Source organism: Panthera tigris, chromosome D4, assembly GCF_018350195.1.
Source record: "Panthera tigris isolate Pti1 chromosome D4, P.tigris_Pti1_mat1.1, whole genome shotgun sequence".
NCBI classification, from domain to species: domain Eukaryota; kingdom Metazoa; phylum Chordata; class Mammalia; order Carnivora; family Felidae; genus Panthera; species Panthera tigris.
In genome coordinates this window covers 6,710,246-6,852,435 of record NC_056672.1, presented here as the reverse complement: position 1 = coordinate 6,852,435, position 142,190 = coordinate 6,710,246, and the positions used below count along the sequence as shown (strand labels likewise).

Sequence of the window (142,190 nt, the reverse complement as noted above, 5' to 3'; positions counted from 1 at the left end):
AGCTTTTGCTCCCAATTATTGTGCTGTTTCAGTACTACGAAGCTGTCAATCGAATGTTTCTTGAGCACCAGCTATGTGTAGAACATTGTGCTGATGATCAGGCTTTTTGCCTGATGGTTGTCAAGGAAGTGGTATATAGATTAATAAAGGAGCTTAGAATCTAGTTGATGAAGAGAAGACCTATAATATAAAAGTATAACTCTGCATACACAGAAGGCAGAATACCTGTGTGCCAGAAAAGACTGTACAGAAATCCTTGACTGCAAGAAAATAAAACCGTGCTGCACAAACATACCCGTCGCCGTCTTCGTTTCTTACAATATTGTTTTGTTTCCAGATGTATAGTCATGGAATTGAACTGGCTTGCCAAAAGCAGAAAGAGTTTGTCAAGAGCTCTGTGGCGTGCAAATGGAATCTCGCAGAAGCCCAGCAGAAACTTGGTAGCCTAGCCCTGCATAACTCGGAGTCCTTGGATCAGGAACATGCCAAAGCACAGACAGCGGTATCGGAGCTGAAGCAACATGAAGAAGAGTGGAGGCAGAAAGAAGAGGCTCTCGTACAGAGAGAGAGAATGTGTCTGTGGAACATGGATGCCATTAGCAAGGATGTTTTTAATAAGGTACGACGTCTGATTGGGTCATAATGAAAGGAGAAGAAATTGAGTGTGTGTACAGACCGGTTGTGCACATTTGGTAGCAAAGCGGCAGATTGCTGTGAATGGTGTACAGTTTTGACAGTTTATGAAAAGCGTTGGCTACAGGAAACCTGTATCCCCGTAGCGTCGAACGGGGGTGGTCGTGAACGCGACTGTGTGGCGCGGACCTGAAGCATAGCCGAATGTGAGTGTTGACTGGAATCAGACCGCCTCGGACCTCAGCTTTGTCACATGCTGCTGCTTGTGACCTTGGGCAAGTCACTTAACCTCTCTAAGCCTCAGTTTCCTCAGCAATAAAGGGTGGCTATGAAGACTAAATACGGTAATGTCTTAAAAGCCCACGGGACGGGGCCTGGCATGTGGTAAAGCTCAGATGTTACGAGAGCTCTCTGCTGTTTCTGTCGGCTTGCTGTCCGCTGCGTAATGCTGACGTGCAGATGCGGAGTCTGTGAACGAGTGTTTCACTGTTACTTCCTGGTGTGTATTTAGTAAACCTCGGGTAGTAATCCAGATTTAGCATTACCAACATAACCGAGAGGACCAGTACGGTACTTTTGCCAAGTTAGTAGTCATTAAGGGTAGTGTTCTGTTTCGCCCTCGATTTCGTGGGCTTTATTCTTTGTCGCGTCTGAAGAAGAAATGGGCAATGAAATGCATTTTTACTACTGTGCAAAGTAGTACTTCTTTTTCTTTGTAAACTTAACTCACAGCTTCAGGGATAGACTGTTCTTTCTTGTGTAAGTCCGTATTCACTTTATCTTTAACCATCATTACTCTGTAGACTTCTCAGTCTATAACACTCTTGGTTTCTGTCCTAGCATCCACTCGCAACCTACCCTCTTAAGCGCTTTTAATTTCCTTCCCTTGGACCAGCGCTAGTTCTGCCGCAGCAAGTAATACACACAGGTTAAATGTACACGACTAGCTCGATCAGTGCTTTATCACGTTGAGAAAAATTGTGAGTGCAACATGTTTATCACAAAAGACGAAACAAGGGCGCCTGAGTGGCTCGGTGGGTTAAGTGTCTGACTCTTGATTGCAGCTCAGGTCATGATCTCATGCTTGTGAGATGGAGCCCTTCGTTGGGCTCTGCGCTGGGCATGGAGCCTGCTTGGGCTTCTCTCTCTCTGTCTCTGTCTTTCTCTCTCTCTTTCCGTCTCGTTCTCTTCCTCCCCTTCTCCCTTCCCCCCTCCCCCACTACTCTCCCCTCAAAAAAAAAAAAATTAAAAACAAAACAACACACGAGTATGTGAAATAGAATTGAAAGGCTTCCTTCACTTCCAGTTTCATTTCCCAGAGATAACCACTGTTAACAGTAAGTTGTATCTTTCTAGACTTTTTATGTACTCATGCCAGTATATATTTATTTACCCCTGAACACATACCACGATCATTCTTTATCTGAATGATTCACTGTGTCTGTCTATACATATTGTTCCAAGGGGTGTGTCTTCTTAGCACTTACTTTATTTCTGGTTTGCATTTATACACCATAACTATTTAAAATATTTTTTTTCTTCCAGAGAGAATGGTCAAGGCAGTGTTTCTTTGTTTTATAAAGTTAATGTCTCCTAACACAGTGGTCACAAAGAAAACATTTTCATTTGTCTCTGCTTTTAATTGTTTTTGTTGTTGTTGTTGTTTGTTTTTGAACTTGGGTTATAACATAGCCTACATTTATACCACATTTTAATTAGGATTATCTTTATGTTCCAGTCATTTGCTCAAAATCGTACATTGCTTTTGTCTGGGAGCTTGAGACTTGAGAGGACTGGTCTAGATCTGCGCTGTCCAACTCGATAGCCGCTAGCCACATGTACTATTGAGCGCTTGAAATGTGGCTAGTCCGAATTGAGATGTGCTGTAAGTGTAAAATACACACCAGATTCTGATGACTTAGTACAAAACCGAGTAAAATATTTCATGAATATTTTTTTGTCTTGCTTACATGTTGAAATGATCATATGTTGGATATGTTGGTTTAAATAAATGGGTTACTAATTTCATCTGTCTCTTTTTGCTTTTTAATGTGGCTAATAGAAAACTTTATATTTGTGACTTGGATTATATTTCTATTGGACAGTGCTGGTCTAGATAGCAGGTTATGTAAAAGAAAAAATGCTTTTATTTTGAAATATGTAAATTTGTGTGCTTTCAGATTATAAACTGGCAGAGCTGGTTTGCAATTTTCTTTTTTGGCAGTGATGATCTCAAGGTTTAAATGTGATCACAGAATGTTCTGAGAAACTGTCCTGCCAGTTTTTCTGGCTAGATAAAAACTTCATCTTGATCTGCTTTATGACTTATTTAATTGAAAATAAGCACTTCCTTAATAGAATTTGCACTTGATTTCAGAATCAAATTGTTTGGCCTTTCCTAAGAAAAGTTTAAAACCAAGGGTCTATATTTTAGGTTTATGTCTTAGCCAAGAAGTTATATCAGATATACTTCATTCTCTATATGCTTTGAAAATCTAAGTTTATTTCCAGCAAGAACTCCGAAGATTAGACTAGAGCTGCAAATATTTAATAGCAATGAATAATGCAAATTTACATGCAATTCATGTAAAGGATCTCTCTGTGCTTTAATAGGGAATTTGTATGATTTCTAAAGTATTTATAATTTTCACACATACATCACTTTTTAAAACTGTCGAAACCAGTACAGAAAATTTTAACTTTTTAAATGAGTTTAACAGATAAATTTAATGATATAATATCAGTATAATACTGTACCATCTTGTCATAGTGTTTATAGGAAGGATTGCTAGGCATTCAGTATCTGAGAAAGATTCAGTTAGAATATAAAATCTGATTTTAACTTAAAGAATTTTTTTCTTAGAGTTTTATTAATCAAGATAAAAGAAAAGAAATAGAAGATGAAGATAAATCCAAATCATTTATGCAGAAATATGAACAAAAAATCAGACATTTTGGTAAGTGTGCTGCTTAGTTTTCCTTCTTTTATAAAGTGATACCGTAAATATGTGTACAAAAAGTGTCTGTATTATAATGGGTACCAAAAAGAAGGTAAATGACAAAACTCCTTTTGGATAGCCACTTCTGGCACAGTTGTACAGCTCTCGTTTTAGACCCTTTTTTTGGATAATAAATAGATTGACAGCAAACTAAGTTGTGAAGAGCAGCAAAACTCAGTCTATTATATAATGCTGCCCTCTAAGACCTAGTCTTTGTTTACTCCACAGCATCTTTCTGTTTCCCAACTGGTCTTTGCTTTTTCTCTTTTTCCCTCTTTGCTTCCATTGGCATCTGATTAGCATTCGTTATTTGCAGGTTTGGGAATAGTTGCTGTATAAGTCACGCAGATCCTTCAGCTGCTATTCGGATGAGTACAGTAATAGAAATATGTCTACAGGGTACTGAAAACGAGTTTCCTCTATTGAAGAAAGACAGCGGGCTTGGGGTGATGTAGTGAAGACTTCGCACAGGAGGTGACATCTGAGCTAGACTGAAGAACACACAGGAGGAGGTCCCCGTGTAGATGAGGGAGCAGCAGCGAGTGCAGAGTTGGGAAATAACGTGTTGCACCGCGTAAGCAGTGTGGTGCTGCTGGGAGAGAGTGCTTCTGGGAAGTGTTAGTGGTTAAGGTTCAAGGTCTGTATTTTGATCCCAAGTCACATGTTAATTTAGTCAACATAGTTTTCATTTATAGTATGTTCATCTTATTAAGTGGCATTTGGAAATATACTTCCAAAGGTGTTTTTTTTCCCCTAAGCGTTTAGAATTTCATTCATCTTCAGTTACGTTAAAACGGTTGCTGCTACTATGGATTTTTCCCCTTTGTCTGTAGTTCATTCATAAAGGATTCATTTTTCTCACTCTCTTTGTTTTAAAAAAAGAAAGGCTGTATATTCGAATTAAGTAAAGAATAGAACTTGACGAAGCGAACAGGGTTTACTTTTTACAATTTTGTAAATGAGTCTTGGTTGTGACAGTGTGATTTGCCACTCCCACCTGGAGTCCTTGCTTCCATGTACTAGAAGAGCATCTTTTAAGGTGCTCTCACCCAGATGGCCTTCTGTAAGCTTTGGAGCCATGGGAAGCCTAATGGTGCAACATGGTCCCCTCATTTTTGCTGCAGACAGAGCACTTTAATAAGCAATTCTGTGTGGGAGAATGACCCAGCCTCACAGGGTATTGTAACCCATCTGGCACTACGACTCTTTAAGTCCTCAGCAAAACACTTAACCATTCCATAATACCTGCTTCTGGGTGGTGATGTTTATAGGACCAGTGAATTTCGTGAGCCTCTTGTCTTCATGTCTTTTGTTGTAGAATGAATTTCTGGGTCAAGAAGTAATGTGATGTGGGCAATAACTCATTTAGTAGGACCACAGACGTGTTAGTGGTGGAAGCATGGCACCACCATGCGCTGGTTTCTGCTACTGGCAAATTAGGTATTGAGAGGCTATCCTGGAATATCCTTAATGGGAGATCCCGTGCCATTGAATCTCTGCATGATCTCAAGTCTGCCACCGAGAGTCCTGAATTTATACAATATTATGCAAACAGGGAGATGGCTGAGGAAAAAAGCTGACTTGACCTCCATACGTAGAGGACTGATAAGGAGAGGTTTTGCCATTGCGTGTTGGGGCTTCCATTGTCTCATCCCGTAAGACTAATCAGAGCCTTATTGTCTCCAAAGTCAACCAGACCTCATAGCCACTCCCAGATTCACACTGTGCCTGTTTTTTGATGGAAATGCACGCTGCCTTTTTCCTTTGGAGGAGATGTCCTACTTGCCGCAGTTCCTTGGATCCCTAGAAATGTTACTAAGGTAGTAGGCTCCCAAATTTTCCATGTGTTTTTTTCCTACTTTCTGGCCTGCATATATCTTACCAAGACATCTGGGATACCTGCCACTTCCTGCTCACCAAGTTCTGTCAGCATGACGTGGACCAGCTTGCAGGCATGCGGGATGGTGGGATGATGGAAGTCCCTGTGGACTGAATTGTGGCACAGAGCAGCCAGAGACCTTAGGCAGCTCAGTGGAAGTGTAATGCTGTTCCTGCTGGGTGCAAGCAGATGTTTCTGGTGTTCTATGCTTATTATGGCGGAGAGTGAAGGAAGCATTTGTCAGGATTATGACTACATTGATACACTTCTTCAAAGTGTATCACATCTGGAATAGCAGCTGTAATTAAAGTTTCCGGCGGAGGCTTTCCAAACTTGGCTTGCATTCCCAACTCTTGGAAGGCACGAGCCTGAGACACAGAGAGCTGTGAAGGGCTCCGGTGACCTGACACCGGTTACTGCCCTGCGGTTTCATGTGTGCCTCACATTAACATTTCCATTGTGCTGTTTGTTGACCATCTTACTTATGTGACTTTACCATCTAATGATAAATGGTACAACCATATCGTGGAGTATTTTGAAGCAATGAAATCTTGGATTTCCCTCCCTACAGTTGAATTTAATTTGTTAATTTAGTTAACTCGTGTTTTATAAATATACCAATTTAGCAGCAAAGTCTGTTTTCTTTTCAGTTTCCCAGAAGTTTTATTCCAAGTCCTGTGCGTCTCTGACCTCATTTTCTTTGTGATCATCAGAGCTGCTTTTTGATGATCTAACACGGTTTTTCATGGTACATCAGCTTTTCACTTCCAGCCAAAGTTAGCTGTGATTTAACATCTTTGAATCTATGTGGGATGTCGTCACTGGAATTTTTACTGAAAGATGTAAATGTTTGCATAAATACTCTGATGGGATTTTTCTCATTTGTATTGAAGGTAGATATTCCATTTCCTCAATGTAAGCGCTTACACATTGCTTTTCGAAACCACATTGATACCCTGTTTTTTGAAAAACATTTAGTATAAAAACTCCTGAATAGAATGTGGAGTGAAATGAATAGAAAACTAATATGCATGATATGATTCTAATTTTTTTTTAAATTTTTTCAGTGTTTATTTTTGAGAGAGAGAGCGAGCACAGGAGCAGGGGAGGGGAGAGGGACAGCAAGAGAGGGAGACAGAATGAGCTGTCAGCACAGAGTCTGCTGTGGGGCTCAGACCCACGAACCGTGGGATCATGACCTGAGCCAAAGTTAGACATTTAACCAGCTGAGCCACCCAGGCACCTAATTTTATTTAAGTAATTAAAAATAAAGCCCTGGGACCCCTGGGTGGCTCAGGCAGGTGTCTGACTCTTGATCTCAGTTCGGGTATTGATCTCAGGGTCATGAGTTCAGGCCCTGCACGCTGGGCGTGGAGCCTACTTAAAAAAAATTTCCAGAAAGAAATACATTAAAGTGTTAACATTAACATTAATCATCTCTTGTAGTAGGATTGCAGATGATTTTCTGGATTTTTCAAATTCTTCACAATGAATATACATCATTTTTATAACATGAAAAAGAAGTATTTTTAAAGGGTTTATCCTAAGAATTCAAGGATGGCTTAACATTGGAAAATTTATTAACATGATTCACCATCTTAACAGCTTATAATAGTGTCACCACAAGACTTGGTGATCAGTTTGATGTGGGAGGAATGGAAATGTCTAGAGGAATTTCTAGAATTCTTGAGTGGGTGACATGGAGCCTGTGAAGCACTGCAGCTGGCAGGGAGAGAAAAATGGGTTTGGTGCCAAATAAGAGGAGTTTATGTGCAAACGTGTAGGTAGAAATAGTTGTCTGGTGGCAGGTGACTGGAAATACAGGTGATCTGGGACTCGGGAAATACAGAAGAAGAGGTTATTTAACTTCCACTGAGAAATTCTCAACCTTGTTGGGATGTTTTCAGCAGCTAGAGACAGGAAAATCATTAGTGTGATGTGAAGGCTTCAGATCTGGTTTTCTGTAAGGATAACGCCAAGAGGAAAGGGAAATCAGTAAGGTCGTGTGTCTTGGGCAACCGTTTTAGGAATCCGGTGGAATATCGAGAGCTGGTGGATGGACTGGGATTTAGATGTTCAGGAAAATACATACGTGGAAGCACACAATTAAAGCATTCTAATTCATCAAGATAAGGTTTTTCGAGCATTCAGAGATTGGCCGGCCGGTTGAAATGACTATATTAGTCTTCTCCAAAGCGTCTAATATTCGCTGAAAGAGGGAATTGTTCCCTTTTGTGTTGATACTGCCTAGTATGTACCCTCTTGTCAGGCACTGTCCCCAATGCTTCGTGTGTATTAACTCATTTAATTCTCAACAGAAACCCTCTGAATGAGATACTATTTTTAGCCCTATGTTACAGAAGAGGAAAAGGAGGCATAGAGCTAGCCAAGGCATAGGAGATGGTAAGGCCAGTATTCGGACCTAGGCCGTTTGTTTCTGAGTCTGCTTGTTTCAGTCACCACGAGAGATTGTGCTACTCGTAGTTTGTTTACAAATTGTAAAATAACGTCACAGTGATTTCAGGTATGTTGTTCCACTAAAGCCCTGGAGTTTCTTGAAGTATTTTGTTCATAAAATGCCACACTCTTTCCACGAAGGTGTGTGTGGGCTCTTGTAACCTGACGTGTCAGTTTCATGATAATCGGTATGCATTTTTGAAATCAAGTGATGAGAGGTATTTCTCAGATAAAGAAAAGCTGTGGTCAACCTCAAGTATTTTGTCTTAGGCATTAAATGGATAGTTTAAAATTTTTAACATTCGATGACACCCTCATGATCCTATAAATGTCACTAACCATTTCGTATTATCCTTCCTGTAAAAGAGACCAAAATGGATAGGATTTGGGTGCCTCAGTAAGTCATGATCCTGCCATGGAGAAGTAAACAGAAGCAGTGCTCTCTGTGTGGATGGTGGATAGAGTTGAAATACCTCTTCAGGACTCTAACAAAGCTAACGCAAAACTGCTTCATAGGATTTATTTTATGGCTTCAGGTATAAGAAATAAGGATTATGCTTTCTTTAGATCTGACCCTCAGAAGTTATTAGACTCTTTAACTGTAGCTTGAGAAGTAGTTTTAAGTAACTTTCAAAATCATTGTTTCTCAGAATTTAAAATGCCCTACTCACTCCATCTGAAGCATTGGGAAAATACTTAATAAAACTCTTTACGAGAAAATGCTAAAATGCTTCCTCCCTCCTTTATTTAAATGAGAAACAGTAATCATTTCTTTTCAGTCGATTCCCATGTGTTGCTAAACGTGTGTTTGTCAAAAAGACATTTGTCCTCAGTTTTGTTCTTCTTTGTGTTCTAATGTGGAACTTTAACATATAGAAGTTCAATTTGTATCTAGAGGAAGGATGTCACTGCCAAACTATTGACACCACCTTCTAAAATTTCCAGAATGCTTCAGTGACATACAGACTTCTTTGGATGAGTCTTAAGAGTCTAAAGCTAATGTTGTTCTACTTAATTTATTCATGTGTAAAGCTTACTGGACAAAGTTAAAAGCTGAACGCTTTGCTGGTTCCATGATGGTATTGACTTTTTGGCCAAATTTCTTATTAATTTGGATAAAGATACAGATACACCTTAAGTAGTATTTGGATTAGCTTGATATTTTGAAGCAAAATGGCATCTGCTTTTAAATATGCTTCACTAATTTCTAAAAGGTTTTCTGTGTGTTATAAACATGACTAAATGGTTAAAGTACATTTACTATTATCATACTTGATTGGTTTTCTCTGCTGTCAACATTTGACTTTATCAGCTTAGACATTTTTTAATAAATTAGAGATGATGGGGTTTTTCACTTTTATTACATCTTTGCTAAGTATAGTTTCTTGAGGTTTTGCTTTCTTCTCCATCTCTCTAATAGAAAAATTTGTATTCTGTGAGTAAATAATATTGAGTGTCTTGAAATCATTTGTACGTACTTCCGCCTAGGATGACCAGCCAGTTTGCCTGGAATTTCAGGCATTCCTCAGCTGCAGGATTTTTTTTACTTTAAACCAGTCGCCCTATTTTAACCTAATTATCTGAAATGAAACTTCCTGTGAATTTTGGAAGCTGTTTCCAATATATTGGGTATTGCTTTAAAAGAGTTTTATTCTTTCTTTGCTCTTTTACCATAACCTATTGCTGTAGTAATGTGAATTGTCTTTAAAGAGAATCATTTTAAAATACCATTTCTTTGTTTAGAAGAGTATTTGACAATTGTGATTTAATCCTTTTTTTATAGGTATGTTGAGTCGATGGGATGATAGTCAGAGATTTTTGTCTGACCATCCATACCTTGTATGTGAAGAAACTGCTAAATATCTTATTTTATGGTGTTTTCATCTAGAAGCTGAACAGGTATTGTGTAAACCTTGAGTTTCTGGGACCCTTAATTTAATTCTGATATGTTTTTTTGGTTTTTTGTTTTTTATGTTACTTCCTTTAAATGAAAACAGGAAGGTTATTAAATAGAATTATAATTTTTTGTTTTTAGACCTACTTGAGTTTACCGTGGGAACTTTTATAGTTGTTTTAGTTAGCATAAGGACATTTTGCCAGTAGGCTTTTTTTGCTGCCTCATTTCTTTGTTCCAGTATACTCTAAACCTTTTTCTTTTTTAGCCTATTTGAAAATCATGTTTTAAAATCCACATAGTAAGCACAATGTCAAATATATTTCCAGAGGTATTTCTTGGTAATTTTAATGTCTGTTTTCAGAAAGGGGCTCTAATGGAACAAATAGCACATCAAGCTGTTGTGATGCAGTTTATTATGGAAATGGCCAAAAACTGTAATGTGGATCCAAGAGGGTGTTTTCGTTTATTTTTCCAGAAAGCCAAAGTAAGTAGCTATTTAATATTTTTAAATGGGAAGATTAAGGGGCGCGCCTGGGTGGCTCATTCAGTTGAGCATCCGACTTCAGCTCAGGTCATGATCTCACGGTGTGTGAGTTCGAGCCCCGCGTCGGGCTCTGTGCTGACAGCTCAGAGCCTGAAGCCTGCTTTGGATTCTGTCTCCCTCTTTCTCTGCCCCTCCCCAGCGCTCTCTCTCTCTCTCTCTCTCTCCCTCCCTCCCTCCCTCCCTCCCTCCCTCCCTCCCTCTCCCTCCCTCCCTCTCTCTCCCTCCCTCCCTCTCTCTCCCTCCCTCCCTCTCTCCCTCCCTCCCTCCCTCTCTCTCCCTCCCTCCCTCTCTCTCCCTCCCTCCCTCTCTCTCCCTCCCTCCCTCTCCCTCTCTCCCTCTCCCTCTCCCTCTCCCTCTCCCTCTCCCTCTCCCTCTCCCTCTCCCTCTCCCTCTCCCTCTCCCTCTCCCTCTCCCTCTCCTTCTCCCTCTCCTTCTCCCTCTCCTTCTCCCTCTCCTTCTCCCTCTCCTTCTCCCTCTCCTTCTCCCTCTCCGCCCCTCCCCAGCTCTCTGCCCCTCCCCAGCGCGCGCGCTCTCTCTCTCTCTCTCTCTCTCTCTCCCTCTCTCTCCCTCTCCCTCTCCCTCTCCCTCTCCCTCTCCCTCTCCCTCTCCCTCTCCCTCTCCCTCTCCCTCTCCCTCTCCCTCCCTCCCTCAAAATCAAATATTAAAAATAAATGAATGGGAAGATTAAGCCTTAGCTGAGACCTCTTTGGTCCATATACGTTAAAGGAAGCCACCCAACCAGAATGCCACAGGCTAAACCCTATAGATTTTATACCGGGGGAAAAAATTACATTGCTGATCTCATGCTAATTTAGACTTAAGGGAGCTCTATAAGAGGCCAGTAAGTATTGACTGCCTACGAATGCAAGGACTGCAGCTTAAGATGATGCGAGTATAGTGTAGGTATGGTAATCCTCCATGTATAGAGCTCACAGTTTAACAAAAATAAAATAAAAGAACTCACAGTTAAAGAGAAATGACTTTTGTAATGGAAAAAAACAAGAAACAACCTAAAAATTCAACAACTAGAGGAATGGATAAAAACAATCTGTGGTACATAAAATATTATGCAGACATTAAAATTTAAGAATTTTTAATGATGTGAGGCAATGCTTTGCTGTAAATCAAAAGAAGTGATATGTATTGGCCATATTAAAGAAAAATAGACAAATCTTGAAAGATTAAATCCATTTCACACTCTCTACTAGATTAGTAATGATTGAAAAGTTGTACAAGAAGAACAATTAAGAATTCACATTGACTCTTGTAGAGGTATGAATTGGTGCAACCACTTTGGAAAACTTCCTAGTAGAGTTGAACAAGTGCTAAAACCCAGAAATTCTAGGTGTATATGCTAGAGAACAGGTTTCTCAGCATGTGGTCCAGGGACACCCAACAGTCTTCAAGACCTGGTTTTGGGAGGCCTAGAGTCAAAACCGTTTCCATAGTGACACTAAAATGTTATTTGATACAGAAACAGATGTGGGAATCCAGCTATCTTCTGTTAAGCCAGACTTGTCAGTAAATATTTTTGTTTCAGAAATACGGTTGTTTTTTTTTTTTTTTTTTTTTTATAAAAGTGTTATAAATGTTTACATGTAATGAATTTGTTATATTTTAGATAATTTTTAAATGCCTGGGTTTTAGTTTCTAACACAGTGAACATTGACAAATAATGGCCGACATAAACAGGAGCTCTTCAGGTTCCTCAGTCGTTTTCAACAGTGTAAAGGGAGTGGGGGTCCTGAGAGCATAAAGTTTGAGAACTGCTGCCCTTGAGAAGCAAGGCTACATGTGCAGATACATAATGTTCAGAGGAGAATTGTTCATAATAGCAAAAGCCTGAGAGCAACCCAGGTGTCTCTTGACAGTAGAAGGAATAAACTGTGGGATGTTCATTTGGTAAAATAGTAACCAGCGTCACTGTGGATGAAAAAGCAAAGAGTATCCTGTATTTTTTATGAAGTTTCAAAACAAGCAGAACTGAACAATACGCTGTTGAAGGATACATGCGTAAGCAGTAAAACCAAAGAGGCAAAGGAGTGACTTGATACATTTCAGCATACACAATTAGATGTTAGAAGGGAATACACCAAAAACTTAACTTTGATAACATCTGGATGGGAGAATTATAAGTGATTTCCATTTTCTTTTTTATATACTAGAGTGAAAATATTTTCTTTTATAAACAGGGGGAAAATGTATTAAATGTATTGAACTTTAACGTATCAGAGTGATAGTAGCTCTACCTTAAATGTTGTAAACTCTTCTAAAGTGCAGCCTAAGTAGGACATTTCCCCAAAACAGTAGAGTTTTAATGAGTAATGATGGAGCTGGTATTTTAGTTACGCTTATGATGACTGTTCTAAATTTCACTTGACACATAGGTATAACAAAAGCCATACTTTCTTCTTTGCCTTACATTATTGGTTGTGTTTGGACTAGTGCTTAATAGAATAATGGAACATAGCCAAACCGTGTGTATCCTTTGAAATTTACTTTGTCAAAGTAGAACTGAAAAGTCTTTAATCGTAAACATTATGTTCTTCATAATTTTTTTTTAAGTTCAGGAATAACTAACTTTCATAGAGTGCTTACCTTGTGCCAGGTATTATTCTAACAACTTTACATGGATTAGCTCGTTAAATCCTCATAAGATTTTATAAGGTGTATTATTTTCTATTTTACAAGTTGGGAAAGTAGCACAGAGAGACGAAGCAAGTGACCCGTGGGTTACTTCGGCAAGAATCAGTCCAGTCTCTCCAGACCTCAATCCCCAGGCCTTAGGCACGCCAGCACTTGTGCCGCTTGGTTCCTTTAATAGCAGTTGCATAACCGTTTGGGAAGGGTTACCTCTGGATATGCAGGCTGACGTCCTGGGTGTCCACACAAGTGCCATACGCTGATTAAAGTGAAATGCTGCAATTAAAGAAGTGGCTGCTGGATTCATAAAAAGATAAAATGGCAGCACGGAATGTTGTCTGCATGATTTGTATGGACATAATGCTAATAACTAATCCACAAGACCTAGACTACATGAAAGAAAACACAGCATTCCACACAAATGGGCCCAGTGAGATCATGGAATGAGATTTTGACAAAATCTCTTCCATCATTGAACTTAAAGCCTAAAGTCCTGTTAGTGTAGGGTATGTGCCATGTCATTCTTTACCTGCAGGGGAGACTTAAGTGGAGGCAACTGCCAGTTGGGTGTTTTACATCAAGAATCTTGCTTGCATTACATACATCATTGGAGGGAGTTCCCCTCCTGCAGCATACTATTCATACTTTTTCTCTCCATAATGTTGAAAAGGTATTTGCTTCACTAAAACACTAAGATGCTTCCGTAATGGAGGTGAATATTGAATTTTATTTAGTTTTCATGGTTTTACAAATAGGGAGTATAGAGTTGGAGAATTATTATAAACAGGTAATCGATGGAGAATTAGAACGTTTTAAGAATAGCCCTTGGTTGTTGCTTGGCAATGGGAAGGGATAGAATGAATATGACAGGTTAAATGAGACTTACTTTGGATCCTGTCAAGAATCTAGAAATACGGAGAATACCTACTTTCTTTTGTTATATTTGTGTGTGTGTGTGTGTGTGTGTGCGTGCGTGTGCGTGCGCGTGTGTGCGCGTGTGCGCGTGCTGTTTATTTTGCTGGAGCAGAGGGAAATGGACAAAGCCAATTCTTCGTATTCCTGTGAAATTGGTAGTTTTCACAAATCTGACAAGGATCTTGGTGTTTTCTACATACATTTAAACTATTCACCTTATCTTTACTTCCTTCACTTCAGATCTAATGTATGTTTGTTAGAATTTACTGTGTGGTCTGGAAGTCTTAAAAAACAGTCTTTGCTTCTTTGTGTTTTCTAGGCAGAGGAAGAAGGTTATTTCGAAGCGTTCAAAAATGAACTTGAAGCTTTCAAGTCAAGAGTCAGACTTTATTCTCAATCACCAAGTTTTCAACCTATGACAGTTCAGAATCATGTTCCCCATTCTGGTGTTGGATCTATAGGTTCGTTAGAATCCTTATCACAAGTAAGTTGGAAAAGCAAATACTTTATAAACTTATCAGCTCACACAATTTTTCTTCTTTTGGACGATTCTTCTTACATGTAATATATGTGAGGTCATTTTAAATATTTTCGCCTCAAAAGATAACTCTTTCATCTCATGCCATGTTTGGTCACTAAATAAATGTCTTCCCTCCCTTGGGGATTTAGACACCAAATTCCACTCCTTCAAATATAGAAGGGTTGTACCTGAGCATTTTTTTTCTAACGTTTATTGATTTTGAGAGAGTATGTGTGCGCGAGCAGGGGAGGGGGGAAGAGAGAGAGAGAATATCCCAAGGAGGCTCCGTGCTGTGAGCACAGAGCCCAACACTAGGGCTCGATCTCATAACCTTCGAGATCATGACTCGAGCCAAAATCGAGTGTCAGACGCTTTAACCGACTGAGCCGTCCAGGCCCCTTGTACCTAAGCATCCTTAAGGGCAGGTGTTACCTATTGATCATCTCAGTCCTAAACTTCTCAGCATGGCTCCTGAGTAGCCCCTCATTCTCAGTGGAACTATACTGTGAAGAATTTCTTAGGATGAGTTGGCTTCAGAGCATACATCTCAGTGGCAACCAAGGTGATTTGTTCCATGAGTTTATTTAACACTGTCTTATTAAATGTTGGCGTCGCTTAGCAGAGGTAGCATGCTTAGTATGTCAGTGCACCTTATGCTAAGCTGCTCTTTCTAGTAATATGCGTCAACCGTCTAAGCCTCTGCAACAAGATCAAGATACAGCTGTGTCGCTTATGTCAGAAGGAGAGGTTAGACCAGTGGTCTGATACTGTGGATTGCAGTTTTAAGTTACCACAACAAAATTGCTGCCTGTGCTAATTGTGGTGGCACTGTAATTGAGCTCAGTCATCTCTCATTTCCAGACCCCAAGATTCTAAGACCAACTTTAGTCAGGTTAGTCTGTTGACTACATAGTGAAAAGGGAATTCTCATTCAGAAGACAATGTGAGGAGAGCCCTGTAGTTGTAAATCTCATAAAGCAGTAGGAATTGAGATTTTCAGTACCTATACCTATGACTATAATTTCACCATTTCCGTTACATAAATTGTAGGCCAAAGTGACAATTTAAGGACAAGAGTTGATAATACTCAACTCAGCCAGAAATATTCTCAAGGATAGAAATAATGAAGATCTTGATTTTTACATAGTTAGTAATGTTACCTCTTAGATAGATAAGCAATATTCCCCCTTGATTTGTCCTGATTTGACATCTCTTAATGTCTTTAAATAGGGTAATGATTTCCTCTTCTTTGAGAAATAGCCCACATCTAACTAGTCTTTCCGAGGGAATTTTATGACTGTAAGACACCATCACATCCAATATATACAATATATAAATCTCCTAAAATGAAGATACCCCATAATGAATAGAAAGGAAAAAAGAGACTTGGAGGGACGTCATTGATTCTGAACATAAGAGGGAAAAGATCTACGTTAAAAGAGAACTGGCCTCTATTACCAAAGAGCTGCTTCTGGTCTGAGAGAACTAAGTTCTTATTGCACATACCGGTAGCAGCTGAGGCCTGCTGCTAGGCGTTCCTTGCTGTCACATTTGCGAGGTGCGGGGCTGAGATTGTACAATTTTGACACTTTGAAATTGCTGATATTATCGGGGTCGTTCAGACTTAATTCCTGTGGGCTAACAGACTGTTCCTCGTGGTTGGAAAAGTTGAGCATTCTGCGCCAGTCCTCCTGAGGGAGGGAAGGGCTGTGTAAAATTTCAGCTGGATGCACCGAAGGACTTTTGACTGGTTGAGGGGAAGCTTTTGGAAGAAAAGCTCACCATAATGATAATATCCCATTTTTATTATCATCAGTCTGTAGATTGCAAAATACCTTATATGTTGTTTCGTTTAATCTTCTCAAAACCCTGTGATTCATTTTCATTCATTTTTATGGATGAGTGAACTGAAGCTCACGGAGGTTAGGCAGTCGGCCTCAAGTCAGTCCAGCAGTTGATGCGGCTGATCACTCCGGTCCCGGATCTCTGTCCCCTGCACTGCTCACTCACCTGCACTACAGACGGTTGCTGAATCGCACGCTAGGAGCAGGACGAAATACGCAGTCATGTCCCCTTGGGAGGAACCGGTCACTGGGACGAGAAATGTGTTGGGAATGCTACTAGATGAGAATATGGGGTAATCAGTTCAGTTTAAGTGTGGATTAGGTTAGGTGTGTTCATTGCTTTTTGTTTTTAAGTCTCTCCGTAGATTTTACAGTTCCTGGGGAGATGGATCTTGAGTTCTGGAGGTCCTCTCCTGTCCAGTCTTGGTAGAGTAATTGTAAGCTCCGTTCTCAGGGCCTTTGGAATTGGGCTTGTGTTGTCAGTAAAGGTCTTAGCTCTGTTTCTTTGGAGAATGGGATAATGTAATGAGGGTTTAATAATTTTTTATAAAACTTAAATTTGGGTAACACTTTAGCTTTTCATTTTTTTTTTTTCAGTTGACAACAATCTTGTCAAATAAGCCAAATCCCCTCATCCTTAGTTTTGAGAGAACTAATCAAGGCCTCTTAGAGGTGTTGTGACAGTTACCCTAGGTTTTTCCTGTAGACTAGCTTTTTAATCTACTACGGTGTGCTAAGTTTTCTCTTCCAGGATTACATTGCATTAGGTGGCGATGGCAGGACTCGAACTGAGGTCTAACATCACGTAAGTGTTCCAGACCTCACTCGGTTGTTTGTGCCATTGCCTTCATCAAGACTTGATTGGGAATAATCCAACTTCTGGCTAGCTTTTTGACTTTTACAAATAATGGAATTACACATATTTACTTTACTAAGAGGATCTTCTGAAAACCCCGCCTACTTATGAGATGGGAAAGTTTACGGCATCTATCTTCTCTTTGGGCTGTTTTCCTCATTGGTGTTCATTAAATAAACAGATGAGGGGCGCCTGGGTGGCTCAGTCGGTTAAGCGTCCGACTTCAGCTCAGGTCACGATCTCACGGTCCGTGAGTTCGAGCCCCGCGTCGGGCTCTGGGCTGACGGCTCAGAGCCTGGAGCCTGCTTCCGATTCTGTGTCTCCCTCTCTCTCTGCCCCTCCCCCGTTCATGCTCTGTCTCTCTCTGTCTCAAAAATAAAATAAACGTTAAAAAAAAAAATTAAAAAAAAATAAACAGATGAAACTGGGTGTAACAGTAGTAAAACAGAGTAGCTGGCAGATATTCAGAACAACTGAATAGACAAAATTGACTCCTTAGGGAAGAATTTCATAAAGTCCTGGGTCTTTAAGGGCTTATGTCCCTAGTCATGGTGCTTTAACAAATAATGGTTTTGTTTTTGCATTTATTAAATAAGGTTTTCTTCTTAGCTTTAGAAACGAACAGATAGAATATTTAGGAACTACAAAAATTGAAATTAAAATGTTCTTTTATTCTCAATTTTTAATACATGGATCTAAGTACCTCTCAAAAGATTAATAATTTCTCATTTGAGTTTGTTTTTAATCTTTGAAAAACCAAAATACACTCTGAAGGTAACTAATTTTTACTCGGTAATTGTATTTTTTTCCTTATTCAAGTGTTTTGCATTTTTAATATTTACTGTGGTAATTAGATAGTAATCTTTAAAACACATTGCTGACTTAAAGTCATATCTTTTTTAAATTATCAATAGCTTTGTACACATAGTTACATGAAAGATGTACCCTTCTATGACTAAATAATTTAACTTGCACCGTTTTGTTAAAAGGGAAAAAACTGTTTATTACATTTCTGTTTTTTACGTATGTCATCTGTCTTTGCCACATCCTCTTTGGATGGTCCTGTCTATTTTTTTCTTTATCTTCTTGGGTTTCAACCCAAGTTTGACTTCTGAGCCCATTTTCTTTCCCACATACGTCGCAGAGAAATAGACAGTGTGAAACTGAACGTGTAGTTGTATATGCTGGCATAAAACTGGTTATCATCCATTGTTTCTTCCCTCTATTTATGTTTTCCAGAATCCAGATTATCTTCAGTATTCTGTCAATACAGCTCTTTGCAGTTTAAACTCAGTGGTACATAAAGAAGATGATGAATCCAAAATGATGGACACTGTATGATTTGGTTAAGACTGCTGAGGCCAAGTGCTATTTTGTTACAAGAAAGGAAGAACTTGGCTATTTTCTTGACACTTTTATGGGTGCTGCACTTTATTTTTGTTCGGTTTTGATGGGAGGGGAAAAAAGAGTACTGAAACGTTTTGTAAAATTTTTTTTTATGTGCTGCTAGGTTTTTTGTTTTTTTTCTGAAGAGAGGAGAGTGATACCATATGTTGTGGGACGTCAAACTGGACTTTGGGTTTTTTTGGTTTTCTTTGGCTACTAAATTTGCCTTTAATCTTATTGTACTCAATTTTGGAATCAAAGTAGGAAAATCTGCACAAATGCAATGTTTACAAGAACCGGTTGATTCTAGGAGGCATCTGCTACAGTCTCTTTTTATATGGGTATGTACATGTCCTACGCTACAAAAATAATTAAAGATAAAATGTACTTGTATCCTGCTAATTTAGCTGTCAAATCTGGTGTTTCATCATATTAAAAGCAATAAATCAGTAGTGGATAATCTACTTTACTAAATAAGCTGGGTGGTAAACATTAAAACAAAGTCTTTCCCTTTAAAATAATATTACATTTGTATTTTCGACACCATCAGTTAAATCTTTGCGTATAATACCATTTTTATATAGATACCGACTTTACCCCCTATGTATTCTTCAAGACTGTATTACTTAGAAGTTAATTTTATCCTGTTGACTTTTTAATATTAAGGGTTATAGTAATATAAAAAGTGATAAAGCTAACCTAGATTTTTTTTTTTAATAAGATAACTTCAAGCTCACTCTTAATTTCTTTACTTGACATAGTTTGGGATCTCTCAGGGAGCAAGTTTTAAAAGAATACTAATGGCCTATAAGAACAAACAGGAAGAATATTCTGATTTTTAAAATCATGGTTGTTTGTTTCATTCTTTATGTAGCCCAAGGACTTTTTTAAAAGGCAGGAGAACTCTTGAAGACCTCACTGCCTCGAGCTGCCCAACTACTTACTTCTAAGAATTTGGTGATCCTTGTCGGTAATGATGGCTTTTACCACATTTGTCCTCGCTGTCCTTAGGTCAGTTACCATAGAATGCTTCTGAGCTTTACTACTTCCTATATAATTCACTTCAGATGTGCCAGGGCGTGTGATGACTCGTTTTATTTGGAAGTAGATGACAGTGCTACTTGTGCTGTCCTTGTTATTGAGGATGAATCTTCGGACTTAGGGGAATGTGGGCTTCGGTGTGTATTGAGTGTGGGCTGTGGCTGAGTCCCACTGAGAGCAGCAGCACACATCTGGAAGACGGCTGACTGGGATTGGGAGTCCGTGTCTCAGTTTGAGAAACTGCTAATGCTAAGGGACCCGTACGGTGATCAGACCTGTGACCGTAGCCTCGTTTGCACCTTGGTTTGGCTGAGGTGATAAGGCACGTGGCACCAGTAGAAATGGACTGGAATTACTGACTCACACTTCTGGAACATCACAATCTTCCTGGTTTTCAGAATAAAACTTTCTGTGCTTTTGATATAAATATATACGCTATAATAAAATGTTTGACTAATTTATACGGTAATATTCATCAGCCTGTAATTTTTTTTTTTTTAAACTAATGACCTAGTTATAGAAGTTTTTTCTTTTTTTCTGTTCTGGAGCAAGCTCTTGTTTTCCCTTCCTGTCAAATAGAGAATAGACACAGGAGCGAAATCCCTGATTTCACTGACATGTTTCTTGAGCCGTTACTTTCCATTCCTTAACTCCACTTTTCCCCAGGATTTGCCTGGAAGCACCCAGATTGTTTTGGATTTCATTTGCCGCCTTTAAGTTAAAGGTATTAAGGACTGACTACCGGTAGGAGAGAAGTGATCAGCACACTGAATAAGCTACTCCTGAAGGGTTGTTCGGTTTTGTTCTCTGAAACAGGAATTCTGGAAGAGCTATTTAAGGTGTAACTTGCAGGTGTGTGTGTGTGTGTGTGTGTGTGTGTGTGTGTGTGTGTATGTTTTTTTGTTTTTTTTTTTTACATTCCAAGGGAAGTGTTCTGGGTTTTGTATGTAAGTGTGACTGGGTTTATTCTGGGAACCACTGAGGAGTGCCATAATTTGCACTTAAAGACTTTAACTTTCACATATTTAGTAGTACATTAGTACAGAGGTTAGTACTGAGCACAATAAATTGACACTTTTTATTTTTCTTTATTTTGCTTTAGTACCACAAACTACTTTTAAGAAAAATGTCCTCTTCTCTGTTTCTTAAGAAATAATGAGTGTACTAAGCAAGGGGATAATTCACATTTCAAAATGAACTTTGGTGGGCTGTCCAGACAGATGAAATGTCCCAACAGATGATTGAAAGGATCCATCAAAGACTTTTGTTTATTTGGTAAAAGTAAGCTTCTAACAAAAGATTTTTTTTAATTGGGTTGCTACCACTCTATTTACTGCCTGTTAACTCCGTGTCATTTTATCTATGGTAGTGGGGAGAATACGAATTTAAAATTATTCTCTACGAGATAGAGATGGGTAACATTCTCATCCAGTTACACCATTAGTGGGCTCTTTCAAATTTTGTGTAATAAGCTCACAGTGTCCTATAACTTACCTTTAGGAAAACTGAGTGTTCTTCAGCAGTCCTGTTCCCCCTTTAAAAGTGAATTAACATGACGTGGCGCCTGGGTGGCTCGGTCGGTTAAGCATCCGACTTCGGCTCAGGTCAGGATCTTACAGTTTGTGAGTTCAAGCCCCACGTCGGGCTCTGTGCTGACAGCCCAGAGCCTGAAGCCTGCTTCGGACTCTGTGTCTCCCTCTCTCTCTGCCCCTTTCCTGCTCACGCTCTGTCTCCCAAAAATAAATAAACATTAAAAGTGAATTAACATGGGGTGCCTGGGTGGCTCAGTAGGTTAAGCATCCGACTCTTGATTTCTGCTCAGGTATGATCTCATGTTTCCTGGGTTCAAGCCCCACATCAGTCTGCGCTGATGGTGCAGAGCCTGCAGGGATTCTCTTTCTCTCTTTCAAAATAAATAGACTTAAAAAAAAAATGAATAATGGGCTGACCAAAGAACATGAATCTGGTTTAATAAGTGGATTTTTTTTACAGGATGAAAAAACTGTAGATTGAGACAAAGTGATCCTGAAGTTAACCTTGGGGTATTTTTTGAGAAAAATAAAGATGTCCGTTTACTATTCTCAAAAATCAGTCACGTATTTCAATTCTTAAATTGATTCTGGACAGAGATGCCCTTGTCAGATTTAAGCTTAAGGCTGTTCATTTCGGTTTTGCATCAATGTGATACGCGTTTTAAAACCCTGAAAATCCTTTGCATTGATTTCCGTAGTGGACATTTGTTACCACGTCACAGGTCTCCGAAAAGCAGACTCCTCGAAGAGGTATTTGCTTGCTTGCTTAAGCTGATGGCGGGGTGGCGGGGGGTTGGGGGGGGCGGTTACAAACATGAATAAAATGTTGATTATGAATTGCTTAGCGTCTAATAGTGAAGTCAAAACCATTCTCATACGCCTTGAAGAATTAGATTTGAACTTTTTTCTGAGTATGAAAATGATAAAATGATTGGATCGTTCACTTGGTTTCTTAAAACAGTATGGTTCTTCCTGCTGTTTACTATTCAAACACTTAAGAGTCTTTTGGTAAAATACGAAACATCATCAAATTGATTTCCTCGGGTAAAATCCTTCCAAAATACAATTTGGCACGACAATTTAACTTTACCCAGTGCTACATATATGGGAAAACGTGATCGTTAGTTTACAAAAAAAACAAAAACAAGGAGTCAGGTATGCACTCTACTGAGCATATTGGCTTTTACCGTGCTTTAAACATTTTAAACTAGTAACTTCCAAAATCAAAATCTTGAATTGCAAAGTTAAGAAAGCTATTTATTTTGTCAACGAGAAGACACAACTTACAAACATGTTTTAAATACAAATTTATTCTTGATGTTGGTTGCGGGTACTAACAGCAATTTCAGGTCTGTAATCACCATGATTTGTTGTTAACATAAGTTTTGTCACAGACTATTGAATGTCTCAGATGTTTTGCTGGAATGCCATTGTAAATACCTGGCTGGAATATAGCTATGGACTGGGGTTTAAAAGTTTGAGCCAGTATTTAACCCATTTCAAAAGAGAAATGGGAGAATATTTGCAGATGGTGTTGCCAATTTGCATTTCCCACAGCACATTCTGCTTACGAAAGGTGAACCAGAACAACGGGTACCCCAGAACACAGGGTCGTGGGCTGAGGTACTGTCCTCACCAGCCTTTTAACTAAGGCACGGCAGCTTCTCCTCGCCATGGCAGTCAGCTCTGGACATACTTCCATGTGGCACTTAAATCACGACGACGGTCACTGAGCTTTTCAACAATGACAGTCTTCATCAGAACTGTCTATGACATCAACTCGGCATAAAACAAGTTCTCTTTATTTGCTTTAATAAAGCAAAAAAGTAATAGTGCGAGCATTTCCCAAAGTAATGGACGTACGTGCAAAACCGGTTACGTGTTCTGAGGTGGGGAGGGAGTGGTTACAGGAAGAGGTCTTACTTTCGATAGCCATGTACTTCTGCCCCTTTTTGAGTTCCAAATCCAAGTGTGTCCAGTATGCCTGCAATACTACAGCAGGAGATCTAGCTTAAAATGAAACCAGCCTCTGTACTGGTTTAAGACACAGTTTTAATTTTAAGACAATTATTAGAAAGTAGTCACTAATTCGGAAGCGCGGGAGACATCAGGGCAGCAGAACAGAAGGGTGGGATGGAGTCAGCCCTGTGGAATGCTGGACACAAAGTAATACCCGCAGTTCTAAAATTCACTTTTATTGTAGAACATTAATACTCATGTACCTGCTAACCCAGTGGTAATTCCTAAGCTTAGTAGTTCACAACCGTTTTAGAAAGCACATAATATTAACATTCAAATAAAGCATCGTAGAAACTTTTGTAAAGAAATGCTTACTATTTTTAAAAGCCTTGGTCCATTCTGAAAGATTAACATTGAATTTTTAAAAATCGGAAGAGAAGAGTTTCTCCCTACAGAATAAAGAACAACTTGCTGGCATGTGTATTTTAAGCGCCTGGAATAAAATGGGCCAAATGTTCACAGGCAGTTAACCGCTTGTACGAGGACTCGTTTCGTTTGACTCAGCACCAGGTAAATAAGAGTAAATATGCCCTTGAACATGTGGTTGGGTTTCCCCTCTGCCTCATCGCCCCGCTCTTCCCAGCAGGCCACGGGACGGAAGCGTGCATCCTTCCTGCCCCGCTAAGAAACCAAACTGTCGTCACTCCTAGATGGCTGCCCAGCATGCAAACACAGTTCTCCTGCCAGACGACGGGGCAGCAGGGAAAGCGAGGTGTCCGCTTCTCTGATGAACAAAGAACTTCAGCAAACTCAGTTACCTTCCCGGTCCTTTTCAGCCTTTCAGGTAAATCCTTCTTCATTGCTACACCTGATTACTAATTAGGGTTGTTCCCTCTGTCAAGGGAATGCTCCCCAGGCACACCTGTTCCTACTTCCTGATGGCCAAGTATGCTTGCTTCACTTCGGGCCATGGCTTTGCTTTTCTTTTTGTACTTTAACTGGTTACTCTTCAACGCAGAAGTTACACACTGATCAGAAACTGGCAAGTAGGTCATATTTCTGGCAAGTAGCACATATTTCTTAACCTGAGTAACACCCAAAAACATAAGACTGTAATGACATTTTCTGTGGACAATTCAACTTCGGTGCTTCTGCAAGAACTTCTAGGGTCACTTTCTAACATTTTCCTCAGGACACGTATTCTCAAAAGACAACATGTCATAGGAAAGTAGTATTTTCCTATATGCTAGTTTAATACAATTGTATAGCAGACTGAAAATTCTGAGTAAACTGAAGGTATGTTTAACGACAAAATAAATACAGCAAAAATGGCTATGCTTGTAAGTTTCTTAGTATAAAGGCAGCAGTGAATTTGCATTCTGAAACTAATGCGCGTTTCCTGTTGTTTTCTGGAATTTGATAGACCTAGTGTCTCAAAAAACCATGTACCATAATGCTAGTGATGCCGTTTTTTGGGCAACAGTCTATGCAAATTTCTCTGATGAGATACTTTTCAGAGTGACGTGGAATTTTTTTTATTAGCTTTTCCAGAGAAATAAAATTTGTATCACTTGCTCTTCTGAACAAAACTTACGTTATTTCCGATTGCTCTTTTAATTATCCTTTAGAAAAATTTTCAGAAGTGAAGACATATCTGATATTTTTTAATTGCATGCCCATAGAAGATAAGTGGATAAAACACACTGGACGGAAACATGAATCTTCGTCATTGGACATATCCTTAATTTCCAGAATAAAATCAGTACAACTGAAACTAATACAATTTTCAAAAAAACTCATACATGGCAGGCTCCGGACGAGGAGCCCCTGCTCATCTTACTGGTTTTATGCACTTTTCCTCATGGAGTAACTGATGCTTTCTGGTTTACTTGTGGAACCCTTGTTTGTAGGAAAGCATAGACATAGGGCCAGATCTTGTTGGTTTCTGTTCCGGAGAATGTTTCCAACACCCCCTTTTTCCTAAAGATGACAAACAAAAAAACACAGGTCTGACTCTTCCTAATGAGCTTTTTCAAAGTGATTGTTGTTGTTGTTTTCTTTTTTTAAATGTTGATTTATTTTGAGAGAGAGAGCAGGGTCCGACACGGAGCTCAAACCCACGAACCATGAGGTCATGACCTGAGCAGGAACCAAGAGTCAGACGCTTAATGACTAAGCCACCCAGGTGCCCCTCAAAGTGATTCTTCAAAGATGATGATGTGAGGGGCGCCTGGCTGGCTCAGTTGGTAGAACATCCAACTCTTGATCTCAGGGTGGTGAGTTCAAGCCCTTGAGGGGTAGAGTTTACTTTAAAAAAAAAAAAAAAAAAGTGGGTTTAGGGGTCTCAGTAAGTAATCTGTGATCCAGAGAAAGAGGCATTGGCTTAGCGTTGGTAAACCTAGACTTTAGTTTCAGCTGTGCCCTCTGGCTTATGGAAACAGTCACTTGAAAAATAGTAGCACTTATTTATTGAGTATGTGCTCAGTGTTTTAAATATACTGGCTCAGTTAATCCTTTCTGGAGCTCAGATTCCTTTTGTTACTGATACAACTGTGTGTTTAGAAAGTAACAGCCCAGATCACACACGGAGTAGCTCCCCAACACGGGGCCTGTCAGATACCTTTCCTTGCCTCTACTTCCCCACTTGCAAAACTGCTGTCTAATACTTGCTTGTGCTTCCTTCTTTTTGCCTAGTTTTATTTCTTCCTCTATGCTATCCTTTCACATTTTAGAGGAAAAGGGAATACAAAGTTTTTATTGAGCTTCCTATTGTGTTTCTCCATTTTTCCCCAGGCAGATTTGTCTGGCTTGCCATCAGACCAGCAGCCAGTGTCTGTTTACTCCTGGGGGTGAGATCAGAATCCCAGGGTTGCTCCTCAAAAGAGACTCCCTCCAGACATGCTGGCATTACTCCCTTTGCTTACCCTCCTCCTGCAACCCACACGCACACAGTGTCTTCAAGGCTGAACCCCCCTTTCTTCCTGAAAACAGGATCATCGTACCTCTGCAACCTTTCACCTGGTTTTCAGAGGCTTCCCTGGGGACAAAAGCATTCCTCTCTTGATACCTCATACGATTGGCCAGAGTTAAGACTAACTTTGAGTAATTCCCACTGTTTTCTTGGTTAAGAAACATCTGCTAAGGAAAGACACTATGCAAATAGTGTAGTCTCTGCATATTAGAAGCCCTCCTAAATTCACAGGCATCTTGTCAAGCTTTCAAGAGAACAAGTTTCTTAACTGCTGTGGCCTCCTGAATCAAGCCAGTGTTACAAGTGAGTTAATTACTGAGGGCACAAGTGCAGGCACCTATTGTATACAATTGTATACAATCCTAAAGCTGTACCTTGGATGAACATGTGCCCTTTTAATTTCTATGTAATAAAACCTGCTTCAACTGTAGGTCCTTTAAAGAGTAAGAACATAAAGCTGTTTGTTAACACAGACCTAATTACTCTGTAAATGTCCCACTGCTGAAAGAGTTTTAAAAACAAATACAACTGTCAGTATTTAAAATATCAGTGCAGGGGCACCTGGGTGGCTCAGTCGGTGAAGCATCCGACTTTGGCTCAGGTCGTGATCTCGTGGTTCGTGGGTTTCCGTGCTGACAGCTTGGAGCCTGGAGCCTACTTCAGATTCTGTGCCTCCCTCTGTCTCTGCCTCTCCCCTGCTCACGCTCTGTCTCTCTTTTTCTCTCTCAAAAAATAAATAAACATTAAAAAAATTAAAAATAAACAAAACAAAATATCAACGCATATTGATATTCCATATACCACTCTTAGTTTTTGGTTAAGTCCAGCCCTAGTTCTGCATGCGGGCGTTCAGAAGGAAAAGCTTCAATTAATGGCAAGAGGTAGCAAAAGCCGGAAGCCTGGAAAGACCAGGTTTATCTCCTAAGACAGGGACCTGGATCCTTATGTTTCCTCTCTGCAGCTTTCCCGACCCCTCTTCCCACATCGGGAGAGAAGTAACCGGTGGTTACCTCCACGAATAGGCTCGCAGGGTTCTTATCTGCTCAGCAACAATGCCTTCTCCCTTCTGCTTACTTTTGAGTGAATAACAAAACTCCTTTTGGGAAACACCACCTTCACCACACCAGGTCCATGCGATTTGGGTGGGACTCTCCCCACTTCCCAGCTTCAAGAATGGACGTGATCGGGGCCCATCAGTGCTGACCAGAGGGCTTTTGCTGCCAAAGACGCTCTCTTTTCTGCTCAGTAGCTCAACTGGTAGGAGATAAGCCGGGGTGTTGAGAGGCTCACGGAGGGACAGCCCGCCTGAGATCGAAGCCGCCAACATGGAAAAGTAGAGCCGAGTGTGACCGGGGCCTGAGGACACTGTCTGAACACCGGACGCAGGAACTATCGTTGGACCTTGTGGTTACAATACATTCCCCTTTTGCTCAAAGTTAGTGTGAATTAGGTTCCTGGCTGATAGCAGCACACAGCACGTTGTACGGTAACCACGATCTACCCAGCTCTCAGCCTCCCCCACGTATGGCAGATACACAACTTCCTGGGGGCCCGGCCTTGATCCGTGTGGACCAACGTTTGGCACGGTGTCAGCAGAGGGAATAATAACAGCAGCTACCACGGAGTGGTTTATTAGTGCCAGGGCCGCGGGAAGTCTTCACGTGGATTCTCTCAGTTCCCTTAATAACCCTATACGGTAGGTACTGTTTACTATTGCTCTGACTTGACACACACAGAGAATGTGTGCCACAAAGGTTGAATGCCTTGCCCGGGGCCACACACGCACAGCTGGTAACCAGTAGAGACGAGCTCATTCTAGCAACCACGGAGTTATGGGTAACAGCGACCCCAGAAAGTGCCCTGGTAATCTCGCCCTCCAGAAAGTACTACTAGAATAGTCTGGAGCCTGCTGCTTCAGATTTCGCTGCGTACCTGCCCCGTTACAACAACACCACTGATTACACAGGGTTTACTATGGGGCAGACACAATCCTAGGAGTTACACACACTAACTCACCCTTTCGACCCGCTATTCTTACCCCCATTTAAGCAAGAGGTGAAGACCAGGTGAATAAACAACGAGCGGGGATTTGGACTTGGGGAGTCTGGCTCCAGAGTCTGCTCCAACCACAACACCGTGCTGTCTTGACTCTGAAGCACCGTTCAGGTAGTGCGTGTGGGAAGGGAAAGGGGATGGGAGGGATCCCTCCTGCGTAAGCGGAGGGAAAGCCGGACTAAGGAGACCGGGTCACAGATTTATCCAGGAGAGTTCCCATAGGTGTTGTGGGATAGGAACTTCCTGAAGAGCGGACGGAACCGTGTGAGAATATAAGCTTTCGAAGACTGAGCCAAACGAGGGGAGGAGAGGGAGCCGCCTGAAGCTTCCATGCGCCCTCCAGTGGCACAGGTGGCGGGCATTCCTGGACTCGCCGCCCCAGCGCTCACGGCAGCCCGCCCTTTACCTGCCAGCAGAGTTCGGGCGACGTCGGTCCACTCCGAGCTCCAGGTGGGGACCGGCCAGTCTCCTCCCTCCCAAGCAGGGGCCGGCTCCAGAACGAGCGGTCACCTAAGCCTGAAACAGTCGGTGCAAGGTGCTCCCTGACCACAGCGGCTGCTCAAATTGGTGCAGTCTTCACGACGTGTGGGGCTTTTGTCCACTGGGGGGAAAGCTGACCCCTCAGCCCTCCGTGAAAGAGGACGCCCTGCCTGTTTCCTGGCTACTGTGTGTGAGCACGCGGGGAGTCTAAGGACAAAGCCCACAGGAAGCCGGGAGAACGCCAACATTCTGTCCAGACCTCGTGGTGACCGAAGCCCAGCCTACCTCCGGGACTTCTCTGTCACACACGCTACATTTCCCTTACCGTTCAAACCAGTTTGAATCGGATCTTCTGGTATGTTAGCATTCCAGCTGGAAAGCATGGGCTAACTGAAAACCGACTTGGTGTTTCATCACGCAAGAGAAGCTCTGAAGAGCGACAAACTCACTGGTAATATTCCAGGACCGGCTCTGTTTGGACTTCGTACGCCTTCAGTCTCCTGACAACTGTCTCTGGCTTATCGTCCTCACGCTGAATGAGAGGCTCTCCAGTCAGGTCATCAATGCCCTATGGAAGAGTTAGGAGAGGCTGGTACCAAACATCTCAGTTTTGAAGCACAGTTTTATAAGCAGCTAAGTGATTTTTAAACATCTGTATGCAAGTACGAAGCACAAAAGCGTGCTTTCCAGTAAACAGAAGCAAATGCAAACATAGATCATTTTGCAGCACAGGGCCATGAGACCCCAGGATCATCTCAGCCTCTAACTAATTTCGTACGTACGCAGAATGAATCAGCTATAGACTGGGAATCTGAACTGCAAACCCTCTCAAGTGGTCACTAATCCTTATCACCCCAACTCCTAACACACCGCCTGGCACGTAGTAGGAAATCCGCAAATACTTCTGAACGAGTACCAAGCCCCCTGTCGCTCCTGGGGACTCCTTTCCCAACAAGCTGAGTGGACTGGACTCGTCCACTGCGCCAAGTGACCCCAGAGCGTCCCCCTGGAGCTTTGGTCAGGCGTCACAGAACTTCCGTCTGTGAGGGCAAGAGGAATCAGAGACCGTCCGCTCCGTGAGAGGCCAGGCCAGTGCCACCACAGCCACTCACCACGGTTTTGGGAGGGTTGAACTCAATGTTGTAGACTCGGCCGCTGGCGGGATGAATCCAGCGAGCAGTGAGACGCTGCTTAATGACCTCAAAGGGCACGTTCAGATTAATCACCGTGTCTATCCGATAAGCTCTGTCCAGGGCTTCTGCCTGTGGAAGTGTCCTTGGAAAACCTTTACAAGTTCAACAACAACAATGACAAAAGAATAAGGGGAGGAAGGGAGTGGGGGAGGAGGGGAGAGAAGCAAGAGGATTCATTAATGTTGAACAGTCTGAAAACAAAGCAAGAATACCAGGCAGGCTGATCACAGCTGTAGGGCAATTGGGATGACGGTTAATTCTGTGAGTCAACTCGCCTGGACCATGGGGTGTCCGGATACTTGGTCAAGTGTTACCCTGGGTGTGTCTGAGAAGCTGTTTTGGGACAAAAGTAACATTTAAGTCAGCGGACTAAGTGAAGCAGACCGTTCCCCTGATGTGGGTGGGCCTCGCCTAAGCCACCCAAGGCCTGAACAAACCAAAAGAGCCGACTCTCCCCTCCAAATAAGGGGGAGTTCTTCCTGCCTGCTTGCCTGCCCTGGAGTTGAGACTGAGACCTCGGTTTTTTCCTGCCTTCGACTCCAACCGAGGCCAGCTCCTCCTGGCTGTCAAGCCTGCTGGCCTTCGGACTGGAGCCAGATCGCCCATCGGCTCTCTTGGGTCTCTGCACGCTCACCCTGAAGATCTTAGGACTCTTCAGCCTCCATCATCATGTGAGCCAATTCCTCAAAATAAATACCTGTCTCTCTCTCTCTCCCACCCCCCCAGACCTGAGTATCAACCTGCCCTCAAGGATTCCACCACACCTCTGGCTGGGGAACGTTCACAGCTGGACTGTAAATTACTCTCCACCGTTCCTTCTCCCTTTTGTCGTGACCCTCCCTCACCATAAAATATTCTCGAAGGAGGGGGAAGGAACGAGTCACATCTAAAAGGAGCACAGAAATCGTGTAGTCCACTTCTGTCGTTCCCTTCAGATGAACAAGCAGGTCCAGAGAAGACGAGTGGCCCAAGTCTTCAGGGTGCTGGATGGCGGCATTCAGGCCCCCTGCCCACCAGACGTGCGTCCATAGCCACGAAATGCTCCTTCTCTGCCCACGCTCCTCTGGACAGCTGAGGCGCTCCCAACACCACTTACCGTCCAACAGCCAGCTGCACTGAGTGAGGTTTTTCAGCTCGTGTAGAGCCAGCCGAGTCATGACATCATCTGGGATGAGCTTCCCTTGGTCGATGAAAGTCTTGGCTAACACGCCGATTTCTACAGCAGGGGAGGGAGACAAAACCTATCAGCAGGTGTATTTGTTTTATCCCATTCCAGACCCCCTAGGAAACCGCTAAAGGGGACCTCTGGATAGCACACTCATGTGATAATGTGCATTGTCAACAGAAGTTGCAAAATAATCTACACCTATTTCAAATTCTCTATTATATAAAAATACATAAATGCAAATGTATAAACAGAAAAAAAAAATGGAAAGCCACTCGCAACTCGTTAATAGTAGTCCTCACTGGCGCCTGGGTGGCTCAGTTGGCTGAGCGTCCGAGTCCGACTTGGGCTCAGTTCCCGACCTCACGGTTCTTGAGTTTGAGCCCCGAATCGGGTTCTCTGCTGTCAGTGCAGCACTTCAGATCCTCTGTCCCTCTCTCTGCCCCTCCCCTGCTTGTTCTCTCTCTTTCTCTCAAAAATAAATATTAAACAAAAAATAGTAGCCATCTCTGTGTGATATAAGTGATTTTTGTACATATTTACACTATTGGGTATTTTATAAATTTTCTATCAGAAAAAATATAATAATAGAAATTATTTTTTTAAGTTTATTGTGAGAGAGAGAGAGTGGGGGAGGGGCAGAGAGAGCTGGAGAGAGAATCTCAAGCAGGTCCCCACTCAGTGTGGAGCCCAATGTGGGGCTCAATCTCACACCTATGAAATCAAGAGCCACCCAGGTGCCCCAGAAATGATTTCCTTTTTATTTTCTTTTATTAATTTATTTTAATGTTTTAATGTTTATTTTTGAGAGAGAGAGAGAAGCAAGGGAGGGGCAGAGAGTGGGGGCGGGGGGGGGGACAGAGGATCTGAAGCGGGCTCTACATTAATAGCATACAGCCCGGGGGTGCCTGGGTGGCTCAGTCAGTTGAGCTTCCGACTTCCGCTCAGGTCATGATCTCACAGTCTGTGAGTTCGAGCCCCGTGTCGGGCTCTGTGCTGACAGCTCAGAGCCTGGAGCCTGCTTCAGATTCTGTGTCTCCCTCTCTCTCTGACCCTCCCCCATTCATGCTCTGTCTCTCTCGGTCTCAAAAATAAACATTATAAAAAAAATTTAATAGCAGACAGCCCCACGTGGGGCTCAAACTCACAAACCGTGAGATCATGACCTGAGCTGAAGTCAGATGCTTAACCACTGAGCCACCCAGGTGCCGCTATTTATTTTTTTAAGTTTATTCATTTATTTTGAGAGAGAGAGAATGAGACTGTAAGCAGGGGAGGGGCAGAGAGAGAAGGAAAGAGAGAGTCCCAAACAGGCTCTGCACTGCCATCACGGAGCCCGCTGCCCACGAACCGTGAGTTCACGACCTGCACTGAGGTCAAGAGCTCGACGCTTAACCAACTGAGCCACCCAGGCACCCCTAAAGTGACCCAGCTTTTTAAATGAACACACTATAATGTTCATAAAAGTAAAGGTTTGGTGTGCTAGTTGCTTTTCAAATATACTTTGAAATTAAAAAATCGTGTCTACCTAAAATTATTTCTTGAATGTCAATACCGCATGAGGGTAAGTGTTTAACTGGCGCTCGAGGAGACGGGAGTGTTCATCCTGGTCTCCCAGCAACTGTTGTTTATTAGTGAGCGAATTCTTCAACCTCTCCTGAACTCAGTTTCTCATCTTTAAGTGAGAAGGCTGGCCTAATGTCTAAGGGTCAGATTCAAGTCTCCTGACTCCAGGGTCAGGGCTGGCCCACCATTACTACAGGTTTGCTACTGTCAACAGGTTGTCTTGTGTCTCCAGGGTCCTTATCACATCCTCTGGGCTGATTTTAAACTTTTTAAGCTTTAGCTATAGGGGCGCCTGGGTGGCTCGGTCGGTTAAGTGTCCAACTCTTGATTTTGGCTCAGGTCATGATCTCACGGTTCCAGAGTTCAGGCCGGGCGTTGGGCTCCATGCTGACAGCTCAAAACCTGCTCAGGATTCTCTCTCCCTTTCTCTCTGCCCCTCCCCTGCTCACACTGTCTCTGTCTCTCTCAAAATAAATAAACTTTAAAAAATAAAAATGAACTTTAGCTATAGATGACAGCCGTAGGTTATAAAACACAGCACCCTCGGGGCGCCTGGGTGGCTCAGTCGGTTAAGCAGCTGACTTCGGCTCAGGTCGTGATCTCGTGGTTCGTGGGTTTCTGTGCTGACAGCTCGGAGCCTGGAGCCTGCTTCGGATTCTGTGTCTCCCTCTCTCCCTGCCCTTCCCCCGCTCATGCTCTGTCTCTCTCTCTCTCTCTGTCTCAAAAACAAACATTAAAAAAAACTTAAAAAACAAAAACAAAAACACAGCACCCTCATGAAATACCGTATTTATAGAAACTCCACAACAGGGACTTGCTATTGGAAGGACATAAGTATAGGCAGAGATGCTACGAAACATTCATGTACAGGGATAGTCATAATGGTATTTATTACGGCAGAGAATGGTTAACAACATAAATGTCCAAATAACAGGGAAATGTTAGAAAATTAAATATATCATTGTTAAGACCGCTTCGTGGCATGTGAGCATGCTCAAAGTAAGTGAGAAAAAAGGGTATATAAACAATCATTTAGAATGCAACAATTTTGCAAATACAATAGAACCTTGGACTGCACGTAACTTGTTCTGCGAGTGTTCCGCAAGACGAGCAAACATTTCTAATGAATTCTAACTTGATAAACGAGCGATGTCTTGCAAAACGAGTAGTATATGATGCCAAACGTCACATGATCACAATTGCACCCATGGTTCTTGAAATTCACTTTGATATATGAGTGCTTTGAATCGCAGGCATGTTTCTGGAACAAATTATGCTTGCAAACCGAGGTTTTGCTGGACATACAAATGCAACAGAGAAAAGAGAAAGAAAAAAGCACATAAGGCACTAAAGGATTAATTACAATTGTATCTGGGTGTTTTAATTAGGAGGACTTTAATTTTCTTTTGTATAGTCTCGTGACGTGTTTTTCTTCCTTTATAGTAAGTATAGTTCACTTCTAGTTTTTTTCAATAGAAGACAACACCTCTTTTCTGGCTCTGATCCTGTGGGAAAGATCCAATCACACACACAAAAGAGAGAAAGAGAGAGAGAGGGAGAGGAAGGAGAGAAATATTCAAAGAGAAAACTATTAGAAGAGAAACATTTTTATTGAGAATATGTTCTTAGTCCTGAGATACTGAACATCTGTAATAACAATCTCCTGAACGCCTCCCTAAGCTCCACTTTGTTTTCTTTGGTAAAGAACTGTGCTTTTTAAAGACTTATTAAAAATGAGCAGATGCCTGAGGCAAGCTGGACGCCTTTTCCCATGATGCTCTCTTCCCTCCCTCCAGCCTCCTTTCTCCCTGTGGAGCCAGAAAGAGGACAGCAGGCCCGTCAAGGGATGTTAAGGATACACAAAAAGCAATGTTTCTTCATTTTGAAAAAAAGTTTACAATTAGGTGAAGCCAATTAAAGCTTTAAACTTAACTTTAAAAAACCTTTTATGTTTTCACAAATTAAGGTAACTTGAACTCTCTGCTGAAGGTGTTCTTTAAACACATCTTTACACCTCACTGCTCGAGTTATTTTTCAGAGGGCCCCTTAAGGATTATGCCTTCCTAGTGTGCCATTCCGGAGGCTGTTTATTGTTACCTAACTACTGAAGTATGTTGCATCAAGAACATTTAGCAAGCAGGCCAAGCAATTTAACCTTATTTAGAAGCGTTAACTAATGACAAAACATTTTGTATGTTTTAAAGGATCAACGTTAGAAGAGAAAAATGAAAACAGCAATTCGCTAGACTAGGTGCTGAACAGAGAAATCCAAGAGAACTAAAAACATTGAGGTGGTTGTTTTTCTTCCCGTATTTGTCTGCATTTCGAAACAGACAAAAATCCCACCGAAAAATAAGCTAAATGCTCATCAATAGGGGATTAAACAGACCTTAATATTCAGCAAATAGATACCTAAGTAAGCATTACAAGAATGAAACAGATTTTTACGTTTTGATGTGGAAAAACATCCTAGATATAAAGTGAAAATACGCTGGTGCAGAATACATACACAGTATGATTGCGTATTTCATAAAATAAGAGATATGTAGGTTATACACACACCTATATACACACATACCTATACACACGTATGTGTGTGTGTTATACACACACATTTTTTTTTTTTAATTTTTTTTTTTTTTTAACATTTATTTTTGAGACAGAGAGAGACAGAGCATGAACGGGGGAGGGTCACAGAGAGAGGGAGACACAGAATCGGAAACAGGCTCCAGGCTCTGAGCTGTCAGCACAGAGCCCGACACGGGGCTCGAACTCACGGACCGCGAGATCGTGACCTGAGCCGAAGTCGGCCGCTTAACCGACTGAGCCACCCAGGCGCCCCTACACACACATTTCTAAAAGGAAACACGAGATCCTGTTCCCCTGTGAAGAATGGGACTGAGGCAGGAAATGAGAGAAGATTTTACTTTTCATTTCATGTACTTCTGTCCTTTTTCCAATTCTTCTTTTACCTCTGTAGGCATTACTTCTATAATTTTTTAAAAGCAGGTTCAGGGGCATGTGGGGTGCCTGGGTGGCTCAGTCGGCTAAGCATCCAACTCTTTAAAAACTTTTTTTTGTTACTGCTTATTTTTGAGAGAGACACAGTTTGAGTAGGGAAGGCGCAGAGAGAGGGGGAGACACAGAATTCGAAACAGGCTCCAGGCTCCGAGCTGTCAGCACAGAGCCCGATGCGGGGCTTGAAGCCGGGAACGGCGAGATTATGACCTAGTCTGGAGTCGGGCGCTCAACCCGCTGAGCCACCCATGCATCCCAGCATCCAACTCTTGATATGGGCTCAGGTCATGATCTCATGGCCTGTGAATTCCAGCCCTGAACTGGGCTCTTTGCTAACAGTGTGGCCCCTGCTTGGTATTCTCTGTCTCCCTCTCTCTTGAGCACTTGCTCACTCTCTTCCAAAAATAAATAGATAAAACTTTAAAAAGATGAATGTGAAAAGGAGGTTCAGGGGCACCTGGGTGGTTCAGGTGGTTAAGCCTCAGACTTTTGATTTCAGCTTGATCTCATGGTTCATGGGATCAGGCCCAAGACTGGCTCTGGGCTGATAGCGCAGAGCCTGCTCGGGATTCTCTCTCCCCCTCTCTCAGCCCCTCCCCTGCTCTCGTTGCATGCGTGCACTCTCTCTCTCTCTTAAAATAAATAAACATTAAAAAAAAAAAAAGGGTTCAAAATGAGTTTTTTGGAAGACAAAGGTCAACACCTTTGAGGAAAAAAACCTCATCCTACTGCTGACTTTTTAAAAACACCTTTCGTGGGGCGCCTGGGTGACTCAGTCTGTTAAGCATCTGACTCCTGATCTCAGCTCAGGTCTTGATCTCAGGGTCATGAGTCCAAGCCCCGTACCGGGCTCCACCTTGGGTGTGGAGCTGACTTTAAAAAGATAAGTAAATAAAAATAAAACATAAATACATAAAAGCAGGTTTCTTAAGAGATGATTTGCACTGACATAAAACTCATCCACTGTATAGAATTTGACTGGATTTGGCACTGAGTTATCAGAATTTATCTGGCACGAGAAACGAAACTTCCGATAACTATGCCCAAGAATAGCTTTCCTGTCTAAGAAATCTCTGGGGTATCAAAGATCTAAGCCAATTTTTGTGACTACAACGAGCCTAAGAAAAATACTCGGGCCTTCAGATTATGGAAGAAACGTCAGAACCAGAAAATCCCAGTGTAACAAAAAAAAAAAAAAAAAAAAAAAAAAAAAGGAAGATCAAACCCTTCAGGTCAAACTTCAGTCCTCCAGGTTAAAGGGCACGTGGAGATCAGGCCACAGCACCCGAGGGAGCAGCAGCGACTGGAACTGGACGTGCTTCTCTAACAAACCAAGCAAGCGGTTTACTTTGATCTTTGAACTTCGAACTCGTCCTCAATTCCTAATCTCTTTCACCAATAACCCGCCGGAAGCGGCCCCCGGCCCCCGGAGGCTGGAGCCTTCGGGGCGCAATTGCTCAGCAGCTAAGATCTGCCCCGCTGGGCAGCGGGAGGGGGTGCCGCGTCCGCGTCCCTGCGCCCGTAATCCCTGCACCCGCACACCCGGACCCGTATCCGGGGGTCTCGCTTCCGGGGGTCTCGTTTCCGGGGGTCTAGCTTCCGCGGGACCCGCATCCCCGCCAGCAAATCCCATCCCGGGCTACGCCGCGCCGCCTCCGCTCCGGCCCGGGCTCCCACCTGTGCCCCGAAGCATGTTGTCTCGGAGCAGGTCCCCGCTGGAGAGGTGCTTCAGCGCGAAGTGCTTGGTGATGCGCGACGACACGGTGCCCTTGCCCGAGCCCGGCGCCCCCATGATGACCGCGCGCAGCAGCCGCGCCGACGCCCCCATGGTCGGAGGGAGCGGCCCGGGCCGCGCGCCCTGGGGAGTCCGGCCCGGCTGCGCGCTCGTCCGGGTGTGCGGTGTGCGGTGCGCGGTGCGGGGCCGGCCGGCAGAAGGCGGGCGCGGCGCCCGGGCGCTCCCGGAAGTGAGGCGACGGCCACCGCGGCCGCCCCGCCCGCCCCCGGCCGGCCCCAGCGCCCGCCCCGCGGCTCCCCGGCGCCCCCGCCCGCGCGCCCCGCCCGCGCGGCCCTCGCCGCGGCCTCAGCGACCCCCGCCGGCGCGCCTCCGCGCCTCCGCCCCTCCCCCGCCGCCGCCGCCCCCGCCCCCGCCCCCGCCCCCGCCGGGGCCCGGGAGGTCTCGTCGGCGCCCCCGCGTGCCCTCGGCCTCCCCCAGCTCCGCGCCCGTCCCGCCCCGGCCCTCCTTCGCGCCCCTCCCCACCCCTGCGCCCCCTCGCCCCCTCTCCCGGGTCTCCAGACTGTCCCCTCCTCCCCCACCCCCAGCCCGCACCTCCCCCGCTCCTCTGCGGCCGGGCGACCGCTCCTCCTCCCCGCTTGCTTTCGCGCAGGTTTTAAGGTACGTTGTTGTGCGTAGAATCACAATGGGTGACTAGGCTCGTTTCCAACCCCCCCACCACAGGAGGGGACACCCAGCCGAAATTCAGTGAGGTGCCCTGAGTCCCAGCCGTGGAGGGGTGCCTCTGATCTCCCAGGATCACGCTTTCAGATTCAAGAGTAGCTGTTGTTACTTTTAGCGGAGTCTCGAAGTGCCGGCTCCTGCACAAGCTCCATTCTCTGCTTTCGGCAACGCGTTGATGCCACGGGTATTTCTTCAGTGAAGCCTCGGCAATGCGGTGTTGAACAACACCAAGTTTCTGTTCCTGGAAGTTTAAGTTTAGTGGTGGAGGCAGGTCGTCTCGAGGAAACAAATAAACGAGCAAGATAATTTGAGATCACTGTTAGGAACAAAATAGAACGTGTGAAAGTGTGGAGGGAGGCTGTGTTAGATCAGGTGGTCAGTGCTTTAGGAACCTTTACTTTGCAGAGATGGCATTTGCTCTGGGTGTTGAGTTAGAGGACGGAGGGAGGAAGGCACGGTTAGGGGGCAAAGCCTTAAAACTGTTCAAATATTTCTATTCCAGGAATGGAAACACAAGACTGACTTTTTTTTTTTTTTTTAAGTTTACTTATTTTTCTTTTTAGTAATCTCCACACCCAAGGTGGGGCTCGAACTCATGACTCTGAGATCAAGAGTTGCATGCTGTTTTGACTGAGTCAGCCAGGCATCGCAAGACAGACATCTGAGTGCTTATTTCACCTGTAACACGGGCCTGGAAGATTGGTATGAGTTGTTAAAATAACGTGTGTCCACTACAATGCCAGCCACAGGGTAAGTGTATCTGAGCTGGGGGACTGGATGGCGGGGTGGGGGCTGGGGGGCTGGAGGGGGCGTTTAATGGGTAGGAGGCACTGCACTTAGATGGGGCTCCTGGGTGGCTCAGTCTCTTAAGCATCCTACTTTGCCTCAGGTCATGATCTCACAGTTCATGAGTTCGAGCCCTCATTGGGCTCTATGCTGACAGCTCAGAACCTGGAGCCTGTTTCAGATTCTGTATCTCCCCCCCCCCCCCGGCCCTCCCCCACTCTCAAAAATAAACATTTTAAGGAAGGAAGGAGGAAGGAAGGAAGGAAGGAAGGAAGGAAGGAAGGAAGGAAGGAAAGGAGGAAGGAAGACATTGAATAGCTTGTGATATTTATTCATGATTAAGAAAGAATGAAAACAGGGGTGCTTCAGTGGCTCAGTGGGTTGAGCGTTCAACTTAGGCTCAGGTCATGATCTCGTGAGTTCAAGCCTCGCCGTCAGGCTCTGTGCTGACAGCTCAGAGCCTGGAGCCTGCCTCAGATTCTGTCTCCCTCTCTCTCTGCCCCTCTCCTGCTCACACTCTGTCTCTCTCTCTCTCTTTGAGAGAGATCAAAGATAAACATTTAAAAAAAAAAAAAAAAAGAATGAAAACAAATGACTTACACATTCAGTTCACGTAGTTAGACAAAGGCCATCAAAATAACCCAAGGAAAGCCAAGGAAGGGATTACGTAAGGAAAAAGAACACAAACGAAAGGAGTGGAAAACTTACAAAATAGAAGTGACAAAAGAAGGGAAAAGTCTGCACAAGTCCACGTGGGGAAACACTAGAAAACCTGAAGGTGTAGAGAAAGTACTTCTAATCTCCAACGCCGGGAACATTTGAGCTTTTAGCTGCAAAAGGGCCCTAAAAGAAAATCTTGAGGAAGTTTGGCTTAGAAAAAAAAAATGTTTAGACAAACAAACAAAACAGCAGAGGAATCATCCTGTCATCGGGGAGAAAAAAAGCTGAGTGTTGTGGTCACATCAACAGGCCCCACAAAGCTGTCGACTAATTGCAGCTTTGCTAAAGTTCGTTGATGACAAATGAGTAAGTAAGTGCCGAGCTGTGGGAGGTGTCTGGGCGGCTAGGCCTAACACGGGCATTTCTCCATACATAGGCATTCGCGGGGCCTAGTGCGGTAAGGGCTGAGTTCACGGTAATACCTCAGAGGATGTACGTGGACAAGAGATTCAGGAAGGGCTTGTGTGCTGGGGCTTGCCTTCTAGGAATCCTGCAGAAGTCAGGGTCTGAAGAAGCCTGAGATAGACCCTGTGGCGGGACGCCGGGCCGTCACAGTCATTCCGGCCTGGAAAAGCTGAGCTGGTGATGAGAGAGCATCAGGCGAGCCGAGGGGGAAGCACAAGCTGGCATCACCCCCCTCCCCCGCCCCAGGTTGGATACTGGTGGCATTCCTCAGGCACCTTGGCTGCCCAAGGACAAAGGGGAGGAAAGAAAACAAATACTTAACTGATGGAGACCCCAGTCCTGCTGATGGGAGTCTCCATCAGTTTACAAATATCTTAGTAAATTCCAAGAAAAAGGCAATCTTATCAACAGCCTAATCTCCAGAAACCTCATATCCTGGAGCCCCAACGTCACCCTCCCGTCCACAGTGATGTGGGAACAAAGGCAAGAAGGAAATGGCAGGTAAGATTAAACTTCCTTATAACCTGCAGCCCATTGGCAAATACTTGAGGCACATACAGAATAGAACGTTTCTCCAGAAACCCCCTGCTGTCCTGATGTTAATGCCTCACTAGAGGGAAAACCACCTTTGCTTGAAGACAGCAAGGCCTCAGGTGTCCTGGGAGTCCTCCTTAGCACATCACAGTCCCTCTGGAGGCCTCCCATTTGACTCTGTCTCCCCAACTCCATAGTATATAACTGGTCACTCTGCACAACCCTCGTGCAGCTCTTTCTGTCCATGAATCCTATCCCTGTGCTTTAATAAAATGGCCATTTAAAAAAAAAAAAAAATTAAAAAAAAATTTTTTTTGACATTTGCTCATTTTAGAGAGACAGAGCATGAGTAGGGGAGGGGCAGAGAGAGAGGGAGACACAGAATCTGAAGCAGGCTCCAGGCCCTGGGCTGTCAGGACAGAGCCCGATGTGGGGCTCAAACTCATGAACTGTGAAATCATGACCTGAGCTGAAGTCGGACGTTTAACTGACTGAGCTACCCAGGCGCCCCAGTAAAATCACCCTTTTGCACCGAAGACGTCTCAAGAATTCTTTCTTGGCTGTTAACTCCGAACCCCCACCAGTCCAAGACCTCATCACTGCCACTTGTGGCCACATGGATGAACCCAGGGGTAGGTGGATTAGAGAGTGGACAAAAAGTGCCCCCCCCCCCAGCTGCTAGAAGAACAGAATTGTCATTAACTGAGATGATTGGGAGGACCGTAAGGGAAACAGGTTTGGGGGAGAATATTAGAGTTGTTTTGGGATACATTAAAGTGGTAATATCTTTGAGACGTCCAGTGGGAGTTGATAAGGAAGCAGTTAGATGTACAGATTTTGAGTATGTAGTGCAGGTCTGGGCTGGAGATACAAAATTTGGGAATGTTTATTTATTTAAATTTGGGGGGGGGGATTACAGGGGAAGGGCAGAGAGAGAGAGAGAGAGAGAGAGAGAGAGAGAATCCTAAGCAGGCTCCGTGCTCAGCGAGGAGCCTGACATCGGGTTCCATCCCTGGGATTATGACTTGAGCCGAAACCAAGAATCTGACGTGTAACCGTGTCACCGACTGAGCCACCTAGGCCCCCGGGAGTCATCCTTTAAATTCCGAAGATAGTATAAACTCACTAGGGGAGTGAATTTAGATGAGAGGAGAAGAGGTCTGAAATCTGAGTTCTGGAGTCCCCCCACTTTCTAGGCTGAGGAGGCAACACTGAGGGAGCCTGAGGGGGAAGGTAAGTTAGTTAGGGTGAGTGTGGGGTCAGCTGGAAGTCAGCCAGTTGTGTTCCAAGGAGGGAGTAATTAAGTGAGTCAAATTCTACTGACAGGTAGGACTGAGAACTGCCTGAAAATTATTTCTAATTGCACAAAACAAACCCCCTATGAAATAGGTTATTTTTTATTTTCAATGTATAGTTGAAAAAATCTGGAGATGGTTTTGCCCCCAGATCCCATAGCTACTCAGGAACAGGATTAGTGATTCACAATGCTAGATGAAGTTTACATAATGCTTTCTGTCCGAGGAAACGTCTGTGAGTAGAATTCACCTTATCCAGGACAAGAACATCAGGGGAAAAAGAAAGAGACGGTCTCAACTAAAGTAGGGTTATGGACCCTACAGAGGAGGCAGAAGTCAGAAAATACAAGGCCATGTTGTTGTTGTTGTTTTTTAAAATGTTTGTTTATTTTTGAGAGAGCGACAGAGCGAGAGTGAGGGAGGGGTAGAGAGAGAGGGAGACAGAATCCGAAGCAGGCTCCAGGCTCTGAGCTATCAGCACAGAGCCCGTTGCGGGGTTGAACTCGTGAACTGTGAGATCATGACCTGAGTCGAAGTTGAACGCTAACCGACTGAGCCACCCAGGCGGCCCAAGCCCATATTTTTTTTTAAAACACTTTGCAAAAGCAACAGAAGAAGGAGCCTTGGAAAATTAAATCAATGAGAATATTTGGGAAAGCTCTGAGAAAGAAGAAAATGAGGCCAGCCCTACCAGTCATTAAAACATTATAAGACTTGGGGCTCCTGGGTGGCCCAGTCGGTTAAGCGGTTGACTCGGGCTCAGGTCATGATCTCAGGGTTTGTGGGTTCGAGCACCACATTAGGCTCTGTGCTGACAGCTCGGAGCCTGGAGCCTGCTTCGGATTCTGTGTCTCCCTCTCTCTCTCTGCCCTCCCCCACTCATACTCCGTCTCTCTCTCAAAAGTAAATAAACATTAAAAAAATTTTTAAAAAAACATTGTAAGCTTGTACAATAAGATGATGGTATTGGGACATGAATACATAGATCAATGAAACAGAGTAGAAAATCCAAACATAACTGCATCTGGAAATTTAATATGTGATAAAGGTCGCATCTGAAATCAATGGAGGAAAAAGTCCTTCTTTGTAAATAGTATTGGGGTAAATAGGTAGCCAGACAGTCATATCCGTTTCTCTACACAAGATGAATTCCGGATGGGTCAAAGATTTAAAAACTTTTTAAAGAAACAAAGCTGTATAATTACTAGAAGGAAGTAAGAGCGGATTCCTCCTTAATTAAGGAATTGGGGAAACTTCCTGAACTCAAAATCCGGAGGCAATTAAGGAAAAGACTGAAATTTGGACTATACAAAACAACAGTGACAATAAAATTTTTGCATTAGCGAAACACATCATAAGCAAAATAAAAAGACAAGTTAAAAACTGCGATAGGTATTTCCGACGTACAAAGGATTAATGTTGTCTGATTGTGTTCTGGAGAGCAAGGAGGACTCCTGGTTCACAGTCTTTGCCAATTGCCATCGTGTAAACCCTCCCACCACAGTAGATTTTAAGTTGCCAAAATGCGCTCACCTGTACCCATGTGACATCAGCTGGGTCACAAAATTCCTGACGATTTAACAATCGGCGCTTGTAGGCGGGCTCTCAGCACATCACCATCAGTATCCTTCATAAATAGACGAAGGGCTTCATCACTTGGAGAAGAAAAGGAAAACCATCACCTTGTGGAAAATAGACAGGAGATATACACACACAATTCACACACACACAATAATGAAAATAAAGGACCCTTAAATATGTGAAAAGATGTACAGTCACACTTAAAGGAAATGCAAATGAAAACTGCACGAAGATACTATTCCCCAGCTCTCAGATTGGCAGAAATCTAAAAGTTTAGACAGCAAAACGTGTTGACAAAGCAGTCAGGGAACAAGCACTTTAATTTTTTGCTGGTGGGAACGCAAAAATGGTATAATCCAGGGCAAGGGGAATTTGGCACTATCTAGTAAAATTGCATAGATATTAACCTGTCGATCCAAATATCCCACTTTTAGGCCTCAAGCCTAAAGATCCACTGACAAAAATACAAAAAGATACATAAGGTTACTCAGTGACCACTGTTTGCAAAACCAAAAAAGTGGAAACAACTTCAACGATCATCCATCACAGAATGCTTTCATAAACTAGGACCCATTCACATACTAGAATTAGTACATAGCTCTAAAAACAAGTAAGAAATACCTCTATGTACTGCTATGACATGATATCCAGGGGGAAAAAGCAGGATTGCCAAACTAAGGTAATATACTACTGTTTAACTAAAAGGGGAAGAGGAAATGAATATCCCATATTTTAAGATTTCATCTTTTAATAATCTCTACACCCAACAAACGTGGGACTCGAATTTACAACGTTGAGATTAAGAATTGTATGCTCCACTGACTGAGCCAGGCAGGCGCCCCTACCTTATATATTTTTTAAAAATACATAAGGGGTCCCTGGCTGGCTTAGTAAGTAGAGCATGCAACTCAGGGTCATGAGTTCGAGCCCCACCTTGGGCACAGAGATTACTTAAAAAAAAAAAAAAAAAAGAGAGAGAGAGAAAGAAAGAAAAGAAAGAAAGAAATTGAAATAGAAAGATAAAATAAAAAACAAAGTTAAAAGAACAAATTAAAAAACAAAAAATGCTGATTACCTCTAGGGGGAGGGAATGGAACAGAGATAGAGATGGAGATCAGACTTCTCTCTGATTATGATTTAACGGTTTGACTTTGTTAGTTATGCAACAAGATTTAATTTTTCAAAAATATTTTCAAAAGCAAGACCTACAAGTCAAAGGCAAAAATGAAACAAATGAACTTGGTTGTGTAATGACCTTGTTCTATTTTTATAAATTGCTACTGATCTTGTTTTATCTTTTTTTAATGTTTATTTATTTTTTGAGAGAGAGATACAGTGTGAGCAGGGGAGGGGCAGAGAGAGACACACACACACACACACACACACACAATCCAAAGCAGGCTCCAGGCTCCGAACTGTTGGCACAGAGCCTGAGGTGGGGCTTGAACTCACGAATTGTGAGATCATGACCTGAGCTGAAGTCAGCCGCTTAACCAACTGAGCCACCCAGGCACCCGCTACTGCTCTTTGAATAATTTGTAGAAATATGAGTAGCTTCCTTTGCTCTGAGGTAACCCATGTTCTGAAGTTTCCTCCTGGAATTTTCTATACTGTCTCACATATCTAACTCTGGAGTTCCTTCCAGGTGACAAATACCATAACCTTGCTGGAGGGACATACTTCCCAGCCTATTTTCTCCTAGCCAGAGGCATCTCCTGTCCTTTGAGATAAAACTACTCCCATCACAGCACTGACTTCCCTTCAGAAACAAGACACTGTGTTATTCTCCTAATAATCCCCCTTCACTGCTGGAACCGTGGTCCATCCAGGGTATGTCTGTCCCAGGACCGAGGAATAAGGTAATCATACACCCATGAGGGTCATTCTCCTTGAAATTCGAGTTTCCTGGACCACAGGATTTGTAGTTGCAAGTAGCTAAGTTCGACTCTCACAGGTTGGGGGACCTCAAACAAAATAATTAACTTCTCTTAGCTTCAGTCCCCTCATTTTTGAAACAGGGGAAAGGTAACACCAATCTTTTGGGGTCGTTGTGAGATTTGAATAAGATTATGTAAAATGTCAGGCATAAGCTTGGTGCTTCCCTCCTGTCTCCTCCCTCTGCTTCCCTTCTCTTATTTCCCACCTTCTTTTTATTCAGTCTTCTCTCCACATCCTTCTTTCATAAAATGAACAAGACTAAGAAACTTTGAGGATTCTTTTCAAACCCTGAGATCAGAAACACTGACAGGGCGCAGTGCATTTAGATGGGGGCTTGGCTGTTGAGGATTAGAAATCCAAAAATGCGCATAGTAGAAATGAGTTAGAGGCCGGTAGCGACTTTAACTGAAGAGAAGTTTAGGATCTAATACAAGGGAAAGGGTTCCTGGGTGGAACTATTTTAGGGTCTCAGTAATATTAGAAATTCTGAAGAGTTAAGAGCGCCAAGGTGGCTCAGTTGGTTAAGTGTCTGACTTCAGTTCAAGTCATGAACCTGTGGTTCGTGGGTTTGAGCCCCACATGGGGCTCTGTGCTGACAGCTCAGAGCCTGGAGCCTGCTTCTGATTCTGTGTCTCCCTCTCTCTCTGCCCTTCCCCACTCATGCTCTGTCTCTCTCTGTCTCTCAAAAATGAATAAGTGTTAAAAAATATTTAAAAAGAAAAGAAATTCTGAAGATTTGTCCAAATGAGGGGAGGAAATAGAGAAGTGAGTGAAGGAGGTAGGGAAAAAGAAAAATCGGAAAGTAAGAAGGTTACAATAAAGTCAGATCACACAAGTGTTGGTGAAGATGTGGAGGAACTGGGATTCTCATGCACTTCCAGTGGAAATGTAAAATGGTGCAGTAATTTTAGAACAATCCGGCGATTTCTCAATGAAACATAGTGTTACCATATAACCCAGTTCCAATGCTAGGTATATACCCCAGGGAACTGAAAACTTAGGTCTACACAAAAACTTGTACGTGAGTGTTTACAGCAACATCGTTCATAATACCCAAAAGGTGGAAACAACTCAAACCTCCTTCGACAGATGAATAGATAAACAGAATGTAGTATATTCATACAATGGAATTTCACTTTCCCAAAGAAGACATACAGATGGCCAACAGGTACATGAAATGATGCTCAACATCATTAATCGTCAGGGGAGTGCAAATCAAAACCATGGTGAGATACCACCCATACCTGTTAGAATGGCTGTAAAGTGAATGGCTAAAGACCAGAAATAGTAAATGTTGGCGGGGATGTGGAGAAAAGGGAACCCTTGTGCCTCACTGGTGGGAATGTAAATTGGCTCAGCCACTCTGAAAACCACTATGGAGTTTTCTCAAAATATTAAAAATAGAACTACCATACGATCCGGCAACTCCACATTTGGGTATTGGTCAGAAGAAAACGAAAACCCTAATTCGAAAGGATACATGGACCTTCATGTTCATTGCAGCATTAGTTACAATAGCCAGGATATGGAAACAACTTAATTGTCCATCGATGGATGAATGGATAAGGAAATTGTGGTGTATGCAATGGAATGTGGTATATACCAAGAAATGTTACTTAGTCATCAAAAAGAATAAATCCTGGGGCGCCTGGGTGGCTCAGTCGGTTGAGCGTCCGACTTCAGCTCGGGTCATGATCTCACAGTCTGTGAGTTCGAGCCCCGCATCGGGCTCTGTGCTGCCAGCTCAGAGCCCGGAGCCGGTTTCAGATTCTGTGTCTCCCTCTCTGTCTGCCCCTCCCCCGTTCATGCTCTGTCTCTCTCTGTCTCAAAAATAAATGTTAAAAAAAAAAAAAAAAAAAAAGAATAAATCCTTGCCATTTACTGCAACACTGATGGACTTTGAGGGCATTATGCTAAGTGAAATAAGTCAGAGAGAGACAAATACCATGCTTCTCTTTTCTATGTGGAATCACACACAACATCAACGACAAGCCAAGCTCCTGGATACAGAGTACAGACTGCTGATAGCTGCCAGAGGCAAGGGGTGGAGAGTGGGAGAAATGAGAGAAAGGGGTCAAAAGGTTAAAAAGAAGAAAAGGGAAAAAAAGAGAGAGAGAGAGAAATTTGCCTTCCTGATTAAAAAACAAAACTCCCAAAACAAAAAATACCCCTCAAAGTGGGATACACTGGTTAAGTCAAGTGTGGTCCATCCGTATGATGAAATGCCACCTAATGGCATTCAGAAGGAAGGAGGAAGAAAGCAGAATGAGGAAGCCTTTTTATACTGATAACTAAAGTTTTCCAAGATGTAAACAAAGTTAATTAATTAAAAAAAAAATATATATATATATATATGATCTATTGGGGTGATACAACTCTAAGATGTTAATGTAATATGCATATAAGACATGTGGGGAAGTGTTAAAATGAGAAAATGTAGGAGATCTCAATAGGTAGATAGATAATGTTCTTTTCATTCACATGTGAGATATTTACAGTGACCATGTTCTGAGTCACAGCAGGATTTAACAAGATACCAAAGCATACAGAACAAAAGAAAACAAGCCTAAAGCTAACATCATACTTAATGGTGAATATATTCTTCCGAAGGTAAGGAACAAGACAAAGATGTCTACCCTCATCGTGTCTCTTTCACATTGTTCTGGAGGTGCTGGTCAGTGCAATAAGGCAAGGAAGACTGGAAAGGAAGAAACACAACTGTCTCGTTCACAAATGGGGCTGTATGTGAAAAATCCTAAGGAATCTACAAAAAAGCTACTAGATCTCTCTGCCCTTCCTCCACTCACGCTCTGTTTCTCTCCCTCTCTCTCTCTCTCTCTCCTTCCCCCCCCCAAAATGAATGAACGTTAAAAAAAAATTTAAAAATCCACTAGAACTAATGAGTTCTAGTTGCAAGATTCAGAGAAACAATGGTATTTCTATACACTAGCAACAGACCATTTCAAATAAAAAGTTTTTGCAATCAAAAAGAATGAAATCTTGCCATTTGCAATAACGTGGATGGAACTAGAGGGTATTATGCTAAGTGAGATTAGTCAGAGAAAGACAAACATCATATGATTTCACTCATATGTGGAATTTAAGACACAAAACAGATGAACAGAAGGGAAGGGAAGCAAAAATAATATAAAAACAGGGAGGGGGACAAGACATAAGAGACTCTTAGATACAGAGAACAAACTGAGGGTTGCTGGAGGGGTTGTGGGTGGAGGGATGGGCTAAATGGGCAAGGGGCATTAAAGAGGACACTTGAGATGAGCACTGGGTGTTATACATAGGGGATGAATCACTGCGTTCTACTCCTGAAATCGTTGTTGCACTATATGCTAACTGACTTCGATGTAAAATAAAAATAAATAAATGCCAATAAAAAAAATGCCATTTGAAGTAATATTTTTAAAAAATACTTATTTATTTTGGGGAAAGCACAAGTGGGAGAGGGGAGAGAGAGGGGGACAGAGGATCCAAAGCGGGCTCTGTGCTAACCGGCTGACGGCAGTATGCCTGATGTGGGGCTCGAACTCATGAACCATGAGATCGTGACCTGAGCTGAAGTCCAACACTCAACAGACTAAGGCACCGTTGTGCCCCTGTAGTAACATTAAAATAAATATTAGGGGTAAATCTAACAAACTGAATGCAAAGACCGAATATTGAACATTACAAAATATTTCCAAGAAAAATTATAGAAGACTTAAATAAATGGTTAGATGTATCATGTTTATGCATAGAAACTCATTATTGTTATGTCAATTCTCCCCCAAATCATCTATAGATTTAACATAGTCTTGGTCACGGTGTCAGTAGGTTGTTTGGGTTTGTTGTTTTTGTTTTTTTTAAATAGAAATTGATGGGTTTATTCTAAAATTTGTGGAGAAATAGAAAAAATCTAGATCAGCCAAAACAAACTTAAGAAAGAATAGGAATGGGGAACTTTACCAGATTTCAAGATTTACTGTAAGGCTATAGTAATTAAGACAGCGTGGTGTTGATGTAAAGATAGGCATATGGATGGGACAGAATAGGGAGTCCAGAAATAGACTTACATATAATAATGTCAATTCATTTTTGACAAAGAAGAAAAGGATGGTCTTTTAAACAATATTGGTAGAGGAGCGACTGGGTGGTTCGGTTAGTAGAGCATGTAACTCTTGATCTTGGGGCTGTGAGTTTGAGCCCTATGTTGGGTGTGGAGATTACTTACAAAAAATAATAATGTTGCTAGAATAATAGGATATCCTTCTGGAAAAACATGAACTCAATTCTTACCTCTCATCATGTGCCGTAATTAATTCAAAGTGGATCATACACCTCAATGTAAAAGTTAAAAATCATAAAACTTTGGGGCGCCTAGATGGCTGAGTTGGTTAAGCATCTGGCTCTTGATTTCAGCTCAGGTCATGACCTCACAGTGCGTGGGTTCGAGTCCCACATCGGGCTCTGCACTAGGAGTGCAGAGGCCGCTTGGGATTCTCTCTGTCTCCCTCTCTCTCTGCCCCTCCCCCACTTGTGTGCTCTGTCCCTGTCTCTCTCAAAATAAATAAACTTTCAAAAAACTATAAAACTTCTGAAAGAAATGTAGGGGAAAACCTTTGTCATTTTTGTTTAGGTAAAGATTTCTTAGAACCCAAAAAGCATGAACCATAACAGAAAAACCTTATAAATTAGACTTTATTAAAAATAAAAACTTAGCAGGGTGCCTGGGTGGCTCAGTCGGTTAAGCATCCGACCTCGGTTCAGGTCATGATCTCACAGTTCATGGGTTTGAGCCCCGCATCGGGCTCTGTGCTGACAGCTCAGAGCCTGGAGCCTGCTTCGGATTCTGTGTCTTCCTCTCTCTCTGTCCCTCCCCTATTCATGCATGCACGCATCTCTTTCTCTCTCCCTCTCTCTCTCTCTCTCTCTCTCTCTCTCTCCCTCTCTCTCTCAAAAATAAACATAAATAAATAAAGTAAGTAAATAAATAAATAAATAAAAACTAAAAACTTAGGCCCTTTGAAAGACAATGTTCAGAAAATATGAAGGCAAGACAGACTGGAAGAAAATCTTTGCAAAACATATACTGAATGAAATGCTTATACCTAGGATAGGTAAAGACCCCTTAACACCTCAATAATAACAAAACACAACCTGATAACAAAAAGGGAAACAAATGTGAACAAATACATCATCAAAGAAGACCTACGATTAACATGTAGGCACATGTAGGAAAGATGCTTAACATCATCAGGAAAATGTAGGGGTGCCTGGATGGCTCAGTTGACTGAGCACTGGACTCTTGATTTTGGCTTAGGTCATGATCCCAGGATGGTGGGATTGAGTCCTGCTCATTATGGAGCCTGCTTGAGGATCTCTCTCTCCCTCTCTGTCTCTCCCTCTGGCCCTTTCTCCCACTTGATCTCTCTCTCGCTCTCTGTCTCTCTCTCAAAAAAAAATAAAATAAAAAATAAAAAAGAAAAGGAAAATGTAAAATAGTACCATAATTAGATACCAGTATATCCCACCAGGATAGCTAAAATTAAAACAAACAAAAAACAAAAAAGCAAAGGCCTCACCAGGTAACACCGAATATTGACGAGGATGTGGGGCAACTACAGCTGATGTCAACACGAAATGATGCAGCGACTCTGGAAAACAGTTTGGCAATTTCTTGTCAAGTTAAATACACACCTACCATAAGACCAAGGAATCTCTCTCATAGGTGTTTACCCAACAGAAATGCAACCTGTATTTCAGGAGAACCTATACAGGAGAAGCGTATCCTGTATTTGTCTGCTCCAGTGGCCACAAAATGCCATAGACTGAGAGGCTTTACTTTTTGTTTTCTCACAGCTCTGGAGGCTGGGAGTCCCAGATCAAGGTGTCGTCAGGATTGACGTCCGGTGAGAGCCCTCCTCTGGGCTTGCACACGGCCGCTTTCTCACCCTGTCCTCCCATGGCCTCTGTTCTGTGCTTGCCGTCCTAATGCGTGTGACGTGTTCATTTGTTTTTTCACTTTTCTGTTTCATTTGAAAACGCTGTAATGAATCTATATACTTTTTATCCAGTCATAGAATAAAACAAATCCAATCTAACATAACTTTGCTTTATTTTATCTGTTTACTTATTTTAGAGAGAATGTGTGTGTGAGCAGGGGAGAGGGGCAGAGAGAGAGAGAGAGAGAGAGAGAGAGAGAAAGAGAATCTTAAGCAGGCTCCACACTTAGCTCAGAACCTGATGCGGGGCTTGACCCCACGACCCTAGGAGCATGACCTGAGCTGAAATCAAGAGTCGGATGCTCAACCTACTGAGCCACCCAGGCGCCCCCATAACTTCACTTACAAAAAATAAAATAAGGGCAGTGGATTTTTCTCAGTGTATTTTTTTTTCAGCTTTACTGAGGCATAATTGATAACATCACCTTTTTATTATTCATATTGATTCATTTTTTTGTTTGCTTGTTTCAATTAGTACTTACGGAAGGTCAGCCATGGTTTCAGGAACATAGCGATCAACACAGCAAAACCTCTACACTCTGGAGTCTTCCTTCTGGAGAGCAGAAGAGGGTAGTAATGACTGCTGTGAACAGTAATACCAAATAATAGTAATTGAAGGAAAATTTTAATCTGTGAACAATTCTTTTCAATTATCAATATCTCTTTTCAGTCAGTATTTGCAGCCTCTGCCTCATCAAATATTCTCTTCAGAAGAATGGGGGGCACAGCAGAAGAGTTGAGTCCTAGGCCTGGTTCTACAGACCTGAGCGAATACGAAACCTTGCTAGGCCTCCCTCTGCTCAGTAAGCGGTGATCATGCGGCCTCCAAGCAGGCGGTGAGGCTCTTAGTAAAATGGGAACACTTTATCATTGTGTAAATGTAGGGCTCTTTGTGTAAATGTGTAATAATCTCTTTAGGCAAATCTTTTTATTGGAAGTGGACATTCTCTTTCTTTTTTTTTTTTTTTTTTTTTTTTTTTTTTTTTAATCTCTCCACCCCCAGTCTTTGGCTCAAGATTTTAAAGATTGCTATTAAAAGACAAATGTGTTAGCACATTAAGATACTATCAGGTAGCAGATAACTTTTAAAAAGTTAATTACTCAAATTTGTCCCAGTAGATGGAACTGTGATGCCTTGGGGCACCGTGAGGCTTTGCATAATGGGAAGAAGGGTTTCAGGAACAACCCGGTCCTTGGCTCTTGGTGCTTAATACAAAAACAAAAGAAAACCAACAAAACGCTGTGCAGAAAGGACCCTCGAGACAAACGCTCTTGGCAGTCTCGCCTTGGGCTTGTAATTCACCTTCTGGAAAACAGCACAGAATATGTGGATGAGCAGGTGAAAAATATTTATTTCTCAGCAAGTACTAACTGATGAGCCAAACAGGAAAAGACGAACTCTGTTAGAACTTAATCTGTCCTAAACAGGAGAGGCCCACAGTGAGGAATGGAGCCCCGCAGTGGGATAAAAAATGATCGGAGCTGGGGCGCCTGGGTGGCTCGGTCCGTTAAGCATCTGACTTCCTCTGAGGTCATGATCTCCCGGTATGTGCGTTTGAGCCCCTCTCTGGGCTCTGTGCTGACAGCTCCGACCCCTGCTTGGGATTTTCTCTCTCTCTCTCTCTCTCTCTCTCTCTCTCTCTCTCTCTCTCTCTCTCTCTCAAAATAGAGAAATAAACTTTAAAAGAAGGAGAAGAAATGATGAGGGCTCAGGGGGAGAATTCTAAGTGGCTGTGACGATCCCATGTTCAGACTGAAGTCAAACCCGAGGGAAGAGACAGGGGTGCGGAATTTAAACAAGGAGGAAACTCATAAAGCAACTGATAAAGAGAACATGAAGTAGGAGGAAACCTGGCGATGCCTGAGCCTCGGACTCCCCGCTGGGCACGAAACCTGCTCCTGGTGGTGTGGGGCAGTTCCTGAGATGCACAGAAGGGGGCGCCATTTCCGTATTATTCTTCCTGCCCCTAACTCTCCGAGCCCCCACATTGAAGCTCCTGGTGCTAGGACGTAGTACTTATACTTCATTTTACAGTTTTAAAAAAATGTTTAATGTTTATGTATTTTTGAGAGACAGAGAGCAGGGGAGGGGCAGAGAGAGAGGGAGACACGGAATCTGAAGCAGGCTCCTGGCTCCGAGCTGTCAGCACAGAGCCCCACGCGGGACTCAGACTCACAATCCGTGAGATCATGACCTGAGCCGAAGTCTGGTGCTTAACCGACTGAGCCACCAGGCGCCCCATTTTATAGTTTTTTAAATAAATATGTACCTTTTAAAATTCTTTTTAATTTTTAAGTTATCTCCACCCTCAACACGGGGCTCGAACGCGTGACCTCAAGATCAAGAGTCTCACGTTTTACCAACTGAGCCGGCCAGGGGCCCCTCATTTTACAGTTTTGAAAGCATATTTTCATTTTATCCTTATGACAACTAGGTGATACCTGGGGGCAGGTCCTATCATCCCCATTTTACAGACGGAAAACAGAGAGGCAGCCAGTTTAAGTGATTTACTCAATGTCAGACAAGCAGTCAGCAGAACTTTTTTTTTTTTTTCTTTTGACTCCTGACCCAGTACTCTCTCTACTCTGCTGCCTAGACTAAAGCAGGGTTGTCAGGGACACCTGAGGGACGGATAAAGACCCAAACACTCGCAGATAAAGGGAAAGAAGATCTGCTGGCTCCTATGGGTCCTTTCCACACAGCGAATGGCCTTGCAGACGCTGCTGCTCTTAGGACGTTTGGAGGTCAAGTTGGGCCCACTTCTGTGTTTCAAGCCTCTAATTAAACTTAGCTTTCTGTTGGGTCACTCTGTGGTCAGGGCCATGAGTCGAGCTTGGCCAAGGGGAAGGAAGGGTGTAAGCAGAAGTGGGTTGCCCACCTGCCTCTTTTCCGGCTCAGTACCTCTCTTCTGGTGGATGTGAAGGCACCCGAAGTAACCTCTCAGTGACTGCAAGTTGGGAAACCTCTATAACGATTGCTTTTTAAAAAAAAAAAACAAAAACGTTTTCTAGTGTTTATTTTTGAGAGACAGAGAGAGAGAGAGGGCGACACATAAGCCGAAGCAGGCTCCAGGCTCGGAGCTGTCAGCACAGAGCCTGACACGGGGCTCGAACTCACAGGACTGCGACATCATGACCTGAGCTGACGTCCGACGCTTAACCGACTGAACCACCCAGGCTGGGAAGGCCTGGCGTATTGTCAGAAACCTAAAGTACCCGGGCACCTCGTGCTGTGTCCTTTGAGCAGCCTAGTGTCGAGACATCATAGTCTCTGAGTAAGTGTTAAAAAATTGGCCAGAAAGTGTTTTCCTGTATCAGTGGATTAATTAGCAGTTGCTGCAATAATGCTCTGCAATGACAGCATTCGTGTCTCATTTATTTTGTTGCTCACAAGCCTGTGGGTTGGGTGCCCTCCCCTCCCCCAACTGAGGCTGTGCGTCCAGCCAGGGGTCTGCTCTCTGGTGTTCATCATTCCAGAACCGGTGGCCAACAAGGTCGTGGCTGGTGAATTGCACACGCCTAAAAGAGCAAGCCAGATCTCACCGGCATATTTAGAGCCTCTGCTTGTGTCACAGTGTCACTAACACTGCACGGGTCAGAGCGAGTCACGGATGCCGAACGGGAGAACGAACGTACTCTGTGCTAGCGGGAGGTGCCGCAAAGTCATTTAGCCAAGGACACGGATGTTTGATTCTGAAACAGAGACCGAAGCATTGGGAGCCATGACCCAATGTACCGCAACCAGTTAGGAATCTGGCCAGAAATAATAGCTAACATCGATCGAGTCTTAAACGTGTGAGGCACTTTTGTTAAGCACCTTGCACGTGTCAATTCATTTAATTATCACAACAACCCTACGAGGTAGATACTATTAGGATCTGTATCTTATAGAGGAAACACAGCCAAGGCACGGTGGGGTTAAGGAAGAATTCAGATCCCACGGCAAGGGGTAGAGCAGGGCAGTGACAACTACACCAGAAAGGAACGCTGTTCACGGCCTCTGTCCCTGTCGTGCCTCTTCTAGTCTTCTCTGGCCCTCCCCAACCCCGTCCCTCTCTCTGTGTGTGCTTTGTCTTTGGAAATGACGCCATCTGGCCTCCCAGCCCAGAACCCTTAGCGTCATCCTTGGGCCCTCTCAGCTCCTCCCGTATCTGCTCCCTCCTCTCGGCCCTGGGCTACTGTCTCCTCAGAGACCTACTTGCCACTTCGTCCCCAAGGCACCCCTCTCTTTAGTCCTGCATCCTCAAGGCATTGCTGCCAGAGGGATTTGCCTGTAATGCAGATCTGATCCCTTCATTCTCCTGCTTAGAAAGTTTCCACATTCCCCAGAGCTTTTAGGACAAAGTTAGCTTTCAGTATTCCAGGTCCTTCCTTTCTGACCCTCCGCCCCACTTTTCTCCAGCATCCCACACAACCTGTGTGCACTTTCGTGCCCTCTTGCCTTTGTGGATGGTGCTACACCCTCTGTCTGGATCCTCTGCTCCCCTCTCCGTCTTGTCAACTTCTATTTGTCTGGAGTCCTACCTTCCGGGAAGCCTTCTCCACTCTATTCTCCAGTCTGGTTAGATATCCCTTCTCTGTGTCCCCAGCAGACTCTGTCTACACGTTGTGGCATTTGCCAGATTACATCAAACTAATGGATTCCGCTATCTGCTTCTCTAGCATTACTTTTGCTCAACATGTGATTTGTGGACTCCCTGTTTCAGAATCACCTGGAAAGCTTGTTTAAAACGTAGGCTCCTGGGGTCTAGCTTAGACCCACCAATTCAGAATTGTTGCAGGGCAAAGCCTAAGGGTCTTCATTTATTTAAAAAAAAAATTTTTTTAACATTTACTCATTTTTTTTTTTTTGAGACAGAGAGAGAGCACAAGCAGGGGAGGGGCAGAGAGAGGGGGAGACACAGAATCCGAAGCAGGCTCCACGCTCTGAGCTGTCAGCACAGAGCCCGACGTGGGGCTCGAACTCACAGACCGGGAGATCATGACCCGAGCCGAAGTCAGACGCACAACCGACTGAGCCGCCCAGGCACCCCCTAAGGGTCTTTATTTAAAAAATTCCCCAAGATGCCTGGGTGGCTCAGTCGGTTAAGCGTCTGACTTTGGCTCAGGTCATGACCTCATGAGTTCGTGAGTTCAAGCCCCACGCCGGGCTCTGTGCTGACAGCTTGGAGCCTGCTTCGGATTCTGTGTCTCCCTCTCTCTCTCTGCCCCTCTCCTGCTTGCACTCTGTCTCTCTCTCAAAGATAAGTAAACATTAAAAATTTTTTTTAAATAAATAAAAAATTCCCCAAGATGATTTTTCACCTGTGCCAAGTGTAACCACCACACTAGACAGGCGAGTGCCATGCTTTCTTGTGCCTCTATCATCTAGCGTTGTGCGTGGCTCAAAGTAAGCACCAGTGAATGTGTTCTGAATGAAGGAGTGAAATGAGCTGTTCAGGTTTGGAGGCAACCCGAGGTGGAAGGTGAATTCTCAGCTGCTGCGATTCCAGACGCCAGCAGATGGCACTGTGTCTACATAAATGCTTTCGCGTTGCGTTGGCGGAGGAAGCCGGGAAGTTTTGTTTTACTGGAAATCGAGCCTCAAATGCTGCGTAATTGAATTTATTATTATTATTTCCTGCTCACTTTGCCTACTGTTGTCCCACTTGCATGAATAAATTGATTTCTGGAGGGATGAAGACTTGGACAAGGAAAGGGGAAAGAGGCTGGTCACACAGGAGATCTGAGTGGGCAATGAAGATGGGAAGGACATACGTAATTACCCTCATTTCCAGACTCCGTGATGGAAAGCCGCTCCTAGCGAGAGCACTAAGTGTTGTGAAATTACCCAGAGCGTTCAAAAGAATATGCCATTTCAGCGAGAGGGTGGAGCCATCCTGTAATTTCTGTTAGTCATCTGCTGTTTTCTTTATGGACTGTCGGATGCCTGTATGATTACCCTTTTACAATCATTTCCCTCACAGTCCGAAGTCTGAAAGCCTGAGTCTTCCTCCTGGGCTGAGTACTTTACTCTCCTAAAGGCCAGGGGCCCCATAGACCTTTCCTCCCCCTTCCAGCCTCCCTCTCACCCCCCAGGGGCATCCATGTGCAAAAAACTGATAGAGCTGGCATGGGGCTCCGGGAGGCTATCGGGCAAGGCCAGAGATAGGGGCTGAGCTGTTTTCCTCCGAAGGGAGCGAGGGGTGGGGTTCGCTGCCTTCCCAGCTCTAGGCAAACAGAGAAGAGAGAGTGCCCACAGGAGCATAGTCTCAATCTTTTTGGGAAGACACAGTTTAAAGGCATCACACAAATTAAGGACAATAAGTAGAAATAACTACCAAGTTCTGAATGATCCAGTATAAACTAGACGGAAGTGCTTCAAAGGAATGAGAGAAAATACATTTCTCCTTTTCCTTTTTTTTTGGAATTTTTTATTTTATTTTATTTTATTTTATTTTTTAATTTACATCCAAGTTAGTTAGCATATGGTGCAACAACGATTTCAGGAGTAGATTCCTTAATGCCCCTTACCATTTAGACCATCCCCCCCTCGCACAACCCCGCAGCAACCCTCTGTTTCTTCTCTGTGTTTAAGAATCTCTTACATGTTTTGTCTCCCTCCCTGTTTTTATATTATTTTTCTTCCCTTTCCTTATGTTCATCTGTTATCCTAAAGTCCTCGTATGAATGAAGTCATACGATATTTGTCTTTCTCTGACTGACTAATTTCGCTTAACATAATACCCTCTAATTCCATCCACATAGTTGCAAATGGCAAGATTTCATTCTTTTTGATTGCCGCGTACTACTCTATTGTATACATATATCACATCTTCTTTATCCATTCATCCATCAATGGACATGTGGGCTCTTTCCATACTTTGGCTATTGTCGATAGTGCTGCTATAAACATGGGGGTGCATGTGACCCTTCACAACAGCACACCTGTATCCCTTGGATAAATACCTAGTAGTGCAATTGCTGGGTCGTAGGGTAGTTCTCTTTTTAATTTTTTGAGGAACCTCCATACTGTTTTCCAGAGCGGCTGCACCAACTTGCATTCCCACCAACAATGCAAAAGAGATCCTCTCTGTCCGCATCCTCACCAACATTTGTTGTTGCGTGAGTTGTTAATGTTAACCATTCTGACAGGGGTGAGGGGGTATCCCATTGTGGTTTTGATTTGTATTTCCCTGATGATGAGTGATGTTGAGCATTTTTTCATGTGCCGGTTGGCCATCTAAATGTCTTCTTTGGAGAAGTGTCTATTCATGTCTTTTGCCCATTTCTTCACTGGATTATTTGTTTTTTGGGTATTGAGTTTGAGAAGCTGTTTATAGATTTTGGATACTAACCCTTTATCTGATATGTCGTTTGCAAATATCTTCCCCCATTCTGTCGATTGCCTTTTAGTTTTGCTGATTGTTTCCTTCACTGGGCAGAAGCTTTTTATTTTGATGAGGTCCCAATAGTTCATTTTTGCTTTTGTTTCCCCTGCCTCCAGAGACATGGTGAGTAAGAAGTTGCTGCGGCCAAAGTCAAAGAGGTTGTTGTCTGCTTTCTCCTTGAGGATTTTGATGGCTTCCTGTCTTACATTTAAGTCTTTCATCCATTTTGAGTTTATTTTTGTGTCTGGTGTAAGAAAGTGGTCCAGGTTCCTTCTACATGTCGCTGTCCAGTTTTCCCAGCACCACTTGCTGAAGAGACTGTCTTTATTTTATTGGATAATCTTTCCTGTTTTGTCGAAGATTAGTTGGCCATATGTGTGTGGGTCTGTTTCTGGGTTCTCTATTCTGTTCCATTGATCTGAGTGTCTGTTTTTGTGCCAGTACCATACTGTCTTGATGATTACAGCTTTGTAATACAGCTTGAAGTCCAGGATTGTGATGCTTCTTGCTTTGGTTTTCTTTTTCAAAATTGCTTTTGCTATTCAGCGTGTTTTCTGGTTCCATATAAATTTTAGGACTGTTCTAGCTCTGTGAAGAATGCTGGTGTTATTTTGATAAGGATTGCATTGAATATGTAGATTGCTTTGGGTAGTATTGACATTTTACCAATATTTGTTCTTCCTATCCAGGAGCATGTAATATTTTTCCTTTTTTTTTTTTTTTTTTTTAATTTCTTGAATAGTCAAGTTCAAAGTTCAAACGTCATAAAGCGGGAGGTCAGTCAAGGTTAGGACTTCATGGCCTGGTCCTGGTCACGTGGTCAGGAGGCATGGGTATCCTTCTGGGTCACCCATATGGATTCGAGAGTCCTCATGATGAGGGGTCTGCCCACAGTTGCATCTAGATGGAGTCAGTGGCCAGGAGGCTTGGGAGCACCAAGCAGGAGTATGTGGGTGGCAAATGTTCCTGTCTTCGAGACAGGAGACTTGCCCAGAAGGACTGCTCTGGGCAAGAGGGAGCTGTGCCCTGAAAACAGAAGTCTGCCCCACCTGCAGGCAGCACCTGTGGTCTCCGGGTAGACTGAGCACTGGGCCTCGGAGAACACAGTGTGCACGTTCTGGGAAGCTGAAACGATAAGGCCGGAAGCCCTAGCAGGCATCTCTCTCTCCAGGAAGTTAAGGGCCTCACCCTGGTGGCTGAGGTCAGAGTAGCCAGCTAGGAGCAGGTTCCACAGGCCACACAGTACATGCGACTGCCCGGGACATAGATCTGGTTCAGCTTGTCCAGGGAGGGCTGCTTGGAAGCGGGCAAGGAGCCGTCAGCCAGAGGCCCTACACCCAGGGGACAGGCCCTGCCTCACAGTGCTGGACTAGAAGGATGCCAGGACTCAGTGTCAGGATGGCCGTGACCAGTGGAAGGCCGACTCTGCCTCTCTCTGCTTGTAGCAGGTAGAGTGTACCCTCCAGATCAGAGAGAAGCAGATCAAGGTTCTGCTGATTGACAGGAACTTGGGGGCGGGTAATACTTCCTCTTAGAAGCGATCCCAGTCTTGGAAGGATGGGAGGGAGGAGTTCCCCTTCTTTCTATTCTGCAGAGAGTCTAAAGAAGGTGCCATAAGGGGGCGCCTGGGTGGCTGTCGGTTTAGCATCCAACTCTTGATCTCATGGTGGTGAGGTCGAGCCCCACATTGGGCCCTGCGCTGAGCACAGAGCCTTTTGGGATTTTCTCTTTCAATCTCTCTCTCTCTGTCCCTCCCCCACATGCATGTGTTCTCTCCCACTCTCTTAAAAAAGAAAGAGGGTACAGGGCGCCTGGGTGGCCCAGTCAGTTGAGCGTCTGACTCTTGATTTTGGCTCAGGTCATGATCTCACATTTTGTGAGTGTGAGCCCTGCATCGGGCTCTGCACTGACAGTGTGGAGCCAGCTTGGGATTCTCTCTACCTCTCTCTCGCTCTGCCCTGCTCTTTCTCTCAAAATAAATATTAAAAACACATTATTAATATTAAAACAATTAATATTATATTAATATTGAATTAATATATTACTATAAATTAATATTAATATTTAAACATATTTTTAAAATATTAAAAACAAATAAGCCAGAAAGCTGGACGTGATCTTTGACTCAGCCCTTCCCCTACCCCTTTGTGTCATCTCCCTTCACTGCCACCACCTTAATCCAAACCATCATCATCAGCTGCCCAATGGCAGCGGCATCTTTACTGATCGCCCCACTTCCTCTCTCACCACCCACCCCCTGCCAATCTACCCATCGCCTAGCCACCGGTGACCACTCACCCCCCGTGGTTCTCGGGCCCAGCACCCTGGTCGTTTCCTTCAGGCACTTGGCACAAGTTACACAATTATTTTGTTGTTCATTTTGTCGTCTGTCCCCTCGACTAGACTGTGGCACCATGGGGCAGGGAAGCTTGTCTGTTCAGTGCGTCATTGTATCCTTCCTGCCAACACAGTGCTTTGCACAGAGTAGATAATAGCTGTTAGATGGATGTCATGAGGCCAAAGAATTTAGATCTGCAAGGAGGAGTTTCACACATTTTAGAAAAAGGGCTGGTGAAACGTAAATACGTGTTAGAGCTTCAGAGGGAATGATGGAGGCAGCTGGATGGACATTAATGCATCCTCCTTACTCACAGCTTCCCAGTTGATGGGGCCTACGGTAATGTCGCAAAATACAAGAGGAAGGGATGGAATCCTAGAGAGAGTTTAAAGGAGCAATTAGTATCTTCCCGAGTAAGTTGGGAAGGAGAGAGGCATTGATGTTGTAGGTCTCGTGAGCCAGAAAAGTAGTGTTACTTCATTTCTTTGAAAAAAATAATAGCATCACTTGGGAAAACCTCAGATTTGAGTGGAAAATGAGCTCAGTTTTTAGCCATGTTGAGTTTGAAATGACTAAATATTTCCCGGGGGGCCACTGAGAACAGCTAAACTTCTTTGACAATTTGGTCGTCCGTGAAATAGTCATAAGGCTTATTACTCCAAAAAAAAGAGAGAGTGAAAGCCTCAAAATTCTAAACCCGGTTACATGTTAAGGATACACCCAAATCGTTTGGAACTACAATTTTGTTGCATCAAACCATGACCATTAATAGCCATGCCGTTATCTATTGAATATGCAATGATTTTATTGTATGAGTACCTGTCATAACTAATTAATTGCAACTCACGTATATTTTTCTGTGTTTTTCAAATTTTTTATGACAGCATGTGGTATTTTTTTTTTTTAGCTTCTATTTTTATAAATCAGGAAAAAATGGGATACTCTTTTAAACAAAAATAGAAAGACTCACTGTGTCAATTTCTGAATGAATAGCTTTGGGGTAAGCACTTGCCTTTACACACCAAACATATGTAAGCACAGAAGTTACTAAATGTTCCCAGAAATCACTGGAAATTTCCCTCCAAGAAGTACACACATGTTGATGTTTCTTGGAATTCTCTGCAGCTGGTTTCCCTTCTCTGGTTTCAGACTGCTTAGTCTCAAAAATCACTGGGCTGGAATTATACAGTAACCCTATTGTTCCAATAATTCTCCCTGACGGCAAAATTCAGGGATTTGTGCCCTTTTGGCTATTAGAGTCCCAGACCTAACTATTAGCTATTCTTCTCGATGTGGTTTTGATCTCTTGGAGGATTTTCACATCAAAAGTGTCTTTCAGGGTTTTGTTTTACTGTGGTAAGCTTCCATTTGAGCCGCAAGCAGCGTGGGGGAACAAGCAGAGGTGGGTGGGGCGGGAAGGGTAGGGAGAGAGGAGTGGAGAATATTCCATGCCGAATTCATAGTCCTCTTGGTTGTTAGACTGAAGAATGGCCCAGAGGTAGGTGACTGGGAAAGAGTCGTCTGGAAATAATGACACTGAGGATTAATGCAAAAACCTGGGAATATTTCACTACGAGAAGAAGGTAGTACATGGGGACTTTGTAGCAAGAGGGATTAAATGTAATAGAAGTAACGCATCACAGTAAGAGGAAGAATGACATCAACCGATATTTAAGGAACTTTTCAGTAATTAAAGTTGTCAAGAAATGGAGCACACTGCTTCATGTGACATAAGCTGTATGCCCATGGAAATGTCCAAGAAGATTCTGGAAGACCGTCCTCCGGGAATGGTACAGGAAGGCTGTGTGTTGGACAGAGCGTTGGACTTTATTTCTCCCTCAGGCTGCATGTCGGTGGTGGATTGACTATTGAATCCTATTTGTCCTCAATCTAAAACCCAGGCTAATGGAGCATCTACTAACTGGAAAAATGCCGGTCGCCATGGAAAAGGGAAAGAGGAGCTTCAGTTTGAAAGTGACACCTGTAATAATTTCTACTCACGTTTCACTGGCCAGAGCAAAATGCATGGTCACGCCTAAAATCAGGTGGGCAGTGAAATGCACGTGCCTTATAGTCGGCAAACAGAAACGGTTTATAAGTAAATGGCATATAGCTTACAGGTTTTAAAAACTCAGATGTGAATAGGATTTTTGAAATCTTTCCTTGGGCTTGACAACAGCTTGTTCTTTGTGTTCTTAAATAGTTTCACCGTTATTTCAGTTAGGACCCTCTCAGTGGTTATGTCTAGGAAAAGGCAAACTTCTGAAGCAGAAACTAACAGGAAGTCATGTATAAGGGACAGGGTTAGTTTTCCGATGCAGAGTTGGGGAATGGTATTGCTAGGATTACTGCTCTTAGACTCTTTTTCATGTTTTGTGAGAAAAAGCAATTAATTATGTTGGAGATGTGGGAAAGCAAGGTTTTTTTTTTGCCACGGGATCAGAAAGATACAAATGTAAGAACAATGCAGTTAACTTAATTTCACTTGAATCCTGATTTTGAATTGGAAGTACCAGTATGAACTCAGTATATCTTATCTTAAAAAAGAAAAAAAAAATGTTTTCTAGCTCTGTCTACTGAGAAAGCCTAGAAATAAAAACAGAATAGGTAAGAGTGCCCAGGTTATGGCCTCTAATAACCACTTCCCTCTAAAAGAAATCAAGCTTCTTGGAAAAATGGCTGATTCCAGATGAGGCACAGGAAATATACGGGTTGAGCTGGGAACATCGTGTCATCCAAAAAGCAAGAAATTTATTTTTTTTTTAATTAAAAAAATTTTTTTTAACATTTATTTATTTTTGAGAGACAGAGCATGAGCGAGAGAGGGGCAGACAGAGAGGGAGACACAGAATCCGAAGCAGGCTCCAGGCTCCGAGCTGTCAGCACAGAGCCCAACGCAGGGCACGAACCCACGAACTGTGAGACCATGACCTGAGCCGAAGTCGGACGCTTAACCGACTAGCCACTCAGGCGCCCCGAAAGCAAGAAATTTATCAAGGGAATACTTGAGCCGTGCAAAAAGGCTCAGCGACCAAGTTGAATAGTCTCTTCCTGGAGAGAGGGGATACCTTGAACAGTTTTAAGAATACAAAGTGAGGTGGATTGAAACACATCGAATGTGCTTGAATTCATGAGCTCATATCCTTGCAAATCCCCAATGGACACTTTTGCAGAACTTGTTATTCTGAAAACTGGCAGATAAAGGAAAAGGAACAGAGATCTTCTCTTTCCTCTATGAACTGCACCTTGGGTAACCAAACAGTCGATGACAGAAAGCTTCTCTTTATGGAAGTTTTCCAGTTAATGAAGAAGAAATCATCGAATAAGAACAGGATTGTTTTGCTGCCCCTAATGAATGAATGGCAGTAGGCAATGATTATCGGTAGCGGCCAGCATGCAAGAAACAGACTTCTAGACATTTATGCCTCATGACAGAAGTGCACATCCTACCTATGAAGTATACCTCCTGCAAAACAAACGAGAAACGGAAACTGAATCTTGGGAATTCTCTAGGTCAGGGACTCTCAATGCTGCCTTCTAGGAAACATTTGGCATTGTCTGGAGATATTTTTGATTGTCACAATTGGGAGAGAGTGTGCTACTGACATCTGATGGTTAGAGGCTAGGGGTGCTGCTTAACCTTCTGTATGGGACAATCACCGCCCCCCTGCCACCAATGAAGAATCATTTGGCCCAAAATGTCAATAGTGCCCGGCTTGAGAAATCTGCTTTAGATCAAATAATCAATTAATATATATACAGTGACAGAAGAGCATGTTAAGTGACGTCTTAGGGATGCAATCAACAAAATCAGATATGGGAAACTCTATAAGACAATCACAGTACCATAAAACCTCGGATTGCGAGTAACTTGTTCTGTGAGTGTTCCACAAGACCAGCAAACATTTCTTCTTTTTTAAAAAAAATTTTAATGTTTATTTATTTTTGAGGAGGGGAGGGGTAGAGAGAGGAGGAGACACAGAATCTGAAACAGGCTTCAGGCTCTGAGCTGTCAGCACAGAGCCCAAGGCAGGGCTCGAATCCATGAAACCGTGAGATCACGACCTCAGCTGAAGTCAGACACTTAACTGAATGAGCCACCCAGGCGCCCCTTGACTAGCAAACATTTCTAATGAACTTTAACTTGATCAATGAATGATGTCTTGAAATATGAGTCATACGTGATGCCCAATGTCACATGATTACAACGGAGCCAATGGTTCTTGAAATTCGCCTTGATATACAAGTGCTTTGGATTACAAGCATGTTTCTGGAATGAATTATGCTCGCAAGCCAAGGTTTTATTATAGTTTCTTTAGCAAATAAAAGGGTATTTATCTTTTAGAGATACATACGGAGATATTTACAGATGTAACATTATGATGTCTGGGATTTCCTTCAAAATAATTTTCAGTGGATATGGGTAAATGGATGTGGGTCTAGATAAAATAAGATTGGCCATAAGTCAGTAGTTGTTGAACTGGATAGATAAGTATATGAGGGTCACTCTCTGGCATATTAGGATTGTGCACAATAAAAAGTTTAAAGATTTTAATAATTTATTATACAAAATGATGGTGATAACAAATGGTAGTTTTTTAAAAAGTGTTATTTACTTTAAAATTAAAGTGTAGCATCATTTTTTAAAATGTTTTATTTATTTAAGTAATCTCTATACCTAATGTAGAGCTCAAACTCACAACCCTGAGATCAAGAGTCTCATGTTCTTCTGACTGAGCCAGCCAAGAGCCCCAAGAGTAGCATCTTTTTTTAATCAGTGTATTAGTTATCTATTGCTGCATAACAAATTGTTCCAAAACTTAGCAGGTTCAAACAGTATTATCTCATCGGTTTCTGAGTTAACAGGAACCTGAGAGCCTCTTAGCCAGATGGTTCTGTCTCAGCATCTTTTACAATCAAGAGAGTGGCTGGGGCTGCAGTCACCTGGATGGTCCCCTTTCAAGATGGCTCCCTCACATGGCTGTTATGTGATGGCCTCAGTGCCCTGTGACATGGACTCTCTGTAGTGCTGTGGAGGGTCCTAATGACATGGCAGCTAGATTCTCTCACAGCAAGCAATCCAAGAAAAAGAATAAGCAAGAGGCTGCAGTGCCTCTTGTGACCTAGTCTTAGAAGTCACACTGTCACTTCTGCCATATTTTATTCATTAGAAGTGAGTCAGTAAGCCCAACCCATACTCAAGGGAAGGGAAACTCGGATCCACCCATCGAAGGCAGTTATGAAAAATTGGTGGACACATTCTAAACCACCACAATTTACCTCTCTCTCTCTCTCTCTCTCTCTCTCTCTCTCTCTCAATGGTCTATAAGATCCTAAAGTGACAGAAACACTAGTCTCTAATAAACCTATGCTAATATAAAAAAGATATATCAACTGTAATATATTGAGGGATTACACCTACATTTTACGAGGTTAAGATACCTCATTACTTGTTATTAAAAGGGTCGATCTAGGGGCGCCTGGGTGGTTCAGTCGGTTAAGCGTCAGACTTCAGCTCAGGTCACGATCTCAGACCATGAGTTCGAGCCCCGCGTCGGGCTCTGGGCTGATGGCTCAGAGTCTGGAACCTGCTTCCGGTTCTGTGTCTCCCTCTCTGTCTGCCCCTCCCCCGTTCATGCTCTGTCTCTCTCTGTCTCAAAAATAAACGTAAAAAAAAAAAAAATTAAAAAAAAAAGGGTCGATCTAAATGGAACCCTAATAGTATATAACATCAAATATTATTAAATTTTTTTAATGTTTTATTTATTTTTGTGAGAGAGAGAGAGAGAATGAGAGGGGAGAGGCAGAGAGAGAGGGGGAGACACAGAATCTGAAGCAGGCTCCAGGCTCTGAGCTGTCAGCACAGAGCCTGATGTGGGGCTTGAACCCACAAAGCACGGGATCATGACCTGGGCCCAAGTCAGACGCCTAACCAACTGAGCCATCCAGGTGCCTCATCTAACATTAAATTATTTTTAAAGGTGAAATGATATATTGAAACAATTTGAAAGAAACAAAGAAGGATGAAGATTTTCAGTTAAAGGGTGCCTGGGTGGCTCAGTTGGTTAAATGTCTGACTCTTGGTTTCGGCTTAGGTCACGATCTCACAGTTTTTGTGAGTTCGAGCCCCTCATTAGGCTCTGTGCTGACAATGCGGAGCCTGCTTGGATTCTCTCTCTCCCACTCTCTCTGCACCGCCCTCCCCCCGCTTGCACTGTCTCCGTCTCTCTTAAAATAAATAAATTAATTAAAAAAAAAAGATTTTCAGTTAAGCAAGTACTGAAGGGTAGGATAAATTCTGAAGGGTAAGTTCGTTTGTGCTCTCTCAAATTTCTCTCTGGAATTAAAGGAGAGCGAATGTACAGGGCCGTTCCAAGCACATGAACAAAAACCAACTCTTAGCTTCTCATCATCCAAATATCCCCAGGCTCATCATAATCAGAAACATTCGCAGCAGGCTGGATGTAATCCATTGTCTCCTTCATAGGCAACGGTATCTTGTGCAAACTGCATGATGTAAGCTACACAAAGACCCTGCTTCCTCTCCGCCTCTCAGGCATTCGCCCTCGGCCTGTAAAGGCTCTCAGATGTGCCATCGCCTCCCTTTTGTAGGTCTTTTCCCTCCATCAAGTCAGAGAATCCCATAAAGGGTAGCTCCTGGACCCCATGCAGCATAATCGCCTGAGGTGTGCATCTGGAGACACATTTCCAGAGCCAGCCCCACACCCACCAAATCAGAAAATCTTCGATTGTGGCCCGGACATTTGCATCTTTAATAGTATCCCCCAGGGAAGCTCAAGAACCACTGAACTGGGCTGTGAACATCCTGAGAACAGGGGCCGAGTCTTACTCACCCGTGCATTCTTAGTCTCTCACCTCTAGCCTTGTACCTTCCCCAGGCACAGGCAACCCTAGGACCCTGCCAGGCGTTAGACAAACGTGTGTGGGATCGAACTGATTTGGAAAAAGTTCCATAGAGTATAAAGTTCTGACTGCGCTAATTCACGAAGAGATTCTATGTTGATGAGACCCTTTGACCGATAGGTTTGGTGAGGCGATCATGTACTGTTTTTGCCGGCCTGGCATCTGTCATCTCTTATGATAGTAACACTGTAGTTTCCCTTAGGGGAGCCAGGCTCCGTCTCTCAGGCTCCATTCCTATAGTCCGAGAGGCACCGACGAGACTTTCTCTACAAAGGAGGTGAGCCTGTGGCCCAGGTTTGGCCAATCAGAACATCTATTCCTCCAGACTACTGTGATTGGTTCAGAAACGGGTGTGTGACTCAGTGAGAGCTCGACTCCAGATCTGCTGGCGCCGTTAGGAGAGACGTGGCTACCTTGCACTGGGTTTGCTAAGCTGGTGTAACAGAAGTCTAGACTTTCTAATGACCGTCTTTGCCTCCACCTAATCTACTTTTGGTCTCTACAGCTTTGCCTGTTTGGACACTTCATATAAATGGAACCACACAACAGGTGGATTTTTCTTTTTTTCATAGATGGCTTCTTTCACTTAGTATGATGTTTTCAAGACTCATCTATGGTGTAGCACATATAGTGTTTCGTTCCTTTTTATAACCAACTAATATTGCAGTGTATGGATATACTCTATTTTGTTTGTCCGTTTATCAGTCAGTGGACATTTGGGTGCCTTTGACTTTTCATGGACCAGTAAATTCCTTTCTGTGGTGAAGTATTTCTATAACAGTGAAAAAGCTTGTAATGCAGACAGTTCTGAATCAAATATTGGAACATGTGATTTCATGAGTGACAAGAATGATTTGGACAGAGACAGTGAATAAAATATGAGAATTTAAGACAGGGGCGCCTGGGTGGCTCAGTTGGTTAAGCACCCGACATCAGCTCAGGTCTTGATCTCACAGTTTATGAATTTGAACGCTGCATCAGGCTGTGTGCTATCAGCTCAGAGTCCACTTCGGATGTGCTGTCTCCCTTTCTCTCTGCCTCTCCCCTGCTCACACACTCTCTCTCTCTCTCCCTCTCTCAAAAGTAAATAAACATTAAAAAAAAAAAAAAGAAGTTAATAAAAAAAAAAAAAAAAGAAGTTAAGATAGTCCTAGAAAGTCAGGGATGTATTGTTTATGTGACAATGTTACATTTGTGTATTAGGTGTAAATTCACACTTAAAGTTTCATAATTATAAATCACAATGTTTCCTAATTATGATGTAGCTTCAAGACTGGCAACTGGAGCCTTGAGAATTCTGCTCTGAGTGTTGATCACCTTCTGATCATCCACTTCTCTGTCACTTTCACTGTCAATGAAGGTGGTTTGAGGTTGTCTGTAAAATAAGACTCAAGTTTCTCTCTTCGCCCCCGTCCCAAAGGCTCTAAAAACAAGCACACAAACATTTTCGAATTGTATCAGTGTTTTTGCTGCTAATAGTCATGGGAAGACAGATGTTCAATATCACAATCAATGAGTCTCCAAGAATCATTAAAAAAAGAATCTTCAAAAGCACTACTTATGGTTATTCCTGGTCATCATCTAAATGTTAGTGGGACTCAGGCCAACGTCTTCTAGCTCAATATCCCAACCTTCTTAGATGCTCCTTTGGGACAGGGGGCTCTGCTCGTCCTAGAGGACCGGACTAATGACCTGTGAGCTTCTTGGAACTCTGAAAGTCTGTAATCTCTACCAGCTCCTCAGTTAACACCTTTCACAATATATTTAACTAATCAAGAGATGGAGAAGGAGAATAGACCTGGGTTTGAAACCCACTGTATTAATTTTCTGTAGCTGGGTAACAAACCACACACATAGTGGCTTGAACACATACTCATTATCTCACAGTTTCTGTGGGTCAGGAGTTCAGGCCTGGCTGGGTTCTGTGCTTCAGAGCCACACGAGGTTGTAATCAAGGTGTCCATCAGGAAGGGGTTCTCACCCCCAGGGTCAACTTCTAAATAGTCACTTTAACAACTTGGATATGTAGATTTATGAACTTCATCAAATTTGGAAAGATTTACTCACAATTTTTTTTTCAAATATTCTTTCTGCCCCGTTCTCTTTCTTGTCTGCTTCTGCAACTCCCATTACGTGTGTGTTCGAAGGCATCCCGTACATCTTTTGTTTGTTTGTTTTTTAAGCTTCTCAAAGCGTGGTTCTTAAGCCATCAACACCAACTTGGAAGTTGTTGGAAATGCAAATTCTTAGCTTTGCCCCAGATATATTGAAGAGACTGTGGGAAAGAGGCCCAACAATTGTGTGTGTGTGTGTGTGTGTGTGTGTGAATTAAAGAATAGTTGACACACAATGTTACGGTAGTTTCAGGTGTATACCATAGTGATTTGACAAATCTATATGTTATGCTATGCTTACCATATACTTGCAATATCATAGACCATATTCCCTACACTGTACCTTTCATTCCCATGACTTATTCATTCCATAACTGGAAGTCTGTACTTCTTATTCCCTTTCACCCATTTTGCCCATACCCCAACTTCCTACCCTCTGGCTACCATTAGGTTGTTCTCTGTATCTATGAGTCTGTTTCTGTTGTGTTTGCTCCTTTGTTTTGTTTTTTAGATTCCTCACGTAAGTGAAATCATATGGTATTTGTCTTTCTCTGCCTAACTTGTTTCACTTAGCATAGGATTCTTCATGAAGCCGTAGGTTCATCCATGTTGTTGCAAATGTCAAGATCTCATCTTTTTTTGGGGGGCGGGGGAGAGGGTGGAAGAGAGAGGAAAAGGAAAAGAGATACAGAATCCCAAACAGGCTTTATGCTGATCATGGAGCCCAAAGTGAGGCTGGATCCCAGGACTCTGGGATCATGACCTGAGCCCAAATCAAGAGTCAGAAGCTCAACCAAATGAGCCACCCAGATGCCCCAAGATCTCATTCATTTTTATGGGTAACGTTGCATTGTGTACATACACCGTATCTTCTCTGTCCATTCATCTATTGATGGACACTTATGTTGCTTCCATATCTTGCCTATTGTAATAGCTGCAATAATAATAAACAATGCTACAGTAAACATAGAGATGCACATATCTTTTTGAATTAGTGGAATATCCAGGAATGGAATTACTGGATCATATGATAGTTCCATTTTGAAGTTTTTGAGGAACATCCATATGTTTTCCACAGTGGTTACACCAGTTTATATTCCCACCACCCATGCTCAAGGGTTCCTTTTTCTCCATACCCTCACCAACACTTGCTATTTCTTGCCTTTGTGATTTTAGCTATTCTGACAGGTGTAAGGTAATATTTCATTGTGGTTTTGATTTGCATTTCCTTGATGATTAGCAGTTTTGAGAGCATCTTTTCGTGTGTCTGATGGCCGTTTGTATGTCTTCTTCGGAAAAATGTGTATTCATATCCTTTGGCCATTTTTTAATTGGACGGTTTGGTTTTTTGGTGTTAAGTTGTGTACATCCTTTGTATATTTTGGATATTAACCCCTTATTGGATATATCATTTGCAATTATCTTCTGCCGTTCAGTAGGTTGCCTTTTGTTTTGTTGATGGTTTCCTTTGCTGTGCAAAATCCTTTTATTTTGTCATAGTCCTAATAGTTTATTTTTGCTTTTGTTTCCTTTGCCTGAGAAGACATCTAGAAAAATGTTGCTAAGGCCAGTGTCCGAGAGATTATTGCCTGTACTCCTCTGGGAGTCTTATGGTGTCAGGTCTTACATTTAGGTCTTTAATAATTCATTTTCAGTTTATTTTTGTGTTTGGTGTAAGAAAGTGGTCCAGTTTCATTCTTTGGCATGTAGGTGTCTGGTTTTGCTAACACCATTTGTTGGAGAGATTGTCTTTTTCCCATTGCATATTCTTGCCTCCTTTATCATAGATTAATTGACCATATAAGAATGAGTTTATGGGGTGCCTGGATGGCTCAGTTGGTTATGCATCTGACTCTTGATTTTGGCTCAGGTCATGATCTCACACTTTGTGAGACCGAGTCCCATGTTAGGCTCTGCATGGCACAGAGCCTGCTTGGGATTCTCTCTCTCCTCTCTCCCTGCCCCTCCCCCTGCTTGTGCTCACTTCTCTCAAAATAAGCCAACTTAAGGGGCGCCTGGGTGGCTCAGTCGGTAGAGCATCCGACTTTGGCTCAGGTCATGATCTCACAGTTTGTGAGTTTGAGCCCCGCATTGGGCTCTGTGCTGACAGTTCAGAGCCTGGAGCCTGCTTCGGATTCTGTGTCTCCGTCTCTCTCTGCCCCTCCCCTGCTAATGCTCTGTCTCTCTCTCTCTGTCTCAAAAATAAATAAAAAAAAAAAATTAAGTCAACTTAAAAACAAAAAAAGAATGTGTTTATTTCTGGTCTCTCTATTCTTTCCCATTGATCTAAATGTCTACTTTTTGTGCCTGTACCATATTGTTTTGATTATTTTAGCTTTGTAGTAGATCTTAAAATCTGAGATTGTGATTCTTCCAGCTTTATTTTTTCTCAAGATTGTTGGCTACCTGAGGTCTTTTGTGGTTCCACATAAATTTTAGAATTCTTTGTTCTAGTGCTGTGAAAAATGATATTAGTATTTTGATAGGTATTACATTGAATCTGTAGATTGCTTTGGGTATATAGACTTTTAAAAAAATGTTTAATCATTTATTTTGATAGAGAGAGTACACACACATGCATAAGCAGCAGAGGGGGAGAGAGAATCCCCAGCAGGTTCTGTGCTGTCAGCACAAAGTGCAATGCAGGGCTCGATAATGAACTGTGAGATCATGAGCTGAGCCAAAATCAGGAGTCAAATGCTTAACTGACCACCCAGGTGCCCCAAGGGTATATGGACATTTTAACAATATTAATTCTTCTAATCCATGAGCATGGTATATCTTTCCATTGTTCATGTTGCTTTGCAATTTATTTTATCATTGTTTTATAGTTTTCAGAGTACAGGTCTTTCACTCCCTTGGTTAAGTTTATTCCTAGGGTTTGTGTGTGTGTGTGTGTGTGGGGGGGAGGGTATAATTATAAATGGGATTTTTAAAAAATTCTCTTTCTGCTACTTTGTTATTAGTGTATAAAAATGCAACAGATTTATGTGTATTAATTTTGTATCCTGCAACTTTACTGAATTCATGTATTACTTTTAACAGTATTTTTTGGTGGAGTCTTTGGGGTTTTCTTTGTATAGTGTCATGTCATCCAAAAATAGTGACAATTTTACTTCTTCCTTACCAATTCAGTTGCCTTTTAATTCTTTTTCTTGTCTGATTGCTGTGGCTAGGACTTCCAGTACTATGTCGAATAAAGTTTTGAGAATGGACATCTTTGTCTTGTTCTTAATCTTAGAGGAAAAACTCTCAGTATTTTACCATAGCCATCTATGTTTTAACAAGCCCTCTAGGGGCACCTGGGTGGCTCAGTCGGTTAAGTGTCCAACTTTGGCTTGGGTCATGATCTCATGTTTGTGGGTTTGAGCCCTACATCAGGCTCTGTGCTGACAGCTCAGTGACTGAAGCCTGCTTTAGATTCTGTATCTCCCTCTCTCTCTGCTCCTCCCCTGCTTGTGTTCTGTTTCTCAAAAAAGAAAATAAAATAAAAAATGTAAAAAACAAAACAAAACAAAACCCACAAGCCCTCCGGGCAGTTCCTGTACATGCTAAGGTTTGAAAACCACTGGTTTAGATAGTTCTGAATTTATTGATTTAGGATATCCATGTATCTTTCAATTAATTGATTAAGTAATTGATTCTAGTCATACTTGTTGAACTCCTGCTAGGTGCTAAGCACTGGGGATACAATGGTAAGACACTACGTCTACTCTACATGACCGAATACTGTTCTTGAACTCACTGGATCACTCAGTGTTTTCAGGAAGGCTGCCCACATAAACAGGTTATGCAAAAATGTAGTTGTGAATAGTTACTGTGCGAGCCCAGGGCAGAGGACTAAACACAGATATTCATCCTAAAACTGAAACAGGTAATCATTATTTCCAGGCTGAGCTGAGAAAAATCCTATAGAACCACTATGGTTTGAATAAAGGAGACGATGAGATAGCAGAGTGGGTAGAAATGTGTTGAGCAACTTTTTGTACAGATGGGGAAGAATCCATTTCTACTCTGGCCCCTAAATTCAATGTCCCATTGCTGAGCCAAGGACACTCTTATCCTTATATTATCCTTATCCTTATCTTTTTTTGTATGGAAGTGATTATAAGGCAAGGTATATGTCATTTATCATTTGGTGTGACAGAAAAATCTATGAGATTAAGAAGTTTGTCATGGGCAATTTCAAATATACATGAAAGTAGAGAGAATTGTATCCTAAACCCCTATATACTTAAAATCCAACTTTTGACCTAGTTGGTGTGAGGACCAGTAAGATCATGTATGTAAAGCCTTTAGCTGAGAGCCTTACTCTCAGTAAACTTTCAATAATGACTTGTCGTACCAGTCAGGGTTCAAAAAAAAAAAAAAAAAAAAAAAAAAAAAAAAAAGCAGAACCACTCACTGGAGATTTGCTATAGGGATTTGATCTAATGCAATCGTGGAGGCTGATTTCAGTCTGTGAGGCTGTTGCCTTTGTGCCTGTTGATAGGACCCAAAGTCAGTAGGACATGCTGGAACGTGCATCACTCTCTCACTGCCTGCAAGCGTCCAACCTCAACGATGTGAGGGGCCAGTAGAAGATGGTGTCCTTCACCGTGGAGGTAAATGCATAATTGGCCCAGCAGCTGGAGTTGCTAAAGCAGGATCTGGTGGAAACTGGAGGACAGCCCAATGAGGAAGGCCAGCCTCGGGTAAGTACGTGAGCTGCAAGAGAGCCTGCTACCCTGCAGTGACCTTTCAAACATGAACAACGTGGCCGTGCCTTTGCTCTTGTCTTCCAAATCTTTCAAATCTCTTGGGGTTGGCTAACCTAGAATTATGGGAAATCAGAGACATGTACTTTTAGTTATCTGTTACTGTGTAACAAACTACCCCCAAACCCATAGCTTAAAACAGGAGCAATCGTTTTAGTTCAGGAATATGCAGCTTGGGCAGGGCTTGGTGAGGACAGCTTATCTGTGCTCCGAATGGTGTCAGCCATAGTGGCTCCATAAACTGGCTGGAGGCTGGCTGGGGACTGGACTCCTCCGAACGCCGTCCACTGGAATAGTCAGCACTCTGTGTGGTGTCTCTGGCATGGCAGCCTTATGGTAGCTAGACTTTTTACTGGAGATTCAGGGCTCCAAAGATATATGACTCAAGAGAGAGGGAGAGGGAGCTACAGAGGGAGACAAACAGGAAGATGGGATTTCTATTCTGGTTGTCATTTATTAGCGATGCCACTTTAAGCAGGTCATTTATTCTCTCTCAACCTCAGTTCTCAAATTTTAAAGATCAGGATTCACTCTGCCCAGAAGACGACTCTGAGACAATAATTTGGGTGGAAGTAGTTTATTTGGGAGTTAATCCCGGGAAGTATCAGAAGGCAGCTGAGAATTATTCAGGGAAGAGAGGAAGCTAGTCACCAGGTAAGTCACCACAGTGGGCAGCTGGAGCTTAAAACCTCTGCGGAACCCTAGGGAAACACTGTAAAATATATACCACAGAGCTATTTTGTCCAAGGGTTCAGGATCTGGGATATTTATACATCAATGCCCATCGGTCATTGGTTGAGGACTCGGGATTAATTCCTCAGCACTTTTTTTTCCTTTAAGTTTGTTTATTTATTTATTTATTTAGAGAGCACAAGTGAGAGATAGCAGAAAGACACAGGGAGAGAGAGAATCCTAAGCAGTCTCCATGCTCTGTCAGTGCAGAACCTAACTGGGGCTCCATCTCATGAAATGTGAAATTATGACCTGAGCTGAAATCAAGAGCCAGACGCTTAACCGACTGAGCCACCAGGTGCCCCAATTTCTCAGCACCTTTGGTCTACTGAGTTCCATGCAGGTGGGAAAAACCCTTAGACAAAGAGATACAGGTGCTGTGGGAGGAAAATGAGCAGATTTGCATTGCTGAAGGGATATGAACAAGGCATCAACGGGGTTTGCTACAGAGTATAGTAGCTGTGTTTTAAGGTTGCTGAGGAATTAAAATGAGATGGTATTAAAAAAAAAAAAAAAAAATCCACTCCTGGTGTGACGGCGCCTGTATTTGCTTTGGCACAGACCATTGCAGGATTCAAAGAACGCCCTCAGAGGTCCGGGAGCTTTCAATACTCACATCGGAAGACACTGCCAATTTCCTGAAAGGCAGTCTCAAGAAATGGCAATAACATAAATGCATTACCCACCTCCCTTAATAGACTTCTGCTCTGCTTGTTAAATTCTGTCTTTACCTCTAATAACCTGTCCCTCTGTGGGAGTTCAGACCTCTCCAGTGGTTCCTCATAACCCAGTCTCATCTACACAAGACTTGCTACCTTGGTTAATCTTACCCAAGCTCCACCCCTTGCAGATCACTGCCATCTTCCTCCTTCCCCCTGCCTAGCCCCTAAATGTTCTGGAACTCATGATCTGGTGATATTGTCCAAGAACAGTTGCAAACCCGTGTTATTATGATATTGGATTCTTCAGTTCGTGGTCATTTGATAGATATCTGCGCCTCTCTTAAGGTTTTTGAGCCGAGGAGTGACACAATCCAATCTTTGGGAAGATTCTGGTGTGCAGGATTAAAAAGATAGGAAAGAGGGGAAAGCAGAGTCCGTGTGTGTATGTGTGAAGTTATTACAACTACCCATTTTGAGGCATGCGGGGTGGGAGGAACAGACTTGGCGAGAAGCGCTGTGAATGTAAAGGGACCGATGTGAAAGGGGCAAAGAAATCTTGGTGTCTCATAATAAAACAAGCAATGGCCTGGTGTCGCAAGACTCCGGTCCCAAAGCATGCGGCCACTGTCACCTGTGCAATGTTCCTCGAATCTTTCCTCAAGCGTAAGGAGGGAATGGGACTACCCCGCCTGGTGACAGCGGGGAGCGTGGGGACAGCGCCGGCAGCGTGCTCAGCGCGGAGTCTGCAACTGGATGAGCGCGCCAATCCCGTTTTCTCCTCTATAAAGAAAAAGGCGGGGAGATAATACCTTCCACGTTTAGGGTTTGCGGTCAGTACTGAGGCTAAGTACCAGGCATGTGGTAGGCACCCAACCCCAGCCCGTCGCCTCCCCCGGCCGCCACGCCGGGAGAGACCCCAGGGAGACCTGCGGGGCAAGCGAGCTACCGCACCGGGCTCCCGGGCCACCTCCCGCACGCGCTCCCTCCCGCCAGGCGCTGTTGCCGGGGCCCAGGCACCGCCCCACTCCAGCGCGGGCCAATGGCAGTGCTGCCCGGGCACCGCCCAGCTCCAGCGCTGGCCAATGGAAGCGCGGCATGGGCACCGCCCTGATCTCGCGCGGACCAATAGCCGCGAGATCCAGCGCGGGAGCCGCCCCCGGTCGGGTGGGGAGGCGGGGTGTCGGTCACCGACTCCGCCCCTCTCCCCTCTGACCCGGTGTCTCGTCTCTCCGTCTTCCTGTTCCAAACCACGTGGACGCGCCGGGGGCTGCGGGGCTACGAGAGAGAGCCCGAGGCACCACCGCCGCTGTCGCCGCCGCCACCGGGGTCGCGACCCTCGCTCCCGTCCGAAGTCGCTGCGCCCCAGCCGCCGGCACCTTTGCCGAGGGCGCGCACATGGCGACCCAGTCGCACTCCCTCAGCTACGCGGGCTGCAACTTCTTGCGCCAACGACTGGTCCTGTCCACCCTGAGTGGGCGCCCCGTCAAAATCCGAAGGATTCGAGCCAGAGACGACAACCCGGGCCTCCGAGGTACCTCGGGGCGGGCAGCGCGCAGGATGGGCGTGGGGGCTGCGGGCGTGCGGCGCCGATGCCCCGGGGGGCGGCGCGCGGGGAGCCTGCGCGTCCCGCGGGCGCGGCGGGGAGGGCTAGTGGCGCGTCGCCCCCGCACCCGGGCGCGCCGTGGCTGGGGTGGGGGAGGCGGGGTCGGGCCCGAGGGGCGTGCTCCGCGGCGCGCTGCGCTGGCGGCTCCGGGGCGCTGGTAGTAAACAGCTACACGTTTTCCAGCACTACGTGTTGCAACAAATCCCGGGCATCGCCCCCTCGCCCGCCTTCGGTCCCTCTTGCTCTCGCCCTCGCCGAGAACCTCTCAAAGGATAAAGGCAGTTTGCTGGACCGAACTGTGATTGGGCAGTTATAAGATGGAGAGAGATTTGGAGAGAAAAGTACCTACCACTGGTTGGTTCCGCGTCCTGTCCCAAAACACGTCTCAGAAACAGCTGCCCCCATGGACATCGGCTGTCCCTGTCGCCATGATTTCTCGGCTGCCCTCACACCTCTCTGTGGATGTGGATTAAAGACATTTTAAAAATTCTTTGTTTTTAGCCGTATCTGTGATGTGCGCAGGACGGAAGCTTTGGGATACATTTTTTAACAGTCATGGGCCTAATTGCCTTGCCTTTAGTAAGAGATTTGGTGACAAGCGCTAAACTACAGGTTTCCGAGCCCCCCTTTTGCCCTACAACGGTGGATTGATTACAAAACAGGCCCTATTTAAACCCAGATCAAGTTAAGTGGTGCCGATTTTCAAATGGTCCCCTGGACACATGCATTTTAAAGCTTCTGTCTGGTTATCCCAAACTGAGAGAGTCCCCCAAAGTGGGGGGGGGGGCGGGGGGGGGAGGAAAAACCTATCTGCACCTTGAAGGAGAGGGTTTGTGGTTGATCCTGGAAGCTTTGTGGGTCGTGTCGAAGTGTGTAATTTTGCACCAACTTCTGTACTATGTGGCCAGCCCATTTCATCATCTGTCTGATGCCTATTCTGGAGGGTTACATTTCTGCTTCTCTTGAATGGTGATTGGTTGCGCATAAAGGGAAAATGCCATGTCATTGATGGAGACAGAGGGTTAGCAAAGAAAGAACCAGAAGACCCTTCATACCTGGTGACCATGAGAAAGGTTTGTGTTGCTACATGATTGTCTTCTGTCTACTTCTCAGAAACCCTGAGGAAGTTTAAGGAGCGGCCCCAAGCATGGTTTATGCTGGGTATTCTCAGCATTTCTTGCCCGTATTTTGTGTCTGTTTGGGCAAAGCAATTGCTCGATTGCTTTCCTCTGGCATTCTCAGCCAGCTCTCCCCCTTACCTCCAGGTTACTCTAGAGAACTTGCCATTGGCTGGATATGGTACGACCAGCTTCTCCTTCTGTGAACACCGGGTGTAGTTTTTGTTTGTTTGTGTGTTTTGTTTTAATAGGAATAGAAGCACTGTGTCCTGGAAACCTGGGATTTCTGTGGAAAATATAGTACCTGTAAGATACAATTTAGTGTTTGTCTTTCGACAGGTGGCCTCCAAACTAATATTTAATGTTCCAAAGGATTCTTCCCTCCCCCCTGCCCCGGTCCTCTGTTTGTGAACTTCTCTTCGCTGCCATGCGCACGAACTCTCATTTCTTCCAACAGGGCCGGGCCACTTTGCACTTTTCCTGGAAGGACGCCAGACTGCACAACCTGGGGGAGGTAGTGCTTGTTGGCAGGTGTGCTGGTATTTTATGGGGAGCACTACGTAGAGCCTTATTTTTCTTATCTGATTAATATACCAAGGGGGAAAAAAAAAAGAGGCTCCTGATTTAGAGTTCTTTGTGCTGGTTCCAAGTCCTGAGAAATCTTGTAGATGTTTGCTTAATTTCTTCAAGAGGGAACTGAGATAAATGTATATATATGCATTCATGGTTACACACCCCTGTGTATGTATCTTATGCATATCCACACACATACGTGGCTGTTTATGGAGGTCAATACAAGTGGCCCCTGATACAAGATACATGGTCATAGTCGAGAAAGCCCTTGGTAGTTTGATTGAAGGTGTAGCCAGGGGGCTGTGTTGCCAATCATCTGTCCCTTTCTGACTCAGGTTCTGAGAATCGGCAACAACTCGGCCTATCCAATAAAATCTTCGCCCTAAGTAGAAAACTTGCGTCTCTTGAAGGTGCTTGCTTAATCATCCCTTCTGGAGGGTGGGGGGTGTGGGGCCTGCCTCAGGGGCAGTGGTTCAGAAAAGGTTACGGAGCCCCGGTATATGCGAGGCTTCGAGGAGGCTTCGTGGGAGTGTAAACATGAGAAGCTGCTTGCTCCATCCTCCAGGAGCTTTCGAAGTAGGAAGTGCTTGAGAGAGTGGCTTGGGTAACGTGAACTAGGAAGGGCTGAGCGTTGTGAAGGGACTCAGAGGAGGTAGGGCAGAGGCTTCCCTGGGGCTTATGGAAGGAACGCTTTCTGTATCTGCTGCCGGCCTGGACAGATAGGGTGGTGGCTGCCAGAATCACTGTCGGTGAAGGGAACAGCTTGTAAGTCAAAGGATTCTTTGTTTATTACGTTGAGGTAAAATGCTTAATGTGTTGCGGTTGTAGTAGCTGGGTGGTTAAGAGCTGGGTCTGAGTCAGACCTTGGTTTGGGTCCTGGTTCTGCTTTTGCTCTTAGCTCTTGGACTTTGGGCGAGTTCTTTAACATTTCCGAGCCTCGGTTTTTTCATCGGTAAAGCGAGGCCAGCGTTACCAACCTCCTAGGGTTATTGTAAAGATTAAATGAAATAACACTCAAAGTGCCCCGAACAGTGCCTGGCATGTCAGCAGAATAAACGTTAGTTAGCTGGTTTTACTACGTAACTTCTGCCTGCGAGGATAGTTCTGCTGTCTGGTGTCCGAAATCCGTTTCTGCTTCTATATGGGAACTTTTCACAACTTTCAACTTTGTCTTCTTTTAAAGAGAATTATGCCTTGATTTTATCTTCTCTTTTCCGTCTAAAGGGTTCCTTTTGGGTGATGGCTCCCAAGTATTTGTATGTATTACGTATAATGTAGTGGTTTTCCACGAGGGCAGTTTTGCTTCCCAGGGGGGCGTTTGGCAGTTTTTGGAGATATTTTTGGTGGTCACGACTGGGAGGCTGCTTCTGGCATCTAGTGGGTGGAGCCCAGGGATACCATAAACATCCTGCAATGCATCAGACAACTTCCTCACATGAAGAATACTTCTGCCCAAAATGTCAACAGTGTGGATGTTGAAACACACCCTGGCATACAAGACTTAATCATTAAGCCTTTTCCTTTTTTTTTCTTTTCCCCCGTGTCTCTGATGGTTGGGAATAGCAGCATGTCAACCAAGAAAGCTGCTCGGGGATTCAGAAAGGGCTGAGACACAGGGTCACACTCTGTGACTTCAGGCAAACAAGCTGATCTCTTAAATAAAAGTGCCTCCTTCCAACGCAGAGGGATTGTACATAATGAGAAGAATTGGAACCACAAGGAAAGATGATCCTGGACTTGTTTTTATTAATTGTACAACCATATGTGTAATTTTTGCTTCACTCTTGAGAAACTTGAACAGTTGTGTTTCGTTCTACTCTTCCTATTAGGAGAAAATCTTTTTTTTTTTTTTTTTTTTTGGCTGCTGTTTTCCTGCAGGTAGAAAGCCAAGGCATAGTTAGCAGGTAAACTAGCTGGTGAGGTTGACCGCAGGGCTGGAGGGAGACTGCAGCCAGCTCCCGCCCTCCGGGCTTGTTCTCCCTTTGAACTGCATGATGGACTTGGCTGTTCCTTGTCATGTTATAAAGCAGCCGTCCACACTGCCTCTGTCTCTGGATTTCCTGAGGGCTGTGTCATGCAGGGTTAGGTTGAGTTCACGGTGGGTAAGGTGAGGTCCAAATGGAAAGAATTCCGCGAGAATGATGGCCGTTTTAAGTGGGAATAACAGAAGGATAGACTTGGGCAGGAGGAGCCCTGCGTTAGCAGTTAGGACGCAGGCCTGCTCCGGCCCTGGTCCCTGAGCTCCGGTCCCCGTCCCTGAGCCAGTCACCTGACTGAGCCTGGGTTCCCCTGTGATATTGGAGAGAGGAGTTACGTGGACCCACGGGAGTGCTGCATGTGGCACAAGCAGATGAGATTCTGAAAAGGGAGGGGTGAATGGAGTTTTAATGAAAAGAATTCCTTCAAATGTGTTGCTGAAACATGCTACATAGAGGTCCTTTGAAAGGAAAACATCTTTTGGTAAATTGGTGGGTTGTTTTGGGGATAAGTCTGGCTGTTCATAAATTGCATCTTCTGGAAGGAGAATTGTAAGGGAAACTTGTTTTTCTCCTCTGAATACTTCTTTTTTTTTTTTTTTTAAATTTTTTTTTCAACGTTTATTTTATTTTTGGGACAGAGAGAGACAGAGCATGAACGGGGGAGGGACAGAGAGAGAGGGAGACACAGAATCGGAAACAGGCTCCAGGCTCCGAGCCATCAGCCCAGAGCCCGACGCGGGGCTCGAACTCACGGACCGCGAGATCGTGACCTGGCTGAAGTCGGAAGCTTAACCGACTGCGCCACCCAGGCGCCCCTCCTCTGAATACTTCTAACACCAGATGTGTGGGTTTTTTCCCCTACAAAGCAGTTCTCCTGTTCTCAACTAGCAACAACTGGGTGTACTACAGATTTAACTCAATTCTGACACTGTCTGCATGGAGATAACTTCAGATCCCACAGGGTAAGGGCTCGGTCCCACCAGACTGCTGCCACTTGAGGTGCCAATCACAAGTCCCAATCGCACGTTCAGGCCACTTGTACTTACGACCAACTGGCTGTATAAGTCGGGGGTTCCCACACTCCCTTCTTGGACTGATAATTTGCTCCTGATAATTTGCTCACAAAGCTCAGGGAAACACTAATTTACCAGTTTATTATAAAGGATTTTATGAAGGATACGGCTGCACACACACAGATGAGGTATATAGGGCCAGGCCCCGAAGGGTCCCGAGGCAAGGGCTTCTGTCCCTCTGGAAGCAGAGTATGCCACCCTTCAGCATGTGTGTTCATTCACCAGCCTGGAAGTTCTCTCCTTGTTCTAGAGTTTTACAGGATTTAATCTCCAGGCAGCCTCCCCTTTGCTCAGGGTCAGTTGGTGGGGCCGAAGTTTCCAAGCCTCTAACCACTTTTTTTCTGGTGACCAGTCCTATTCTGAGGCTGTATATGGGCCTCATCCTGAGTCACCTCATCAGCATAAATTCAAGTGTCCTCCAAAGGGGCTCCTTATGAATAAATTTTAAAAGACACTCCTATTATTTTGGAACTTCCAAGGGTCTTAGGAGCTCTGTGCCAGGAATTGGGGACAAAGACCAAATACATTTATTTATTTTCTTTTGAGTGTTTATTTATTTTGAGAGAGCATGCATGTGAGCAGGGGAGGAACGGAGAGAGAGGTGGAGACAGAATCCCAGGCAAGCTCCATGCTGTCAGCACAGAGCCCAGTGAGGAGGGTCTCAGTCCCACAACCTGAGATCATGACCTCAGCTGAAATCAAGAGTCGGGTGCTTAACTGACTGAGCCACCCAGGCCCTCCACCCATTACTTAGTATACCACAAGGAGCACCTGTATTTTATTTTAGTAACGATAGTAGATTGAATAGTGTCTTGTTGATCGGGAACCTGCCCTTTTGTGCCTCTGTTGACTGTTACAGTTTGCTGCCACCTGACAATTATTGGGAGCCCCAAATGAGATACTCATCTTTTAAAGACAAACGCTAAGAATCCTAATGGTCTTCTTTCACATCTGCTGTTGCTTGGAAGCTGTAAAATGCTGTTCCAGATAGAATTGCGTACCATCTTTTTTTTTTTAAACTAAGTTTTTAGTTATTTTTTGTTTTTTAAAAATGTTTATTTTGAGTGTGTGTGTGTGTGTGTGTGTGTGTGTGTGTGTATGCATGTGCTTGGGGCAGGGGCAGAGAGAGAGAGAAGGAGAGAGAGAATCCCAAGCAGGCTGGGCAGCTGTCAGCTCAGAGCCCTACATGGGGGCTTGATCCCACAAACCGTGAGATCATGACCTGAGCTGAAATTAAGAGTTGAGTGCTTAACTGTCTGAGTCATCCAGGCACCCTGAAAGCTAAACTTTTGATTTTGAGATTGTTGTGGATTCATATGCAGTTGTAATACATAATACCAAGAGATCTTGTCTATACTTTAGCCAGTTTCCCCCATATGTAACATCTGGAAAAACTATAGTAAAGTATCATTTCCAGGAAATTGACATTGGTAAGAGTAAAGACACTGAACATTACCACAAGGATTCCTCAAGTTGCCCTTTTTCAGTAGCCACACTCATTTTTCCTCCTTGCCCCACCAACTTCTTAACCCTTAGCAATCGATAATCTGTTCTCCATTCCTATAATTTTGTCATTCAGAGAATGTTATATAAGTGAAATCATAGTAAGTAACCTTATGCAATTGACTTTTCACTCAGCATGATTCTCTGGAGATTTAAGTTTTTTTTAAATCAAGTTTGTTCCTTTTTATTGCTGAACAGTCTTCCATGGTATGAAAGTACCACAGTTTTTCTTAACCATCCACCTGTTGAAAGACATGTGGATTGTTACCAGTTTGGGGGCCATTCTGAGTAAGGCTGCTATAAACATTTGTGTACAGGGTTTTATGTGAACATAAGTCTTTGCCTGGGATAAATGCCTGGGAGTGTACTTGCTGGGTTGTGTGGTAGTTTGCATACTTAAACTGCCACACTGTTTTCCATTGTGGGTTTACCATTTTATATTCCCATCAGCAATGTGGGGGTGATATAGGTTCTGTACACCCTTGCCAGTATTCTGCATTGTCACTCTTTATTTTTTATTATTTTTCTTTTTAAATTATTTATTTTTCTTTTATTATTAAAACCCTGAAAGGTTTTAAAATGTGTTACTTCTTCTAAAATCAGCATCTTGATAATTTGGCTAAACCTGTGCAGCTGGTGGCACTGAGGCCCCCTCCTGCCTCTGGCCCTGCAGACCAGCTGCAGAATCTGCTGGGCTCTTTCTGGATGACCTCCAAAGGTCATTGGCTGAGAGGCAGCAGTTTCAAGGTCATTGTCCTACCCCTTTCCCCATCAGAGGTCACATGTTGGAAAAGTCCCATCTTGACCACACTTTCTTGTAGAACTTGATGTTCTTGGATTTGGAGGACGGGCTGCCGTTTCCTGGGTGGTGGCCACGGGTGGGTGATGCTGTTGATGTGGAGGCCACCGATGGCATTCAGAAGGAAGAGGAACACCAGTGAGTGTAACCCGGTTTCAGAGGAGGATCACAAGACCCAGGAGCACCCCCCCCACCCCAGAAAAGGAGGAAAGAGACAATGAAGGGGACAGAGCCCACGGTCCTCGCACACCTGGGATGCCATCGGGAGCTGCAGGGTGGCCGGTCCGGGCACAGGCAGTGCAGAAGCGCCATAGTCCAGAGAGGCGGCCATCAGCCACAGCCAGTGGCCGTCACGGGAGGAGCCGGAGGAGGTACTCCACCAAGGACTGGGATGGGGGCGGGGGGGGGGGGGGGATGCCATGCCGCCTCTGGGCCTCGTGGTTCCCCAGGCTCGTCCTCGAAGCCTCCTGCCAGTGGGCTCCCCGTTTCTATTTTGGCCATCTTCATGGGTGTCTTCATGGGTGGGGTGATAGGTGTAGTACTTGCTGTGCTCACTGCCTCCTTGGACGTCATTTCCTAGTAGGATTGTTTTGACCCTTAAGTTTTGAGAATTCTCTTTATGTGTTCTGGCCCTTTGTCAGATATGTGGACGGCTGATATTTTATCCCACTTTAGAGCCTGTCTTTTCATTCTCTCTCTCTCTTTTAAGTAGGCTCTATACCCAGTGTGGGGCTTGAACTCATGACCCTGACATCAGGAGGTGCTCGCTCCACCGACTTAAGGCACCCCCAGTCTTGTCATTCTCTTAGTGGTATTTTGCAGAGCAAGATTTTACTTTTAATGTAATAGAATTTGTCAAATTTGTCTTTTATGGCTTGTGCTTTTGTTGTTGAAGCTAAGATCTCGTTGCCTAGCTCTAGATCCCAGAGATTTTTCATGTTCTGTTTTCTAAAGGTTTTATAGTTTTACATTTGATTTTTGTACTAGGTTTAAAACTTAGATTGAAGTTCCTTTTTTTTGGTTTTATGGGTGTCCAGTTACTCCAACACCGTTTGTTGAAAGGGCTATCTTTCTTCCATTGAATCACTTTTGTACCTTTGTAAAAAAATCAGTTGGGGACATTTGTGTGGTTCTGTTTCTGGGGCCTTAATCCGGTTCCACTGATTTATAGGTCTGTTCCTTGGCCAGTAGCATGTACTCTTGATTACTGTACCTATCATCGTGTAGGCTGATCCCTCCAGCTTTACTCTTACTTTTTGTGATTTTATAAGGTATTCTGGTTCTTTTACCTTTCCATATAAATTTTAGAATGGTCTTGTCTTATCTAAACACAAATCTTGTTAGGATTTTGACAGGGACCTTGTGTGGTTTTCAGTATATGAGTCCTATACACATTTTGTTAGATTTACACCTAAATATTTTACTTTTTTGAGCAGTTGTCAATGGTATGGTATTTTTAGTGTTGGTCTCCATCTATTCAATGCTAGTATATAGAAATACAGTTCATTTTTCAGAAGATGTGTATCTTTTATCCTGTAACCTTGCTAAATTGTTAGTTCTGGGAGTCTTTTTGTAGAGTCTTTGGATTTTTTTTTTTTTTAAGTTTATTTATTTTGAGAGGGAGAGAGAGTGTGTGTGTGTGTGTGTGTGTGTGTGCGCGCAAGCTGGGGAGGGGCAGAGAGAAGGAGAGAGTATCCCAGGCAGGCTCCATGCTGTCAGCACAGAGCCCCTCTGCTCAGTCTTACAAACCATGAGATCATGACCTGAGCTGAAATCAAAAGTCAGACCTTTGACTGACAGAGCCACCCAGGCACCCCTTTCGGATTTTCTGTGTAAACAACCATGCCATCTGCAAATGGGAATAGTTTTATCTTTCTGAACTTTATGGCTTTATTTCCTTTTCCTTACTGTACTCGCTGAAACTTCTAGCACCATGTTAAGTATGCAGTGAGAGCAAACTGCCTTGCCTTGTTCACTGTCTTAGGGGGAAAGCCTCCAGCGTTTGGCTGCTAAGTGTAGTGTTAGCTGTGTGGGGTTTTTTTTTTGTTTTGTTTTGTTTTGAAGATGCTTTCCATGAAATTGAGACAGTTCCCTTCTATTCGTATTGTTCTAAGAGTTTATCATTATTATGAATGAGTGTTGTATTTTGTCAAATGCCTTTTCTACACCAATTGACGTGATTGTATGATTTTTCCTCCCAATGTGTTTGTAAAGAAAAGAACTACAACTGAAGAATTTATATATAAATGGGAAACTTGGAAGGTCATAAAGCAGTATAAATCAGAGAGTTAAATTTCCTACTGTTAATTTTATTTCTTTTACAGGTGTTTGTATAAACACCTGAAAGTATGGGACAAAAAAAGTAATCTTCAGTGTTTGTTATTATAAATAAAACAGCAATAAAATTTTTTGTATCTCCTAGCATACTTCTATTTCTGCAGGATAGAGTTCTAGATGTGGAATTGCTAGGCCAAAAGACAATGCTTTCTTAAAATGTGGGGTCAAATCAAAGTATGTGAAATCCTCTTGCCTAATTGGTAAGCTAACTTTTCCCTTAATTGTGATTTCTTCCTTGTATTGACACCTTCTGCATTTTTTTTTTTTTTGGAGATGTATTTAATGGTATTTCTAGCATAGCAGATTAGAGAGATGATTGGATTTCTTTGCGTTTTTCATATTTTTTAAAGGTACTCTTTCTTTGAACTTGGTTTTTATTTTTTAAAAATGAGCTTTTACCAAAGTGTACTACACATTAATAAAAGTGCAAAGATCATAGATATATAGCTTGGTGAATTACTACAAAGGGGATATGCTCCCATAGCCATTATCCACGCCAAGAAATAAAACAGCAGCCCTGAGACCCCTCTCATGCTTGTTTTGTCACATCATTTTCTCCACCTGCAGTGTAAGTAATAAACTGCCTTTTTGAAGCATAAATTAAATTTCTGAAATGTTAACCGTAATTTATGTAAGTGGTCTTATAGAGTCTGTATTTTTTTTAATTTTTTTTTTTAATCTTTATTCATTTTTGAGAGACAGAGAGAGACAGAGCATGAGCGGGGAAGGGGCAGAGAGACAGAGAGGGAGACACAGAATCTGAAGCAGGCTCCAGGCTCTGAGCTGTCAGCACAGAGCCTGACGCGGGGCTCGAACTCACGAACCGTGAGATCGTGATCTGAGCCGAAGTCGGATGCTCAACCGACTGAGCCACCCAGGCACCCCGAGTCTGTATTTTTTGTGTATGTCTGGTTTCTTTGTTCTGTATCGTGTTTGTAAGATTCATCTTTGTTGTAGCAGCAGTTGATTTTCATTGCTATAGCATGCTATCACATTTTATTAATATGGCACAATTTTTGGCTTCTGTGGTAAAGTATCGCAAATAACTAGTTCCATTCTGTGATTTGTCTTTTCACACTTAGTGGGTTTTTTTGATGAGCAATAAGTACGATTAATGTCGCCCAGTCTATAAATCTTTCTCTGCCCTGTAAAGAAATCTTGGTCTACCCCAAGGCCAATGAAGATGTTCTCCTTGAACTTCTAAAGAGGCCTCTGTTTTTATCTGTAAAAGTCTGTTACAATAAATAAATTCATTCTTCATACTTTTTAAAACAGAATTAGATATTGAATTTTAACAGATGCCTTTTTAGTAGTAGTTAAGCTAGTTACCTGATCCCCCCCCCCCCCCCCCCCCCCCCCCCCCGCCTCCGTTTTTGTATTTAATCTTGTATTTAATAATGTCTTCTTTTTTTTTTTTTAAGTTTACTTATTTATTTTGAGAGAGAGAGCACGAGTGGGGGAAGGGCCTAGAGAGAAGGAGAGAGAGAGAGAGAGAGAGAGAGAGAGAGAGAGAGAGAGAGAGAGAGAGGGAATCCGGGAGAATCCCAAGCAGGCTCCACACTGTCAGTGCAGAGCTGGATGTGTGGCTCAACCCACAAACCTTGAGATCACGAGCTGAGCCAAAGTCAGATACTTAACCGACTGAGCTATTCAGGTGCCCCTCATTTGTTCTCATTAAATGAAGTTAGTTTGGGGGCGCCCAAACAGTTAAACATCTGACTTCAGCTCAGATCAGGATCTCACGGTCCGTGGGTTTGAGCCTCGCGTCGGGCTCTGCTGATAGCTCAGAGCCTGGAGCCTGCTTTGGAGCCTGCTTTGGATTCTGTGTCTCCCTCTCAGCTCTGCCCCTCCCCTGCTCACACTCTGCCTCTCACTCCCAGAAATGAATAAATGTTAAAAAAAAAAAAAAAGATTAAAAAACATAAAAAATAAACAGAATAAATTAGTTTGTAATTTTTTATTTTGCATGTGATGCTCTTAACTGTTCTGTGATTGAAGCCATCTCTCTGTGCTTTTGTTGTTGTTGTTGTTCTTTGGAATACGTAATATAAGAATTATTTTCCTTTGAATTGTCGGGAAAACATTTGCCAGCAACTTCATCAGTGATCTTTTTGATTTATTGATAAATTTTCTCCTTCCCTTAGTTTTAGATTTCTCTTTCTGTTTATCTGTTTGTCATCTTTTTACATAGCTATATTAATTTCAAATGTATCCATAGAGATTATAGTTTCTTTTTAATTATATTATTTTTTATTTCTGATTTTCTTAACTCACATTTTATTTCTTCTTACAGATGAATGAGACTATTGATCTGTGTTGTATTTTTTAAATTAATTAATTGATTAATTTTTAAAGCAGGCTCCATGCCCAGTGTGGGGCTTAAACTCACAGTGTGGGGCTCGAACTCACAACCCTGAGATTAAGAGTGGCATACTCTACTGACTGAGCCAGCCAGGTGCCCCTGTGTCGTATTTGTTAAAATGAATTAGCTTGATTTTTTTTCTGCTATAGTTTCCACTTTTAAAATCTTTTTGAGATTATTTTTTCATTTACTTTTTGGCTTGTAAATCTGTTCCGTATCTGAAATCTCAGTTCGTTTTTTTCTCTTTTCCTTTTTTTCATGCTATGTTTAGTATGGTGAACTTTTTTTTGGTAGTCTCCTGTGTATTCTGATAAAATTAATATTTCTGTTCAAAATATTTTATTATGTTCTGTAATTTTTTTCTGGACATATTGACAATTTAGGAAAGATGTTATATGTTTCAGTTAAAATATAATTTATCATTTGTCACATAATGTATTACTACATATTATACATAGAATACGTATATTTTATACATAATGACTGTAGTATTTAGAAAGATCTTTCATAGGCTATTTAATGAAAGTGGTTTTGTTGGCTATTTAAATTGTGTCACAGTACCTTTATTTGTATTTTTTAACTTAAATTTTATGTATTTTAAAAAATATACGCATGGCATGAAATTCAGAGGGAACAAAAAGGGTTTATAAGATGGGCTTTTGTCTCTTTTTTATTTTTCCTTCCCTGTGAAGCAACCGGTGTTACCAGTTTGTTGTGTTTCTTTCCAGGGCTATTTTTTACATAAATAAGCAAGTACGTATGTATGTTGTCCTCTTTCACACAAATGGCCATCAGCTTCCTACTTTTTTTTCACTCAGCATACCATGCAGATGATTTATATCAGTATATAAGAAATCTCTTTAATTTTGATGCTATAGAGTGTTCTGATATATATCCTGTATGTATTTATACCTAACATTTATATATGAATGTTATAAATAGATATAAATAAACATCCTTATTTGAGACATAGTTTGCCTTAGTGAGGAGTGGGTCAGGCTGATGACTGCCACTGTTTTACAGAGTTACTGGCCCCTTAAAGAAGTGATGAGCTCACTTCCCTTAAGGAGGGGAGTGCATTAGGTATCAGAGGCAGTATTTAATGAATTCTGAGATTGAAGGTCCTGATAATATAAATTTTTAACAAATGTTGACTACAGTAACATAACATGCGTAAAACATAAAAGTGGTGCTTAAAAGGTTATACGGTGAACACCTGTGTGACCCCATCCGCGTCAAGAAATGGAACATTGCTGACCTGTGGGGCCGGGCGTCTTCCAGTAGAGACTCCCTTCTCTGCTGCTGCTGGCAGTCACTCTCCTGACCACTATGGTATTTGTGCCGATGGTCTTTATAGCTTTATCACCTAATCATGTATTCCCAAGCAGTGCAGTAAACTCGTGCCTATTTTTGGATGTTTTTCCCCAGTGTTTTTAGATACTTGAAACTGTACCCCCAAGAGCAGTCTTGAGGAGGAAGAGTCACAAAGGGTGTATGGGAAGTGAAAGGACAACGGATCCTACACATCTTGCCTTAATGAAGTCTGCGGACTTCAGTCTTACTATTATTAGGTGAACTTGAGAGCTTTCTCATACCACGTGATGGAGCTATATCTTCGCTGTTGCCAGGATTCTGGAACTAGCTCTTGTGTTTGGTTCTTTGAAGTACTGTTTCTGAGTCACCTATTTGCTGTGACCAGGGGATGGTCCAGCCTGGAGGTCTCTCTACGTGCCCATTCTGTTCCTGCCTGTGCCCCTCTGCTGGGCGTTTTATTTTTTATTTATTTATTTATTTTTTCAACGTTTTTTTAATTTATTTTTGGGACAGAGAGAGACAGAGCATGAACGGGGGAGGGGCAGAGAGAGAGGGAGACACAGAATCGGAAACAGGCTCCAGGCTCCGAGCCATCAGCCCAGAGCCTGACGCGGGGCTCGAACTCACGGACCGCGAGATCGTGACCTGGCTGAAGTCGGACGCTTAACCGACTGCGCCACCCAGGCGCCCCTCTGCTGGGCGTTTTAAACTGTGTTGGTGCGTAAGTGCTCCCGTGGATTGCAGAAGAAAAAAAAATGGAAAGTTAGGCTTTTGTTTTAATGTTCTTTTTTCTTTCCTAATCTGTAAGAGCTATGCAGTTTAATCTTGGACTTTATTCATGAATTCTTGTTCCTCAATCCCCTTTAGTCACCTCAAAAACTTGAGCAAATCAAGGTTTCCTTTTTTTGTGCAGAGCACGTTGCGTTTGCTAAAAATACAGGCAGAAAGTGGCGCTGTGGTCTTGATCATGCCCGATTTTTAAAACCAGAATATGCTAGGGGCGCCTGGGTGGCTCGGTTGAGCGTCCAACTTCAGTTCAGGTCATGATCTCGCAGTTGGTGGGTTCGAGCCCCATGTCAGGCTCTGTGCTGACAGTTCAGAGCCTGGAGCCCGCTTCGGATTCTGTGTCTCCCTCTCTCTCTGCCCCTCCCCTGCTTATACTCACTCGCTCGCTCTCTCTCAAAAATAAATAAAACTGTAAAAACTTTAAGAACTCTATATAAAGAGGCCATAGAAGTCATTTTGTAGTTGAGTTATTTTCAAACTTTGGGATGCTGCCTAACACCACGACCAAGTACGCATACAGATATTTGTAAAGCATTAAGGTTTCGCCAACAGTTAACTCCGTACAGTTAACTCTGACATTGTTTATTCTATTCTGGTTTCGTTAAAAATGTTGATTGGGGACCCATTAAATGGTCTGCAGGACTCTGCGGTAGGTCAGTGCCTACAGTTAAGAGGTACCGTGATTTTCTGGAGGAGGTGGTGGACTCAGGATTAAACGGAGTTCGGCAAAGTGGCGTCCCTGGTTAGTGTGGACCGTGGAGAAGGACAGGCTTGCCCTCAGCCCCCGGCTTCGTCACTTGCTGGTCCTCATTCTCGGGCCCCAGCCTCCTATGAAATGGGAACAGCCCTCCCTGCCGTGGGGATTTGAGGATTAAATGAGAGAATGTCCGGCTGTAAGGCATGCTTTGATGCACACCTGCTGGAATTAGCCGTCGTTCCCTGTTCAGGGCTCGCCGGAGTCTCTGACTTCTAGCCCAGTGTTCTCGGTACGGATTGCAGCATCTACTGTGACGGGGGTGCGGGGACAGCAGTAAGTAACTGCACAGGTGGACGGGAATTGCTTAGCCCTCTGGATCAGTTCAGGCGGCTGCTGGGGTCTGTGCTGGAAACTTCTGTTAGCGTATAGAGGGGTGCAGACTGCCTAAATCGCCAGGTGGTGGCCATGCCTTTGGTGCAGAAAAGTTAGTCTTCCTGTCCTTGTTCACGGGCACAGGTTGACGCCAGAGAGGGAGTGAGAGAGAACGAGTGTGTGTGTGACCCACTTATGGGAAGGCACAGGACTTACAGGAAGTGCCGTCCTGCCTGAGTCTTCATTCTACCTCCTCTCCTTTTTCACATTTAAAATCCATTTCTTCCCCCTCGGCCCACCCCCCTTTTAAGTAATGCCCACTTTTTATGTTTTAGACGACAATCTGTCCGTAAAAGGAATTGAAGCAAATATGTACATCAAGATTTGAATAAGAAAGTTAAATTCGTACAATGTCCTACCATGAAGAGAAACCCATTCGTTAACACGTGGTGGTTTTTCTTGCAGTCTTTTTTTCACACATTAAAAAGAAGGTGACGGTAATATTGTACATTCAAGTATGTGTGTAATGAAATGAAAAACTAAACTGGGGTGATAGCTCCAGGTGAGTAAGAGGCGTGATGAGGGGAGAGAAGGGACAGTGTTGAGTGGAGGAAACCGGGACCCCTTACTGCTTCGGAGACTGGAGGGTGGCCTGCACATTCATCTGCCCTCTCAGGTGGGGAACAAATACGAAATTGACTCTAAAACTCTTCCCTCCTTTCTGCTGCTTCTCCCTTGTTTGGCATGCACGCCTGAGGTCAGAAGAACAGGCCTTTATGGGTGTTAGGCTGCTGAAATTAATACCCCGCTAGATGCAGGTAGAGTTGCTGTTTGTCGTGGAATATGAAAGCCGAATTGTTTCTCATAGTTCCACTAAACACAGACATGCCAGTCGGTGCTTTTCTGATGCTTCGGTTTCCTCAGCCAGTGGTCCCGGCCCTGTCCCGACTCGAACCCGGGTGTGGTGCAGGGGTCACGGACCTTCCACTGCAGTTCCCGGATGAGACCTCTTCTCTGGAAACGGTGACCAGTCTGTGTTCTCTTTCCCCCGCAGACTTTGAAGCCAGCTTCATAAGGCTGTTGGACAAAATAACTAATGGTTCTCGGATCGAAATAAACCAAACAGGTAAGCGCCGTCTCTTCCCATTCCTGAAAGCAGCCACGTGTGCTGCTGACCCGTTCCTCTACTTCTCGTGCCTCTTAACGGGATAAATATTCGGGTGGGAAGACCTGGCTTCCTGCCTGGAGAAGTCGACTGGAGACGTGTGTCAGATCTGCCAGCGCGAGGGGCGCACCCTTGACTGAGAGAAGTTAGAAGGCTGAACGTTTCAGCTCAAGCAGGCACCTCCTCTGCTTCAGCAACAAAAGTACTTCACGCCTAAAATCGATGTGCGGCTTTTCAAAGTCCGATTGTTTATTTTGTCACGATAAAATTTTACAACAAAGTCTGTGAGATAGTTGAACGCGCTGAATTTTATTTTATTTTTGTCTTTTAAAAGAAGCACGCACAAGCGTATGCAGAAGATGTGAAAATCCCTTCACCTGTTTCTTCTTCCAGCCCCGCCCCGAGGGGCCGCCGAGGTCATGGTCTGGGGCGTGTGCCCTGGTCTCTTTTCCACGCATTTGCTTGCACGGCGCTTCCGTATCTGAGACCAGCAGGGTCATGCTCTTCATGTTGTTCTGCAGCCAGCGTTTTTTCGCTGTCACCGAGGTCTCCGAGAACTTTCCCTGCCAGGCATACGCAGATCTATCTCGATATTTCATTGCACCTAGTAGAGTATTCTGGCGTGGGGATGCATGATCATTTATTTGATTGTTCCCTACTGATAAATATTTAGGTTCTTTTTAGCTGTTTGTTTGCTGTTAGAAACTCTTCTCGACCTTGTCAGGGAGACCATGGCAAACATCCTTTGGCCGGCTCCACGAGCTGTTCACCTTTGCACATGTATTCAGCAAAGGAAACCATGACCTTTCTCGTGCATTGGCTCTCTTAAGAAAGAAGACCAGCTTGGCCTGATAAGTGGCCCTTGTGTCACAGGAGATTCAGCGGCCTGTAGCCACATTCAGCCATGCCTTACGGAGAACAAGTTTCAGGCGTGAGACCTCAGGGGCTCGTTGCAAGCTGTCATTCCCTGAGTTCTCCTTGGCTTGTTTACTTGGAAATTGCTGGAGATTTTTAAAAAATTAAAAATTTTTAATATTGTTTTGCTGGAGATTTTTTTCAGCAATTTTTATCGGTGATTCAGAGGGTGCGTAATTCTTTTCTAGTCCTCTCTTCAGCTCAAGTTGGGAAGTAAGACATTTTACATGATCCTGCTTCCACCTCATGTGCCCTGTGCCCACCAGCGTAGAAGCCTTCAATTCTGATAATCTGACCAATTTGTCACCCTGTTAGTTTGCAGGCATAAACAGATTTGCAGAATTTAGTGGTTATGTATTTGTTTTTTTGTTTTTTTGTTTGTTTGTCTGTTTTTGGCTTTTTGACCTAAAGGATTGGTTTTAGACTAATCTAAAATTTAATTTAGACTAACTGATGTAGACTCTTTCCCACTTTGATCAGAACATGATTCTGATTGTGATCATTGGGATTTTGGCTTTTAATTTGGTAAAACCTACATTTATTTTATGAACCTCTCAAGAGTGGCTTTCCTTGTGAGGGACTGAGCGTAAATCTCTTTCCTCTAATGTTAAATGTATTGGTAAATTACGCCAGGAGACACTGACAAAAGATTTTGAGCAGCAGCAATACCATGTTCAGCCATTTATGCCCTCCCCCCAAAATCTAGAATATTTTACTTTGCTTTTCCTCTAATACATACACCCAGTAAGAAACTTTTTGGATGATACGGATATGGGAAAGAGTGAACGGAGATAATGGAGTTTCCACCAAAGCTATTCAATAATTTTAGATCTTTCTATTTGTTGTTATTAAATTTAAAAAGAGCTACTATTAATGGAATTAAGTGCCATGAAGTACTTGCCTTCTCTAGGAATCCTGTTGATGAGTGCAGTTTCTGGGAAATCTCGTTTCAAGCGCCTGGAAAGAAGCTGGTTGCTGATGTGACGATTTCAGCACATCATTCGCAGAGCCCTCCGCCAGCAGGCAGAGTGTGCTGTTGGAAGCCCATAGCGCCCGTTGGGATCTCTCCTCTGTGCCCTGCCACGACTTTGGCAATTCAGATGCTTAGGGAGGGGTTTAATTTATTACTGTTTATTAAATTACACTCACAGTTTATTATTGTTACAGGGGCTTGACAGTAATGAGTCAGCTTTTGGAAAAGTTAAGTGTGGGCTCTTAGGAATGGCATTTTGAACTTCTCGGATGCCCTTGTCAGACTTTCCCCTTGGGACTCACTGCTTTTGTTGCCTTTTTGACACTTCGTGTTTTTTGTTTTTTTGTTTTTTGTTTTTTCGGCTGAATGTGGCTCTTCCTCCTCCGGTATAAGGAACAACCTTGTATTACCAGCCCGGCCTCCTGTATGGCGGGTCCGTGGAACATGACTGTAGTGTCCTTCGCAGCATTGGCTACTACCTGGAGAGTCTTCTTTGCCTGGCTCCGTTTATGAAGCACCCGTTAAGAATTGTCCTGCGGGGAGTAACCAATGACCAGGTTGACCCTTCGGTGAGTAGTGAATAGTCTTGTCTCTTGTCACAGCCCAGCTTTTGAGAAGCAAGTTCCTGACAAAGCACAGGTTTCATTGTTGAGGGTCTCCGTTTTGTTATTTACCTTGAGATTTAGACATTAATCACCCCGGGAAGCAGATGAACCAAAATTTGCAATCATCAAATGCCGTGATGACTGTTAACATTCATCAAGGTGCCTTTCGCCGTCGTGTCTAAGAACCTTCAGAGCAGATGTGTGCAGTCTCATCATGGTTGACATGAAAAATGGCTCTGTTGGCTCCAGTGCTGGAGCGTGGATCTTCCTAAGGTCATGTGATGGCTGCGGCTGCAAGGCAGCAGACCAAAATTTCAGACAGAAAATAATAATATCTCCTTGGCATTGCTGTAGCATTATCTTGAGTTAACTCAGATTTTAACCATAAATTTTAGGGCTTTTCTTCTTCTGAGAAGAGTTTGCAGATTTAGAAAAAGGGCAGGGGCGGGGAAGGTATACGCGAACTCTGATAGTTTGTGGGCGCCAGCGACCTCCTTATTAAGCATGCTAATTTTCCTGCGTGTGTGGGGAGGATAGTTTAATATATACCTGGAATTTTCGTTGTGGCCACCACAGCTGTCTTAGAGTCATTCAAGGATGGGTTTTGTCGTGTGTGTGAGAGAGAGAGAGAGAGAGAGAGAGAGAGATACTAGAACAGTTCTGTCCAGGCCTGCCTTAGACCTTTCTTGCGGGGAGGGAAGGATCCCCTGCTCTCCAGAGAAGGTATCTGAAAACCCAAGGCCATGATGTGAAGTTCTTACCAAGGACACCTTACCAAGGCTCACCTCCACCGACTTGGGACCGGGACCTCGGAGAGGGTGGCTCCGGAGGCGGAATGGGAAGTGTGTGTAGCTTTTCTAGCCAGTAAAGACCAGTTAGGTGGCGCCTTGAGCCCCAAAGCGGAGACCGCTGGTGTTCACCAAGACATCTCGTAGGGGGGAAACGTGGTTAATGTGTTGCTAGGCACTAAGACACTTACTCCTCAATTCTTGGGAGTTCGGGTGCACAGACTCTTCCGAGGATCCTGGGTACAGTGCAAGACCTGAAATTGTCAGCTGTAAGGGAATGTGCACAGCCTCTTTAGAATTTTAAACTAGTTTCAAATGATTCCTTTTTTACTGCATTTTCTGACGATTCTAGGAAATGGGCCTTTCAGTTAGAAATGTGACAGGAGGCTTTTCACTTCTGGATTGGGGCGGGGGGAGCAGGGGCCTTGCATAATGGGAAAAAGCTCTGAAACATGAGGAAACTTGGGTACTGGCTGCCTCAGTTATGTACTCTTTTTTTTTTTTTTTCTATAATTGCCAATAATCTTAAAAGCTATTTGCACTGGCGTTATTAAAAAAAAGTTTTGTATGTTAACAGTGACAAAGATTAGTTGATGAATTCCCCAGAAATAATACTTGACTCTTGTGTGCAGAGTATTTAAAAAAAAAAATCTCTTTTCAGGTGTGGTGGGGTTCTGCTTTTTCTAGCTTCACGGCTAAAGTGACCTTGGTGAATACTTGACTCCAGCCTAGGATGAAAGAAATACACCTAATCCTGGATGAAGAGTGACTTCTTCAGCCTGTGGCTTCATTTCAAGCTTTCTCTGTGATGTTTGGCTTCCCCGATTCACGTCCGTTCAAGGAGTTTTGCCCTTCGGGATCTTGATCTCCTAAGGTGGACAGCTATGGAGGCAGCCAGGGGGGCTACGAGGGTACCCTTATCAGAGGTATAGGCAAAATGCTGAGGGCTGGGAGGGTTTTTTAGAGGAAAGGAGGCCACAGAGTCAGTCTTGGATTTTAGGAGGATGACTCCGGAGGCCAAGATGAGGATGAATTGGAAAGGTCTCAACTAGTTTGAACGTCATGGAGGTGGAAGTAGAAAGGAAGGGACAGATCTGAAGGACATTGTGGGGGGAGAGGTTTCTTAACTTGACAGCTAATTGGAGATGGGACAGGAGGAAGGAGTTATGAATAATTCCATGATTTCTGTCCTGGTTGACTTGAAGGGTAGAGATCAGATAGCATTTGATATGGGGAAGAGGAAAATTGTGGTAGGATGATGGATGATGTGTTTCACTTTCATTCTCTTCTCTGGGATATTGGTAGGATATCCACAGAGGTTGTCTAGCTGGCAGTTAGAAGTTATCGTCTGGGGTCTCAGAGACAGGTCACCAGGATCTCACCTATTGACAGTTACAACCCTAGGAGAGTGAGATGGACCAGTGCCGGGGTTGAACCCTGGAGGCTTTTTGACCGAATTAATCCTACAGGGGTTCCTCCTCTGGGCTGCAGTGTGCCGGTGTGTGTCTCTGAATTGGTGGTTCATGTTTGAGACCCCAGGTCTTACGTTACAGTAGGTCGACGTGGTGGCACTGGGTGGCCATCAGCCCGACCTGAGTGGCGTGGTCCTCTGGATGAGACGTGAGCTCTCCAGTTGGACACAGGCCTTAGCTGACCTCATCGTTCATTTAAATTCCCTTTCTGACCTCCATGGGCATTTGGGTTTTGCCCCATGGTCCCAGAGGCTGGGAGTAGGGGAAGAAGAGGAAGTGAATGAGGTGTGAGCGGGGAAGAGGGGCCAGAGACAGCGACCGTGGACATAGGAGGCAAGTTCTAAGAAGCGGGGGATGACTCACAAAGCCAGTCTTTGCAGGAGCCGACTTCGGGCTGGGTGGGGGGTTCGGCAGTGAGAAGTTGTACTGACCTCGAGAGAGCAGTGTCCTTGGACGATAAAGACAGCCATAGGTTGGGGAATGAGTAGCAGACAGATGAAGAACCGGGATGGTTAGAAGGTTAGATAGGATGATGGGGGTGTTTATAAGGCTGACTCCTGGAGCTGCTGGAGGGGTGAGGGTAAGACAGTAGAAGTGATAGGACGAGCCTTGTGAGAGAATAGGGACATTTTCCCTTGGGGACAGAAGGGCAGGGAGTAGGGAGAAATTCCGAGAAGAAAAGTTCAGGAGATCTTATCTGCATCTCCGTGATTCTGCACCAGAGCACAGTAGATATTTATTGGTGCCAACAAGCCGGTCAAATGGCAAGGAAGGTTCCAGTCTTTTTCAGTACCCTCCTGGAAGGGGAAAAGAAGTACGATCATGTCTCCTGTGTGCTGGGCCCCGTTGTGAGTGAACCTGTGTTCTTCTGTATGTATCCTTATTTACTGAATTCTTGAACCAACCCTGTGAGGTGGATGTTCTTATCACTGTTTCGGACAAGGTAGCTGAGAGCAGGTTTCTTCCTTTTCTCGCGTCGGCTTGGATCTGATCGCATTTCTGTCTGCTGACTGAACTGAAGGGTAATGCCTCTGCCATCAGGTGCCACTTGGACCAGACTTGGGCCTGTAATCGCAGAGTTCCAGCTCCATTTTCCTTAAGCAGAACTTGTAGACCATCCTCACTCTGCTAAAATGAGAGTGTGCACAGCGAGAGGGGTACGTCCAGTCCAGCCCCTCACTTTACGCAGGAGGCACCCACGGCCCTGGGGACGTGGGGAAGTGTCCAGGTCTCCCAGCTAACAAGAGGCAGAGAAGGACTCAAGCCTGCATCTGCTTTTCCGGCCCTAGTCCCACTGCACCAGGATGCCTGCCGTCCGGGGCAGCTAGAGGCTGATTCAGGAGATGGGACCCCCTTCAGCTACACTAGGGCTTCTGGCTGACCTTCAGAGTCCATTTGGCCTCGGCCTTTTGACTCCAGGTATAGGTAGGATGAGGCAGAAGGGATGCGCTGCTTTCTCCCCTCTCTCCCCGCCCTCTCTCTCCCTCTCTCCAGGCTGGGCGCCTGGGTCCCAGAGTCACTTCGTCGGCAGAGCAGCATGCGCCCCTCTACCCCCACTGTTCCCAGAGTCTGGGTTGGCCTGCTCCCCAGTTGCCCTTAATTCTAGCCTAGACTGGCTTCCTCTCGGTTCTGGCAGCCCCAAATGCATTATTTTAAGTTTGCGACACACGTTCAGCTTCAGTATTTAATGACATTAGCTAATCTTTAATGAGTTTTCCTCGTAACTGCTTCTGCCCCACCTGATCCATTCTGACCAGGTTCCTAGGCTTCAGAGGTCATTTCTGCCCCTGGTTAATTTTGTGGTCTCAGAATATTTAGTTAGGGCTGTTCTCTGCTATGAAGGCTTATTGGAGTCTCATTCTGTTGAATCTCAGCATGTTAGAGTTGGTGGCAGCTCGGAGAGAGACAGGCTGAGAGCCCCAGACCTTAAAGACCAGGAAATTCAGACAGTTGGGATTTTCTGACCAGAAGCCACACAGCTAACAGGAGATGAAGCCTGGACCGAGCCGCCCTGCCCCTGCCTAGGGGTCGCTCGCCCCTGCAGGCTGGAAAGCAGCTCTGTTCAGTTGGGAACAAGTAAGGGAGTGATTTTCCTTTCCTTCCCGAGTTGCTGTTGAGACAGCGTTCACTGACTTGTTCGCCAACCTGATTTGAATGTCACCCTTATTCCCTCTGGGGCATCCACAAATAAATAAGCAGAGGACCCCAGGCCCCCGAGGAGCTCTAAGGGAGGAGGTCATAACAGCCATGCTCGGCACAGCCCTGCCATCAACTGTGGGCATTGTCATTGCACTGTGGGGCTTCCCTGAGTCCAAGCCTACCTCCCCCGGCCTACCCCTTTGTGGACCGTCCCCTCCTGTGACTGCCTGTGTGGCACCCGCAGGACTCCCAGGTAGCCCCTGCTCAGGTTGCAGACTTCATTTGGTTTGCTTTGGCTTGGATTGCCACCAGCTCTCAGCACTAAACCATGTTGGAAAAAGAATAATAAAAAAGGCTGATATTTTCTTCTGTAACGCTTAGGCCTCTAGGAATGAGCAGAAGTCCCAGTTTGTTTTCTGGATGGGCCTAGCCATTTCTTGATGCTTTTTGCGTGATGCATGTGATACTCACGATGACTCACAGGGTAGATGTATGCTGTTATAAAGTGAGGAAAGAGGGGCTCGGAGAAGCCGGCAGCTTGTAAAATTGCAGTCTTATTTGGGAGCAGAGCCGGCCCATGCCCTCAGTTGTAAGCCCGCGTGCTTTCTCCTCACAGGACGACATCGTGTGCCCGGTTGCTGAACCTCATCCTGCTTTGTGGGCTCTTTGTTCTTCCCACTTCTCAAGGTTTAATTAAACTTTTTTTTTTTTTTTCCTGAAATAATTCCACAGGTTGATGTTCTTAAGGCAACAGCCCTCCCCCTGTTGAAACAGTTTGGAATTGACGGTGAATCATTTGAGCTAAAGGTAAGGATGCGTGTACCTTGTTGGCTGTATATATATGCGTACAACATATTCTCTTGTGAACTCATGGGAAGAGCCGTGTGACTCAGTGTGTCTGTGTGTGTCACATCGAACGTCTCCATTGAGAACACCCACGGGAGTCATGACCCCAACGTTACAGACTTGGAGCTGGAGAGGGACTCTTGAGTAATGACAGTCATAGTGGCCAGTTACTCGCACTTACTCCGCAGTAGGTGATGGTGTGAGTGCTGCACACGCGTCGGCTCCCTGAGTCCTCGTGGCATCTCCACTAGTGAGCAGTGGAGCCAGGGTTCTAGCCACACGCCCCCTCTGGTCGAATCATCAAGATGTAATTTGTCTCCAGGGCCTCCCAACCTGGATGCCCCTGTGAATGTTCAGTGTTTTCAAAATCTAGTAGAAGTAATTTAAGCATCTGTTTAAGCAGGGTTACATCAGTAACACTGGATATCTTAAGCTGTTTAGCATCTATTTCTTAAGTTAATGTTTTAAAACGGGGGAAATGACTTCATTTTTACTGAATAAAATGAGTTTTCATAGATCGGTTCATTGCACAGGAGGAGAAGCGGGTTCCTGACGGGTGAGAAATGGGATGAGCCAATGAGCTGGGCTAGTTGCTCACAGTTAGGATGAGGGGACAGGCCCTCGTGATGAAGTGGCTTCACTGTGACGGGGACGTGCTGGCCCGGAGTCACCGCTCAGCATGTGCCCTCTTGGTGCTAACTTAAGGTGCTGTCGGCATTGAAGGGGTTGACAAGGTGGGTACGAAAGAGCTCGCTGCCTCCCGAGGAAGAGCCCCTTGGCACAGAGCAGCCAGGTTGGGTGTCGGGGTCACGCGCTCCGCAGCATCGTCACCTCTTCTGTCTTTCCACCCGGGCAGGTTGTGCGACGGGGAATGCCTCCCGGAGGAGGAGGAGAAGTGTTCTTCTCCTGTCCTGTGAGGAAGGTCCTGAAGCCCGTTCAGCTCACGGATCCAGGGAAGATCAAACGTATTAGAGGAATTGCGTATCCTTTTGTTTGATTTAACTTTCTGTTCTTTGACTTGCCTCTCGAAGGGAAGAATGACTTATCACTTCCAACAGTTTACCTCTTTGCAGAGTTATTTACTTTTAGACAGCAGTCTTGGGGAAGTCTTAGCAGTGCAAAATGGTAATTGTTGGCTGAGATGCGATGTTTTATTATCCGTCTCACCATGACTAGACTGGTTCCTTCGTTGTTCTTTTTTAGTTCACGCTCAAGCAAACAACTCCAGGGTATGTCCTGCTCTCCTGGGGGCTTTGGTTTAGGGACCACCAACACACCCCTGATGAGGGGAAACCTACGCAAACACGTAATTCTGATCTAGTGTGTAAAGTGGTGTAGACAGGCACACAGTAGGTTGGGGAGCTAAGATACAGGATGGCACATTTTGTCTGGAGGATGTAGGAGGGCAGGAATAATACCTGTTTATTTATTTAAAAAAATTTTTTTAAACATTTATTTATTTTTGAGACAGAGACAGAGCATGAACGGGGGAGGGTCAGAGAGAGAGGAAGACACAGAATCTGAAACAGGCACCAGGCTCTGAGCTGTCAGCACAGAGCCTGACGCGGGGCTCGAACCCACGGACTGCAAGATCATGACCTGAGCTGAAGTTGGACGCTTAACTGACTGAGCGACCCAGGTGCCCCAGTAATACCTGTTTATTAAGTGATTACTTTGCATGCACTGTGATAATATAAGGGTATGCTTGCTTTTCTTTTGTTTTTAAACAACCACTTTATTGGGGCACCTGGGTGGCTCAGTCGGTTGAGCGTCTGACTTTGGCTCAGGTCATGATCTCATGGTTCACAAGTTTGAGCCCTGCATCTGGCTCACTGCTGTCAGCGCAGACCCTACTTCAGATCTTCTGCCCCCCCGCCCCCCACGGCCCCTCCCTCACTCATACTGTCTCTCTCAAAAATAATTAATTAATTAAAAACCATTTTATCGATGTATGATTTACGTACAAAAAGCTATACGGATTTAACGTGTACAGCTTGATGAGTTTGGAGATTAGCATATACCTGCAAAACCAGTAGCATAGTGCCTTAAACCTATTCGTTACCTCCAAGAGTTTCTTTCTGCCCTCTTGATTTTTTTTTTATTTTTACACTTTTTTTAGATTTTTATACTTTTAATTTTTTGTGGTAACATTTGATATAGGTCTACTCTTGTAGCAAATTTTTTTAAAAATTATTTTTTAAATTCCAGTATAATTATCTTAGCAAATTTTTTTTTTATAAAAAAATTTTTTTTAACATATATTTATTGTTGAGAGAGTATGAGCAGGGGAGGGGTAGAGAGAGAGGAAGACACAGCATGTGAAGCAGGCTCCAGGCTCTGAGATGTCAGCAGAGAGCCCGACACAGGGCTCGAACCCACGAACTGTGAGATCATGATCTGGGCGGAAGTTGGATGTTCAACTGACTGAGCCACCGAAGACCCCCAGCAAATTTTTAAGTGTATAGTGCAGACATTATGGCATATAGTGGATTTGTAGGACTTAATCATCTTGTATAACTGAAACTTTGTACCCTTTTACCAGCATTTCCACCTTTCCCCTTCCTTCCAGACTCTGGTAACCACCATTCTCTCTGCTTCTGTGAGTGTGACTATTTTAGATTCCTTCTATAAATGGAATTATGCAGTATTTGTTTTTCTCTGTCTGTTCTGTATCTTTCACCAAGTGTTATTTCAGTTAGCACGCTGTCTTCCTTATTAAACCATGTCACAAATGATAGCATTTCCTTTTTTTTTTTTTTAAGGCTTAATAATACTCTATGTATATAAATACTACATTTTCTTTATTTATCTTGCATTGGACATTTAGGTTGCCTTCATGTCTTGGTTATAGTGAATAACACTGAAATGAATGTGGGAGTGTATTCAGTTTCTGTGGATATGTACCCTATGTGGGATTGTGGGATCAATTTACATTCCCACCAACAGTGTATAAGGATTCCCTTTTCTCCACACTTTCAGCCATACTTGTTATCTTTTGTTTTTTGTTTTTTTATAATAACTGTTCCAACAAGCATGAGGTGATAACCCGTTTTGTTTTTTTTAAGATTTTAATGTTTATTTTTGAGAGAGAGAGGGGGGAGGGGGAGTCGGGGAGGGGCAGAGAGAGAGGGAGACACAGAATCTGAAACAGGCTCCAGGTTCTGAGCTGTCAGCACAGAGCCCGACACGGGGCTCAAACCCACAACCTGGGAGATCATGACCTGAGCTGAAGTCGGATGCTCAACCAACTGAACCACCCAGGTGCCCCTAACTCATTGTGGTTTTGATTTGCGTTTCTCATGATGAGTGATATTGAGCCCTTTTTCACATGAATGTATGAACATATCTGGTTCTTCTTTGGAGAAATATCTATTCAGGTCCTTTGCCCATCTTCTAATTGGATTATTTTTAGTTTGTTGCTGTTGAGTTGTATGGGTTTTTACATATTTTGGATATTAATCAGAGATATGAATTGCAGACATTTTCTCTCATCCTGTGGATTGCCTTTTCACTTTGTTGTTTCTTTTGCCCTTGTTTTGGTGCTCCATCCAATAAATCATTGTCAGTGCTAAGAAACTTTTCCCCTATGTTTTTTTCTAGAATATTTATGGTTTTAGGGTCTTACGTTTATCTTTAATCTATTTTGAGTTGATTTTTGTATGTGGTGTGTCTGTTGAACAGACTTGTAGGGGTTTATTTCTGGGCTCTCTGTTGTGTTCCATTGGTTTTTGTGGCAATACCATGCCATTTTGATTACTGTAGCTTTGTGATATATTTTGAAATCAGGAACTCTGATGCCTCCAGCATTGTTCTTGCTCAAAGTTGCTTTGGCTTTTTTGAGTCCTTTGTAGTTCCATATAAATTTTAGGATTGTTTTTTCTGTATCTGTTATTTTGTAAAAAAAAAAAAAAATCATTGGGATTTTGGGGTGCCTGGGTGGCTCAGTTGGTTAAGCATCTAACTTTGGCTCAGGTCATGATCTCACAGTTCGTGGGTTTGAGCCCCGCATCGGGCTCTGTGCTGACAGCTCAGAACCTAGAGCCTGCTTGCTTCAGATTCTGTGTCTCCATCTGTCACTGCCTCTTCCTGCTTGTGCTCGCTTGCATGCTGCACGCTCTGTCTCTCTCAAAAATAAAATAAATAAACATTAAAATAATATATCATTGGTAGTTTGATAGGGATTGCATTGAATCTATAGTTTACTTTGGGTAGTCTGGACGTTTTAAGAATATTAATTCTCTCAGTCCATGAATGTAGACTGTCTTTCCATTTATTTGTGTCTTTTAAAGATGTTTTTCATGATTGTTTTATACTTTTCAGTATACAGTTCTTTCACTTCCTTGGTGAAGTTTATTCTTACGTTTTTAGGTTTTTTGGATGCTTTTGTAAATAGGATTATTTCCTTGATTTCTTATTCAGATAGCTTATTGTTAGTGCACAGACATGCAACTGATTTTTGTACGTTGAGTTTGTATTCTGCAACTTTTAAAAATATTTATTCCAGTAGTTTTTTTGTTTGGGGGGTGATTATCTTTAGGGTTTCTACATGTAAGATCAGGTCATCTGCAGTCAGATAATTTTACTTCTTCCTTTCCAGTTTGGGTTCCTTTCATTTCTTTTTCATGCTTAATTTCTCTGGCTAGGATTTACAGTACCATGCTGAATAGGAATGGAAAGCGTGGCTATCCATGCTTGATTCCAAATTGTAGAGGAAAAGCTTTCAGTTTTCCATCGTTCCTGAAGATGATGTTAGCTGTGGGCTTTTCATGTATGTCCTTATTGTGTTGAGATAAGTTTCTTCTATACTTAATTTGTTGAGAGTTTTTAATTGTGGAAGAGTATTGAATTGTATCAGATGCTTTTTCTGTGTCTGTTGAGACAATCATGTGATTTTTATTCTTTATTCTGTTAATGTGGTTTATCACGTTAGTTGATTTGCATACATAGAGCCATCTTTGCATATCAGGGATAAATCCCACTCGGTCATGTTATATGAACCTTTTAATGTATTGTTGAATTTAGTTTACTAATATTTGTTGATAATTTTTGCATCCATGTTCATTAGGGATATTGGCCTGTAGTTTTCTTTTTTGTAGTGTCTTTATGGTTTGGCTTTGGTATCAGGGTGACACTAGTTTCATAAAATGAATTTGGAAGTGTTCTCTCTTTGATGTTTTTGGAAGTCTAAGGATTGGTATTTGTCATTTAAATGTTTGGTAGAATTCAAATTTAACCTCGAATTTGTTTCGAGGTTTTTGATTACTGATTCAGTCTCCTTACTTGTTATTGGTCTGTTCAAGCTCTATTCTTGATGCAGACTTGGTAGAATTTATCCATTTCTTCTAGGTTGTCCAATTTGGCATGTAACTGTTCATAATAGTACCTTATTATTTTTTTTTACAAATTGTGGCATCATTTAGAATGTCTGTTTTCATTTCTGATTTTATTTACTTGAGTCTTTGCTCTTTTTTTCTCAATCTAACTAAGGGTTTGTCATTTGTTTATCTTTTCAAAAAACTGATTCTTCTGTTGATTTTTTTCCCGTTGGTTTTTGCTTTTCTGTTTCACTTGTATCTACCCTATTATTTATTTCCTTCTGCTAACTTTGGATTTTAGTTCTTCTTTTCCTAGTTCCTTGAAGTGTAAAGTTCGGCTGTTTATTAGAGACCCTTCTTCTTTTGTAGAAAGAATGTAGGTCCTTATCACTATAAAATTCCTTCTTGGTACTCCTTTGCTCAGTCGCAAAAGTTTTGGTATGTTGTGTTTTCATTTTTGTTTGTCTATAGATTTTCTAGTTTCCCTTTTGATTTCTTCTTTGACCCCTTGTATGTTCAAAGATGTGTTCATTTTCACCGGTTTGTAGATTTTCCCATTTTCTTGCAGTTATTGATGCCTACTTTCGTTCCATTGTGGTTGGAAAAGGTAGCTGAGGTGATTTCAGCCGCCTTAAACTTGTTAAGACGTGTCCTGTGACCAACCTTGTGATCCTGGAGAATGTTCAAGTAAGAAGAATGCGTGCCCCTCTACTGTTGGGTGAAATGTGCTCTGGATGTCTGTGAGTTCCATTTGGTTGTGTTGTTCAAGTCTTCTGTTGCCTTACTGATTTTCTTTCTGGATGTGCTATCCATTGTTGAAAGTGGGGTATGAAGTCTTCAATTGCTGTTGTATTGCTCTTTTTTCAGATCTGTTGATGTTTACTTTATATATTTAGGTGATCTGAGTGAGTGCATATATAATTGTTACGTCTTTCTGTTGAATTGACCTTACATTGTATGATCAACTTCTTTATCTCTTGTGACTTTAAAACATTTATTTATTTATTTTTATTTATTTAGAGCATGAGTGGAGGAGGGGGGCGGAGGAAGGGAGAGAATGTTTTCTTTTTTTTTTTGAGAGAGAGAGAGTGCGAGTGAGTGGGGCAGAGAGGGAGAGAGAGAATATCTTAAGCAGGCTCCACTCCAGGCTTAGCGTGGAGCCCTGTCTCTTGTGACCTTAAAGTCTTGTTGGACTTAGTGTCTTTTGTTTGATGGAAGGTTAGTCACTCCTCCTCTCTTTTGGTTCCCATTTGCACGGAATATCTTCACTTTCAGCTTATATGTGTGCTTATATGTTAAAGCGGGCCGTTTGTAGACAGCATATAGTTGGGTCTTGTTGTTTTACCCATGCAGCAACTTTTGTTTCTTCTGATTGTGAAGGTTAATCCGTTTACATTTGAGACACTTTATTTTTAAGCCTCAAAGTGACTTCTGAGTTTACTTGCATTCTGTTTTGCAGATGGGGAAACTGAGGCTGCACCTTATGGAATTTGTATCCACATAACACTGCTCATGACGGCAGAGCTGGGATTTGAGCTCTGTCTGATCGCAGCCCGGACTTTTAACCTCTGCCTTTTCCTATAGGAAGGGAAGGCGTTGGGACTGAGCTTTGAAGGCTGGAGGCCTGTGAAGCAGAGCAAGGAGGGAATGCTTGTGCACATGTCACAGTGCACAGCGGTTCTGGGAGTGGCAAGCCGTGCAGTGTGGCCTCAGTGCAGGTTGCGCAGTGGTGTTTGGTAGTAGAAGATGGAGATGGAAGAAGTAGTGGATGATGGGGCCGGAGCCAGTGAAGATTAAAGACCACGTGGAGGGAGTTGGCTTTTGTTCCAGAGTCAGCAGTTATCTAGAGAGAGAATTTCCATGTTAAGACCATAACTTTGGTGATGCTAAAAGAACTTTTGGCTGCTTTTTAGAAGGTTCAAGTAAAAAAACAAAACAAAAAACATCCTATCACCTAGTGGCGACCACTTACAGGCAAAGATGCTAGAGAGTCATTGTGCCCTGAAGAGCCTGGGTGAGGGTTGCTGGTTTACAGAGATCCTGGGGGCAGCATGTGGGGGATGCCGTCACCACCTGGCTCTGTGATAGGGGGACAGGGGGGTCCTTGAGGGCGATTCTGATGTGTCTCCTGGCACCTGGACAGAGATATACGTTCTGACAGTAGCTGTGTGTTTGCCGGGGGGTGGGGTGGGGGGGGGGCAGTGGGGATATAAGTTCAGTTCTTTTCCTGCTGGGTTCGAGGGCCCTTCGTGTGGTTACAGGGAGATAGGCCTAGAAAGGAAATTAGAAATGCACACCTGTAACCTGGGGGCCAGGTGAGAGCCCAAAGTGGGTGATTTGGAGTTGGTTACTGTGTAGTGTGCGGGAGAGGCGGGTGGCGGGTGGATCCCTGAGAAGCCACTAAGACTTGAAAGCAAAAGCAAAGTGCTCCCAGGGCACCTCGGGAGCTCAGTTGGTTAGGCATCCACCTCTTGATTTCAGTTCAGATCGTGATGTCATGGCTCATAAGACTGAGCCTCATGTTGGGCTCTGTGCTGACAGCGTGGGGCCTGCTGGGGATTCTTTCTCTCTCTCTCTCTCTCTCTCTCTCTCTCTCTCTCTCTCCCCCCCCCTCCCTCCCTCCCTCCCCTCCTTCCTTCTCCCCTCCCCTACTCATGTTTGAGAGCACGCACTCCCTCTCAAAATAAACCAAAAAAAAAAAAAAAAAAAAAAAAAAAGAAGGCCAAGTGCTCCCGGGAAGGGGGACCAGGGAGAGTCAAGGGGTTGAGAGGAGAATAAAGAAAATGCAGTTTCTCAGAAGTCCTGGTTGGACGCCCCCCTCCCCTGCCCGAGGAGCCCAGAGGAGTCAGCCTGAGGCTGGAGAATGCTCTGGGCAGCTCACGGCCAAGGAGGAGCTCCTTCCAGAGAGGAGGAGCCAGCCCCAAGACCAGTTCCCGGCTGAGGCTGAGGGGTGTGACCCGGAGGGCTGTGGTGCAAAATGGAGGTTGCTCTGTCAAGAGTCTTGACCGGAAAGAGAAGCAGGAGGAAAGATAAGCGGTTACTTGCCATATGGAGATGGAGAGAGTTGAGAAGATTCCCTCCCTTTCCGAAGAAAAGGTTGGTGCTGATCTGAGTACTGCTGTTGATCAGGTAGATCTCTGGATGAGAGGGAGGCTCATGCAGCAGGGTAGCAGTGATAAGGTGCTGGGATCAGACGTGAGTTCCGACTCTGGCTTTGCCGCTCAGGTATGACAGGATTTCGGCCCAAAGCCTTGGTTGACCCGCATGTCACTGGGCACTTTACAGACACCGTGTGGGGCTGCCGTGAAGGTTGAGTGAGGTGATAGATGCATAGTACGAGGCACTGGGCTGGTGTGTGAGTAAGCATGTGGTAAGTTGCAGCTACTGTTATTTTTATTATTATTGGAGAGGGTGTGGGTTGAAGATGGCAGGTATGTGGTGAGGACAGCTCTAAATCGAGCCGCCTGAAGGTGGTAGGAAGGGGGGTGGGAACAGTTCCGTTTTCAAGAGTTAGGTTGGGATTGAGGACAAGGGCAATAGCGGAGGTATGAGGCAGTGTGACAAGTGTCAGGATGTGCTCTGGCAGTGGGGTGCAGTGACTGAGGAGAAGAGCAAGTCTGTGTGACAGCAGTGAGGGCTCAGCCCGAGATGGTGACCATTATGGTGTCGGCTTTGTGACTGTGTGGCCGTGTCTGGCGGCAGTCGGCAGCCTGGAGGGCAGAGAAGAGAAGGCCAGACGGCCACTCTCAGCTAGGGCTGAGTGTGGATGACGGGGTGAATGACTGGTGCAGGGGATAGGTTAGAGGGACTGGGGGGGGTGGGTATTGTTGCAGTGACAGACGGGTGCTCCTGGCCGAGTCCTGTGGCAGGGGCTGGCCAGCCTGGAGAAGGCAGGCGGTCACGGGGTTGGAACCCTTAATGGATTTAAAGGTTGAATGTAAATAGCCCTAAAGGTTGAGTGGAAGTAGGTGTGTGTGCTGGGTGGAAGAACAAGAACTTGTGTGTGGGGAGTTGTCTTTGGGGGTCTCGGATATTGAAAGTAGTACGATTCCAGAGGCCGACAAGATCTGGGTCAGGGCAGGCATTGGAGGCCCGAGGGCTGGATGGCTTGCGCAGTGACTTGCCTGGTGGGAGTTTGACAAAAGGGAGAGATCAGGATGTCTTCTTCCCAGGGGTGGGATAGGTGCCTAAAGTCAAGTTTTATGTTTCTCAGGAGGTTTGGGCATAGTCCTCCTGGGAGGAAAAGAAACGTGGTGTGGACTGACTCTTCGGAGGCCTTGATTAGCTTGAACAGTGAGCCGTGAGGACTCGGATTAGCTGGGGAAGCCGTTGTTGAGACAGAGGGTGCCGCCCGGAGTTCTTTGCAGGAGCCCTCGGGACCAGAGGAGCCTGTCACCGAGCTTCCCGCGCTGTGACCTGTTCTCTCTGCGTGGCTCCCCTGGGGCCCATCTCAGGGCCACGCCCAGCACCTCTGTCCCCGGAGCCCCCAGGTTGGCGCACAGTTGTATGGCCTTTCTAAGGTGATGTTCTCTGTGGAGAGATGGAGATGCCGTGCAAGTAGGAAGGTTTTTTTAGTTTTCTCTTTAACCAAATACGCATGCACTTTTAGCTCAACCTTATTCTTGTTAACAGGCTCCTGTGTTTTGCCATGTAAATAACCCAGAACGAAACCCTGCTGGTGGCCGTTTGCCTCTGTTGCTGGAAAGTGCGGCAGTCGGTGGCCTTGCGCGTGAAATCCTGCCCACATTCCGGGCCGTTTCAGTTTGATTTTTCTCATTTGAGATTTGTGTCCTTCATGCTGTCTCGTGGCAGTGAGCCCTGCTCGGGGCCCATTCTCTGTAGTCTGGAAACGTGATTTGCAGAGTGTGCTGTTTGTTTTGACACAGTCTTGTGGTAACGACATGGGTTCCACGGAGGCTGTCACGCTGGGGTCTCCCCGAATGGTGTCCCGCGTGTGCACACGCCCTGTGAGTGAACCTTTGATGAGGACACTGGGAGGTGGGGAAGGCTCGGGGGTTGTGCAGAGGAGACGGAGAAAGCCGGAAGAGCCCCGGGCGGCGGGCCGTCCCTCCCTGCTTCTCCCTCCCGTGTTCTTTGAGCCTCCCTGTATAGAACCGGCGCCAGGAAGACCCCGAGGAACTCCTCGTGTGGGGCCGGGGCTGGGACCCCTGAACCCTCCTCCCAGCTCCTCGGGGAAGGAGCCACGGTGCCCTTGCTCAGATTCCTGTCTGCAAACCAGATGTGAGCTGCCCCTCTCACGGACACCCCAAAGGAATGTGGGTTTGAACTGAGATCGCCTTCCTGGCCAGTTTTGGAGCCTGGGAAAAAAAGAGCCGCCTTCGGCAAAACGCTCTAGCTGGTTTTGTGGTTTTTGTAGTTCCAAGTCCGGTTGACTGTGGGTCTGAGCTTGGAGGTTGTACTCCCCATGGGAGGGCCGGGGTTAGAAGAGCCGGCCCTGCTCTTGTGGCTTTAACTGAGGGCGCGTCTTTTCCCTCCCTGACTGGCCAGGTCCTGGGCAGGAGCTGGTGTGGGTTCCTGCCAGCAGCTGTGACTGGATGGTGTGGTTACCTTTTATTTAATGCCACCCACTCTCCTCTCCCCCTGCCTGAGGGGGGTGGTGGGGAGAAGGGGGACGCTCTGTTTCCAGTTTGTGGCGCTGTCCCAGAAGCTCATGATTTGGTACCTAAGAGTCAAATGAAGAAGCTGGGGTGGAGGCCCAAGATGGCAGTGAGTTAGAATTTGTAGGACAAACTGGTTTCCTTTCTCTGATTGTAGGGAAGGTACGTAGAGCATCAATCTGCGTCTCTCTCTTTCCACACCCACACCCGTGTGTGCCTTCTCTGACCTGGAACGCCAGTGAGGGATAGTAGGGCCTAGAACTGTGAAATTGTCTCTCCCGGTTATGGGAGTTCTTAATATGGTATTCACGTATGGGCTTCAGAAGGTTCACATTCTCCTGAAACTGCCTGCAAAATTACGTGGGCATGTTTCTTGAGGGAGGGGCCGTAGCTTTCATCAGGTTCCCAGAAGGATCTCTGATTCCTGAAAGGATAGCAGCCTCTGCTTTGAGATTTGAGTCTTGGGCCTGAAAAGCAGTGACTGGCATTCGTGGGGTTCCCACCACACACAAGGCATCGCCAGGCATTCACGTGCATTCTTTCTTTTGAGCCTCTAAACCCTGGTGGGGGGGGGGGAGAGTATTTTGATTATCCCTCTCTCACTGATGAGGAGGTGGAGCCCCTCATGTGTCTAGCACACTAGACACAGAATGATGGTTCACTGGAGCTGGGACTTGAACACGGATGGTCCGATTCTGGAACTCAGCCTCCACACCGCGCTAGGTGGTTCCACAGTGAGTCTGGGGTGTAGCCGCCCTGTCCCTCTGCACTGCCAGGGTTCTGATGTAGGACTCCACTGGCCCTGAGTTGGAACAGTTACCCACCTGGTTTCCACATCTCTGGAGGGGCTGGAGGGAGGAGGTTGTCTTTGTGAGGTCAGATCTGTTTAATTTGTATCTCCGTTCTGTGACTCAGTTGTGCTCAGTGTAAGCTCCGGAACTAGGAATCCATGGCCCTGGCCCCTGGGGTCACCGTGAGCATAAGATCAGTTATTAATGTACCTGAAAGGATTTTGGAAGCCGTGGATGCCGTGGGATTATGTCAGGACAGTGGCGTTGGTGCTCTCCTTAGGAGAGTGGACAGCCTCGGGCTCAGAAGGACAGCACCTGCCCGGTCCAAAGGTAGGAGACCCGGCACTGTTTATCTCAGCTGCCTGTGGTCAGAAGTACATTCTGGACAGAGGTGGTGATGTAACCGGGCTTGGTGTGGGTATTGAAAAATTCCTCTTTGCTCTTTCCCCATTTTAGGTTTGCCCTTTGTGTCAAGTCAAATATTTATCGAGTGTTTCTGAGTACAGAAATAGGGTGTGAGAGTCATCGGAGAGCTCTGCTCTGTACAGAAGCAGAGCCCCTCTCCTTATGGAATGCATGGTCTTGTTGACGGGCAAGGGCAGCACGTGTGTAGATGAAGAGAGGCGTATGGTAAGGTCAAGAGGAGACCACAGCCCGGCACTGGCTGGAGGGTGTTGGGGAGAGAAGGGGAGCTCGGGGCTGGGACAGTGAAGGGAGGCAGTTCAGGTGGAAGAATCTGGACAGTTTGGGCGAGTGGCGGGGTGCCGAGGTGGGGACGAACCCTGAGCAGACTGATCATAAGATCTGGGAGGACCCGGGCTAATTGGCAGAGTCTCACCGCCATGAGGAAAGGTTGATCTTCCGGCGAAGGTGCCAGACGGATCAGAAAGCGGAGCTGGGTGCCAGCCGCGTTCTTTGCAGTCTCTGAGCATTTTGTTTCTGCAGCTCGAATGGAAATGGAATATGTTATTGACAGTAATTTTTGAGCAGCTGGGCTGGACTGGGCAGACCACACCCCCTGTTCTCCCTGTTGGGAGTTGCTGTGTGGGGTGTGTATTGGGGTAGTGGGAAGATCACATGTCCTTACTCGTCCATTTCTCTAGGCTCTTGTCCCACGTACGTAGCCACCTCTTTCTTGACTGAACGTCGCGCATCGAAAGTGCTCCGTACTGAATTTTTGATTCGTGGGGTTGAGGAGAGCCGGTCTCCATAATGAAGTCAAATTTTAGATAATTGTTTCCACTTCCTTAAAAACCAGCCTTTTCGCTTGAGTTGCTGATGTCTTTCTCCTTCTCTCTCTGGGGGTGCCCTGGTGTAAAAGTGCCAATTATCAGTATTTTGACTGTAAGGTAGCAGTTGTGAGGAGCCTGTCTTGTCCACAAAAGGAGTGATTGATACTTAAATAATTGAAAATAGGCTCTGTTACAAAAACACCCTGTTTAGATCTTTATAAACAGCTACTGTACTGTCTTTCACTGATCTTTTTCTGCTTTTCCTGTCAACAGAACGGGGGGGGGGGGGGGGGGGCGGTGGATTGGGATTGGCCCTGGTGAGCCCCAGGGTGGTGTCTGTTCTGTCCTCAGGTTCTCAAGGGACAGACTCATCGGTTCCAGCAGTGGGGGGTGGTCAGACAACAAACACTTCAAAGCGAGCTCGGCTCATGCCAGACAGACAGGCGGTCTTCTTCTCTTGTTCCAGAATTGAGGTGAACCATTTCTAGGGGAAGGGAGGGGCATTGGGTAGGAAGTCTAGAGCAGGGTTGGGAACTTGTTATTTTATACTTTCCAACTCTCTATATCTGGGTGTTTCTCACTGTGATCCTTTTATATAATAAGAATATAAAAGTTATATACTAATACGATAACAATTGATGGAAATGCTCTAAAAGTTGAGTTAAAGTGTTACCAAGTTAAGCGATTAAAGACGGGTGCAAAGTAGAATGGCATTGGGAGCCCCGATGTGTTACAGTTCCGCGGGTAGCTGCTGGCTTCAGAACTGACTTTCCTCTGTCCTGGAGTGTGAGCAGGACGCACCCTTAACTGCAGACCGCAGGTACTCCGTGCGTGTGTCACCGCAGATGGCAAACCGGATCGTGGATTCTGCAAGGAGCATCCTCAACAAGTTCATCCCCGATATCTACATTTACACAGACCACATGAAAGGAGTCAGCTCTGGAAAGTAAGTGTGCACGTCCAGAGCCTAATTCTGCAGCTACCCCAGCCTTTTTCCAGTCCTGTTCTGATCGAAATGACAGCTGCCAGCTGTGCTACAGGGCAGCCAGAGGGGAATGATTTCAGAGTTAATTTCCTCCCGACTTACTGCCATCGTCACCTGCAGGCATCTTTGGAGCGCCTGCCGCATGAAAGGTGTCACAGTGGCCAGTGCTGGAGATGAGGGGTCCAGACCCTGGCCTGGGGGAGTTAAAACCCAGGTGCTTCCAGCTTTAAATCACATCTGTTCCCACAAAAAATTAAACGAAACAAGTTCGGGGCACCTGGGTGGCCCAGGTGGCTGAGCGTCCGACTGTTGATTTTGGCTCAGATCATGATCCTGGGGTCGTGGGATCGAGTGCCAAGTTGGGCTTCTTGCCGACAGTGTGGAGGCTGCTCGGGATTCTCTCTCTCCCCCCTCTCTGTCTCCCCCTCTCCTGACTTGTGCGCGCTCTCTCTCGAGCTCTCTCTCACTCTTAAAAAAAAAAAAAAAGTTTATAAAGTAAACAAGTTCTCCCACCCTGAGTAAATAACAGTTTAGGGGAAAATGTCCTCTGCCACTGGTCCCAGCCAGTTGGCTTCCCTCTCCATCGAGTGGAACAACACTCTTAGAGCCAGAGAGGGTTGTTATTGCAGATTGGAATTGGGTTTAATTAAACCTTTGTAGAAAACCTCACTTTAGAAAATAAAAAGTTAATGATGATCTGTGTAATGAAAATACTTGTTTTAGGCTTTTGGTTGTATATTTAGAAACCAGTAAGTTAGGCAAGCAATTAAGAACTAATTTTTTTATTATGGAAATGTTAAATACACAGAGAAGTTGAAAGGCTAGCACAGTGAACACCTGTGTATTCCTTCTACTTCTAGTTAACAGTGACTGTTTTGCCAAATCGGCTTTACTTGTGTGTGGGTTTTCTGTGTTCTTGTTTTTGCTGAATCATTTCAATGTGAACGACAGGATCACTAACGCTGGGGAGTCTGCAGCTTGTAGGCTGTGTCTCCTAAAAATAAGAACATCAGGGATTGACTTGTGAGTTCAGACCTCGGTGTTTCTCTGAGCAGGAAGTAGCACACACCCACCCTTGTCCGCGGCCCTTGGATCTGAGCTTTGTTTTGACTTCGGCCGAAGAAGGAGAGCGCAAAGGAGGGGTGAGGGTGATGTGGCATTTCTGACCTTGATAAGGCCCATGGGAGTGACGAAGGCAATTTCAGCCACGTGGCAGTGGCTCGTGGTTCAGCGCTGCAGAGGGGAAGACGTTGGAGGCTGTAGTTGGGAAAGGATTTGTGTGCACAGCTGGCCCTTCCTTTGGTAGTTGGGAATGTCAGTGATGGTCCTGGACCCCTTTGGGGCACTGCTCTGAAACCACCGGTGTCTTCCTCACTCGTATGGTGGGAGTCATGGTGCCGGCACCGTTAGGTCACCGTAAAGATGGAGCGATCACCCGCGTAAGCCACTAATGCAATGGCTGGCACGTAGTAGGTGCTGCAGAAAAGGTTCCCTTTCTCTTCCCTTCTTGGCCATTCTCCGGGGAGGGGGATCACAGAGCGGTGGGGGAGGATCAGTGCAGCAGCAGCTGTCTGAGGGGTCTGGCCTCTGGCTCCACCAAAGGGTGGCTGAGAATAGAGCAGAGCGGGCTTGAGGCCGTGCTGCCCCCGGCTGTGGTGCAGCTGTTTGTAATGCCATCGACTCAGCTGACCCCCGTGTGCAGTTCAGTCCTGTCCTTGCTGAGGGTGAGTAGGAAGCTCACATGGGGATCAAGATGTGGGCGTGATGGAGATTCGTGGGTCATCAACTCCAAGCCCCACTTAAAAAAATTACGTGTAAGAGCAATGCATAACATCAGGCGAGTGTTTGTTTTCTACATCTCAAGCTGCAGAGGACTCATGGTGACCTTCCTTGTCTGTAATGGAAGTGTAAAGCCACAGGGGGGTATTCTCCTCTTCGAGTTCAGCGGGGGATCCCTGTAGTGAGGTTTGCTGCTGACTCTAAGGCTGAGAGAGCGGGTGCTGAGGCCCGGAAGCCCGGGGACCAGAGGTTCCGGGTGGTCTGAGTCAGCTTGTTGACCAGCGTACGCATTTGCCCGTTGGCCCATTTTGATCCTCGCAGTCAGGACCTTAAAAAAATCTGGTCCTTTACCAACTGGGAAGTTTTGGAGGCTGTCACTTGCAAACTGTACTGATGCGGATGTTCAGTGAGGTCGCCTGGTGACCAGCTGCTCTGTCAGCATAACAGGCCCGAGGACACACACACCCCAGGTTGGAGGGGAGATACTGGAGGAATGCACACGGAGCTTCGTAGGCTCTCGAGTCCTTTGTTTTTCCTACAACAAATACAGCGTTAAATGGAGCCGTTTCGATTAAACATGAAGTTTATTGGAACAACAACTACACACACTTCAAAAATTTCAGAGATGGAAGAGTCCAGAATTCTTGGGAACTGCAGGTGAGCGGGTTGAAGCAGGGATGGCAGCATGTCTTCTGGTTCTGCGTCCCTCTGTTTTCCACTCTGCAAGCTCTCGTGGCTCCGCCTGTACCGCTCAGGGAGCTGGTGCCGCACCTTCCTCCTGGTCAGGTGACTCGAAGGCCACTTCAGCTTGTCCCGTGGCGTGATGGCTGGGTGGCGCGGTGTCCACTGTAGAGCACGAGTCGGAGCGCCCAGAACCTTTGTCCTCAAAGGTGTTAGTTAGTAGCCCTTGGCTGTGTAGACACCATTTTCTTTTAAGAAATTTAGGACTGACCAATATAGTTCTCTCATACAGTGAGCTCACTTAGTGCGTTTGAAACACTATTAATTTTATGATTTTATGCACAGTTTTTCTGAAGCAGGTATCTTGGCTAGTCTTGTGCTGGACACGTAGAAAGTGCTTCAGGAACACGTGTGTTGAATTGGGTTAAAGGAGGCACGTGGGTGCCGTGATTGCATGTGGAGTGTACATCTGGGACGTACACATTTAAAAGGCACCGGGCAAAGTAGACATCTGTGAGATGTTAAATTTGGAACTTTTAGGGGAGAGAGACTTGTTTTTATTGTTTGTGGACCGATTTTGTTTTGTGTCAGACTGGTTGTCGCTGAGCTCTCTAGGAGCAGGAACACTCGTGTACGTGGTGCCCCACGTCCTGTCCACAGAAGCTTTCCGCCACATGTTTGTTGGGGTGCGTGAACAAATGAGTCAGCAGTGATTCTGGATAAGAAAGGCGTTAGCTTCTGGCTGTTGGTAGTAGAAACACAGCAGAAGAGGACGCGGTGCTAGCTGGTTATCTCAAATGAATTCTGAGGTGGGGATGTTCCTTCATCCGAGGTGTGCCATCCCTGGGCCTCTTCTGGCTCGTGTGGTACTTCCTCATCACGGGGGATGAACAGCCTGATGTTTCAGGTGGCCTCCAGGCCGCTCCTTCCTTCTGGATTGGTTGAGGGCCCAGTACTGTGGTAGAGAACTCTCGTAGGCTTTGGAGTCTGGAAGACCTGCCTTCGAAACGCGTCTCGGTCACTTGCTGGCGGTGTGGACTTGGTGCAGGTTGCTTTGTTTCTCTCCTGTTACATGGGATGGTAATACTTACCTTGCAGACTTACAGTGTCAGACCCCTAGCTCAGAAATTGGCCATCAGTAGGTGCTTGATATCTGGTAGCCCTTGTTAATGCTACTTTATACGTCGATGGTGACAAACTCTCACAGTGGGGTCTCTCACAGGGTAGGCGTCGGGGGAAAGAGGGGGAAGGCAGGGCCGGTAGGAGAAGCAGTGCAGACTCGGGCCTCCTTTGGTTCCGCCCTGCATGCTCTCGCTAAGTCATTTGTATTTCTAGTGTAAGGCGGTGGGAGTGCTGGCAAGGCTTGGTGTGGCCAGACAGAAGGCCATCAGAAAGATGTTTGTGTTCTCTTTCCTTTTGCGGGTGGATGTGCACCCCCCACTTTATCAGCCGTACTCACGTCCATGCCTTTGAATCTCCAGGTCTCCGGGTTTCGGGTTGTCACTGGTTGCGGAAACCACCACCGGCGCCTTCCTCAGTGCCGAGCTGGCCTCCAACCCCCAGGGCCAGGGGGCTGCCGTGCTTCCGGAGGACCTCGGCCAGAACTGCGCCAAGCTGCTGCTCGAAGAGATCTATAGGGTACGTCTCGGCCTCTGCAGGTCTGGGAGCGGTGCCATCAGGGAGCGGTTCGCTGTCTCTCATTCTTACTCCTTAGCAACTTTCTTCTCCTCTGAGGGCTTGAGCCAAGGAATTAACTTCTTCCTGTGCATTCGGCAGTTTAGCATTAACTAGTTTAATAGATGAGGTAAGCTAGTCAGTGAGCAGAGATCCAGCCCCTCTGGTTTGGGATACAGAGCAGGTAAGTTTAATGGGGAGAGGAAAGAACTGGAACAAGAGAGGGAAGGTAAAAATGGAGCACATTTGGTGGTGACTGGCCAGGTGAAGAGCAGACACTGCCTTGACCACACAGGTGCCTTCTCCCGGCTCCCCCAGTCTTGCCGTAGGGGAATGGGGGTGCGCTCTTCTCAGATTTCTCAAGAGAAACTGGAAATCTGGATTTGTATGTGACAGTTCAGATAGAAAATAATATCGACAGGCCGCATTGTGCAGCGTGCTCTCAAGCACAGAAGAATGTCTTGGGAAGGCAGTCCTGCGTCCAAGCGTGGTCGGGGCTTGGAAGGGTCCGCGCACGGGACGGCGGGAGTGGGACATGGCCTGCCCTCTCTGTCGCCACGGTGCTTTCTCTGCCCGTCCAGACAAGCGGCACACACGCTGTATGTGCTCACACGCTGTTCCCTAAGATAGTTGAGGTGACCTCAGAGAAGCAAGGAAGAAACTAGGAAGGAAGGAAAAATGATGGCAGGAGAAAATAAGATGAAGCCACCTGAAAATACATTCTTCGTGACCTTACACGCTTTATTTAGTGGGGAGTCCCAAATCTGGCTCCAGGGTTTGTTACCCTGCACTACCTTTTGTCTTGGTTCCATGTCAGGAAGCCCAGGCTTTCCCTCTGACGTAGAATCCAGGCTCTGAGGGACGGTCACTGCCCTGCTGTGGATGCGAGGGCCCACGTTTCAGAACTGAGCACAAGTGGGAACCATACTCTGGGTGATGCGCTACCAGATGGCGTGTAGCATTTGTAACCTGTCTTTCTTCTCTAGCTGAAGGGCCTTTCGTCTCTGTATTTGTCTGTGTATTTATTCTCGGACACTAGACATCTCTGTGGTACTTTTCTGGAGTCTCCCGGGGAAGCTTTGCCGTGTTTAAAGCAGCAAAACTCACATGGGAGCCCAGTGAAGAAATAAGACCAGTAAGGCGGGTAGAGTGGTGATTTTTTTTTTTTTTTTCTTTCCTTTCTTCCTTTTTCCACTGTAGCTGATTAACCTCTGAGGTAGGGTGATGCTTGGGCCATGGGTATTGATCCCTGTACAGGCCTCACTAAGGAAAACAGCTTATTAACGCCGTCTACTCCCCTGATCCAAGTCAGCATTCTTGAAAATATGTTACCGGTCCCAGGGTGGAACAAGTAAGAATGAACTGTTTCTTCAGAGTTGATTAAAATTTCCAGGTCTGAAATGGCTCTATTTAACGTCCATCTGATTAAAATGGAGGACAGACTGTACCTGTCTGCGTCGGAGTGCCTCGATCGTCTGGCCTGCGCTTTTTTTGATGCTAAACCAGCCCAACGTTTGGTGCTACATTCAGTGATTTTTGAAAGATGGGTGGTAACCGGAAGCTGGGAGTGAACGATCGAGAGCTCGCTCTGCCTGTTACTTAGTTCAGGAAGATTGTCATCTCGGCATTTATGAGGGAAGACTGCATCCTGTGGTGACTGGCAGGCGCTCTCTGTGACTGTGGGGACGCTGCTGTCTCTTTCTAGCTGACCTGGGGGCATCAGAAGCATCACGTTACAGAATAGCCCAGTGGGGGCCCACGAGCACAGCTGGAGTGTATGTTACATCCCTGTAAAGAGCAGATTGTAAGCCTCTGGGTGAGAGCACAGCCCATCGTCAGTCCACCCGAGAGGAAACGTGCAATCTGGATTAGGTTATTTTATTTTATTTTTTCTTTACGCTCCAGTTAATTTCTGTTTTATACCATCGCCTTATGCCTGGACCAGGTTTTTTGCCTTTGTTTTTAATCATTGAGAAAACTGTGTGTGTGTCTGTGATCCTTAATTGTCAAAAGGATGAAAACGCTTTATGCTTTCCTGAATAATTTTTCATAGGTGTGTGATATGATATGGTTTAAATGAGTCATAAAATCCATCCCTTGGGGACACCTGGGTGGCTCGGTTAAGCGTCCAACTTCTTTTTCTCGATATCAGCTCAGGTCACGATCCCATGGTTCGTGAGATCGAGCCCTGTGTCAGGCCCAGCATTCCTGTGCAGACAGTGTGGAGCCTACTTGGGATTCTCTCTCCCTCTCTCTGCCCCTCCCCTGTACACACGCAGTCTCTGTCTTTCTCAAAATAAGTAAATAAACCTAAAAAAAAAATCCATCCCTTGGAGGGTCCCGCTTATTTTTTACCAGCGTTTTAACCCTCTGGTCTAATCCCTCGTTTCATTTATGTCTCCTCTGTTCCCAGGCCCCCTTGATTACGCCGCAGGCTCTCTGGGGCTGCGTTTCTCATCTGCCTTTCGTTGCCACCACCTGCTGCCCTCCTCGCGTCCGCCTGCCTCTCTAGTATCTTCTGTAGACCAGGTCTCCCCCTGAGATACTGATCTGATCGATTCCCCCCTGTGCTCAGAGACCTTCTCCAGCTTCTCACTTTCCCAAGATAAAGTCAAAACCCTCAACCTGGTTAGAAAAGCCAGTCTGTGTACGTCCTCTTCTTCCCATGGTCTCTCCTTCTCCTCTGCAGACAGCAGGCAGCCACTTCGCTGGCCTCCTGGCTGCTCCTTGCTGGCCCTGGGTCCAGTTTCCCCCGTCCTCCTGCTGTCCCCTCCAGGGCCAGCTCCCGTCCCCCTCCCCAGAGCCTCCCTCTGCTGCCAGCTGGGTGACAGCCCTCTCCTGCCCGCGTTGGCAGCCCCAGTGGCCACACCCCCTCTGCTGCATAGCACTGGCTCCACTTGAATTGTCCCCATTCCTGCCCCTGTATCATCTTTGCCACAAGACCAGAGCCACTCAGTACAGGTTCTACACCCCGTGCCTCGGGGGTAGTCCCGTCACTCCCTCCGTGGTATCCTGTGCACAGACCCTGACATAGTTATCGCACTAAAATATCGGTCCAGCACGTACTAGAAGTCCGTGAGGATGGTAGAATAGCAACACAGTGATAAGAAGGAGAGACTGAAGAGAACAGTTTAACTTTAGACAGTTGTGAGAGGGAGCAAGTTCTGTCAAACAGAGTTAGTTTCCTTGGGCCTCCTGTTCTCCATGTGGGTCAGGTTTTCCTTTGTAGATGGAAATACGTACGCAGTAACTTCTTAAAATTTGCTAAACCAGGTGAATATTGTCCTTTACTATCTCCAGTGGTTTGCGAAGAGCAGTGGATTTTCATAAAGGCCAGCTGTAGCAGAAACCCCTTTATTTTCTGACTGTTGTCACAGAGTGTGACACAGAGAATGAATGTCTGTGCCTGAAAACTGACTTATCCGCTACCCTGCCCCCACTAACAGAGGACAGAGGCGTACCCACATAAACAGTGGGTGCACAGTCCGAGAGAGCCTCGCCGTGGACAGGGATGCACTGTGTTAGAAACCGGGTTTCTTACTGTGACGTGTGCCAAATACATAGAGATCCAGGGTCATCCTGCTTTCATTGTGGACAGTGTTAAGTTTGAATGGTTCGAAATCAAATTACCCCAGGAGGAATGATGAGAGATCAAGACAAATTTAAGGGCACAGATGTCAACAGCTGTCATGCAAGCCTCTGCTGAAGCAAAATGGCGGCAGAGGTGGACAAATTCAAGAGCGAAAGAAGAAGGGCAACCAAAGCAGTTGCACCTCAGGAGAGAGTTTTGGTCTGCGTTCTGATACGGAAGAAAAGGAAGGAGGAGTTGGGGGGAGGGGAAGAACGCACCCTCAGTAAGAACTGAGGGGGTGATCATAGTCGTTGCCCAGGTTTAAGGCGTGCACAGGGAGAGGTGGAGGCCCCTGGAGCGTGGCCGGCCGTTTCTGAGCGTGACAGAGTGTGTGCACAGGTGGTGTCCGTGGAAGGTGATGTTCCATTCACGTCACCTTAACTGTGGTGCTCCGTGACAGATCAGATCAATAGAAGCAACCTTCATTTAGCCCTGGGTATTCAGCTATGGAACCGAGTGCACGTTTCTGCCCGTATGTCCTGCCGCGGCTTTAGTTCCAAAGGCAAAGTGGTGTTTTTCACTAGATGCGCCTCAGTAGACTTGAGTGTCTATTCGTTCTCATAGTCTCCGCGATTGCAGTTCTTTTTTTTTAAATTTTTAAAAATTTTTAACGTTTATTTATTTTTGAGAGAAAGAGAGAGAGACAGAGTGCAAGCACGAGAAGGGGCAGAGAAGGAGACACAGAATCCAAAGCAGGCTCCAGGCTCTGAGCTGTAGCACAGAGCCTGTCGTGGGGCTCACACTCATAAATAGTAAGATCATGACCTGAGCCGAAGGATGCTCAACCCGCTGAGCCACCCAGGTGCCCCTGCAGTTGTTTTTATTAACTGTGTACCCCCTTGAAGTTAGTTGGTATAGGATCGCTCTTACAAGACCGGTATTGTGTTTCATTATTGCTTGAACTCTGTTGCCTGCTCGTCTGTGCTTCGGATATTCTGGGCGTCTGTGGTTTGTTTCCTTCTCTCTGTTTTGTTGGTTTTCCATTTTCCGGTCGGTAGAACGATTAATCTCGAAAGTGTTTATGTTTACAGGGTGGATGTGTTGACTCGACCAACCAGAGCCTGGGTCTGTTGCTCATGACCCTTGGACAGCAGGATGTCTCCAAAGTCCTGCTAGGACCGCTGTCTCCCTACACGTGAGTCGTTTTTCTTCCACCTCGCGCCGTGCCATCCAGTTCAACCTTGCAGCTGCACAAAACCACCCGGGTGTCGTACTGCGTGTAGCTTGTGGCCGTGAACGCTTGCTCGTACCGTTGCTTACATGAACCGGAGGTTGTCACCCTAAACCCGGTATTTAACGAGGATTTTGCTTCACATCCTTTCTTGTAGCTTCATCATTCCCGTGTGTCATTCCCATGATATGAGAGTTACGTGAGAAATACCAGACAGTTCTTTTGTCTGTGCTTTAGACTTTGTTTCCGTTTTAAAGGTAAACTGGTTCTGTTAATAGCTTGGATTTTGTTGTTCTTTAAATCCCTCTTTTCCTTAGCTGTGGCAAAAAGGACTGTCTTTTTGTCCAAGATGATAGGGTGTGAGCAGGCTGGAAAGCCGGAGGAAGAGACAGAGTTCGTAGGCATGCTGCTGGACTAGCAGGAAGTTAGAGGGGTGAGTTTGAGGCTGTGGGTGTCCTCCAGAGTTGACGGCTAAGGCATTAAAGCAAGCACTCTCCAAAAAGAGCAGCTCTCAGAAGACTTCAGTGATACACGGCACAGGGGGAGAAGCATTTCCCACTGATAGTACTTGAGGTTGCCGTAACAGCCTGTTGGAGCGCTGATGTCTGCGAGTGTGTACTTATCCACTCGAGATCATTCGTACTCATCTGTGAGTGGGGAGCAGGGCCGGCTGGGCCTCATGGGAGGAAGTTTTCAGGTAGATATGAGACTGAACTGTCCTTTTTCGGTTATCATGGTACCGATGCTGTATGTCTGAAAGGTACAGTACTGTGATAACTGAAGAATGATGGTGCCATCACATTGAGAGAGGGGGCGAGCACAGCCATGGGGTGCTGCGTTCTCTGCCATGGCTCCAGGGGCCTGGAGACAAAGAGCTCAAAAGACATTCTTAAGGAGGCTTCTTCTTTTTTTTTTTTTTTTTTTTTGATTAATGGGGGGAGGTTGTTTTGAACAGGGAGGTGGAAGAGAGAGAGTCCATTCTGTTAACAGTGGGGGAAGACTGGTAAGCAGGAAGCCGGTGAGGACCACACGGTCTCCCAATAACTCATCTAAAGTATCTCACAGGACATGGGACCCGAAATTGAGTAAATGGCACACTCACACCGGGGGTCAGCATTGCTGAGATAGACTTGGTAATTCAGGCATTCGGAGAGGAGGAGGTCAGGGCTAGGAGCACAGCACTCCCGAGTGCAGAGATTTGCTTCCCGGAGAGAGTTTCCTGGAAGCTGCTGACAGTCTGCGGCCGCCATGGCCCCTTCAGCCGGGCAGCCGTTCTCACCGCTGCTGCTTTGCCCACGTCTGTCCGCCTCAGGGCAGCAGAAGGCCTCCTGCTCACACAGCACCAGGCCCTGTCTTCAAATGCATGTGGTCGTGGGCCATGGGGTTTGGCAGAACGTGGCGTGAAAAACGGAATGTATGTTTTTATTTTTCCTTGACGGTTTTTTTTCTTTTGGAGATTTTTTTTTTTCTTCAGTTGGGCTACAGGGCCTTTATAATCTTTTCAAGTCAGCAGCCCCTGTGGAGATGGCCAAGATGTGACTGACGTTTTTAAAAGTTCCTGTGTCCTCCTTGACTCACTTTTCACCAAACATTAATTGCAGTGTCCTGTCTTCCAGAAACCTTGCCTAAAATTATACCGTCTCCTGGGAAAACAAAGCGGTCTGCTCTGAATGGAGCTTCAGAGGAATAGGACAGATTGTAAAATTATGTGTTTTAAGACTTGAGGCTCGGACTTACAGGACATTTGTCCTCTGGGTTACCTGCCTCCCAGGGCTTCATGTAAGAGGGGCTGCCATGGGTGGGAAAGGACTGCCTACCTTCTTTTCGGTACTTTCTGGTAAGCTAGCATTAGGGTGGGGGTAAGGAGGTTTGTTTTTGAAAGCTGTATTTTTGAAAGGATCTGTTTAGGATCCTTTTTTTTTTTTTTTTCCTTAATTTTATTTATTTGTTTTTGGGAGAGCACAAGTGGGGGAGGGATAGAGAGACGGGAACAGAGGATCCGAAGCGGGCTCTGTGCCTACAGGCTGACAGCAGCAAGCTCGACGTGGGGCTCGAAGTCACAAACCGCAAGATCATGACCTGAGCCGAAGTCGGACGCTCACCCGACTGAGCCACCCGGGCGCCCCTGTTTGGGATCCTTTATCCTCGTGGAAGGCTCTGGTGGTCCAAAGTGACAAAGGGGCAAAGGTGGGAAGAAATATATGTCCTTCAGGGACGCAGCAGGCGAAGCTAACATCGTACTTGTATACGGCGAAGGGTGGAAAGGGATGGAATCCACATTGAGGACAGCCACACTTGGGAGGAGCAGTTTATCCTAATCCAGTTCAGGAGCTTTTGAGGTCAAACTGTCGCACTTAGTTTTATGCGCAGTTAAAGTCCTAAAAGTCCGTTTTCTGAAACCTCAGATTTCTAATGAAAACCAGAAGCAAGACCCTCTTTGGTTTAAAGAAATGTATTCTGGCCCTTTGCACATTTTGATTTTTATAGACAGCTTTTCAAATGTCTGTTGACAGAGCACTGGGAGTAAGTAGGATGTTTTTTCTTGCTTTCAAATCCTTTCTGGAAAATAAGGGTCTCTGTGTTCTTCTTTTCCTCTTCCCTCTGTCTTACTTTAGGAGATTGCCGTTGGCTTCCTGTGTTACTTGAGAAAGTAAGTCTGTATGTGTGAAATTCTTCAGGAAGGCCAGAGAGATTTTTTTTCCCCGTAGAATAAAATAGTGTTGGATGGCATGCCGGTACGTGTATGCTCTATTTCTGTTGACTTCGTTGAGTTTTAGATAGTTAGAGTTGGCGGTGGTGGTTCTGCCTTTCCCTCAAAACGCTTAACTTTACAGTTTAGGGGAGGATTTACACTTCATGTGAAGCAGGTTTAACAGCAAGGGAAATACTAATGAGCATCTTAATTGGCGCTTTTGGGAATTGTTCACGATCGGGGGCTGCGGTTACCAGAGCGTTCTGCGTCCTGCCGGTGCGCAGGCATCAGAGCCCCCCCTGTGTGCGTTTCAGTTCTGGCTCTGCCCTGGAGCACGGGAGACCGTGGACAAGGCACTGAGCGGGTCTGCGCGTCTGTGTCCTCGGTAGTGAAGGTGGCTGAGTGGTCCTGCGGCCCTGGGTTTGTGGAGGTGGTATGAGACTTTAATGAGGTCGGGTACCTAGTCCTCCCAGCCGTGCGGTGTGCCTGACAGAGCTCAGTCTGTGCTGAACAGCGAGGTTCCTGCCTCCACATCCCCTCTGTCTGGGAAGTCCAATGTCCCGCTAAGGTCACTTTGGACACCTGGAGGCCTAGTAAACTTGCGTTGGGTATTCTCAGGCCTGAAGTCACCGTAAATTGTCTGTTCAGCGACTCTAAATCTGTGTCCGTTATGAGCAACTTCCTGCAGTTGTTTTACTAAACAAACCATTCCCGTCTTACGTACTATTCCCGAGAATTGTGTAGGTCGGTTTCTTTAACAAGCACTTACAGTATTTACTGTTGTCCAGATGTTGTTTGAAGTGCTTTCAGAATATGAATTCACTTAGTTTTCATGATGACCCTATGGGGGGGTGGGGTGATAAAAGCAGGTAGGTACCCTTCGCTGTCCATCTTACAGGTGGGGGGTTGGGGCACAGAGAGGTGGAGCCACGTGCCCGGAGGCACATGGGTCAGCCGTGGGGTTCTGACCGAGACAGTCTCGTCCAGAGTCCCTGCGTCCCTGACGCACTGAGCTCTTGTGTAAGAGCTGGGATTGCATCCACGTTGCTGGGCTCCACGCACTTTGCTGCCTGGGGCAGGGTGCCACGCCACGTCTTTTCAGAGTCCTCGTTTCAAATTCTGCCGTAAAACGATCTCCTTCTATCTTTAGTTCGAAGTCTAAAATAAATCATGCCACTTTGTTTTTTTCTAACTTGAATAAATGACCTCTTTCCACTGCTTGTGAAGAGCTGGGGAGCCAGAGCCTGGTGTCCCTTTTGTCACTGACTGATGGGGACGGGGGGCTCCCGTCCCATGTGTGGTCTGGCGCACAGCCTGCGAATGACGCCCGGCTGTTTGGGTCCAGTCGCTCAGTTGCTGTCTGGAAGCTGGCGGGGCGCCGCCGCACCTCACGTTTGGGGGTGCCTGCGGTGCTGCAGGGCCCTGGCACTCTTATCACACGGTCAGAGCCCCAGCACGGAGCTGGCATACGGGAAAAGCACGCGATATCGTCAGTTTTCCAGATGAAACAAAATTCGGTTTGTGAAGGCAGCAGGAGGCAGGGAGCCAGGCTGGGAGAGATGTGGGTCCCAAGGCCGAGTTCGGCCGAGAGCTCCCGTTCACTCTCGGAACAGAGGCCAGCGGGCTTTGGGAAAGCCGCTGTTTGGCCACAAAAAGCACCGCCAGTGTGTTTTTTAAAAGCTGCTGTGTAATGACTCTGGGGACCCCATTGAGCAGGTTCTCTTCCTGTTCCCGCGTCTTTCCCCTCCACTTGCAGAGCAACGCCCGAGGCCTGAGAAGCAGGCAACCCTAATATCGAAGGGCCTTGGTGGAGCAGGAGGCGGGACCGTCTGTCCGGGTTGTGTCTGTGGAGCGGCCCGAGAGAGCGCTGTCCCGCGACCTCTCATCGCCTCCGTCAGGCTTCTGAAGGCAACGGGGGCTGTGTTTCAGAGGTGGGCCAGCCGCCTGGCAGGTCCCGGGCACTTGGGGTTCGGGGGGCAGGTGAGCGGGAGCCCACTGGCCTCCACCTGGTGACCAGCAATGGTGGCGGAACAGCCCCCACTTGGCAAATAGACAGGAAGGCTGCTCTGTGTGCTCCAGGATTCTCTGAAACCTGCTTGTCAGACGGACTGGAGGCTTTCGTGGAAAAGGAGGTTGTCGTCTTCGGTTTTGTTCTTCTAAAAACAAATCACTTTTTCCCGAACAACAACCAGAGAAGCTCACGGCAGGTACGGCTGTCTAAGTCAGGGGTTCGGACCTTCGCGCGGGAGTTGTGTAGGAAGAATCCCAGCCACCTCTGCAGGTACACGGAGCAGTGCAGGTGGTCGCCGCTCCGCTGAGGGACAGGGCTGCCGTGAGCGCGCCGCACGTCACTCCCGGCTGGCCGGCGGCCGCGTGCTGTGTCCAGCAGGCGAGGGCGCGCGGTGCGCCGTTGGCGTCCGGGGGAGAGGGAAGGGCGGGAGTGGGGCCTCTCGGGCCCGGGTGCGGGCGGCGGAGAAGGGCGCCGGCCGGCGAGGATGTGACTTGGTTAATGACTTGTTTCATCCCTTCAGGAGACCGTTAAGATTTAACGTCGCCTGTGGTTAGGGTCTCGGCTTCTGGAGAACCGGGCCGGAGGCAGGAGGACATTCCGAAGGCTGCCCCCAGCCCCGCAGGCGGGCTTCCTCAGCCGGGCAGGCGGGCCGGCAGAACACCTTGTAAAACGTGGACCCCACCAGGTCCAAAGGCCGCAAATACCCTGGAGCTGCAAATATGCAGGCCTGCATCCTTCTCCGGGAGCCTGGGAGCCCAGGAGCGCCCGGGGGCCCCTCGGGGATTCTACCAGCTGCCCAGGGCGTCTGGGTTTTCCAGCACAGTCGACTGATTCACGGTGCGGCCGGCCGGGGAGGCCCTGGGAGCGGAGCGTGCCTGGGCTGCGTTAGCGCTCAGGCCGCGAGAGAACAGACTGTTTTCTCCTTAGAACGCAGACGGGGTGAGGTGGCTGTGCCCTCCCCCTGGCTGCCAGCTGGAAGCTTTGCCCACGGATGCAGCTTGTTGATCCGTGGGTTTGATGTGTTTGTTTTCTCTCCTGGGACAGGCTGGGGGCTGTGGTGAGGCTGGGACAGAGAGCGAGAAACTGAAATGTTCAGTTGGTGAGAAGACCGGGAAGCCAGCAGGGGAAGAAGCGACTTCCCCTCCCTGCCGGGAGTGTGGACGGCACTTGTCAGGACTAGCCCTGGCTCCTGACTTCTGTTTGCTGCCTCCTCACCCAGTGGTGCCCAGCAGCTGGAGTGGCTCTGAGCAGTAGATGAGGTCTTTGCCCCGGAGGTGCTTTACCCAAAGGGGACGGGGCAGTTGTGAGCCCATGGCGCACGAGCAGTAATCGGACACCACGAGCAGGGCCGGGAATGCTGTCCTATCTCAGAGAGGTTGCCGGCTGGGGAAGCCTCGCCGGAGAGTTGGCAGATGGGATGTCGCTTTATTTATTTTTTTAATTCCTTTAATTTTTTAATGTTTATTTATTTTTGAGAGAGAGGCAGAGAGCAAGTGGGCGGGGGGCGGGGTGGGGGGGAACAGAGAGAGAGAGACAGGGAGACATAGAATCCGAAGCAGGCTCCAGGCTCCGCACTGTCAGCACAGAGCCTGACGCGGGGCTCGAACTCACAGACCGTGAGATCATGACCTGAGCCGAAGTCGGACGCTCAGCCGACTGAGCCACCCAGGTGCCCCTGGGCTGTCGCTGTAAAGATGGAGATGAAGAGACAGCCGAGAAGCGAGGGGCTTTCCTGCGAGCGCACCCCATGCACCAGAACTGCTTTCTGGGGTACTCTTTCTTCTCTTAGTCCCTGAAATGCTGGTCACGTCAGCCGGACGGGGTGAGGGATTGTCCCAGCCCCGTTTCTCCTTTTTGCCCTTTCTCTCCTGTGTAGGTGGAAAGACAGAGGGACAGGAGGGGGTGGAAAATGCACCCCAGGAGGTGCCCCGCGCTCAGTTGTGTCTACACTGTGTGAGCGCGGGAGCCAGGTTCAGTATGTCTTCTGAACTTCACAAATACCGTATATATGTATTCTAATCAGTGGTGTTGAGATATGATTCACGTGCCACACAGTTTGCCCATTTAAGGTGTGCAGTTCAGTGGTTTTTAGCATATTCACGAAGTCGTGTAACCATAACCACAAGTTTAGAACATGTTGGGCACCGCAGGTAGAAGCCCTCTGCCCGTTCACAGTGGCCCCCGGCCCTCCCCATGCCCGGCCTGGGCCCCGAGGCCCCGGCCAACCACTGGTCTGCTCTCTGCCTCCAGGGTCGGCCTCTTGTGGCCACTTCACATACATGGGCTCCTGCAGCGTGTGGTCTTCTGCGTCCGGCTTCTTCCCTAGTGTCAGGATTTCAGAGTTTGCGCTGTGGCTGGGTCAGTGCCGCCTTCCTTTTCTAGGCCGAATAATCCGCCGTTTTGTGTAGGCACTCAGCAGTTGATGGGCATTCGGGTTGCTTCTGCCTTTTTGACTGTTTTTGAGCAATTTTGTCGCAGACCTTTGTGTCAGGCCTTTGTGTGGGCCTGTGCTGCATTCCTCCTGCGCACGTACCTGAGAGGGGAGTTACTGGGTCATGTGGTAGCTTCTTATTTAGGATTTAACCGCCAGACTGGGAACACAGCGTGTTCCCTTCCAGCCAGCAGCGAACGGGGGTTCTAACTGCTTCACATCCTCACCCCCACCTGTGTTCTCTCTCTTTTTGATTGTGGCCCTTCTATAGGGTGTGAGGTGGGACCCCACAGTGGTGTTTTCATTTCCCTCATGACTAATGATGTTGACCATCTTTTCACGTGCCTATTAGCTATTTGTAAGGCTTTGGAGAAATGTCTATTCACATCCTTTGCCTATCTTTAATTGTATTTCTTGTCTTTCTGTTTTTGTTTTCTGAGTTGTAAGAGTTCTTTATATAATCTCGACACCAGACTCTTATCAGGTATATGATTTGCAAATATTTTTTTCCATCCTGAGAGCTGTCTTTTTACTTTCTTCATAATGTCTGTTGATGTCCAAAAGTTTTTAATTTTGATGATGTCTCATTTTGTGTGGCTTTTTTTTTTCTTTTCTTTTATCACTCTGTGTTCGGTGTTGTATTTAAGAAACTTGGGGCGCCTGGGTAGCTCAGTCGGTTAAGCGTCCAACTTGAGCTCAGGTCATGATCTCATAGTTCGTGAGTCTGAGCCCCGCATCAGGCTCTGTCAGGCTCAGAGCCTGGAGCTTGATTCGGATTCTGTGTCTCCCTCTGTCTCTGCCCCTCCCCCACTCACGCTCTGTCTGTCTCTCTCTCTCAAAAATAAACAACAACAACACACAGAAACCAATGTCTACCCCAAGATCATGAGGATTTACTGCTGTTTTCTTCTGTGACTTCCATAGTTTTAGCTGTTCTTAATCCATTTTGAGTTAGTTTTTATGTATGCTGGGAAGAGAGGGTCCAACTTCATCATTCTGTATGTGGAGTCATTCAGCACCATTTGTTGAACAGATTATTCTTTCCCCATTGAATTATCTTGGCACCCTTTTTGAAAATCAACTCACCATAAGTATGTGAGTTTATTTCTTGACTCTCAATTCTTTCGCATGGGTCTTTATGTCTAGAATCAGTCTTTTGAAAGCTCTTTAGGTGATTCCATAGCAGGCCCATTAGAGGCATCTGGCCAGGATAGGGAGTTTGGATGGTTCATTTGGGGGGCAACACAAGGTTGCTGGATATTTCATTATAGACATGCAGACCATCTCTTTTTAACTAATCCAGTATTCCCAAACTTGCCTGAAAAGAATCACTAGGGTTACTTGTAAACAATAGATTTCTGGCCCCTGTGCCCTGGGGAGATGGGGCCTGGTAAGGGGTGGGGAGGGCCTGTCTTTGTGTTGGCCTGTGCTTCCAGGCTCTGCCGCTGGACCCTTGTTCCCTACCAGTTGTTAGTTGAGTAAAACCTTCAGGAACTTGTGTGTTCAGTGAACACTCCAGGTGAGTCTTCTGGTTGGGCCAGCTTGGGGAGATGTTGAGTCGGCTAGGGCAGACCAGTAGAAGTCGCTTACCTGTCCCATGGTCCTTCCGCGCAATTGCTGTTCCCAGGGTGCTGTTGGGATGCAGCCATCATTCTGTCTTAAAGGAGATGACAGGAAACCACCCCGTGAAACTCCTTGTCATGTTTACTGTGAGCTCCTCCCTGGCCTCCTGCCATATACACACAAATCTTGTCATATCCAAGTTTCTCCCCCCCACCCCCTCCTTGTTTATTTAAATTTCCATAGTACTTTTAAAGAATATTTAACTTGTCTCCCTCACTAGATTGAACACTTCATGACAGAAGGGATTTTTTGTTGACTGCAACATCCTCAGCACCAAGGACAGTGCCTGGTACATAGCAGGCACTCAGTAAATCTGTGTGGAGTGAATGGAAGGGTTTTGTTGCGGTTGAGGAGCAAAGAGAAAGACTTTGCTCTATTTTGGCATCTTCTTGGTTTTACCTCATGATGCTGCGAGTCACGGGAGTACATGTTTCTCTGCCTGCGCTGCTCAAGACTAACGCTGTGTTTATGTCCCCTCAACTGCGTGGGACCGAATGACTTCTGTGTCATGTACTCACCTTGGACCTTTTAAAACTGTGTTTATCTTGTATCGTGTGCATCTCTATAGGCTGTCTAAATCCACTTTGGAAACTGGCAGGCTGTGAAGAAGTACTGTTCAATGAGCTTTGATGAGCAGTTCTTAATTTTAGATATTCTTGATCTGTGAAAGTAAAAGCTTGGGTTCTATGTGGGGGAAGGAGAATTTGTTTTGAAAATCGAATTCCTTTTTCACTCCTTCCTCCTTTTTTTTTTTTTTTTCTCCTTTTCAGGATAGAGTTTTTGCGGCATTTGAAGAGCTTTTTCCAGATTATGTTTAAAATTGAAACCAAGCCATGTGGCGAAGAACTCAAGGGTGGGGATAAAGTGCTGCTGACCTGCGTTGGCGTTGGCTTCTCCAACCTTAGCAAGACCCTCAAGTGATACTGTCACAAGATGAGGCCCCAACGCCTACAAACAAAACAGACGCTTGCCACGGACACCCAAGGGGACCAAGTCCAAATTCATCCAGGACAGGAGAGCCTCTTACCTTAAGGATTTCTTCATTTTCCATTAAAAACAAAGTCAGAACATTTAAATAAAAGACCTCTCTGTGTCGTGTGGTTTCTAGCCGTTTCTGCAGTGGCATTGACACTCCTCAGGAAGCCCAGTCACGACCAGAGCTCCCGTAGCCCACGGGGAGGAAGAACGTGCCTTCAGGACACAGCTGTGTTGCTGGAGCGACCGCGCCCCTGCATCTCCGCAGGGCTCACTCCGCCTGCATCCCCGGCTTCTGTCGTGGCGCTGTTCTCCAGACCTGCAGGGTCCGTTACAGTTTCTTCTGCGAGGACTGACCACTTTGAGCCTCGGTTTCTGGGTAGGGATTAAATGAGACCATATGGGTGGAAGCTCTTTATGTGGAACGCACGTGTCAAAAATCGATAATGTGAAACTAATTTGTCCCTCGTCTTGTGAACGGACTGATATCTTGGAGGCAGCTACCACTCTTCTCCGGTCCGTCACGTGTATATGTGGGGGGGGATGAGTGTCTGGAGAGGGCAGGGCTCGATTAAACTTATTGGATATTTTCTGTATCTCAGGTGTGATGTAGATTTTATTATCTTGTTAAGAAAATTCAAGAAGGGCATTTTATTCCATTGAAATGTATAATGTAACGACATTGATCTCCTGATTTAAACTTCTGTGTATAATAGTGTCAGAATCTGGAGTTTTACCCTACTTGCGAGCTAATAAGTTAGGTTATTACTGTTCCGTGGGTGCCAGCAGAAGTCCCGCGAGTCTTGCGTCAGAGACAGAGAATTTTACTACCTGGAGCGCAGCAAGCAGCATGAGCTTCATGTTTGTGTCGCTTTCCCTGCCCACTGCTGACGTGGAGGGACCCCAGGCAGACAGATGCCACGGGAGCAGCAGTTTGCATCACCGCCAGTGAGTTCCGCGAGCCTGGAGGCTCCACCTCTTCCGGCGAGCCTGCTCTTCGTTCCCGATGGGGTCGTATCTGCACCCCTCAGGATTGCTGGTCCTGCAAAGCTTCTTTGGCAAGAACGTGCAGGAACACCCGGCCCGTGCTGGGATGGCCCTGACAACGAACAGAGTCTACATCTGGTGTGTGTACGGGGTCACGGTTGGTAGGCAGGAGCAGACCTAATTCTTTCAACTCGGATTCCCAGTGTTATTCTCCAGCTGGGGGCGGGCGGCTTTTGAAGTAGGGAGAGGGCTTTGCCCCCTAGTCGTCTTCCATGTAGGCCTGACGTTGAAGAAAGCCAGGCCATTTTGAACCGTGGCATGGCATTTATGGAGAGCTTCCCGTGATTGTTTTCTTTTACGCGTAAGACGTGAACACGCCCTTAGCAGCTTAGAATAGCGTGCGTGTGTCTTCGTGCGTGTATCTTAGAATAGCGTGCGTGGTCCAGGTTGGACGTCCTGGTGGGCCTGATTGGACTCTGCTTAGAGTCTCACAAGGCTGATGTCAGGGTGTCAGCTGAGCTGGGCTCTGGGAAAGAATGTGCATCTAGCTCGCTCAGGTTTGTGGGGCTGGGCTTCCTGTTTCTGCCTGGCTGTCAGCTGGCGGTGTCCTTCCGCTTCTGGAGGCGGCCCGTGTTCCTTGTGACTTGCTTCCCTCCATCTTCAAGCCAGCAGCGGTGCTGTTGCATTGAATCTTTCTTGTGCTTTGAATCTGACCTTTCCTTGTGGTACCAGCTAAAGGAAACTTAAATGGCTCATTGCTTTGATGGCTTTTCAATGACTCCTATCACAGGCTTACCTGGGTAATCAGTGTTAAGGTCACCTGATCACGACGGTACGTAGGTTTGTGTTTGATTAGCTAGGGACCAGGAATCTTGGGTGGTCATCTGAGAGTTCTGCCTACCGCACATGCTGTGGTCTTTTTTTTTTTCCTTTATGATTAAAAAATGGATTTTTTTTATTGTAGCAAAATATTGATAACATAAATATTACATTTTAACCAATTTCTTTTTTTTTTTAAATTTACATCCAACTTAGTTAACATACAGTGTAATAATGATTGCAGGAATAGAATCTAGTGATTTATCGCTTACATACAACACCTAGTGCTCATCCCAGCAGGTGCCCTCAATGCCCATCACTCACTCAGCCCATCGCCCCACCCAGCACCCCTCTAGCAACCCTCAGTTGTTATCCCCCTCTCTTTTTGTCTTATTTTTCCTTCCCTTCCCCTATGTTCATCTGTTTTGTTTCTCAAATTCCACATCTGGGTGAAATCATATGATTGTCTTTGTCTGACTGACTTATTTCACTTAACATAATACCCTCCACTTCCATCCATATTGTTGCAACTGGCCAGATTTCATTCTTTTTGATTGCTGAGTAGTAGTCCATTGTGTGTATATACCACATCTTAATCCGTTCATCAGTCCCATGCTGCAGTCCTACTGAGTGCTGCTGATGTTTGAACTCAGATCTGTCCATGATTAAACATAGAACTAAGGGGCCACGTTGCTTTGGACATGACAGATAACTACCCTGTGGGGCTTTCTATCTCTTGCAGCAAGCTCTGGAAATGGTATCGGTCAATTTAGGTTACAAGTGGACTCCAGGCAGATCACAGCAAGCAGTAGAAGGGGTGTGTGCTGCTATCTGCCGTGAACGTGGAAGAATCTGGTGGTTTCCAGCCCTCCTTCTGCCATAGCTGCTTCCGCACTGGGAACCTCTGGTGGCAGTGGTGACGATCTTGCCAAAAAGGAGAAATTTCATGTTGGTATAGCCTGTTCCCAGCCCCTTCTTAAATGCTCCAGAGAAGCAGTACTACTCACTGGGCAGAAGCCATTCTGTGCAAAGTGCTGGTGCATCTTAGTGACATTCAGCCCCTCCAGTCTCTGCCTTGTTCCTAGATTAGCTCCTGGTGCATCCAGCTACCCCTGGGGTAGTTTGTTGATTCTAGTATTTTAGACTTGGTTTTCTATTTTGGTCTTTCTGTTCGCTGTCTGAAGACAGGCCACTCTGAATTCAGCGAGGCTAGCGATATTTTTTTTAGGGCAGATACACCTGTGACCTTATTGGGAGTCATGGCAGAACATTGCTTTTGCCTTTCTGTCATCTACCAGGCCCTGCTTCTGTCTTTAAAAACACCCTTCAACTACTTCTGTGTAAGCCCCAGCCAGCGTCCTTCATAATTACTCTACCGTATTCATCAAGGCAGTTGATAAGGGGTGGGAGGAAGCTGGGCTGTTGTAGCAAGACCTGCGGATGGGGGAAGAACAACGGGAGGCTGTATGGAAATTCAAGTTGCCCTCATAGGGCAGCTAAACTTCATGTTTGTTTGTTTGGTTTTTCAATCTTCTCTGATAAGAAAGTGGTGAAGGACATAACTAATGACAGACCCAACAGAACAACCCAAAAGCTTAAGTTGTGTCATGTGCCTATATTCTCATGGTCACAAAAGCCCATGAGGTGGCCACTTCCTTTTTTTTTTTTTTTTAATGTTTATTTTTGAGACAGACAGAGTATGAGTGGGGTAGGGGCAGAGAGAGAGGGAGACAAAGAATCGGAAGCAGGCTCCAGGCTCTGAGCTGTCAGCACAGAGCCCGACATGGGGCTCGAACCCATGAACCGTGGGATCATGACCTGAGCTGAGTTGGAGTTGAGTGGAACTGCAAAGTGCTAACAGCAAAGGAAGGAGCAGGCAGGATGGAGTAGAGGAGGTTGGAAGAAGTGGTAAAATCAAAGGCAGACGGAGAAAAGGAAACACCAAGGAAATACGGAATCACCACAGGGTTGGCCGTGCCCAAGGTGGGGGTGGGACTCACCTGGTTGCGGTGAGGGGGCCAAGACAGGGTGATGAAATGGATTTACTGGGGGTTTTGGTCATGGTGTGAGGATTAGGACCTGGGGTTCCATTGACTTTGCCTGTTGGTACTTGGTTGGAGACCTGTGGATGTACCAGTGGGCAGTATTCTCCAGTCTGTGATGAATAGGAAAGCAGGACCACCGGCCGGATGCCCAACCCAGACCTCCACTGTTCCTCACCTGACTCCAGGGTGGAGGAGAAGCAGCCCGCACTCCAGACAGCCCTGGCCTGTTCTTCACAAGTGACTAGTGGCTCATGGGAATGTGGCAAGCCAGGTCTTTTGGTACTTGAGTTGACTAGGTCTGAGAGGCCATTGGAGTAGAGAATTTATCAATGTTTGGCATGTTACAGAGGCCAAGCCACATCACTCCTTTACTCAAGCAAATAGAGTAGCTTTCATTTTGTCTGGGGCTGCTCAAATTCCTTGTCACATCCAGTCCACACTTGTCAGACAGTGTGACCCCAAGCCTGAGTATGGGCCTTGGGTTGGCCCCGTTGAAGGGACCAGGTCAGAGTTTTGTCAGATGGGCCCTCTCTGGTCCTTCTGATGCTAGTGGTTCTGGGTGTGGCTCCTGCTCTGTTGAGACCCTTCCTTCGGTTAGGTGTGCAGGGGAGGGTATGGATCTCAGGAGGTGAGTGTGGCACACTTGTGTTCTGGTTCAACGTGGCTACTGACCAGCTATTAGGATGTTACATAATTTACCTCCGCACACTTGGGTTTCCTCTGTGCAGTTGAGGCTGATGTGTGATATGGTGCCAGAAAAAACAGAAAGATGCCCATCACTGCCTCACTGTCCCCTCTAACACTCCCCATTCTCGTACATGTTTATTTAGGGTGGTGGGTAGCTTAGTTGTTCACGAATTCTCCTCCCTGTTAACCCGTGATGGTCTGGAGTGGGTTCGTCTTTTAAGGTTTGATGTGGCTATGCTTTTAACGTTATTTTTGAAAGCCTTTATTTTTTAAAAACATTAACTCAGTAATTTCTTAAAAAAATTTTTTTTTAAGTAGACTCCACACCCAACGTGCGGCTTGAACTCACATCCCTGAGATCAAGAGTCACGTGCTTTACTGACCCAGCCAGGCAGGCGCCCCTCGGTAATTTCTGAGGAAAGCTTTTAGTTTCTCGGGTTTCAGTAGAGCGATGTCAAATAACACAAGATTAGGAATGAGACCTTTGTGAATCCCAGCTATGTCCGCTGATGCGTGGCGTTGGGTGGGTCCTGCACCTGAGGCTAATTTTCTCATCTGCAAAATGGGAATTGTCTACCATCTACCCTGGTCTGGAGAGGGTTTGTACACATAATGGTTAGGTACTAAATGCTGAGGATTCTTTCTAGCTGTTTGATCCCTGGGAAGGATTCAAAGCAGGCTTCGCCCCCCCTGGTAAATGTCAGCATGAGTCACAGGGTTTATCTTCACATCTAGTACTTGGATGTGCTCGGCTGGAAGAACAGAGATGAGATATGGCACCTGCATGCGGGTCAGGGTCAGACTGCCCCATGACAAACGCTGGAGTTAAAAAGAAGGCCCTCAGGCATCTCCATGAAGTTCACCTTGTTCCAGTGCAGAACAGCAGGATCTGTCCAGTCGGGGCGAACTGACGAGGTGGGGTCTGCCTCAGGGCTGTTGGATCCTAGAGCTACTACCTATACCCATCCCCCCCGCGGAACTACAATGTCATCAGAATTCAGCTCTCTCCCATCTCCGCTCTGCTTTCTTCAGTGTTCACTCCCTTCTCCTGCAGACGTTCTCTTTAATAGTCTATCCTCTCCGCAACCTTAGTGGGTTTAAAAAACAAGAAAGAAAGAACAAGAATCTATAGAAGCGTGTCTCCCTCTGCTGACTCGAGAATGCTTTGATTGACCACATCTGGTCCATTATAGTACTTTCCAGAGCATGTTCCACGGTGCACTAGCATCACGAGATGCCCCCCCTGGAGAGCGCTTATTAGAGGTGTCGACCATACCATAATGTCCAGCCCAGGGTTAGAGCATCACAATGTTCATTAACAGAGCTCTGGGAATCCGGCGATTGGAACTGCCTTTATTAACCTACCTCTTTTCAGACTGACTTGACTGTGGGACTTTCCATACCTGCCAAATAAATACATAAAAGTATTACACATAGTGCTCTTATTCTGCAGATCATAATTTGGGGGTGTTTCTGGCCTAGTGGGATATTTGTCAGGAAAAAAATAAGCTCCTCCGTTCTTGGGGAGCCTGGGTGGCTCAGTTGGTTAAGCATCCAATCCTTGATTTTGGCTCAGGTCAGGGTCTCACGGTTCATGAGTTTAAGCCCCACATCTGGCCCTGTGCTCACAGCACAGAGCCTGCCTGGGATTCTCTTCTCCTCTCTCTGCCTGTCCCTCCTCGTGCACGCTGTGCTCTCACTTTTTCTCTGTCTCACAAATAAATAAGCTTAAAACGAAAACAAAAAACAACTCCTCCATTCTTGACTGGAGTATTTGTGAGAAGCTGAGCAGTTTTGGGAACCTGGTGGGAAATCCAGAGTCACATCTCACTCTTGCCCCAGCCTTACTGCCTCAGTCACCCACACACATGAACTTCAAAGCAGCGGCCACTAGTCCCACCCATTCCGATACCATCGTTTCTTCTTGTCTAAGCTCCGAAGTATTGGAAGTGTCGGGTATGTGGATAGGCTGGGATTTTTTTTTTTTCCGTCCTGTCATAATTACGACGTCCTTGGTTTCTTGAGCATAACATTGACTGTTCCTTACTTCTTGGCTCAGAAGCTTAACATGGCAATAGAGCTCATTTTAGCCCTCAGGAAGAAGAGGTCAGGACATGTGTGTCGAAGTTCTACTTGTGGGGTTCAGGGAGAGTGCCAGAGCCTGTGGCTGGTTAGCACAAGTCTCGCTAAAGGGTCAGGGAGGGGGCACCATGGAGAAGTGGTTGGCCATGCTCTTAGGCCAGCCTGAGCCCCCAGGCACTTGGATTTTCAGAGAACTCTGATGGGGGCATCACCTACCAGCAGGTGTGAAGAGAGAGTTTTTGAGGCAGTGGGCCTGGGAATGGGGAGAGAGAGCTTGGGCTTTTTAAGTGGGCTTTTAAAAAAGAGACGCTTGGGGCGCCTGGGTGGCGCAGTCGGTTAAGCGTCCGACTTCAGCCAGGTCACGATCTCGCGGTCCGTGAGTTCGAGCCCCGCGTCAGGCTCTGGGCTGATGGCTCGGAGCCTGGAGCCTGTTTCCGATTCTGTGTCTCCCTCTCTCTCTGCCCCTCCCCCGTTCATGCTCTGTCTCTCTCTGTCCCAAAAATAAATAAAATACGTTGAAAAAATAAAATAAAATAAAAAAATAAAAATAAAAAAGAGACGCACTTAAAATAAGGCCCTGCCACCCCGGCTCCTCTGCCAATGGGCTCTCTCCAGAAAAGAGCCCGCGTGGATCCTCTCTGAGGGTCCTCTCTGAGATGTAGAACTTACGTGGATGTTTTTGAAAGCGCTTGACCCTGTGTGTCAACGATAAACCTTTGCAGCTCTCGACAACCTGAGTGGGTGCTATTTGCAGTCCTGAGTTTTGTCTGTTGGGAGTTCAGAAGGTGAAATAGCAGCAAAGGTTCTATCACAGCCCTGAATTTGATCCAAGGGTAGGAGATAATGAAGAGAACTTGAACTTCCTATCCACCTACTTGAGGAGGAGGAAGCGGAGAACAGCCTAACCTCAGACTACAGGAGTGCGTGGTGAGTGCCTTTGTTAATGATGCCGACAAAACAGCTTTGGCAGAACACGAGGAGGAGGAGGGGGTGCTGATGGGGGAACAGCAGTGCCCTGGTGCCTCAGGGGCCATCCTATGTGTCTTATCTGTTTACCAGGAATCTGCAGCCCCAAGAGCTCTGCGAACACTGAACACGTAATACGACTGGCACATTCTCGTGCGACTCTCTTTCCAAATGCTAAGCACTTCTGCTGTTCAGAATAATCCACAAATTCGTTGTAGAGCATTCTGGTAAATTCATTCTTGTTCCATTAAACACCTTCTCAACCCGCAGACCCCGTCGTGTAGAAACTGGTGCGTGGAAATTTTAGATGTTTAAGAGCCGAGGTCCCCATGTTTTCTTGAAAAGGCTGGAATGACTGTTAACGCTGTGGAATTATGTTCTCCCCAGTAGGAGTCTCCTGTTGGTCACCTGCTTTG

General features: G+C 45.2%; 3 protein-coding genes and 1 long non-coding RNA gene across 9 annotated transcripts in view; 3 read left to right on the top strand and 1 right to left on the bottom strand.

Moving 5' to 3' along the window:
* The window catches only part of CDC37L1 (cell division cycle 37 like 1), a 22,873-nt gene extending 3,848 nt beyond the window's left edge, over positions 1–19,025 (top strand). Inside the window, exons 2-7 of the mRNA XM_042964128.1 lie at positions 338–619; positions 3,497–3,590; positions 9,752–9,867; positions 10,227–10,349; positions 14,287–14,451; positions 18,427–19,025. Coding sequence (XP_042820062.1) covers positions 338–619; positions 3,497–3,590; positions 9,752–9,867; positions 10,227–10,349; positions 14,287–14,451; positions 18,427–18,528 — 882 coding nt within the window. The 3' untranslated portion in view covers positions 18,529–19,025. The remainder of the gene's footprint in view (positions 1–337; positions 620–3,496; positions 3,591–9,751; positions 9,868–10,226; positions 10,350–14,286; positions 14,452–18,426) is intronic.
* A 2,534-nt stretch (positions 19,026–21,559) lies between these two features.
* On the bottom strand, positions 21,560–37,489 carry AK3 (adenylate kinase 3). The gene is made up of 5 exons (XM_042964132.1): positions 37,231–37,489; positions 30,901–31,020; positions 29,724–29,896; positions 29,061–29,179; positions 21,560–25,085 (listed from the first exon to the last, which is right to left on the bottom strand). Exons 1-5 carry the CDS (start codon positions 37,379–37,381, stop codon positions 24,965–24,967), a joined length of 684 nt encoding a protein of 227 aa, XP_042820066.1. The 5' UTR covers positions 37,382–37,489; the 3' UTR covers positions 21,560–24,964.
* Positions 37,490–37,860: 371 nt separating this feature from the next.
* Positions 37,861–51,389, top strand: LOC107180739. 2 transcript variants are annotated; one of them, XR_001511493.2, is made up of 3 exons: positions 37,861–37,945; positions 38,572–38,758; positions 51,121–51,389. It is a non-coding gene; the product is annotated as an uncharacterized LOC107180739 (long non-coding RNA). The 2 variants fall into 2 exon arrangements; XR_006210315.1 differs by lacking the exon at positions 37,861–37,945 and adding an exon at positions 37,985–38,192.
* A 25,966-nt stretch (positions 51,390–77,355) lies between these two features.
* RCL1 (RNA terminal phosphate cyclase like 1) lies at positions 77,356–134,784 on the top strand. Of its 5 annotated transcripts, none has more exons than XM_042963376.1 (9): positions 77,356–77,691; positions 93,731–93,802; positions 96,123–96,298; positions 101,466–101,540; positions 102,436–102,560; positions 115,356–115,481; positions 119,462–119,618; positions 124,317–124,420; positions 133,984–134,784. In XM_042963376.1, the coding sequence occupies exons 1-9, from the start codon at positions 77,556–77,558 to the stop codon at positions 134,132–134,134; spliced, it is 1,122 nt and encodes a 373-aa protein (XP_042819310.1). In that variant the 5' UTR covers positions 77,356–77,555; the 3' UTR covers positions 134,135–134,784. The 5 variants fall into 5 exon arrangements, with proteins under 5 accessions (XP_042819310.1, XP_042819311.1, XP_042819309.1 ...); XM_042963375.1 differs by lacking the exon at positions 77,356–77,691 and adding an exon at positions 84,878–85,179; XM_042963377.1 differs by lacking the exons at positions 77,356–77,691; positions 124,317–124,420 and adding an exon at positions 84,873–85,179 and having other exon boundaries at positions 133,984–134,131.
* The last annotated feature ends 7,406 nt before the right edge of the window (positions 134,785–142,190 follow it).

Bases quoted from the DNA above. Each gene is read 5' to 3' on its own strand.
- AK3 (XM_042964132.1), bottom strand. From the start codon at position 37,381: ATGGGGGCGTCGGCGCGGCTGCTGCGCGCGGTCATCATGGGGGCGCCG. The intron at 29,897-30,900 runs GTAAGTGGTGTT...GAACTTGTAAAG, and splicing joins GTGCAGCTGGCTGTTGGACG to GTTTTCCAAGGACACTTCCA. The intron at 25,086-29,060 runs GTGAGTTTGTCG...TGTCATCTTTAG, and splicing joins CCGGTCCTGGAATATTACCA to GAAAAAGGGGGTGTTGGAAA.
- RCL1 (XM_042963375.1), top strand. From the start codon at position 85,026: ATGAAGGGGACAGAGCCCACGGTCCTCGCACACCTGGGATGCCATCGG. The intron at 115,482-119,461 runs GTAAGTGTGCAC...TTGAATCTCCAG, and splicing joins AAAGGAGTCAGCTCTGGAAA to GTCTCCGGGTTTCGGGTTGT. The intron at 119,619-124,316 runs GTACGTCTCGGC...TTATGTTTACAG, and splicing joins TGCTCGAAGAGATCTATAGG to GGTGGATGTGTTGACTCGAC.